This window comes from Quercus robur, chromosome 3, assembly GCF_932294415.1.
Source record: "Quercus robur chromosome 3, dhQueRobu3.1, whole genome shotgun sequence".
In the NCBI taxonomy this organism is placed as follows: Eukaryota; Viridiplantae; Streptophyta; class Magnoliopsida; order Fagales; family Fagaceae; genus Quercus; species Quercus robur.
The window spans coordinates 34,477,027-34,621,205 of NC_065536.1; the positions used below are offsets into that span (position 1 = coordinate 34,477,027).

At 35.9% G+C, this 144,179-nt stretch overlaps 8 protein-coding genes across 27 annotated transcripts; 5 read left to right on the top strand and 3 right to left on the bottom strand.

Annotated features, from left to right (window-relative positions):
* Nucleotides 1-4,485: 4,485 nt before the first annotated feature.
* LOC126719562 (beta-xylosidase/alpha-L-arabinofuranosidase 1-like) lies at nucleotides 4,486-8,157 on the top strand. Its single transcript, XM_050422094.1, has 6 exons — nucleotides 4,486-4,886; nucleotides 5,386-5,691; nucleotides 5,830-5,999; nucleotides 6,085-6,185; nucleotides 6,258-7,031; nucleotides 7,547-8,157. Exons 1-6 carry the CDS (start codon nucleotides 4,596-4,598, stop codon nucleotides 8,155-8,157), a joined length of 2,253 nt encoding a protein of 750 aa, XP_050278051.1. The 5' UTR covers nucleotides 4,486-4,595.
* An 8,819-nt stretch (nucleotides 8,158-16,976) lies between these two features.
* Nucleotides 16,977-62,223, top strand: LOC126717884 (uncharacterized). Of its 15 annotated transcripts, XM_050419832.1 has the most exons (11): nucleotides 16,978-17,186; nucleotides 17,649-17,693; nucleotides 17,919-17,984; nucleotides 18,130-18,316; nucleotides 18,755-20,248; nucleotides 23,808-23,964; nucleotides 24,070-24,311; nucleotides 24,481-24,521; nucleotides 24,735-24,806; nucleotides 43,816-43,864; nucleotides 61,031-62,223. In XM_050419832.1, exon 11 carries the CDS (start codon nucleotides 61,038-61,040, stop codon nucleotides 62,010-62,012), a length of 975 nt encoding a protein of 324 aa, XP_050275789.1. In that variant the 5' UTR covers nucleotides 16,978-17,186; nucleotides 17,649-17,693; nucleotides 17,919-17,984; nucleotides 18,130-18,316; nucleotides 18,755-20,248; nucleotides 23,808-23,964; nucleotides 24,070-24,311; nucleotides 24,481-24,521; nucleotides 24,735-24,806; nucleotides 43,816-43,864; nucleotides 61,031-61,037; the 3' UTR covers nucleotides 62,013-62,223. The 15 variants fall into 15 exon arrangements, 13 of the variants coding, with proteins under 13 accessions (XP_050275794.1, XP_050275789.1, XP_050275785.1 ...); XM_050419828.1 differs by having other exon boundaries at nucleotides 17,649-18,316; nucleotides 18,755-19,937; nucleotides 20,055-20,248; XM_050419827.1 differs by having other exon boundaries at nucleotides 17,649-18,316; nucleotides 18,755-18,810; nucleotides 20,055-20,248.
* Nucleotides 47,278-51,114, bottom strand: LOC126717883 (pentatricopeptide repeat-containing protein At4g19191, mitochondrial-like). Its single transcript, XM_050419824.1, has 2 exons — nucleotides 50,902-51,114; nucleotides 47,278-49,398 (listed from the first exon to the last, which is right to left on the bottom strand). Exon 2 carries the CDS (start codon nucleotides 49,325-49,327, stop codon nucleotides 47,351-47,353), a length of 1,977 nt encoding a protein of 658 aa, XP_050275781.1. The 5' UTR covers nucleotides 49,328-49,398; nucleotides 50,902-51,114; the 3' UTR covers nucleotides 47,278-47,350.
* Nucleotides 62,224-70,708: 8,485 nt separating the features above from the next.
* Nucleotides 70,709-74,844, bottom strand: LOC126717887 (cytochrome P450 CYP82D47-like). The gene is made up of 2 exons (XM_050419840.1): nucleotides 73,812-74,844; nucleotides 70,709-71,476 (listed from the first exon to the last, which is right to left on the bottom strand). The coding sequence occupies exons 1-2, from the start codon at nucleotides 74,730-74,732 to the stop codon at nucleotides 70,853-70,855; spliced, it is 1,545 nt and encodes a 514-aa protein (XP_050275797.1). The 5' UTR covers nucleotides 74,733-74,844; the 3' UTR covers nucleotides 70,709-70,852.
* Nucleotides 74,845-90,610: 15,766 nt separating this feature from the next.
* On the top strand, nucleotides 90,611-92,277 carry LOC126719563 (uncharacterized). The gene is made up of 4 exons (XM_050422095.1): nucleotides 90,611-90,862; nucleotides 90,957-91,348; nucleotides 91,951-91,987; nucleotides 92,056-92,277. The coding sequence occupies exons 1-4, from the start codon at nucleotides 90,611-90,613 to the stop codon at nucleotides 92,275-92,277; spliced, it is 903 nt and encodes a 300-aa protein (XP_050278052.1).
* Nucleotides 92,278-105,915: 13,638 nt separating this feature from the next.
* On the top strand, nucleotides 105,916-115,942 carry LOC126717888 (uncharacterized). 2 transcript variants are annotated; one of them, XM_050419841.1, is made up of 5 exons: nucleotides 105,916-106,282; nucleotides 106,399-106,521; nucleotides 107,922-108,018; nucleotides 113,761-113,882; nucleotides 115,617-115,942. In XM_050419841.1, the coding sequence occupies exons 1-5, from the start codon at nucleotides 105,977-105,979 to the stop codon at nucleotides 115,785-115,787; spliced, it is 819 nt and encodes a 272-aa protein (XP_050275798.1). In that variant the 5' UTR covers nucleotides 105,916-105,976; the 3' UTR covers nucleotides 115,788-115,942. The 2 variants fall into 2 exon arrangements, with proteins under 2 accessions (XP_050275798.1, XP_050275799.1); XM_050419842.1 differs by having other exon boundaries at nucleotides 113,770-113,882.
* Nucleotides 115,943-131,228: 15,286 nt separating this feature from the next.
* Nucleotides 131,229-131,768, bottom strand: LOC126719564 (uncharacterized). Its single transcript, XM_050422096.1, has one exon. The coding sequence runs from the start codon at nucleotides 131,766-131,768 to the stop codon at nucleotides 131,229-131,231; it is 540 nt and encodes a 179-aa protein (XP_050278053.1).
* Nucleotides 131,769-136,091: 4,323 nt separating this feature from the next.
* LOC126717889 (4-hydroxybenzoate polyprenyltransferase, mitochondrial-like) lies at nucleotides 136,092-142,548 on the top strand. Of its 5 annotated transcripts, none has more exons than XR_007652773.1 (10): nucleotides 136,092-136,604; nucleotides 136,707-136,842; nucleotides 138,051-138,172; nucleotides 139,188-139,257; nucleotides 139,385-139,534; nucleotides 140,669-140,804; nucleotides 140,966-141,062; nucleotides 141,215-141,286; nucleotides 141,496-141,579; nucleotides 142,200-142,548. XR_007652773.1 is itself a non-coding variant. In XM_050419843.1 (9 exons), the coding sequence occupies exons 1-8, from the start codon at nucleotides 136,159-136,161 to the stop codon at nucleotides 141,282-141,284; spliced, it is 1,227 nt and encodes a 408-aa protein (XP_050275800.1). In that variant the 5' UTR covers nucleotides 136,092-136,158; the 3' UTR covers nucleotides 141,285-141,286; nucleotides 142,200-142,548. The 5 variants fall into 5 exon arrangements, 1 of the variants encoding a protein (XP_050275800.1); XR_007652775.1 differs by having other exon boundaries at nucleotides 142,219-142,548; XR_007652772.1 differs by having other exon boundaries at nucleotides 136,093-136,604; nucleotides 141,520-141,579.
* The last annotated feature ends 1,631 nt before the right edge of the window (nucleotides 142,549-144,179 follow it).

Below are 144,179 nucleotides of genomic sequence, written 5' to 3' on the forward strand. Positions count from 1 at the left end.
CTTTGGGAGGAATTGGGGTTTTAGGAATTGTATCGCGAGCTAAGATTGGACGTGGGAGTGTTTGAATTGTGTTTGTAATCATAAAGGAGATTTAAGTCTAGGTTTGATTTGGGATTTTGTAAGTGTTTGTGTATGTCTGGTTAGTAAGAAAATGCAAGAAATGAAAAAGAAAATTTTGATATTTTGAATTTGTGTTATTTTGTTATATTTTTCTGATTTATTTATTTTCAATTAAACTACTGATGTGGTAACTTCAAAAATAATAATAAATGCTGATATGACATTTTAAATATCTATTAAAATTTTATAATATTAATTTACTTGCCATGCCAGCTTCAAGTGTGTCAATTATACTTGCCGTCTACCACATAAGCATTTTCTGTTAGTGAGTTAATGGTAGAGACCAAATTGACTGCAAGTTGAAAATAATAGGAACTAAATTGACTATTGCAAAATTTTAGGGACCAAATTAACTGTGACCCCAAAATATTGGGATCAAAATAGTGTTTTCGCCAAAATAAAACTCTATTATGTGATAAATTGATAGTCGACATTCCTTGTCCATGTATTAAACTTATTGTAAAAATGGATTTTATCAACTAATTGATGGGAACATGTAACTATTTGGGTTTTGTGTTCCATGCAAAGTTTTCAATTTCATCATAAAGTTTTTACCATATGATGTGTCATCAATCACAAAAATGTAATTCAAACATCATTTATTAAGTTGTTGAAGTCATTTGTAAAGAAATTAAAACATTCATTACAAAATGTAACAATTTAGGCATTTTATTCATTTTGGATGTTTTGGGAGCCTTTTGTGCATTGTGGAGGTTTCAGAAGTATTATAGTCATTTTAAAGATACGCAAATATTCTGGTGATTTTGGAGATCAGATTGGGATTTTGGTCATATTTAACATTTCTAGTGTATTTTAGTCATTTTGAAGTTTTCAAGTGTATTTTAGTTATTTTGGATGCTTTGGGGTCATTTTTGCAATTTAGAGATATCATGGGCATTTTAGCCAATTTGAAAGGTCTAGGGTTATTTTTATAATTTTGGTGGTTCTTGGATATTTTGGTCATTTTGAAGGTTTAGAAATATTTTGGTCATTTTAGTAGTTCTTAGATTATTTTGGTAAATTTTTGGAAGGTTCAAGTATTTACTTATTTTAATGGATTCACGGGTATTTTAGTCAATTTGAAAGTTCTTACTACATGATTGACTCAATAAGTTTGAGCCTAAGGTGAAAACTTTAAAATGACATTTTTATATTTAAATATTACTTTAATAATGATATTTAGTTAACGTTTTATCAAGTAAATTATTTTTATTTAAAATTTATTATTACACTTTTTAAATTATTATTTTTACATATTTAATTCACTTAATGGCAAATTGGATTGGATGTTATTAATTCATAACTTTTTCTTCCTTTTTAGTGAAGGAAAAATGTGTGTTCCTATTACCAAGACTTAATGAAGCTCAATACTTGTTTCTAGGCTATAAATGAATCAAGCCGATCATGAATAACTTGGGCTCATCTCGATAAAAATCTTGTTTATATTTATTTTTTTTTTTATAAATAATCCAAGCTTGATCCTTAGTTTTAGGCTCGTTTAATAAACAAGTCGAGCCTAAACAAAAAAATTTATTCATGAACAAACTTGTGGGCTATAAGGCTTGATACAAAATAATTCAAGTATAGACTCATTTACAAGTTTATATGTGTTAACTAAATATGCTCATTACACATATCTTAATAATGACATGGCCAATATGGGATCTACTACTCATTACCTTAATTTTTTCCTTCCCTCTAAAATGACCAAGAACCACTTTAGAATTTAGTTACATTTAAAAATAAATTAATTAATTAAGTGCACTACAAATGATCCTTCCCCATCAATCATATAATGTAAAGTTATGAAACATGTTACTACTTTCCCATTCATTATAGTTATAAACAAGTATTTTTCTAGTTCTTTTCCATCTAACATGAATGTAAAAATTATATTTTGAACAATTGTTGTAACTGTAGACAAGGATGAATGAATTAATTTAATTACGTGAATTTTTAATTTGAATAATGGCTAATCATAGGTAAGATTAGACGTATGATAAAATGAGTATACTATTTAAAAAAAAAAAAAAAAACATTTTAAAGATTTAAGTATTTGATAATGTAATTCTTTTTAGATCTCAAGCTCAAAAACTTAACCTGAGCTCAAGTTTAAGCTTGATATTAAGCTTGAGCTTGGCTTTCCCACGAGTCAAGCCAAGTCAAGCTCAAGTTTTTTGGCTTTTGCACGAGCTCAAACTCAAACATTATTTTTAGGTTTGTCACAAGTTTGAAATTTTGATTTTTCCTGACGAACCAAGCTTGAACATGCACCACTCGATAAAGCTCGGCTCGATTATAGCCCTACCTATCTCAATACCTCTCAATCTATCGAGCCTGCAACGTTTTAATCCTAGTGGCTATTGGTTTGTAGGTTTTTGTAAATCTAAAAAGAATAGGAGAGCCCATTTAAAAGACCCATTAAGGTCCTACTTAAATAAGTTGGTAGAGATAGAAAACGCTAACCCTCATACTTCATAAGGTTTCTTATTGAAACTCTAGCCTCCATCTTTTGAACCTGTGAGATTAAAAAATAGAAGAAAGAGATCTTGTTACGACTCTTGTACGCCTTTGGGTTCTATACCAAGTAAAATCTCTAGCACCAACAATTGAAGATCTTATTGGTGTTTTTGTATGAAGCTGTTGCAAATCAACTATAACAATCAAAAGGATTACTATGGAGTTAGTTACATAGTGGGATTTGTGCAAAGAAGTTGGACATAGATTGGAGATTTGTGCAAAGGAGAAGGCTTCTACAAGATCAAGTCCAAGTTGGACATAGATGGTCGAACCTTTGCTCCAATCCCCAATTGGACTTGATCTTATAGAAGTCGTCTCTTGTACACAAATCTCCAATCAATGTTTAACTTTTTTGCACAAATCCTACTACGTGACTAGCTCCACGGAAACTTTTTTTATTATTGTAGTTGATTTGCAACAACTTCACACAGAAACACCAATAATATTTTTAATAATTTTTGGTGCCAAAGAATTTACTTGGTACAAAACCCAAAGGCACACAAGAGTCGCAACAAGATCTTTTTCTTCTATTTTTTGAAATCACAAGTTCAAAAGGTGGAGGCTAGGGTTTCAATAAGAAAACCCTATGAAGCATTAAGGCTATGGTTTTCCATATCCACCACTATATTTAAATAGGAGCTTAATGGGCCTTAAAATGAGCTATTCTATTCCTAAATACAAGTAAAGTATATTTTGTCTTAAGATATGCTAATTACATAAAAATATAACCCTAACAAAAATACATTAGATTCCCTAATTAAATTCAAACATATTATATTATTTTATAATGTTATTTTTTCCAAAGACAATTAAATTCAATGCATCTATGTTTTTAAATTTAATTAAGGAACTTAATATATTTAAATATAAGGAAGTTTTATGTATATTTTTTTTAAAAGAAATGTTATGTCTACAACATTTTTACAACGTTTTTCACAACAAATCCTAAGTGACAAGATTTTACTAGTTGTTATTGATGAACAAATTAAAAAAAAAAAAAACAAATTTTAGTAGTGGGTTCAAATTAGAATTGGTAACAACTTATCACCTATAATTTGTTATGAAAATGTTGAGAACATAGAATTTCTCATTTTATTTAATTGAGTTTAAATTTCTTTTCTATATTTAAACTTTCTATTAGAATCTTTGACATGTTATATTTTCTTTAAACGGTAAAATAGATAGCAACATACAAAAACGAAATCCAATATATATCTATATTTAAAACTACCATAATTATATCCAATTTCATATATTCCGCGAGAAGTGCCATGTACATAACATTTTCATAACACTTTCATAACAAATATTCATAGGTAGTAAGTTGTTATTTATTTATTTATTATTTTTTTTTTTTTTGAAACAGTAAGTTGTTATTGATTATAATTTAAATCAAACACTGAAATTACTTTTTTGCCCACTAACAATAAGCCGTAACAACCTGCCACTTATGATTTGTTGTGAAAGTGTTATAAAAATATTTTGGACATAACATTTTTCTATTTAGACACAAAACAAAACAAATAGAAAAATATTTTTGTTGGTCAGCAGTAATTTTAACATTTTCTAATTTCTTTTGGCTGTGAGTAGCCCTCGTAGGGAAACTTGATAGCAAAACTCTCATTCCCACAAGACGGGTTCCTAGGACGAGGATGGGCGAGCATTGTGCTTCACCAAGAGAACTCTGGAGATTTCTACGGGTAAGACATCCTGAATCCCTATAAAAGCTTCCATATGCTTGTATATGTCAAATGAAAATGATTTCTTTCTCAGAAAAAGCCATGCCTAAAATTCTTAGTTTTCTTCTTTGTCTCTCTTTCACTATAACTTCCTTTGTCATTTGTATAGATGAGAAAGAAAAAGTCTTAAAAATTAGTACTGATGCAGCCACCCCAACTGGCAGTGACTTCACTTATATATGTGATCCTGCCAGATATGCCAAACTCAAACTGGACATGAAAAGTTTCGCCTTTTGTGACTCGAAGCTTCCCTACAATGTTAGGGCCAAAGATTTGGTGGATCAAATGACACTAGCTGAAAAGATAGCACAGCTAGGAAATAATGCTGATGGAGTGGCTAGATTAGGGCTGCCAAAGTACGAGTGGTGGTCTGAGGCGTTGCATGGTCTGTCCAATGTTGGTCCAGGAACCGTCTTTGATAATCTAGTTCCTCATGCAACCAGCTTTCCCACTGTCATACTCACAGCAGCTTCATTCAACGAGAAACGCTGGAGAGAAATTGGTCAGGTGAATGTCTCTTATCTTAAATATAGTGTACATAATGCTATTTAAAAATAAAATAAAATGAAAACACCATGATATATAACACTCATTCCATATGAATATGTTTACTTTATGTGAAGAGTGTGTTATATATCATGCTTACACATAATACCACCATCGGAAAGAGAATGTGGATAACAAGGCTAACAATCTCCTTGTGAAGATCAATTCTAGCTTCTTCTTTGTTTTTTATAATCTAGTTTAGAAATCTTAATACCTAAACCCCACCTCGAGGCTTGAACTAATGAGCATATGAATACCGCACACAAGCCCCTCATGGCAAGAGGAGGTACCACTTTGCCCAACATGGGCAATGGTAACAATTAAATAGGATAATGACACTAGTTACCGTGAGTGAAATAAGTTTGAAAAATATTTTAGCATGAGGGGTATAACACTTTTTTATTGGTGCATAAGTTTGATTGTGTACACATATTGAAACAAATTTGCCACCAATTTTTAGGTTGTTTCAACAGAAGCACGAGCAATGTACAATCTTGGGCGATCTGGATTAACATTTTGGAGCCCAACCATCAACGTTGCAAGAGATCCTAGATGGGGAAGAATCACTGAGACACCTGGTGAAGATCCTTTCATTGTTGGCACATATGCGTCTAATTACGTGAGAGGTTTACAAGATGTTGCAGGGACAGAGCACTATAAAGATTTGAATACTAGACCACTCAAAGTTGCCGCATGTTGCAAGCACTTTGCTGCATATGACGTTGACAATTGGCATGGAGTTGATCGCTACCATTTTGATGCTAGGGTGGGGTAACTTAAATTCATCACTTAGAAGTTGTCACATGTGACACAAAAGTTGTGTCTAGATTTACTCATTCTCTAAAGTACTACAAATTAAAAATGATATGGGATTTAACATATAAATATATTAATGTCCTTGCAGGTGACAGAGCAAGATTTGGAAGAGTCATTCCTGCGGCCATTTGAAATGTGTGTTAAAGATGGTGATGCTAGCAGTGTTATGTGTTCTTATAACCGTGTTAATGGAATACCATCTTGTGCTGATCCAAAGCTTTTGAGAGAGACCCTTAGACAAGAATGGAATCTTCATGGGTACAATAATATTTAAAACCCCATTATTAGACCTTGATTATTTTTTGTAAAAGACTGATCGCAAATATTATGTTCTTTAATCCAGCTATATAGTTGCTGATTGTGATTCCGTTGAAGTAATGGTAACGGGTCACAAATTTCTTAACGACTCAAATGAGGACGCCGTTGCACAAACACTAAAAGCAGGTTAATAGTTAGTCATATAAATTTTGATTTTGATTATGAATTATACCAACATGTAAATTATGTTCGATGTAGGATTGGATTTGGACTGCGGAGCCTATTACCCCAAGTACCTCGGAAATGCAGTGAACCAAGGGAAGGTTAGAGAGTCAAATATAGACGAGGCACTACAAAACCTTTATATTGTGCTTTTGAGAGCAGGGTACTTTGATGGACTGCCTGCATACAAAGCTCTTGGTAAAAACGACATATGCACCAACAGAAGCATTGAGTTAGCCACTCAAGTAGCAAGAGAAGGAATTACTCTTCTGAAAAATGATGGACCAACTTTGCCTTTAAACACTGCCACGTTCAAAACTCTAGCAGTTGTTGGACCACATGCCAATTCTACCGTTGCTATGATTGGAAATTATGCATTTGACCCAAGAAATCCTGGTAGTCCATGCCGATACACCTCTCCTATTGATGGCTTTTCAACATATGGAAAAGTGAACTACGCAGCGGGATGTGGCGACGTTAAATGCAGGGATGCTAGCTTAATACCCCCAGCTGTGGAAGCTGCAAAGACAGCTGATGCCACGATTATTGTGACAGGGTTAGATTTATCAATTGAGGCAGAGGGCTTAGACAGGTTGGATCTCCTCCTTCCAGGAAAACAAACTGACCTTATCAACCAAGTTGCCGCTGCTGCAAAGGGCCCGGTTATTCTTGTACTCATGACTGCAGGAGGTGTCGATATCTCTTTCGCTAAGACTAACCCCAAAATTAAAGCCATTCTTTGGGTTGGATATCCTGGAGCGGAAGGCGGTCGTGCCATTGCAGATGTTGTTTTTGGGCAATACAATCCAGGTAAACAAACATTCTACAATAATTATGTAAGGTTTTTGAAAAATATAGAGCAAAAAAAGAGTATAGAGAGAAGAGAGAATACAAGGATTGCATGGTCTAACCTAAAGGACTACGTACACAGGAGAAGACCTTCACAATTACATCTTCACTATAATCTCAAATCATCAGTTAAAATGAACCCTAAGCAGTGTTTAAATAAGGATCAGGAGGTAGGGTTAGGTATACATAGGTTTGCAATATACACAAATATATTATCTCTAACTAATTAATAATAAGCCAATGCATGCATAACTAATCTTCAATTAATTTTTACACCATCCCATTAGATTAATCATGTCAAGTCGTTCTTTCTTTTTTAATCCTTTCAAATTTAATTTGTTATGACTAATCAATTAAGCATAATTATGTCTATATATGATAGCTCTATGATTTTATATTGTTATTCACGTATTATTTCACATTATACATGCAATCATTAACAACACTCACACATATAAATATAAATTATGTTGCAGCTGGAAGATTGCCCATCACGTGGTATCAAGCCGATTATATTAACAAGCTACCCCTAACATCCATGCAATTTAGGCCAGATGATAGCCAAGGCTACCCGGGACGAACATACAAATTCTTCAATGGCCCCACAGTCTTCCCTTTTGGTTTTGGTCTCAGCTACACAAAATTCAATTACACCTTAAATGCCACAGTGCCTTCACTGCCCGCAAAATTGCAGAGATTTACACACTGCCATGATCTAAATTATATGGCTAACAAGACCAAGCCTACATGCCCATCAATTTTAGTAAGCGACTTGCAATGCGGCGAGTATATTGAGTTAACTCTTGTAGTCCAGAATGTGGGTGGAAAAGTTGGGAGTGAAGTTGTCTTGGTTTACTCCAAGCCCCCAGATGGTATTACCGGTACTTTTCTTAAGCAGTTGATTGGTTTCCAGAGGGTTTACATAGCGGCTGGTGCGAGCCAAGAAGTTAAGTTTGTGTTCAATGGTTGCAAGAGCTTGGGCATTGTAGACAACGCTGGTAATAATATTTTGCCTTTCGGTGGGCACACCATTATAGTTGGAGATGGTGTAGCTTCTTTTCCGGTTCAAGTCACATTTCATAATTAGGGCCAACCTATTTTGTTTTTTTTTTTTTTAGAATATTAAAGCAATCCTAAAGAGAGGAATGCTTGTCATAAAAATGCTTGATTTTTAAAGGGTATTGTTTTTTTTTTCTCTTAACATTTTGTAATAAAGCTCATGATTTTTTGTAAACATATATTTTAACAAAGTTTATGATTTTTTGTAAAAATTTAATTGGTATTAATGATGCTGTCCCTTTAAATTCATTGTTCATTCCATACGGCCTATGCATTATTCAAAAGGAAAAATATGTGTTGACACTTCTTTACCTCCACTATTTTACATCGATATCAATTCTAATGTGGGAATGTCCACGTTTCAGCACATGAAATTAGATGTAAAAAAACCAATGTAAAAAATATATATTATAAGAATATAAATCCTTATTCAAAATTTTCATGGGTTTTTTCATTTGTGCACGATGCAAATAAAAAAAAAATAAGATGTGTTAAAAGCCAATACATGCATACAAGACAAAATACAATAAAGATAGCAAGAGCAGACTTCTTTTCTCTCTCCACTTAGCGTTTTGTTTATTTCCGGTTACTCATGTTGCAGTTATTACATATAAAGTGTTACACACAGATTTATACACATCCTATTTTTTAATTGAAATTGTGATTTGAATTCATGAATTTAAACTTGGAAATAATAACTTTAAGTCATAATTTCAATTCAAAAATAAGATATATGTAAAATTGTGTAATAGTTTAGGTGCAAAAAGTATTATCCTTTGGTTATTGACTCCACCAATCGTTAAGCCAGTTGATTATAGTCAAATGATGGCTCTAGGACTCCAACAAATACAAAGTTGCAATTACAACCTATTTTTAATATCTCAATTCTCCTGCAATGTTCCTTGTGCATCTTTTGTGCATAAAAATATCCTTAACTCAAAGAAGTGAAAATATGGGCGTGTGCTAGTGCTAAAAACGACTAGGGTACGTAAGGACTAATTTAACTATCTAACCTAATCTATCTAATATCATATATCATATATCATATCATATCATATACTATATATAATAGCAGAAGCTAAGAAAAAGTTAATTCCTACAATTAAGGAGGTGCTGACAATTAGGATAACTGCCTATCTAAAATTTTGACACGTCACTACAAAAAAACAGGGCTATCCCAGCGTTTTCAAAACCGCTGGGATAGCCCCAGAAAGCGCTGGGATAGGGTCAAAATTCCTATCCCGGCGTTTTTTTTCCCAGCGCTTCAAACCGCCGCGCAGTGAATGTGGGTATAGGGTCGACGGACCTGTCCCGGCGCTTTTCAAAAGCGCTAGGAAAGGCATATGCCCTATACCAGCGCTTTTGAAGCGCTGGTATAGGCCTTTTAAATCATATTGATTCAAGACCTATACCAGCGCTTTTGAAAGCGCTGGAATAGGTACTACCTATGCCAGCGCTTTCAAAAGCGCTGGTATAGGTCTTAAATCAATATAATTTAAAAGGCCTATACCAGCGCTTTTGAAAGCGTTGGCATAGACTATACCTATTCTAGCGCTCACAAAAGCGCTGTTATAGGTCGTGAATCAGTATAATTTGAAAGGACCTATGCCAGCGCTTTCAAAAGCGCTGGTATAGGTCCTTTTTTAAAAAAAAAATTTTAGCACCTGTAATGTACCTAAAATACATATTTTTCAATACTTATTTTATAACACCTGTAATGAATCATAATTCGTATTTTCCAATAGCAAATACAATACCACATTAAACCAACAAATTAAATATATCTACTTATAATTATTTACAATAGCAAATGCAATACTTATTAATGATGAAAAATCTTCAAATGTTGAAAAATCTGAACTTAATCATGGGTAATAATCAAGAATATCTTCAAATGTTGGCTATAATGAAGAGCCATAATTTTGTTCAAACTCAGACCACATATTCTTGGATTTCATTTTTTGGAGCAAATATATATCCATGTCCTCACTTTCTAACTCATCCAACTCAATCTTCCCCTCATCAAACCCACCTCTAGCCCTCAATCTCTCATCAAGGGCATTAAGTAATTGTCCTTGTACCATAAATTGCCATGCCCATTCTTCCAAAAGAGCCATACATATACTTATCGATGATGAAAAATCTGAACTTAATCATGGGTAATAATCAAGAATGCCTTGAATTTGACTCCATAGCTTATGTTGAAAAAGCTTTAAGATGCTAGACCACTCCAATCACCTAGGAACCTAGTGTTCACGAAACTAAAAAATATAAGTCTAAGTCAAGTTAGATCCATACTTGGTTTGCCTAGGGCTAATCACTGAACACACCAATGCATGAGTATTACTCAAGTAGCAATAGATAAAAAGTAAACTTAGATGATCACATAAAAGGTAGAATTATTAAGGAAATTCCAGCAAGAATGACTAAGTTCATTATCAATAATTATTGCACAATAGGAACAGCACAATCAACACTCCCAAAATAAAATACACTATCTTATATCTTCGTGCAAACAACCCGCTTGCTCCAAATCAACAACCTACCACAGTAGAATATTTGAATTTACTAAGAGGAGATAAAATAAATTCACACATAGTTGAACAATAATATCACAACATTCACAAGACAATCAACACTCCCAATAATGAAAAGTAAACCACCTTATATCACCGTGCAAGCCACCCACTTGCTCCAAATCAACAACTCACCACAACAAAAAATTTGACATATAATTATATACTAATAGGGTATTTTGAAGTAGATTTTACTCTCCCTTGAGCAATTCATTGGTTTGCTCCCAGAAAGAGGAACTCAAACTTACAATGAGCTGCTAATCTTACAAAATCTAAGTCTAAATTATAGACTACTAAGATCACTTAAAAGACGTAAATTAGGTGACTTCACGTCCAAAATCATGTAAAAAGAGAAGAAACTACTAAACTAAGTACATTGAGAGAACAAACTATAAACTAAAATAGGGAGAGGTGTACAAAGATATACAAACTAGAAGATAAGCTCCAATATTTTGCTAGTTTGCATTTGTTCCACAGTAAACATGAGCTATTTAATAATTTAATCATACGTAGTCAGAGAATGAGAGGTTAACTTACTAGTTGCTACCTTGCTTTGCTCCATAGGGGATGCTAAAGATATTGCAGTAGCCACCAAATGTTTAATCTAGCAATTTAACAAATCCAACAGTCAGAATTGAGTTGTTTTTTATTTTAATAAAAAATACAATGACAAAGTAAAATAAAATTATCAACTAAATTGAGTGGAAAGATTAATACATAGAAGCATTGTTAAAGGCACTTGCTTGATTCATGTTTGAAATATTGATAAATTAGACGTGCCATAATAGACTTGTAGTTCTAGTTGTAGTTGTAGCTCTCTCTCTCTTTCTCTCTTGGGATATATATTGATAGATGATGTATCTAAAATCTTGCACTCTCTTACACTATGCAAGTATTTTTAGTATAAAAAAAAATTTTAAAAAAAAAAGATTGCAAGAAGTCAAGAGCAAAACTCACTCATCAATTCAAAAGGAATAAAAATGGTAGAAATTATTTAATTGTCAAATTGCAAAGGCATGTTACATATTAAATAATAGTATTTATACATTATTGTCATTCAGGTCAATTTAGATTGTTATTTGGAACTAGCTGTTTGTAAATGTTAGCTATATTTTTAGTACTAGTATACTTGGTCAATGCTACATTAAGCACTCAAAAAATAAAATTCAATGAGTTGGGTCCACTTCAGACGAAATGGTTGGCTAAGAAACCAGACATGAATTGACATAGATGAATGAAAGCCTTCAGTTTGACAAAAATGCCCTGCAAAGTACCATGTTGGCAAAAAAGAGGGGGGGGGGGGAATATACATACATATATATATATATATATATATATAACGTAGCCAAGTCTAGATACTCAATAAGGATGGTGAGACAAGGACATTTGACCCATAACCTAAAAATCTACTAATAAAAGAAACGGCCACATTTTAGGCCATGAAATGAAAGGACCAAAATCAGAAAACCGTTCAGTTATTAGTACTGAATGCATTAGCCTTTTCACATCTCAATTACATCAAGATGTAACTAAAAATCATTGAAAGAACTCTTATAAGAAGACCATACCATAATCGAATAGAATAACAGGCTTCAATTTTACCTCTTCTTCCTAAGAAAAATTCCATTGGAAGTGTTATAATTCTATGAAGATAAAAAAGGGAGCAGGAGCTAGGATGCAAGAGAGAAGAAGAAAGCTCTAGTTAATAATTCTATGTACACCCTTGCTAAATCTTGTGTCCAAAGTTCTAGTTACTTAAATTTTAAGATTTTAAAATATATCAATTTTGACGAAATTATTGCTCAAAAGTCTTGCCTCCATGTAACATATCAAAAAGATTTGCAAGCAGTTCCCACTCCCTAGATACAACTAACTCAACTATCTAACTATATATTTAGGAAATAAGAAAGTTTTGCAAGCCGTCCCCACTCTTTTTATTGCTTTGATTAATGAAATCAATAGTAAATAGCCCGGTAACATTAATATGATTGTTGATCTTGGTAATATATAATCAATACAAATATCAATTCCCATATTAACGATTTAAAAATGTGCTTTGACTAATCAAATCAACAAGAAATGGCCTAGTAAAGTTAGTAAGATTTGTTAATCTTGGCAATATATAATCAATACAAATATCAATTCCTATTAATGATTTAAAAACATTTAACAATGAATCGTTTAATAAGGAAATATATACAAGCAATTGATAGTTTTAGAATCTCACTAACATTTGAAAAAGTTTTCTAATTACTAAAAAACCAGAAATTTAACATCAAATATATATACAAATATTGCTACAAAATAGAAATGAGAGCTAGAGAGACTTACCTTGATTTGGGTAAACTTTAATCAAAACCAAATCCAAAACTGAAACCCACACAATCAACCAATAGTTACACAAAAATATACACATAACCCAAACCAAACTTCAACCAAAATCAAAACCCACACAATCAACCAATAGTTACCCAAAAAAATACACATAACCCAAACCAAACTTCAACCAAAATCAAAACTAAAAAACCAGAAATTTAACAACAAATATATATACAAATATTGCTACAAAATAGAAATGAGAGCTAGAGAGACTTACCTTGCTTTGGGTAAACTTTAACCAAAACCAAATCCAAAACTAAAACCCACACAATCAACCAATAGTTACACAAAAATATACACATAACCCAAACCAAACTTCAACCAAAATCAAAACTAAAAAACTAGAAATTTAACAACAAATATATATACAAATATTGCTACGAAATATAAATGAGAGCTAGAGAGACTTACCTTGCTTTGGATAGGGTCTGTGGTTTTGGGTAGTATTTTTGTGCTTAAAATTTTGGAAAAGAAATGGTGGGTTTTGAGTAAAGAAGAAGAGAGGAGGAGGGGAAGTGGGTTAAGGAAGAGGGAGAGGGAGAAAAAATGTGGGTGAGAGGAAAACAGCTGAACTAAAGAAGTGGGAGACCAAAAATGAGAGACCAAAATGGTGGGAAGGTGAAAAAAATAAGTGGGAAGTCTGAAAATTTTTAAGTGGTACGAGGGACCTATCCCAGCGTTTTTGGAGACCTATCCCAGCACTTTTGGAAGCGCTGGAATAGGTGGACCTTATTCCAGCGCTTTCAAAAGCGCTGGAACAGGTCTATCCCCATAAAAGAATAAGTGATCCTATCCCGGCGCTTTTGAAAGCGCTGGAATAAGGTCCACCTATTCCAGCGCTTCCAAAAGCGCTGGGACAGGTCCTTCCATTCCTTCATGGAGAGAGGCCTATCCCAGCGCCACCTATTCCAGCGCTTTTTGAAGCGCTGGAATAAGGTCCACCTATTCCAGCGCTTTCAAAAGCGCTGGGACAGGTCTCTCCATTCCCTTATGTAGAGAGGCCTATCCCAGCGCTTTTTAAAGCGTTGGAATAGGTTGATCCTATTCCAGCGCTTTTAAAAGCGCTGGGATAGGTCTTTCCATTAGCATTTTCTTGATTAATAAAAATTATATTAATTAATAAAAATATTTTTTAATAAATTAATAAAATAAATTATATTAATCAATAAAAATATTTTTTAATAATTCAATTTAACAAAATTGAATTTAATAATTCAAACTAATTTAATATATTTTAATTTAATACTTCAAATTAATAAAATATAATTCCTCACTAAAAATTACTAAAATATAATGTGATAGCTAAAAAAAATTTGTAAGATGTGACTCGAGGACCAACAATATTAAAATATAACCATGAAACCTACTAAATAACCAAAATACCCCAAAAACCAAAAAAAATGACCAAAATATCCCCAAAATAAAAAAATGACCAAAATATCCCAAAAACCCAAAAAAAGACCAAAATAACTCCCAAAAACCAAAATTTGACAAAAATACCCCCCAAAACCTTAAAATGACCAAAATACCCGCCAAAAACCAAAAAAAGACCAAAAATACCCTTAAAACCTTTAAAATGACTAAAATACCCCCAAAACCAAAAAATACCCAAAATAATCATGAAACCTACAAAATGACAAAAATACCCCTAAAACCTAAAAATGACCAAAATATCCCCGAAACCCAAAAAACGACCAGGGGTATTTTGGTCATTTTATGGACTTCAGGGGTATTTTGATCATTTTTTAGGTTTTGGGGGTATTCTGGTAATTTTTAGGTTTTGAGGGTATTTTGGTCATTTTTTGGACTTTAGGGATATTTTGGTCATTTTTTGGACTTTGGGGGTATTTTGGTCATTTTTTGGGTTTTGGAAGTATTTTGTTCGTTTTTTTGGTTTCAGGGAGTATTTTAGTCATTTTTTTATGTTTCGGGGGTATTTTATTTTTAGGTTTTAGAGGTATTTTGGTAATTTTTTGGGTTTCGGGGTTATTTTGTTATTTTTTTTTTAGGGTATCTTGGTCATTTTTTATGTTTAAGGGGTATTTTGTTCATTTTATGGTTTTGGGGTATTTTAAAGTTGGTTGATTTGTAGAAATGATACTTGGATCATAATTAGGTACCCATTTAAAACGCAATAAACATTAATATTAATTGGGTTTAATTGGGTTAATACTCATTTCACCCAATTAATAATTGAGTGGGTTTGAGTCTCATTTAAGTAGGCGGGTTTGGGTGGGCAAATGGATTTAGGTTGATTTTGCCACCCCTAGTGTTATTCAAATAATCAAGGGGGTTTTCCACCTTTTATATGCATGGGGGGTGCTTTTGTCATTTTCTAGTTTTTAGGATTCATTTCAATGTTTTGGGGATATTTCGGTCATTTTTTATGTTTCGGGGGTGTATCAATCCTTTTATGGGTGTCAGGCGTGTTTTGGACATTTTTTGTCTTTCTAGGGGCATTTTGGTCATTTATTTGACTTATAGGGGTATTTTGTTCTTATTTAAGTAATCGAGGGTATTTTGGCTAGTTTTAGACACAAGGGGTACTCTAGTCATTTTTAATGCCTTAGGGGGTGCTTAGGTCATTTTTGATGTTTTGGGGTTATTTTAGTCATTTATTAGGTTTCGGGGGTATATTATTCTTTTTCTAGGTATCGGGGTGTTTTTGCTCTTTTTCAATGTTTTGGGGGGTACTTTGGTCTTTTTTTAGGTTTAGGAAAGTATTGGTCATTTGATAATTAACAAATCCCTCCACAAGTATAAGTGTTTGTGGGATGTGAGGGGCAAGTGTCGGGGTTCAAATCTCCAGGAGGAAATTCCATACACATATACATTTAAATTAGGCTATAGTAGAAATTCTATCTTGTGTTAAAAAAAAAAAAATTTAAAAAAACCTATAGGTGACCTATTCCAGCGCTTTTGAAAGCGCTGGGACAGGTCCTTCCATTCCTTTAGGGAGAAAGACCTATCCCAGCGCTTTTTGAAGCGCTGGAATAGGTTGACCTATTCCAGCGCTTCCAAAAGCACTGGGATAGGTCTTTCTCCCTAAAGGAATGGAAGGACCTATCCCAGCGCTTCTAAAAGCGCTGGAATAAGGTCGACCCTATTCCAGCGCTTCAAAAAGCGCTGGTATAGGTCTTTCTCCATAAGGGAATGAGGGACCTGTTCCTGCGCTTTTGAAAGCGCTGGGATAGGTGACCCTATTCCAGCGCTTTCAAAAGCGCAGGAACAGGTCCCTCATTCCCTTATGGGAAAAGACCTATCCCAGCGCTTTTTGAAGCGCTGGAATAGGGTCGACCTTATTCCAGCGCTTTTAGAAGCGCTGGGATAGGTCTTTCTCCATAAGGGAACGTAGGGACTTGTCCAAGCGCTTTTGAAAGCGCTGGAATAGGGTCCACCTATCCCAGCGCTTTCAAAAGCGCAGGGACAGGTCCCTCATTCCCTTATGGGGAAAGACCTATCCCAGCGCTTTTTGAAGCGCTGGAATAGGGTCGACCTTATTCCAGCGCTTTTAGAAGCGCTGGGATAGGTTTTTCCCCCTAAGGGAAATCAGTAACCTTATCCCAGCGTTTTTGGGCTTCCTATAACAGCGTTTTTGAAAAATGCCGCTATAGGCCTCCTATTGCAGCGCTTTATAAAGCGCTGGTTTTGAGCCGCCGTAATAGGATTTCCTATACCAACGTTTTCAAAAAGCGCTGGTACAGACTTATCTATTACGGCGGTTTGTAAAAACGCTGGGAAAAAAACGCTGGGACAGAACGATTTTTTTGTAGTGCGTATAAGTTAAAAAAACGATACATTGTATTATTTGGCAATGCTACAACACCGTTTAAAAGCCTCTCCCAGTAAAAAAAGAAAAATAACCGGTTAAAATCCAATTAAAAGCTTCCAATAAAGAAAAAAAAAAACGCAGATATAGAGAGAGAAGCAAAGAGTTCCAATACTCCAAAAAAATAAAATGCAGATACAGAGAGAGAAGGAGAGAGTTCCCTCGCCAGACTCAAAGCACCACTGCAAGCAGAAAGAAAAATCTATGGGCATCACCGCATCAACACCGTTAGGCTATATATCTGCCACTATAAGATTGTCGGAACCGGCTCCGGTACATTTTTCTCTATTTTTTTAGATTTGGGTATGAAATATTACTTTTTATTGAGTTTTTTTGTTGGATAGGTTTAGATTTGATTTTGGTTTTGATTCCTTTTTGTTTCAGTCTTTTGATTCTTTTTTTTTTTTTTTTTCTTGGGGTTTTGATTTGGAAAACCGATTTTGATTTAGAAAACACCTTTTGATCTGTTTCATAGGGTTAGTAGACACTACACCCATTTGGTATTAACTGTGTACTTCACACAATTTCACAGTTATAAGAGATTAAAAAAAAAAACCAAAAAAAAAAAAAAACAATTTGAAAACCCAAACTTAGACAGTCCGTTAATGAGAAAGGCATGGACGGCGAAATTTTTTTGAGAAATTTGTCATCCAACTACTTCAATTTAGCCTCTGCGTCAACATGTATAGTCTCTATTTTTTTGTTGATTTATATTTGGTGTCAAATATAATTTAGGTCTGGAGAGGGCAAAGACAGAGAAACGAGAGAGATCGTGAATAGGTGCGCAAATAGAGTTGGAATTTGTCATGTAATTACAGCTATAATTATTGTTTCTTTGTGTATTATTGTTATTTCCTTTTATGCATGTTTTGATCTCATGTTGGATCGATAAAGAGTTGCAATTGTTAATTAACCATCTTCTATTGCATTTATTTTTAAATGAATTTCCTTTTCGTTTGTTACTACCTGATTAGAGATTACTTAAAAAAAAAAATCAAAGAACAGAGTCAATATTAGGCAAACTTCCCAATAATGAATCCTCCTACCATCATCATGTCAGAATCGCTACCTGTAAGTTTCTCTCTTCATTTTTTAGTTTGTTCATTAAATATGATCATAATTTGATATTTTATTTGGAGTGGTTTCGATTTAGGTCTTTTTCATTTGTGCATTAAATATGATCAAGTTTTTTTATAATTGTTTGGATTGGTTTCAGTTTAGGTCTTTGTGTCTCTATCACCGATGGCTGCCATATTTTTAAAGAAGAAAAGAAAAGAGCCTTCAGTTGAGATAATGAACCCGTTAAGAATGTTACACTATTTAAACATAGAAGAAAAACAGAGATTGAAAGAGAGATAAATCTCAGGGCAGCCACCATCGTCATGAAGCGGGAACTGTTACTGGTAAAGGTTTTCTTTATTCTTTTTAAAATTATGTGGTAACTATGATTTATGTTTGGGTGTTTGGTACTATAGGTTCGATTTAGGCACTTGGGCTAGATTTGATTTTGATTAAGTTTATTGGATTAGATTTGGTTTATGGTTAGGGTATTTGTGTTGCTTTGGTTTGGTTTGGTTTTGGATTTTCAAGTTAAAATTATTTTGGCTAATTTTTCAATCGCATAGAGAGCAGAGTATTTTTGATCTTTTCAATTTCTTTTACGATTCTTGAATGAGTATTCTTGGCGAAGAGTTTCCAATCGTTCCACTCAGTGTTTATTTATTTAACTCTCTCTTGGATTCAATTGTAAATTTCATTTGTCATTGATTGATTTCTATTCCAAATCTGTGTAATAAAAAATTAAAGGGTTTTTCTTTAACTTTTCTTTTCTGGGTTTGCAGGTGAAAAGGCAAATCCTTGGAAGCAATCCAAGTTTGAGTAGGAACAGTACTACCAGGTATAGTTTCCACTTTATTTGAACAATCACTGGTAATTTTCTTTTTAATTGAGTGTTAAATATGCTTTATGTTTGGATATTTGGTTGGATTGATTGATTTAGGTATTTGGGTTAGAGAAATTATTTTTTGTTTATTTGTTTTTGTATTGGATTTTAGGATTGAAATGGTTCGGGGCTGTTATGTGATTAATTTTACAGTCTGCATACTATGCTACCAAGCATATCTATGTTGCTAGATACTGCTTATGAGTTATTCTTTTACACATTTCTTATATGAGTTATTCTGCTCTTTTTTCTATTCATATATAGGACTTCTTCTAGATGTTTCTTTGCATATATCTTATTTGAATTTTCTTCAACAAAATATACCCGAGGCCATAACATAATTTTTTCCCTTCTTCAAATATTGTTTCTGCTCGTAGTTTATGCAATTCCCAGTTCATTGTTTTCCCACAATTGTTTTTCCTATTCAAATACTGTTACTTTGATTGCATAGTTAATTGATGGGGTTATGCTCCTCCTTTGGATGCTTTCCTTTGGCATATATAACCTTTGGCTTTCTATTTGTTTTCTAATTTATTTTGTGGTTTTTTTTAATGTTTAATTGAAATGTCTTTCGTTAATATTTCCTTTACCTTTCTGCTTTCTCTATTTCTTATTGTGTTGATTATAGGGTTTAATCAAGATCATTAAAATTCCTTGAGAGAGAGAGAGAAATCTAAGGAAATTTACCATTGTCAAACCAGTGTCACCCTGTTTTACAACTTAAAGCTACCATCTTAACTTTCAAAATATTATTGTTAAAGTTTTAAATTTTATTTCCAAATTTGCTGCTAACATATGATTAAGGCTTTGGTTTTGAATTGGATGCAAAATATAATTAAGGCTTTGGTCATTAATTTCCTTTGAAGCACTATTTGTGTGATTTGTTTGGAGGAGAACAGGGAGTTGGTTATTAATTTGAGTATGAGTGTGGGTTTATTTATGTAAATCTGAATGTATATGTCAATTGCAAATATGACTGCATTTTTTCTTTGAGAAAATTATTGTTGATGAGAAATGGTGATTTTAAAGAGTTGGGAGTTTGGTCTTGCAAAATCAAAGAACCAAAAAGATACTGTTACATGGTACTATACTTAACCTCCATGTCTCTCTCTCTCAAATATCTCTCTATAATTTCATTCAATTTAAAGTTTTGTTCATCTTCTTATGCAAAAACTAATAATAGGAGCCCTTCATTCCAGGTTGATATGAAAGGTTTGGATGGAATACTAGGAGCTAGCTATGTTGGGATAGAAATCATTCTATAATTATGATGCTCCTAAAGCTAAGAAGCCAATAACAAGAACATCCAACTATTTGCAAAGGTGGTGTTGTTGATGTTGTAGATAGAGGAAAAGGAAGGTTATAAGAAGCCTATATATGAGATAAAGAAAGGGTATTTTTTTTTCCCCATTGTTAGAGTTCTCACATCAATGACTGTATAATAGAAAAATATGTAAAATTTACACAATTTTACACAAAAATGACCCACATTAATCTATATATAACCGTGTAAATTTATAACAAACCTTTAAATTCACACCAATACTATTTATTTTACATTTATTTATTTATTTATTTATTTATTTACATATCCTGAGGATGAAGGAAGAAAGTAGATGATGATTGTTGTGTATGAAGAAAGATAAATAATTAAAAAAATTAAGAAAATTTGATATTTTAATAAAATGTATTGTGACTAGAAAACACATCAGACTTGAATTGGGTTGAATAGAAAGTATTGACTTTTTTTATAATAAAAAAAGAAAGAAAAAAGAAAAGTAACCAAAAAAAAAAAAAAAAAAAAGCCTCTATAATAGAAGTTGCTTTGTTAGGAATATCCCGCGCATTGCGCGGGTTAAAGGCTAGTAATATATAATTACAAAAGCCTCTACCAAGGGAAAAATATGCCATGCATCTAATGTATAATATACCTCCAACCAAGGCTCTATCATTTGTTAATTTTGAAGAATTCACAACTCCACTCATGGCAATTTTCTTGATCTATTTGATATAACATGGACAAATTATGCAATATGCATGGCTGACAATTATTTTTACTGTTAATCTATCTGACGTGTTAATAATAAATGAAAAAAAATGCTCTTAATTGTGCACTATTAATTTTGTTCTAACACCTTTTGTTGCACTGGTCTCCTTTCTATGTTCCAAACAACATCATTTGATGCACAGCTTCTGCAACTTTTCATCTTCTCCTACACATCCTCCTCCTTTTCCATCTTCCTTCATTAATCTAGCTTATCGTTACTCTCTCTCTCTCTCTTAACTAGATGCCTTTTTGTATGGCATACCTCACTGCCTCTATACTACCTTCAATCTTCTCTGCGTTAACACCACACGAATGAAATTCCACATCCAATCAAACCCAATATTCATTCCCTCATTCCAAAAGCAAAGTCCCATAATTTGAAACGTGGAGAGTGGAGTAAACAAAATTCTGTCCCATCATTTTAGAAATGAGTTGTTTACCGCTATCAAAGCAAAGCACAACGAAACCTACCATCTGGGTAGAAAACGTAGCCTTACAAAGTCCTGGTATACCATATATCGATATATGGTATACAAAACACACGGGTCTTAGGCCGTGTTTTTTTAGGCTGCGTTTATAAAAATGCGGCTACAGACAAGCTAAAGCCGCGTTTTTAAGAAACACGGCTTAAAGAGAGCACCTGAGGTCGCGTTTTAAACATGCGGCCATAGAATGCGTCTAAAGCCGCGTTTTTTTGAGCTATAGCCGCATTTTTGGTGTTGGAGCTATGGCTGCGTTTAAAACTAGCGGCTATATGACCTGCGTATTTCTTTTTTTTTTTTTTTAATCTTAACTATGGCCACGTTTAAAAAACGCGACTCTAGCCTGCCTAAAGCCGCGTTTTTAAAATGCGGCTTTAAACAAAGTCTGAAGCCGCGTGTTTAAAACGCGGCTTTAGTTTGGGATGGGGCCGCGTTTCTTAAACGTGGCTTTAGATTTTGCCTATAACCGCTGGTTAAAAACGCGGCTTTAGGCTTTATATAAATAGTATAATAAAAAGACCCCAACCCTCTCCCTTCGTACATCATCAGCCTCCATCTCTCGAGCTAGCCCTCACCCTCCATCTGATCTCAACCCTTACCCTCCATCTCTCCGATCTCAAGCCCTCACCATCCATCTGTCACTCTCAAGCCCTCACCCTCCATCTTAAACCCAGTTTTTCAGATCATGCATGACGTTAAGTCTTCTGACCTCAGAGAAGACGACGACATCATCAACAACAAGTCTCACTCTCACTCTTTCGACGGAGCTAGCGCCAGGTTTCTCTCTCTCTCTCTCTCTCTCTCTCTCTCTCTCTCTCTCTCTTTTGTGGACTGAGTAAGTTGATATTTTCTGTGTTTTTGACTGGTTCATGAATCTTAGGGTTTGTATTTTCATTTCTCTATGCGAAATTTTCTTGCAATTTTAGGGTTTTCGTGTGAGGCACTCTTTGGCAGTTGGGAAAATTGAGCAAAAGAATCGAAAATGAGTAATTTTTTTTTTCTCTTTTAATCTAAATAATTTTCTCCTTAAAAAAGGGAAAAGCAATGAAATCAAAGGGAGGTTTTGGATTCAAGGAAACCCTGTTTGCTATATAGTGTATTTTGCCATATTGTATGTTTGTGTTTTGGAATAGAATGGTTTCCATCAGAGAGAGAGAGATGAATTGGGAGTTCTTTTGGTTTATTGTTTGTGATGAATATATTGTTTGGTAGTTGAGAAAATGTAAGAAAATGGAGATTCTGCTGGTGTCAAATAAGGTTAACTAACTCTTATTATGTAGGTAAAGATGGTTTGAATTAGGACCAGATTTTTTATAGTATTGCAAGATTTCAAAGTATTCATTCCCTTCTTAGTTCTTACACTTCCAGCACTTTTTGTGCTATCAAAGAGGCCTGTAGGGTTGTTCTGTTGCGCGTTGATTAGTGTTTTCTTTTGAGGTGGATAGGATTTTGGAATATGGAAACTTGCTCCAATTTATTGCATTAGTGCTTTGTTAGTACCTTGATTTGGGAGCAAAACTTGACCAAAGATATAGAAGTTATTCATTTATTGTTTTTGCTGTTAGTGTAATTTGGAAATTTAGAATTTGATGGATTATAAAAAAAATTATATAAAAATCATGATGCCAATCCGTTTTGCAGTTCAGAATTTGAATCTTTCATCATTTAAGTAATTTTTTTTTTTTTAATTTTAAATCAAATTCTCCTTGGTTCCATTCAGTCTGTAGAGGGTTTTATTTTTTTTTTTTAATGCCAATTTTTCAAAATTTATGTTCTATTTTTTTCCCTTCTTGTTTTTCTGGTTTGTGATTTTAGTATATTACTGTTGACCTTAATTTAAAGAAAAATCACAGTTGCATATTAATTTTGTTTTTTCTTTTCTAATTTTTTTTTTTTTAATTTCTAGGATGAATAAGCTTAAAAGGAAATAGCTTTGCATACAAATTTTATTTTTGGGATGAACACGCTTAAATAAAAGTCTCCTTTGCATGTTAATTTTGCTACTTCTGCTCAATTGTCTCTTATTATTGCTTTTTTTTTTTAACCCCATTTGATCTCTAGTGCTCTAGTGTAAATATTTTAGCTTATCTTATTTTTTTGCTTGTTTTTTGTTATCATGATTCTTGGTACCAAACGTGCTCCCTTGGTATCATGACTCTTTAAGTGTTTCACAAACCTTGGGTACCTCCACAAGCTTCAATGACCAAAAACCTTCAATTATAGTATTTATTATTTTATTTCACTTACACTGGGTTGTTTAGGCGGTTTACATTTCAACCGAGGCTTATTATCACTGCTATTATTATTATCTTATTTATATTTTAATTTTGCTACTCCTATCTCACTTAGTACTAAATTAATGTTTGTTTTAATAATGGGTTTTGTGTCGTGTTAATGGGTCTAGTTTTCGATGTGTTTTGCAGGTGGAGAGAAGGATTGATTTGGTCTATGGAGGTGGGAAAGTGGGATTGATGGGTCTTGTTTCTCAGGCAGTTCATGATGGTGGGCGCCATGTTCTAGGGTTCATGATTGTAGTGTCAGTACACCGGGACTTAAAGTTAGAAAGATTGAGATAGAAAGGTATTAGAAAGTATGAGAAGTTGGAACTTTTGGACACTACTATTTTATTTAATTGAAAAAATAATAGTAATGTTTATTACATTCTTTGTTTTTGTATTTATGTAGGTGGAAGGAAGAGTACGGCCAAATGTTTCCTATAGTTGGGAGTGGTAGATTTATCACAGCGCCCGTAATCACTGAAGATGGTCAACCCATTCAAGATCCATTAGTGCTTTTATAAACAAACCCAGACAAGGGACAGGCTTTACCTCCTGATGACAATGGTGGGGTAAATGTTAGAGGCAATGGTTTGGAAACAGTGAAGGATAAGAAAGCAATCCAGTGGATGCTGACTCTGCATCAAATAGGTTGGTGGTATTCTTTAATTAAATGCTCATGTCTTTTGTGTTAGGGCAAAATTTTTATTTACCTTTCTGCATAAGCTCGCATTTTATTGTTTTCCATGCCTGTATGTTTTGTTCATTCTTGTTTTTTATTTATTTCTTATTTTCTATATGTGTGGTGTCTATACTCCAGGAAGAAGATTCCTTGCAGGTTGCTTTAACAGGAGTTATAGTGTAAGTTGTCTTGTTATGTGCTCTAATTGTCATATCTTTCTTTTGTGGGAAAAAAATATTAATGGATGGAATCTGCAATGGTTTTCTTTATCAATCCAAAAAAAAATGGTTTCTCTCTCTACCTATAAATGATATAATGGCATCATATGGTGCATTTAGATATGGTATGTTTAGTGGAATATTCCTAACGGAACCTTTCTTTTATTTTTGCAGTTTCACATCCACTCCAGACAAAGAATCAAACAAGTACTATCTTGGACCTGCACCATTGGAGGAAATGGCCAGGTAAAGTAATTAGTAATTAGTAATTCTTTGTTTCTCTCTCTAATTCTCTGTCTCTGTGTCTTTGTGTTTGGTTAATGCATTGAATGCATCTACAGGTTGGCACTTGGCACACGATATACGCATGATCATTTGAATGTACATTCTATTCTTTAGAGGTCAGGATATACAATTTTTTTTTTTTTTTTTTTTTTTTTGAGAAGGAGGTCAGGATATACATGATCTTAGAACTGGTCAACTATTTTAACATTTTGAAATTGAATTTTTTTTCAAAATAACAATAAATATTAAAAAATTTAGTTAATTGTCAAGTTTCAAAACAATGTCGAAAACTAACATCTCGAGTGTCTAAAACTCGAGTTCCGAGATAAAAATCGAGTTTTTAAGTCTAGATTTGTATGTGGATTACGCTAAAGTGGGTAAAAATCAAGCTGAAAATTGAGTTTTAAAGACTCGATTTCCACAAATTGAATAAAAACGCTGCTATAGGTCTATAAAACGTCACTATAGGGCTTAAAAACTCCACTATAGGACTCCTAAACCTATACTTACAAAAAAAATTTTGCAGGAAAACGCCGCTATAGGGCTTTAAAACGTCACTGTAAGACTTAAAAACGCCACTATAGGTGAAATTTTTTTTGCATGAAACTCGAGTTTTAAAGACTCGAGATCTACGTGGCATTTTCACACTCGCAAGGCGAGTCTTTTGAACTCGAGTTCTAATAGGATCTCGAGTTTCTAAAACTTGAGATGCTATTTTCCTTTATTGTTTCAAACGTTGTCTAACTAACTATATACAATCCTTTTGCACTACTATTTTGCACATTACCTCTTTTGAAATTGCATTAGTATTACTAGCTAGTTTCCAAAAGAACCACGTAATATAATCACAGAGCCTAATGGTCAATGGAAACTAGCTTATTTGGTGTCATTTACTTTAGGCCCAGTTCCCATCAAATCTCTCCTAAGGCCCAGGAACTTAATAGCATTTTATGCACATTGGGCTGTTCCTGGTCTGATAACTTTAGGCCTATATCTCAAATGGGGCCAAACTTGGGTTTGACCACCTCCATAGCTCATTGAAGATGGACTATTACCCAACTTTTAATGAATAAAACTAATCACTGGGCTTATTAATTCAAACAAATTCAAATGATTGTTCATCCATATTGTTAATAAATTTATTTCAACAATTTTGATCTACGAGTTAGTCTCAATGATATATACAAAAATGGAAGAAACCTATTTCCTGCGTTTTACTAAACTCATTTTTTGTCCCTAGGAAAAAAAATTAAATTTACAAAAAATCCAACTTAATATTTTACCTTTCTTTCTTTTTCATTGGATTTATTTTTTAATTACAAAAATCCAACTACTGGTCCTCCACATGTAAAATGTTTTTTAAGACTCTAGGGAAAAAAAAATCGGATGGTGACATTGGAATATATACATTAATTTTGATGTGGTGACTTGGGAATATTTAGGGAAATAGAATTATTTTTATATTTCATTCAATCTAGCTTATCTTCTAGTTAATTAATTAAATATTCATCATGGACCATCCAATATCCATTAGTTTTACAATGCCATTGCCTTAGGCCCTCATGTCCTTCTTATGTAAAAGTGTAAACCCTAGGGGAATGAATTTATATTTTAATTTGTAGCGCCCAGATAAGCCTACTATTCATAAAAAATAGATTATTTGCCTTAAATAATATTAACACTTGAGGGTTACTACTAATTTAAACTTAGTAGTCCTCTTTTAAACTATCCATTTCGTAAATCTTAAATTGTCATGGGTTTGATTAGATATGATGTTTGCACCATAAAAGAGTGAAAAATATTGGATATGAATACCGTTTATTACATGCTTGAAATGTTATGAAATAATTTTTCAACGTCTATGGCTAGGGACACATATCTAGTGGACTACTTTTAGTTTAAAGTGTCTACAATTCTAGCATGATCGTCTTCTTTACAATGCTCTCGTAAATGCTACTTGTTTAATCATAAAATTTGAATGGAAAAATAATGACAAACATGATTTACAAATTGGGGTCCATTTGCCAGTGGGTCTTGGTAATATGTTTCTCCATGCTCTCATGGCATTTTAAAGACATGAAATCATCAGAGATTAGGTCCAGGAAGCTCCTTAGATCCCTCTTTTTCTATTAGTAGGTAGAGAGAATTGTCCAAATAACCATTTTATTACATTGGGGTCCATTTTCCTTTAATATCTTTTCCATTGTATCTAAATAAATGGCATATCAGGAAAAAAAATTATATACTGTACGGCACCGAGCTCCCAAAGCCCATACTGGCCTTGGGCCCAGACCCATCTAGGCCCCGGGCCCAAGCCCATACCGGCCTTGGGCGCAGGCCCAGCAGAAAGTTCCAGCTACCTTATGCCCTTCTTGAAACTGCCTTAGAGCCAAAAACAAGTTTTGGGTATTAAGTTCCCGAGGTTGACCGGTTAATGTTTCCCGGTAGAGCGCATGAGTCAATACCCGGGAAGGTCATGATATGCACGGGAACGTGAGTTGCCGAACACAATCGGTGAAAATGGAGCCAAGTTCCAAGATCATAAATGCTGCACCGCCCTTTCACCTAAACAACCACTTTAACCAGATAATACTGGACCTTCAATAGCACTAACGGTGAATGTAATCATGATCTCCCCACTAACCTTGGCTATAAATAGAGGAAAGTTGGGAGAAGAAGGGGTTCAGAAAAATTGGGAGAAAACAGTCAAGGAGAGAGCATTTCAACTGAGTGTCGCTTTGAGTCTCTCTGCCGAGAACGACCCATTGTAGGAAATCCTTAAACCCACTACAAATAAATTGTGAGCGCAAGGGATCTAAGGCCCAGAATTCCTGTACTTGGTTCTTACAATTGGCGCCCACCATGGGGCCATCCTACGAAGCTGTGGTTCGAGTGAGACTCAAGCAAAGAAGATGTCTGAGGAGCGTTCAAGAGGGCACGTTCCGAGCAATTCCGCAGGATCTTCTCGGGGATCGACGTGGAGGGAGAGAAGGCAGAAGCGGCTGGAGGATAGGGAGCATTCAAGAGGAGAGGAAAGGTCCGGATTGGGAGAAGGATCGGCCCAAACGCACCGGACGATTTCAAACGTCTCAGCACATCGGCAACATGATGATAGAGACCGGGAGCTGGAGCGGTTGCGCAGATTGGTAATGGATTTGGAGCTGGAGGCAAGGGGTCGGCGCCACGAAAGGAACCACAACCCCCAACCCAGGAGTAACCGTGGCGAGGAAGGTTCTAGCCGATCTGTTACACAACAACACCGAGACCGATCCCATTCTCAAGAATCACGTCGTCACCCCCGGGATATTCGTCGTAGACGGGACCGTTCCCGGTCGCATGGATATGATAACCAAGGGTCAGAGTCGCCAGAGGAGCGGCAACACCACAACGCCGCGATGGACGCCATGAGCAGGGCCTTGCGGATGGCGGCCCGGTCTCCATTCTCTGATGAGATTGAACGGGCACCCATGCCGAACAGATTCACGCGTCCACCATTCAATTCCTATGAGGGGAGGACAGACCCCGTGGAGCATGTTAGTCATTACATCCACATGATGTCGTTGCATGCGCACAACGATGCATTGATGTGTAAAGTATTCCCCTCTAGTCTCGGCTCTACCGCACTGAGATGGTTCAATGGGTTGCGGAAAGGTTCTATACACAGCTTCGCCGAGCTGATTCAGGAGTTCGGCAGCAGGTTCGTAACATGCAGCCGAGTGCAACAACCGGTCGACGCGTTGCTTTCCATGAAAATGAGGGTCGGGGAAACCCTTCGGAGTTATGCCAGCCGATACTGGGAACTCTACAATGAGATTGGTGGGGGAAACGAGAAAATTGCGGCTAGCACCTTCAGGATGGGGCTCCCCGAGGATTCTGAACTACGGGAGTCACTGACAAGAAGACCCCCGGAGGACATGAGGCAACTGATGAGACGCATAGAGGAGTACAAACGCCTGGAGGATGACCGGCTGCAAAGCAGGGGGAAAGCCCCTTTTACGGGGAGATCTCGGCAAAGCATCTTGCCGCCAAAGCCGAAAAGGGACTTCAGAATGCAGGAACCAGAGGTGCAGATCGAAGGGGTTAATGTGTTGTTTAAAGAGCCCGTGCACAAGATACTGGAACGGATAAGGAACGAGCCATTCTTCAGATGGCCGAACAAAATGGGGGGCGACCCATCTCGGAGGAACCAAAGCCTATACTGCACTTATCACAGAGACAAGGGGCACACCACCGAGCAGTGTAGGGTATTGAAAGATCATCTCGGGCAGTTAGTGAAGGCAGGGCACCTGAAAGAGTTTGTAGCAGATTCCACTGACCGAGAGACCGAGCAGGGCGCACCACAGAGAAGGAATCCCCTTCCACCACCCCGGGGGGTAATCAACGTCATTCATGCCGCACCGAGAGGGGTAGCAGCGGCAAGGATGGTGATGACAGTGGCTTGCGCGGAGGGAGAATCATCCAAGAAGCAAAAGAGAGTCGGAAGGCTAGACATCTCGTTCGGAGAAGATGATTTCGAAGGAACCATCCAACCACACGACGACGCTTTGGTGGTGACCGCCCGGATAGGCGGATTCCTGGTGAAGAGGGTGATGATTGATCAGGGTAGCGGGGCTGACGTCATGTACCCGGACCTCTTCGAAGGGCTCGGGTTAAAAACCCAGGATTTGGCGAAGTATAACACGCCATTGGTCTCGTTTGACGGGAGAATTGTGATTCCCGAGGGGCAAATCTCACTCCCAGTGGACATGGAGGGCAAGGAAGTTGTAGTTACGCTCATAGTAGTCCGATCGTTCGCACCTTACACCGCAATCCTAGGGAGGCCGTGGATTCACGCCATGGGGGCTGTTCCGTCCACCCTTCACGTGAAAGTAAAATTTCCTACTGAGTACGGAGTTGTAGAGGTAAGGGGGAATCAGCAGGTGGCGAAGCAATGCCTCATAGCCGCGGTACAGTGGGAAAAGGAACAGCTCGGCCAAGCTGAGCACGCCGAGAAAGAGACTGCATAGCAATTACAAATACCCCAGGAAAAGGGGGCGGACGTTGCCGAAGAGGTGCTGAAGGTAAGAATTCTCCCAGATAATGACAAATACTTCCAGATAGGTACAAGCATGAATGACCGGGAAAGGGTAGAGATGTTGTTGTTCCTGTTGCAGAACATAGATGTCTTCGCGTGGAACCCGTATGAAGTGCCCGGCGTAGACCCCGAGTTCATTGTTCACAAACTCAATGTGGACCCATCATTTCCTCCGAAAAAGCAGAAGCCGAGAAGAGCATCAAAGGAGCACGTCGATGCAGTAAACCTGGAGGTCCAGCGACTGAAGGAAGTCGGGGTCATAAAAGAAATATTCTTCCCAATATGGCTAGCAAACACTGTCGTAGTAAAGAAGAAGAGCGGTAAATGGAGAGTTTGCGTGGACTTCACCGATTTAAACAGAGCGTGTCCCAAGGATCCGTTCCCGATGCCCAAGATTGATCAGTTGGTGGATGCCACGTACGGGCACCCGAGAATGAGTTTCCTGGACGCCTTCCAAGGCTACCACCAGATTGCCTTAGCACCCGAGGACCGAGAGAAGACAGCATTTATATCCCCGAACGCAAACTATCACTACGAGGTCATGCCGTTTGGACTGAAGAATGCCGGGGCCACCTACCAGCGTATGATGACAAGGATGTTCCGGGAAAAAATTGGTTGCACGGTTGAAGTTTATATCGACGACATGGTAGTAAAGAGCAGAAAAGAGTCGCTGCATACTGAAGACCTTCGGGGAGTATTCGAGATACTACGACGACACAGGCTGCGCCTCAATGCCGAAAAGTGCACTTTCGGAGTGGGGGCTGGCAAGTTCCTGGGTTATCTGATCTCCACTCGGGGAATAGAGGCTAACCCCGACCAAATAGAGGCAATCAATCGCCTAAAACCACCGAGCAACCCTAAGGAGGTGCAGGTGCTTACCGGGATGTTGGCCGCCCTGAACCGATTCATCTCCAAGTTTGCCGATCGCTGCCGGCCATTCTATCAACTTCTGAAGAAGTGGAAGGGGTTTTAGTGGGACGAGAGCTGCGATGAAGCTTTTCGAGAACTAAAGGAGTATTTGGCCAAGGCGCCGAGGTTGACGGCCCCGGAGCCCGGGGAGGATCTGTTTATGTACCTTGCAGTCACCAATCATGCCGTAAGTGCTGTATTACTAAAGGACCGGGGAGTGCAAATACCGGTGTATTACGTAAGCAAGACCTTGGTCGATGCCGAGACAAGGTACCTGCCTCTTGAAAAGTTGGTTTTGGCCTTGGTACACGCCACGAGGAAGTTACCACACTACTTCCAGGCACACACAGTGTTCGTCCTCACCGAGTATCCATTACAATCACTGTTGAAGAGATCCGATTTCACAGGACGGATTGCTAAATGGGGGACTCGGTTGGGATCGTTTGACATAAGATACCGACCTAGAAGCTCGGTGAAAGGGCAGATTCTCGCTGATTTCATCGCGGAATTTACACCTAAAAATGAAGGCCAGGTAATCTGTAGTGCGGAGATTCGCCCGTGGAGGTTATTTGTGGACGGCGCATCAAACGCTATGGGGGCCGGGGCTGGTATTGTCATAATCACCCCTGAAGGTATGCGACTGGAACATTCCTTCAGATTGGGGTTCAAAGCCTCGAACAACGAAGCCGAATATGAGGCCCTGTTGGCCGGACTAAGGGCAGTATTACATCTGGGCGCCAGGGACGTGGAAATCTACTCAGACTCTCGGCTGGTTGTTTATCAGATCACTGGGGACTTCGAGGCTCGGGATCCCCGAATGAAAGCTTATCTGAGTACGACAAAGCAGATTATCGGTCAGTTTGGAACGGTAAAGATATCCCAGGTAGCCCGGTCGCAAAACAAGCATGTTGACTCTCTTGCCACGTTAGCCTCATCGGCTACCGAGGACACCCCGAGGCTTATCACGATTGAACTTGTAAGGGAACCAAGCATCTGTGTGAAGACTGCCCTCGACCGGGCCGGAGTAGAGGTTGCGCAGGTGGCGGTGGCCGGACCATGCTGGATGAACCCGATCATAGACTTTCTTTCCGAAGATAAAGTTCCAGAGAATGAGGCCGAGGCCAATAAGATTCGACGAATGGCTCCCAGGTACTGGTTGTCTTCGGACCGAAAGTTGTACAGAAGGTCCTTCGCTGGCCCTTACCTCTTGTGCCTGCATCCTGAAAAAGTCAAGGAGCTACTAACCGAGCTGCATGAAGGAGTATGCGGCGGGCATGCCGGGGGACGATCTTTAGCACACAGAGCAATGACGCAGGGGTTTTGGTGGCCACAGATGCAGAAGGACGCCGCCGAATACGTCCGGAGTTGCGAACAATGTCAAAGGCACGCCCCAATGATCCATCAGCCGGCCGGACATCTAAACCCTGTCAGCAGCCCGTGGCCATTTGCACAATGGGGGCTCGACATCCTCGGGCCATTCCCCCGAGCAACGGGGAACCGCCGTTTTGTACTGGTGGCCGTGGATTACTTCACAAAGTGGGCTGAAGCTGAAGTCTTGGCCAATATCCGGGATACCGACGTGAAAAAGTTTGTGTGGAAAAACATAGTTACAAGGTTTGGGGTGCCGAATTCACTAGTGACAGACAACGGGCTACAGTTCGACAGCAACGCTTTTCGGACCTTTTGCAGCGAGCTCGGCATCAAGAACAAGTATTCAACCCCGGCATACCCCCAGAGCAACGGCCAAGCTGAAGCAGTAAACAATACTATTTTGAACGGGCTCAAGAGAAGGTTGGATGGAGCGAAAGGAAGGTGGGCAGAAGAACTACCCAGTGTTTTGTGGGCCTACCGCACGACCCCCAGGAGATCCACGGGGGAAACCCCATTTTCTCTGGCATACGGAGCAGAAGCAGTGATACCAACCGAGGTGAGCTTATGCAGTGCGCGGGTCATCGGGTTTGACCCCGTACAGAACGCCGACCTTATGATGGAGCAGTTGGATTGGCTAGAAGAATGCAGGGAGGCCGCGACCGTACGTCTTGCCGAGTATCAGCAGAAGCTGGCGCAAAGGTACAACCGAAATGTAAGGACCAGGGAATTCAGTGCCGGGGAATTGGTGTTAAGAAGGGTAGTGGGGAACATGCGGGACGTGGCTGCAGGGAAGCTTGCTCAGAGTTGGGAGGGACCATACAGAGTCACAACCGTTGCAGGGGCAGGGGCTTACTACTTGGAAGACCAGGACGAGAGGTCGCTCCCCCGACCATGGAACGCCAACAACCTGAAGAAATTCTACGCGTAACCATCGATGTAAGCCGAAACTTGTATTCTATGAAGATTAAGAGTATGATGAACTTTTTTGTCTTTGCTGTTTTTAACCTTGTAGCCGCGCACCAAGAAAATCGCCAGCAAAATCCTAAGGACAGAAACCTGACTCTCGGCTCGATCAATATTGCCGAGCAAGTGAAAACCTTACAAACAAAATCCTAAGGACAGAAACCTGACTCTCGGCTCGATCAATATCGCCGAGCAGGTGAAAACCTTACAAACAAAATCCTAAGGACAGAAACCTGACTCTCGGCTCGATCAATATCGCCGAGCAGGTGAAAACCTTACAAACAAAATCCTAAGGACAGAAACCTGACTCTCGGCTCGATCAATATCGCCGAGCAGGTGAAAACCTTACAAACAAAATCCTAAGGACACAAACCTGACTCTCGGCTTGATCAATATCGCCGAGCAGGTGAAAACTTGACGAATAAATCTTAAGGGCAGGAACCTGACCCTCGGCTCGGTCAAAATCACCGAGCATGTGTGAACCTTGCAAGTAAATCTATGAAGACAAAAACTTGATTCTCGGTTAAAATCAAATATCCGGACAAACGGAAACTTTGCAAACAAATGCTCGAAGGACGAAAACTCAATTCTCGGTCAAACCAAAACCTGATAAAAACCTAACCCTTTTTACAAAAACTAAGTCCATATAGCGCTCTCAAAGCTACCCACAGCTCCGCACAACAGGTTCTCAGGGGTACCATTCTATTAAGCGGCCATAGCACTGGTATAATTCAAGCAAAGCACAAACGGATATAATTTCATTCAACAAATTGAAACAGGAAAAGAAAACGGACTACCAATTAAACAAGTAAAAGCAATTGTTCAATCACCACATCCCGGTGACATGGGCAAATAAAACCAATAAATTAAAACAACGGTTCAATCACCACATCCCGGTGACATAGGCAAAATAAAGATGAAATAAAAATAAGCTAAAATAAAATCAACTAGGAGGATGAGTCGGGGAGAAAGGCTGGGCCTTGTCAAGAAGTTCCTGCACAGTAGGTATGCTCGTGGCCTCCAGTTCCTCGGGCTCGGCATGAGAGTCGATTTGCTCAACCAACTCCCTCATACTGGCCATCTCCTCCTCGTCTAGAGCAGCCGGGGCGTTCTGGACGGCAGGTACAGGGTTCGGAAATGGAATCTGGTCGGGGTCTCTCAGCGGCGAGTCTTCAGGAACTCCCATTGCCTGAAGAGCAGCAAACCACCCGGCCTCGAAACCCATATGCCGAGCCCGAGCCACCACTGGCTCTGCGGAGTTCTCGGCATCGGCGAAGCCTACGTCGTACCACTTTTGCTCCGCGGCCGCCAAGCCTGCCCTGAGATCAGCTATCTCGTCGGCATGAGAAGTGTTGAGGCTGAGGGCTTCGGCCAGTTTGAGTTCTGTCTCATTTTGCCTGGCCAGGAGGTCAGTACACCTCTGTTCGGCAGATGCTCGGAACTTCTCCGCAGCAGCAGCCTTCTTCTCGGCAGCCTCAGCAATCTTGGCCTTTTCCTTAGCCGTTTTTACTGCTGCCTCCCGCGCCCCCTTCTCACGCTCATTTTCCTCATCTAGCTCCCGTGCCCGGGCAGCCACAATGTGAGCCAGTTGAGCGGCCTAGCAAGCGCGAAGGTTAGCAAAGTGACAAAAGGAAATCTACAGGTGACAAAAGGAAATCTACATGGAGCAAATAGACAAAAGAATTACCGCAATGGCGTGCCACTCTAACCGGCGCCCGACGGACTCCTCGGACCCATCATCAAAGGCGTGCACGTCCTCGGGAAGTTGGAGAGCTCCGGCCAAGGTTTGGGCAATACGGCCGCCCTCGCCCTTATCCCACATCCGAACAGAGGCCGTCGATGGCAATGGCTTGCCGTCCAGAAGGAACTTTGGCTCCCACACTGGAGCCACTTGGGAGGAGGACGCGCCCCCCGTGCCGGCTTCGGTCGGTGGCTCGCGGATGACAATCCCCCCTGTTGGTCGGGGAGGAGTCTTGGCAGCGGCGTCCCCCGGGGCCGTGGGATGTTGCTCGGTTACTTTCTGTTTCTTCCGGGCACGTCCGGACTGCGAGGGTGGAGGAGGTTGAGAAACTGGACCCCGACCCTGAGTGGGCGGGGGCTGGTTGGTCGGCCGTGCACCAAGCACGAACCTGTCAAGGGTCATTACTCTCCTTGCCACCATTCTTGCACCGGGCTGGATCGCTTCAGCTAGCAGGTTAGCCGCGTCTGTCACTTGCTGTTGATGTTCGGCGGGTGGATCCTCGGGATGGGGCTGCTCTTGGGCTTGGTCCCCTTGTTGTATAGCTTCGTGAGCTCTCTCTCTCTAAGGCGCCGGGATACCTGTTCCGCGGAATCGTCTCGAAGGGGAACTAGTTCGTCCGCGGCAGTGAACCGCCGATCAAATTCCCTCGCTTCCCCGGTTGTAAGCTTCGGCGGCAAGAAATTCACGTACCGGACGTCTATGTACGAGAGCAGGGGGCTGTCAACTATCAACGCCTGCTTGAAAGGTTGCCAAGTAGAGTAAACCGGTTCCACGCCGAGGATCAGGTGTGAGGCCCGGAGTTGCCCGTCCCAATGCACGTAGATCTCGGAACGAAGGACGAAGTTTAGGTCCCTGACGTGGACGGCTCTGAGGTCCTGAGCAAACACTTTGCCGTCTGCAAAAGAACAGATAACGCGTTAGCTTTTAACAATAAAAGATTTTCTTTTACTCAAACAACTATAAGAAGGGGAGGGTACGAACCCACTTCACGCCGTGTGAGGGGGCAAGGGATCTCCCCGGCAAACCAATTGCCGCGCACCCTGACAAACTCCCCGGCGGAGTTCCTGTTCGAATCGGGTAGGCACGATATCAGCCGTACCCGAGCATCCCTTGTCTTTAAGTAGTAATTTGTGGATTTGCTCCCACAGAGGCTGTACATTTGGTTAATATCATGGTGGTCTAGTTGTAAGTTAAAGGTATGGTTCAACTGGCCGACATAACTAACTACCCGGTAAAAATTGGGGGGAAGCTGGTCGGGGCACAGCCCATAGTAGGTAAGTGTGCTTATCAGGAGGGGATCTACAGGGAACCTAACCCCACCTTCTAAGATGGACATCAAAGGAAAGAAGGTTGTACCCTGCCCTCGGTGGAGTTCCATATCACTCTCATGGCAGTAAGCCACGTCCACGTCGCTGGGGATACTAAATTTACTCCTAAAGGTGGCCAAAGCAGCCGGGGTATCTAGAAGGTAAGAATAACCCATCTATAAAGCCTAAAACTACAAGAATAAACTCAAAGAAACAAAGCTAAAGGAACAGGAAGGGGAAGAAAGACTTACTTTGGGTTCTAAGGAGGAAAAGAACGCTGAGCAAGCAAGCAAGCACACAGAAATGTGGTCGGCAGAGAGTAGGCACTAAAGATCAGAGGCGAAGGAAAAATGGAGTGACGTTTGGAGAAGAACTATTTATAGAGCCAGAAGAAATGGGGAAAGAAGAAACGCTTGATCAAGCAATAAATGGGCACAGCGAACGAGCGACCCAGCAAATGCCAAGCGTAACCGATTTGCGCGCCGCTTCAGTTCACGAACCGTCAGGCAGTAATGACGACTGCGCCTGGCACCGCGAAACGGTGCGTCTTTTGAGATGACTATTAATGAGAAGTGACAGCCAGAAGTCCCAGACTAAAAGATTCCCAAGGTCAAAAGGCCCAGGCAGCTCCTTGATTCTCCTCGGCGACCGAGTATGAATCAAGGGGGGGCTATTGTACGGCACCGAGCTCCCAAAGCCCATACTGGCCTTGGGCCCAGACCCATCTAGGCCCCGGGCCCAAGCCCATACCGGCCTTGGGCGCAGGCCCAGCAGAAAGTTCCAGCTACCTTATGCCCTTCTTGAAACTGCCTTAGAGCCAAAAACAAGTTTTGGGTATTAAGTTCCCGGGGTTGACCGGTTAATGTTTCCCGGTAGAGTGCATGAGTCAATACCCGGGAAGGTCATGATATGCACGGGAACGTGAGTTGCCGAACACAATCGGTGAAAATGGAGCCAAGTTCCAAGATCATAAATGCTGCACCGCCCTTTCACCTAAACAACCACTTTAACCAGATAATACTGGACCTTCAATAGCACTAACGGTGAATGTAATCATGATCTCCCCACTAACCTTGGCTATAAATAGAGGAAAGTTGGGAGAAGAAGGGGTTCAGAAAAATTGGGAGAAAACAGTCAAGGAGAGAGCATTTCAACTGAGTGTCGCTTTGAGTCTCTCTGCCGAGAACGACCCATTGTAGGAAATCCTTAAACCCACTACAAATAAATTGTGAGCCCAAGGGATCTAAGGCCCAGAATTCTTATACTTGGTTCTTACATATACATATGCCTAACATCTGCCATGTAGGATGGATTAGATGCTAATCAAGAAACTTGGCATGTCAAATTTTATAGTCCTCACCACAAATTTTATCTAAAGTGCACTATGAGTTAATTGCAAGAGATATTACTATGTATGTACTTAGACGTCTGATGCTCGCTACATCTATTTTGTGTCAAATGGACTTTAAACTTTTTCCCTCCATTTTGTTGCTGTATTGAACTACATATTCCTTAAAGATTGATAATTTTCCCGTATTCGTTAGAGATATTGATTTGTGATAGGTTTGAGAAAATTCTTGCTTGATATTTAGTTGAAATTCTGGCTTGTTATTTTTGTTGCATGCAACAAGCTGGAATTTTTTGTATGTGTGACAGGTTTGTGAAACATAAGCAAGTTTGTAAAACTCATCTGCCCAGAAAAAGGAAATAAAAAGGAAAAAAAAAAAAAAAAAAAAACCTATAGCTGCGTTTTTAAAACGCGACTATAGACAAATTCCTAACAGGAATTCGAGGGTCTTAGGCCGCACTTAAAACGCGGCTACAGATTTAACCTTAAGCCATGTTTAAAACACGGCTAAAAGAAGTCTCAGAGGCCGTCACCAAGGGAGCTATGGCCGCACTTTTTAAACGTGGCCTCAGGGTCTGGTCTTAAATGCGGCCTAAGACCAGACTCTTAGGCCGCGTTTTAAATGGGGCTATAGGACCTAGTCTTGGGCCACGGTTAAAAAGTGCGGCCATAGGACCGTTAGTCCTATAGTCACAGGTTTTAGGCCACATTAGAAAGCACGGCCTAAAAAAACGCAGCTATAGGCTATAGCCACGTTTTTTTTGACATATAGCCGCGTTTTAAAAATGCGGCCATAGAGATTATTTTGAACAGCTTCCCACACATCATAAATTCATAATAGTCAACATCCCATTGATTGGAGTCTTCAAAGACTATGGCTGAGCATGGTGCATGATCATCCACCATGCTCAGCCATAGTCTTTTTGTATTCCCTGCCACTTATTCGGTACTAGTGTCAACTTCGTCCATCCATGCACTTCTACTTCCCAATCCCGAGATAAGTAACAATTCTCTTATGCCCCTTGTAAAAGGTATACTTGATGGGTTTCCTATGGCATTGAAGAAGAGAAGTAACCTTTGGGTTATGTCCCTGTGTATGATGCCCACAATAACTACAAAGCACGGTAAAAATCCTGAAAGTTGTCAATTGATAACAGATCAATGCTGAGAGTTTCCCTTATCCCCTCAATTTTCATCTCCTGAATATGATATTCATCTTTATCATCCCTCTGCTAATGATAATTTAGTCTAATTTATGCCCAGGACATGAATGGACTGAAGACATTAGCTTCAAAGTCGCAATATATATAATTCAGTAGTTGAGGTGGAGAGATTTGAACCCTAGATGATATTGTTTATGCTATAATGTAGTATTTTGTATGCTTTGATCACATAAAAGGTGCATCCAACGTAGGTTTTTAAAATAAATAAATAAATGAGTGATGGAATTCAGTGTGCATGCTAAGTGTAATGTAACTTATTAAAAGCCAAAACAAAATACTTATGTGTGTCAAAAGGAACTTTGGGGTTTTTTATTTTTTATTTTTGAAATGCAAATAATGGTAAAATATGAGAGAGAGAGAGAGAGAGAGAGAGAGAGAGAGAGAGAGAGAGAGAGAGAGAGAGTGATAAGGATAGGACCCAAAAAATATACATATTTGGAAATATACAAAATAATAGTTTTAGTATTCATATTTTTGTGCTAGCCTCATCTTCTCCTCACTATATTAGAGTGTAGAAAAGGAAAATTTGTGACCCACACTAATTGCCATGTCATACCATCAAGTCCATGTAATATGCTTAAATCGGTCAATTACATACAAGATGTTACATGCTAATTAATGTGTCCCACTATCAATATTCATAGGTCAATGGAAATATTCCGAGTGTCATTGAATAGAAACTATTAAAAATAAAATAAAATAACAGCAAATCACATGTCAACACATGTTGATATTTTAATTTAAAGTCACATAAGTAATCTAAATTAATGTTGCCATGTGTTATTTTAAATTAAGACATTTTGGCTATTCAAATGACACTGTGTGTCCCTTGGAGATCAAGACTTAAATCCCTCCATTTAAATTATGACACATGTCACCATTGGAGTCGTTCATGTACCATTAAACATTCTCAAGACTCCTATAAATAGAAGCTCTCATGAGTCTCATAGGAGCACATTCGAAAGTCTTGAAACTTTGTAGAATATTCGAAGAACATTCATCCCTCAAAGACTTGAAGTTCTTCTGGAAACAAGCTCCAAAGCTCTGAGCCTCTAAGAATTTCAACTTTTGAAACACTATCAAATTAAGCTCCAAAACCCTAAAGAACTTCTACATCTAGATCTTCAAATACAAAGAACATTTGAAGAAATTTTTTGAAGTCATCCTTTAAAGTCTTAGAGTTCTAATTGAATCAAACTCCAAGCCCTCAAAAAACTACAAAAGACTCCAAATTAGTGAAACTCTACGAATTCAAGCCTCAAAGAACTTTCATTCCAAATCTTCAAAGACTATGAGCATTCTAAGAACACACAAAGACTGTGAAGAACGGAAATTCTCTAATTAGTAATTGCACATCTAGAGATTCATTGCAATCTCATTCTAAAGTTCATTCAATGAACTTTTCAACCAAAGTAGAATATTTTGTGTTCGAATCAAGATTGCAATGGCACAATACCTGAAACATATACTTTTTCATGAAGATCAAATCAAATGATTATTATGTTGCAATATAATCTAGTTACAGAGAATTGTAACCACTCATTCAGCAATACAAAAATACATTTGTGAAACTATTTTTAATTGTTTGATTTCCAAACTTAAAATTTTGTATTTACATAAAGTTCACAAATATATAACATCATTGAACAAACGAGTAACTTGAAATTGGGATAAATGGAAAATTTTGACATAAAAAAAAATAAATAAATAAAAAAAACCCTCTTAGCACTAATTGTTCTAGTGTTCTTGAACCAATACAAGGAACTTCCAAAATTTAACAAATACCACTTTTAGATTTTGATTTTTATGTTTTTGTTATGTTTTCTATGTTTTTAGCGATGAAAGTGGGAGGTGGGTTACAGAAGACTAACAAATGTGAACTCACGGGTCTAACCACAAGTGGGTTTACTAAAATTTGCCTTTTATATTATATTATTTTAAGATAAAAATACTTATTGGTCCCTCTTAGTTTTGTTCCCTTACATTTTGTAAGCGCACTGCCTTGCAATTGTAGGTTGCATGGTCCGCTTTCTCTTTTCTTTAGGAGCTATCACGTAGTTTAGGTCCAAGAACCAAAATGGAGGTCTACGTATCAAAAATTAGGTCTAGATTTAAGGTACAGGAATGAAAAGATGATAGGTACCTAAACCCACCTAACCTATAGGCCGGCCTTTACTAATGTCTATGCCACATTTAAGTAAGAAAATTATCAACTATGCCCAACGTTCTAATAATGCAATAATTACACTAAAGAAAACACACAGTGCAAATATCTCATCACATCATGACATAAAAGGAAACAAATTCAAATAAAAGCGATTAACTTAAATCAAGTCAAATCAATTCTTAACAGCCTAATTAATCAGCAATAAAATCAGACAAATCAATTCATGCATTAAAAGCAAGACATCCTATTCTAAACATGCCAAATATATTATGGAGAAGTCAATTAGAGCAAATCATGATTAGCAATTGAGAAATATCTTCTAACCTATTGAAGTCAAACAAAATAACTAAACATAAAATATATCAAAGAATCAAATTAAACAATTAAAGCAACAATTAAAACACATATTCAACATTTTATGGGTCAAGATGCGTACGCATAGAAGAGGCTGCGTATGCAGGTTTGCAAGCTTGTGTACATACCTTTTTAACTATGCATGTGCATCTTGATACAAAAACACAATTACAAAATTATATTCCACATTCGAATTAGCACATATTTTAATATATAAAGTCAGCCATTTATTGCGAATAAGATAAAACATGAAAATCAAAAGTAAGAAATCAAAATTTACTCCTAAACATGAGTTATATATATCTAAAATTTACTCAAGAGCCACAAAACACAAAATAAAGCATGTTAATCAATTCATAAATCTAATTATGTTCATTCAACTCTCAGCTTATAATAAAATACAACACATCAAATTAAAAAAAGGGAGAAATCAAATAGTAATCTTAAACATGAATAGAATCCAAGGTTACATAAGAAAAACAAAACATAAACAAAGTGGATCACAAGTTCGAAGCATATAACCGGCCCCTCACTGCCTAAAAAAAAAAAAAAAAAAAAAAAAAAAAATCGAATGAGATTCAAAGGGATTAAAGGATTCAATAGCACTTGGATATTCACAACTCAAAATAAAAGATGTTCTTGAAAAGCTCTTTTGAAAAATAATTTTTTTATGAAAATAAATCTTTGAGGTAGGTTTTACATATTGAAAATTTGGATGTGAAGATTTTTCTTAAGAATACAAGATTATGATGGAGAACGTAAGAAAATAATCTCTCTCTAATAGTATTTCATAAAGGTTTTGAAAAATTAATTAGTTTAAGGAATGAAAACTAGTTTCTGCACTAAGACCACTAGAGAGAGGTTTTAAAGAACTAAAAAACATGCATAGTGAAGAGAAGAAGGTTTTTAGAAGAGTGGTGGTAAAAAATACTCTCTCTCTCTCTCTCTCTCTCTAGCATCACTTGGATTGGAAGCATAAAGGTGTATTTATAGGTTGAAACTAGGGTTTTCAGAGTCTTTTCAAGGGTTCTAGAGGCGTTCTCCAAAGATTGGAGTGATTGGATAGCTAAATATGGAATTTTGTGACTTGGAAATCAAGCTAAGTACGCAGGTTGAAGCTTGTGTATGCAAGTTCACTTAGAACCTTACTTTCTTGACAGCACTAATGCCTCAAATTCAAACGGTCATAACTTACTCATTTTAAATCCAAATTATGCAAAATTTGTGTTCAAATTGAATCCCAAGATGTCTAATTTTCAATGCAATGTCACAAATTAAAATTTTATTTTATAGTTCAAAATTTATGGTCAAAATAGTGAGCAAATGTCATTTTTCAACATCATTTTCAAAGGCGATTTTAAGTGGTTTTGAGTTGTGATTACTTCCAAATTATCAAAATAACTTCAATTACCCTTGGTTGACATATGTTAAGCTCATAATTGGGGCTAGGGACTAAAGGTAATTAACAGTATAAAATGAGGTGTCTACACAATTTAAAACTTTCAATTTACATTCACCCATTCATCTCCTTCACATATTTTTGTTATATTCTTAACCCGTTTATATTAAAACCAAAAAAAAAAAAAAAAAAAAAAAAAAAAAAAAAAAAAAAAAACAACAACAACAACAACAACAACAATAGTGAATAGACACTCAAATTTTACTGCCTCCCCCAAATCAAGTAATGCCAAAACTTTATTCCTCCCTTCACTGTTCAATTAAACCACCTATAGACACATCTTTTTGTACCCATTTAATAAAGTTTAGTCATCAGTCCAAATGATGAGCTTTACATGTCTACAAAAGGTAATTGAAGTTATTTAGATAGTTTAGAAGTAATCACAAAACAAAAGTGCTCAAATTACTTTGAAAACAATGCTAAAAAATGACCTTTGCTCACTATTTTGACCATAACTTTTGATCCACAACGAAATTTTTAGTGATGTTTGTTTCATTGGAAAGTAGACACCATGGAATTCAATTTGAACATAAATTTTACCTAATTTGGATTTATATTGAGTAAGTTATGACTGTTTGAATTTGGGCCAACTAAGCAAACAAAATTAGGGTTTTTAAAGAGCATGTGTACGCAAACTTATTTCCAAAACCTCATAACATCAATTTTTAAGGCCCAAAGCCTCTCTCTTTGATGGGCCCGGCCCCTAGACCATTGGGAACGTCTAAAACCCTCTAAATGAGATTAAAAACTCTAGTTTTAATATATAAATACAACTTTATGCATCCAAACTCAAACGCTAGCTAGAGAGAGACTCTTTTTCACTAAAAATCATCCAAGAACACACTCATCTTTGAATCTTCTGCACTTACAGACACCAAGCACATTTTTGGTTCTTCAAAACCTCTCTTTATTACTCATTAGGGCAGAAACTATTGATCTCATTCTAAGACACGTTTTTTAAACATTCTTTCTAAAGCTTTATTTTGAGTTGTGATTACTTATAAACTATTGAATCCTTTGATTCCCTTGATTATCATTGAATCTTGTTGTGTAGGCACTAAGGGGCCGATTAAATATCAACTAAGTTGTGTTCCATAAGCAAGGTGAGTCTCTCTTCATGGCTCTTCCTTAATTTGGATTTTTATAACTTGTATTCTTGTTGTTCTTAATTGATTTATATGTTATACATGTTTAGAAATATGATTTGATTTGTTTGGTTTTGATTTGTTGTGTTTTACCATATTTTGATTGGAGAGTTGAATGATTGGATATATTGATAAGCATGTTTTGATGTGTTAAGTGTTGCTCTTGTTTTTTGTTAGATCCAATGAATGTTTAGTAATAGATTTTATTTTGTTTATCTTTGATATCTTTGTTGTTAACTTAGGTTGTTTAGTTTTGTATTAGAAGTACGCTAGGGTTGGTTAAATTGTTGTTTTGTTGTTGTTCTGAAACTGTGTTTTTTGGAGTGTATGTATGCGCGTGCTTCATAAACCAAACATCGTACTATAACATTACGATAATGTGCATCACATTAAGGTCACATTAAAAACATAACACTGTCAAGCCTTGCCTTATTCAGACTGTTTGGCATCTTACTCACAACTTTCATCTACACCTACTGTCCACCCACCTAAAATATACAGACCAAATTGACAAATAAAAACAAGAGTAATTCTACGGATATAAACAATTTGACAATCATTTTTACACCAGATGAGTTGGCAAGTTTTTACTGATTCTCACCTAAGTCCACCATCACTTTTTACTACCACAAACAATCTGCCACAACAATAAGTGTCAAATTTTTTGAATCTCTAGACTTTAAGTAAAAATCTAAACAGAACTAATATTTATTTTTGCCTTCATATTAGATATTGAATTATAAGCATTATACTTTGGAGATTATTTGGTTCACCGTGATGTGCTTATGATATGCCATTAATATGATGCACATTACCTTAATGTCACGTACTCACGTTAAAGTGTTTGCCATAAGTAACGTAAGATCACCTCCATTTATAAAAGTGATTGTGAGGACTAAAATTGGATTGGTCCCAAGACAAGATTGGGCTCAAACCCAAGCAGGCCAAACAATAAATTTATAGAGCATGGATGGAAGAATTAGATCTATTCCAGAAGAAAAACGATTAAATTTAGTAGTTTAAGACTGTTAGACACAAGTAAGATTAGAAAATCTGTCCTCGGAATAGCTCAAGGAGTTTGTATTATATTGTCTTGTTGAACAATAAAGTTATACAAGAGTCACAGTCCTGTTCTTAAATAATCCTTTTACTTTTTCTCATCCTCTGCAGTTGGTTTTCTTCTACTCTTCTGTACTTGTCAATCCGATCCATCAATTGATGTACACTAGTAACAGGTTTACCAGTCAGAGATTTCCTCAAATCATGCTCGGCTGGAAGACCAGCCTTGAAAGTGCTAATGGCCACATCATCGTACTCTCCTTCTATTTCATTAAACATCTCCCAGTATCTATTCAAATATGCCTTCAGAATCTCACCCTCCCGTATGGACATAGATAATAAAGATCCCAGAGGCCGAAGAACCCTGTTGCAAGTAATAAAACGAGCACCAAAAGCCCGGGTGAGTTTCTTGAAGGAGTCGATAAAGTTCGCCCTCAAACCGTTGAACCACCTCATCGTCACGGGGCCCAAGCTAGATGGGAAGACCTTACACATCAAGGCCTCATCTTTGGAGTAAATAGCCATCCTTTGACTGAAATGGCTGACGTGTTCTACTGAGTCTGTCCGATCATTATAAATAGCGAATGTGGGTTGGTGAAATCGCCAAAGAAGGATCGCATACTCTATGTTCCGTGTGAAGGGTGATTTAGAAACTTGACTAAGCGCCTTGCTCATGGCATCATTCCCCAAGCCTTTGCAAGGCGGATTTTTGTACCTTCATCTACGATGGTGCTCTTCTTCATAGGTAAAGGTCTCGCTAGGCGGAATTCTGGATCTCCGTCGGTAACTAGCAATATCTGTCTCTTCAGAGGACGGTTCGGAACTGGACGATGAACGTCTTCACCGAGCATGACGTAACTCTCTCTTCAACTCGTCGATTTCACGTTGCATGTCCCTGTCATTCTTTGCATGTGAAACATGACTCTTCCCTCGAGATTTACTTTTACTGGTATGAGTTGTGTGCACACTTCCCTCACGGCCCCCTCTCTGTTCGTGGCTCCTGAGTGGATTGCCATGCTGGGAACCCTTGATTTTGCTTAATGTAGATCAACATCTATCTGATGTGGTTCTACTACTGCTTGGTGTGGACCTGCCTCCTCCATCGTGAACGTTGTAACCGAATCTCCTTTAGACTAGATCAAGCTCTTCTCACAAACGGCGCCAATTGTAAGTACTAAAATTGGATTGGTCCCAAAACAGGATTGGGCTCAAACCCAAGCAGCCTAAACAATAAATTTGTAGAACGTGGATGGAAGAACTAGATCTATTTTAGAAGAAAAACGACTAAATTTGGTAATTTAAGATTGTTAGACACAAGTAAGATTAGAAAATCTATCCTCAGAATAGCTCAAAGAGTTTGTATTATATTGTCTTGTTGAACAATAAAGTTATACAAGAGTCACAGTCTTGTTCTTAGATCATCCTTTTACTTTTTCTCATCCTCTCCCTCTTTAGTACATCTTTCCATGTTATATATTCCAGTCTTGGTTTCGCCCCTACCACATACGTGTAGATTAGATTCGAGGAACTCCTTCCTGTCCCATCTAGCACTTCCCAGAACCATCAACTAGTAGCTGTAAGGCTACTTAATCACTGTTCAAGCATCACTTCCACATTAATGCGATCAGAGAGTTGGTTGAAAGTCATTTAATGCGGAGGTAGCAGCTTTTTGAAGATATTTGTTGTCTTTCTCCTTTCTTATCCATTGTCCGACATCTAACTCTTAGTGATGATGTAACTCTAAAGTAAGTCCATGATAATATGACACTCGAATTAACCTCAAACACATGTTGCCGAGATGGCTTTTATCCTCGGACGCTTGTTGGACTTATCTCATATTATCTCTACTCCACTCTTCACTCTGGTCTCCTTATAATCTTATCTGGGCCTCCTCGGATGGTCTAACGTCCTCAAATCGGGCCATAGGCCCAGTTAGTACTGCCTGAACAGTACTTCCTGATTAACTGGGCCCCACAGTGATGTAATGAAGGTGACATAATATATTTGGTTATTTTAAATTACGATAATATTAAAAAAATTAAATGAACCAAACACCGTAATGTGACATTAAATTAATGTGCACCACATCAAAAGTTTTGATAAATACAATAGAAGGCAAGTTTCATCATTTGTTTTAAACTATTTTATGATCTATTATAATCTCTACTTTTTAATATAAAAAAGTTGGTCTTACACGATGTAAATTCTGACATGTACCTTAAATTTTTTTTTTATTCATTTACATTTACCATCAATTTTCTTATTCAATTTTGATTATATATTGAAATATTTTCTTTAGTGGCCAGAAAAGCTTCAATAAAATTGTGTATAAATATTATTGGGAAGGAAATTTTCACGAGAGAGAAGGCTATATTATTCTTCTAGTCAACTTGAAAACAATGTGGCTTCACTGCAATTCATATCAGCTTCAGATGAAAGTTGCAATCTTGCTTTCTTCAAATGCAAATTTAAAGAATCCAACATCATATATATAAGCCTGCCTTCGGGATGATCTCTATGTTCAACCGTAAATATATGAGTCTTCCCTTTTACTTGAACGAGGCTTTGTCCAGGAGATTTTCTCACTTTGTTAGATTTCATCATTGTTCTTATTGCCGCAACCCCATCCCACCTTCCTTTTGATGCATATATGTTAGCCATCTCCGCATATGGAACGGCCACCTGGGGCTCCAATTCAAAGAGACGATGCGACACATATTCACCAATCTCTACATTACAGTGAACCTTGCAAGCACCAAGCAATGCACCCCATATGCCCGCATCAGGATTGATAGGCATGAGGTGAATGAACTCCAGTGCTTCCTTTAGTTTTCCTCTTCGTCCAAGAAGATCTACCATACAGGAATAATGGTCTACTCCAGGACTTATATTATATTTTCTAGTCATCATACCAAAGTACTCCCACCCTTTCTCAAGCAAACCTCCATGACTACAAGCTTGAAGAGCAGCAAGAAATGTAATGTGATTTGGTTTCAATCCCAACTCCACCATTTGAGAGAAAAGGTTCAAAGCTTCTGTAAATTCTCCATTTAAAGCACAACCTGCAATCATAGTTGTCCAAGAGACAAGACTTCTCATAGGAATGGCATAGAAGAGATCTCGAGCATCATTTATACAACCACACTTTGCATACATGTCAATGAATGCATTGCAAATGATTAGATTATCTTTTAATCCATTTGAAATAGAATAGTTATCAATCCATTTTCCAAGCTCAAGTGCCCCTATTTGTCCACAACCTGAGATCAAAGAAAGCATGGTAACTAAATCTGGTATATCACCAGCGGCTTCCATGGCAGTAAACAAGGTCAATGCCTCATTCATATCCCCTTTTTCAGCATAACCACTAATCATAACAGTCCATGAAACACAAGTTCTATCAGACATGCTGTCAAACAAAAATCTTGCAGAATCCACATCTCCACACTTGGAGTACATAGAGACAAGAGTATTGACCACACATATATAGAGATCACAACCCAATTTGATTCCATGAGAATGAATCAGCATACCTTGAAATAGTGCCTCTGGTTGCACACATGATGAAAGTAGGCTAACAATGGTGCTTAAATCAGGTCTAAATCCTTCATGCAGCATGCATTTGTAATAATTAACAGCGCCAAAGAAATTCGCAAAATTTGCACACCCTGCAATCATGGAGTTCCAGGAGACAACAGTCCTTGTAACTATGTCAATTTCATTAAATACCACCTCTGCCAACCCCAAGTCACCGCATTTGGCATACGCAGCAATCCAAGTGTTAGCAAGCAGAACATCAACATCTATGCCAATTTGAATTGCAAACGAATGAAGTGATTTCACCAATTTCAAACTCTTTGTATGCAAAACTGCCCGAGTTAACCCCATAACTGTAACCGAGTCAGGCTGAATCCCTGAAAACCTCATATCATGCAAAAGATGTGACACTCTATCAAGAAAACCCGATTGAGCAAACCCATGAAGTATTGCATTCCAAGAAGCCACATCCCTCATGGACATCCTCACAAACAAATTGTACGCATCATCTAACTGATTGCATTTGACATACATGTCAACCATTGCTGTCTGGACAAAGACATCGGACCAAAATGGAGATTTCATGACATGGCTGTGAATGATTTGGGAACATTTGAAATTGGAGACCTTGGTACACGCTTTTGCTAGAAAGGGGAATGTCCAATTGTTTGGTTCCACGCCATTTTGCTTCATTTGACAGAAGAGAGTGAGGGCTTTGTGAGCATAACCATGGTTCACAGCTTCTCTGATGCTGGAGTTCCATTGACTGATGGTTGAGAAATTCAAAAACTGGTTGAGAAAGGGAGTAACAGGATGTTTGACCATTTCTCATTGTTTTGGTGGTGCAGAAAGATTAATGTGGAACACAACTGTGATGATGCACTTTCTCTTGGACCCTGCTTACAGCCATATAATGATAGAATTAAAATGAATTCACATAGATAGAATTCCAATTAAAAGATTTGCAACTTCAATTCACCTGCTTGAAATAAACAGGAAATCAACAAAATTCAATTCAATTAATTACATTTCAACATCAATGCTAATTTTATAAAAATACCTTCTGATACTGAAATCAATATAGGTTTTCACAACATACTAATTTTGAAATACTATAATTTCATTAAAAAAAAAAGGGTCTGTTTGTGTTACTTTATTGATTTATTTATTTATTTTTTTGGGAAGGGGGGGGGGGGGGGGTGGTATGCATAATATTTTTAATCATACCACAAGTTCTCTGCTGAATTTTTTTTCCCACCAACCACTCAACAAATTTTTCATCCAAGATAATAGTAACTCAAAGAATTGGATTCCAGCTTTAAGCCTTTTGCTAAGACTATTAAGCTACAAAGAAGTCTTTGAATAAGTTGAACAAGAAGGTGAATTCAACAAAATACTCAAAGAATTATTCACTATGAAACAAAATTTGGATAGGCTGTCAGCCATTGTTCTCGATAAAATTTCTGTTGAAACCACCATTGATCAAGACCCTAAATCATTAAAATAATGTTCAGGTTCTGCCCATATGTTTCCCTCAAGCTCAATGTCTTTTTCTTCCTTAAATTCCTATGGACCAAGCACTAGCCAGGTGCCCCCACAGCAAACAAAATCCAATGTTGGGTTCACACATTAAGATGCTGGCTTTATGAAAAGAATCAGCCTTATCATCCACCATTACTCTGGTCTCAAGAAGAAGATTGGTTGATATGGATAGGGATATTAAATTAGAAGTTAGTGAGATATATATATATATATATATATATATTTTCCATTAGAACAACTGGTGAACTTTGTCACAAGCCACAACACTCTACGATGCATAATCAGTGACTGGAAGATAGACTGGTGTGAAAACTGTGACCCAAGAGGATCCAGAGTATTTGGATCCCCAAAAGTGAATCTCATGGTGAATATTTAACTATGGATACATTCCCTTCACTGAGGGACTTATCTTGGAGTGACCACTTACTTTTACAAATGATAAAATTTAAGAAAAATTCTTAAAAACTATATTAATCCACAAAAATCACATTGATATGTCGCTTAATAAAGTGACAAAATCACAAAAGATAGCTATCAAAGTTTAGCGACATCACATGAAGCTAGAACAAGGACGCTGATAATACGCCTCATCTCATCCAACCCAAAATCTTCTTCTCTCATTATCTGTAGACTTAACAAGGACAACATTTAGACATCAATTATGCAAAGAGAGTTGTTCCTTTTAGAAAGCAAAGTGTGCTTCTTCTTTTTAATTAAATTAAATCAATTTATAAAGTATCACCACCATACAGCGGAAGAGAGAAATAAGTTTCTCATAATCAAGCAATCGGCAAACAACATCAGATATTTCGAAAAGAGACCAAATTAAAAATAAACAGAGAGAGATAGAATTTTACTTGTTCGGACTTGTATGTAACCACACGGCAGATCAGCGACAAGAACGTGGCGGCCAACACCAGTGCTGTAGTGTGGGTGAGTCACTTCAAAGCCGTTGCCCGTGGCTTCCTTGTTAGAGATCGTACCAGGCTTGGCCCTTGTTGAAGGAAGAGACAGAGAGATGAGGGGCTTTGTGTGAGGTAAAGGAACAAGAAAGAGGGTTTAGACTGTTAGAGAGACATAGAAAATGTTTTACTAGTGTTTTAACTTTTAATGGTCAAACAAAAAAAAAAACATTTTTTTTTTTTTTTTGATAACATCAAACTTTTATTAAACAGAAGAAAACATTACATCGTGATGAAGAGCTTGTTCTAAAAAACAAGGATTCTCTTCTATCCAAACCATAAAGTCAACAATACTAATAGCATGTTTTGCAGATATAAACTTTTTTATAAAAATTTTTATAATTTGTTGATGTCTGTGATTTTTATTTTTATTTTTATAAATGTAATGAGTGATTATTGGTAAATAGAAAAATGATATTATTAGTAGGCCCAAATAAGAATTAGTAAGAAGTTTAAAAAGTAAAAAAGTTATATTAGTAATGTGTTCATACAAGACCTAATAAAAACTTACTACAACACTATCATAAAAAAAAAAATTATATTATAAGTTTGGGTAAATTACACTAACCTACTATGAGGTTTGGAGTAATACCAAACACATCCAAAAGTTTTATAAAATGACTAATTTGGTCCTTAAATACTAACATTGTGTTATGCCGTTTTTCTCTTCTTTGCCCTGAACATAAACACCACCTCATTCACTCGCTCTCAAGCTCAAACCAGTATCAAAGGATATTCATGATGTTAGGCTAAAAATTAAAAAAAATAAAATAAACATTGTTCACATGTGTGAGCATGTGAGTTAGTTTTCCACTAAATGGTGACTTGAGGGGGCTGGATCTTGATCAATGCAAACCATGGCCCAAATAAACAAAACTTGCAAGGCCTATTATAATAGAAAATATCACAATAAACTCAATTTGGAGGTCATGGTCACATAACTAAAGGTTTTTGTAAAGTTTTCAAATGTGTTATCCACTAAGTCAGAAGTGCAATAGAAGTTACCAAAATATAAAGAGGAGTGTAGTAACTGTTTTTGTCTACTATAAATAAAGATTAAAGGTATTATTAGAAGGGACAACAAAATCTGACAAACTAAACTCACATACCTGGTCAAGTGGTTAACGAAAGGATAACTTCATGTTCGTAAGTGCGTTTGCCTCACATGAATTGTCTAAGTATAGCTTTTTTTTTTTTTTTTTTTTTTTTTTTGGTAATTTAACTTAGTAGTTTGTGTGATTTGAGTCTTTCTTATTTGTCTGAACTTGAATTGTGAATTAAGATAACTACATATTGTGATTACATTGCTTGTTCCCTTATTTTTCTTAGTTGAATATTTTGTACTTTTGCAAGTCCTATTTGTTTAGGCAATGGCAGAGCCCATCAATTTGGTGGGAAGTCTTGTCTTGCAAGTAGTTCTTTTCAAGATCCATTTCTCAAAATCCCAAACTCAAATCACGATCTCAAACAGAGCAAAAATCCAAACCCAAGAATCACGATTTCGGCACTAGAGCGCCATGGGTTTGACGATCTCGACATCGGAGGATATTTTCTGTTGTGGGTTTGTGTTTTCAGTTCTTCCTTCTTCATCTAAACCCATTTCTCAAAATCTCAAACCCATTTCTCAAAATCCCAAACCTAAATCACAATCTCAATCAGAGCAAAAACTGTTTTTTGTGGGTTCGTGTTTTCTAGGCAAAAACTATTGGTTCATGTTTTCTGGGCAAAAAGTTCTAGAGGGAACTTGAGTCTTAGAGACTCGAGTTCCATGTGGATTTTCTTAATCCACCTCAGCCGCGCACCTCATGGAAATCGAGTATTTGAGACTCGATTTGCTAAAGTGAAATTGAGTCTAACAGACTCGAGTTGTTACTTTCCTAAATAGTTTGGAAACGTTGCTAACTAACAAAATTGTTTGGCTTTTATAGTTATTAAAAAAAAAAAAAAAAAACCCATTTGACTCGATTATAGCTTATATAGCTTATAGTCAGTGGTGGCTCCACATGCAAACCAAGATGGTCACAAGATTACCTTGACTTGTAAAAAAAAAGGTATATATACACTTCCTAAATATATATATATATATATATATATACTAAACTAACTTATTGTGATCACTCTAATAAAAATGTTGAACACCTTGACTTGGAAATTGCAAAAATTTGGGTTTAACAAAAATAAGAGTATTGCTATGATTATAATTTGGGCCTAATACTAATATATAATTTTTTTACCGACCAATAAACAGCTTTTTGCATATGGTAAAAATGTTGTGTAAGTATCATTACTCCAAAATCAATTCTACCCCCCAAACATGATCCTTAATCCTTTTTTTTAAAGGCTTAAATAAGAACAATAAATATTAGCCCAAATAACAATAAATATAAATCAAACAAAAATAAGACAAGACCAAACAACAACAAGTGAACAAATTATTCAACAAAAAACCTATTATAAAACAAAAAGATAAAAATTGCTAATCATTCAAATTTGTAACTCATTCAACCTATTCAACAAAAATAATATCTAATTTCATTTTTCCTTTAAAAATGATAACAAGAAAAATATTGTAGCTGTAAGTTTTCCTTGATGGTGATGACAGTTATATTCTTTTTGGCTTTGCAGTCGCAACAATTTTGCTCTCCTTAGCGACTTGACTCGCAGTTACAGTAAATATTTAAGTTATTACTTTCTTAAATTTTGTATAATTTAAATTTTATAGTGACAACCTTAAAAAAAATAAATAAATAAATAAAAATTCCTAGAACCACCATTACTTAAGTAGAGCTGGCTTTGCAGAGGGGTGGTGCTGGCGAATTTTGCTTCTTCTTCAAAGCTGCTGGTTGTACAGAATGAATGAACTTTTGTGTTGGGGCCAAGAAATTAAGTCAGAAACTTGAGTGATTTAAACGATAAGTCCAAGAAATTAAGTTAAGACACGTGGAAATTAACGCATCAATTTTGTTTATTATATCGGCAATCACAATAATTGTTGATTAAGTATTATTATACTTTTGGGTCCATATATATACAAGTACGATTAAGTCAGTAGAAGATCTTCTCAAAAAAAAAAGTCAGTAGAAGATCTTTGGGTATTTCGAATTAAAATGACAACCCAAATTTCGTTTCAGCTTGCTTGTTTGTTTGAGCGTGAAGTCAAGGATTTTGACAGAAAAATAGAAGAGAAGGTCATTTCTAGCTTTTCCCATACGCGCAGAACAGGGAAAGATTCTGCACATGCCCCGGCAAGATTAGAGAAGGAAATAGATGGATCAACGTTAACGTTGGGCTAGAAACTATACCACGAATATTAGAACGTATAAAGCAATCAAATCTACCTTTATTATTTTTTTAAAGCTGATGGATCTATAGTGTAAGGTTGAATTTATTCAACCATCTAATTGGCTTTATTCCGTACCAAATTTGCTTGTAATTCAGCAATTAGTAACCCTGTATTTAGGTGGGTTTGATGTAAGGGTAGTGAGTGAGATAGAGTGAAGATTGCTCAAGAGTGTGCAAGAAAACAGAGACTCGCGGCTTGGCCTCGCGGGTGACTCGCGGCTGCAAGCCGCCAGACGCAGCACACGTGCCAAGCATGCTGGAAGGTGAACAGTCATGCAAGCTGGAGCACTACAGAACAACTGGCCATACGGTTATCTCGCGACTGGATCTCGCGACTTAGTCAAGCTGCGAGGTCAAACCACGAGCCACCCCTATTTTGTAAAACCTGACGTTTCACATTCCTTTCCCACTCTAGTATAAATACCCCTTTTACCCACAATTGTAAAAGAGCTTCCAGAGAGAATTTTGAGAAAGAAACCCTAAAGAAAAACAAGATTGATTCACCCACAATCTATACATTAGAGTCTCTTCAAATTCCTCAACTCTCTTCCTCTCCATTGTCAAATCCTTGAGAGGCATTATACCAAACCTGATTCTCACCATTATCATTACTGTGAGAGAGTTATTTGGATTTCTGGGAAGCAGTTAGGAAGGAACCAATCTTCATTGGTTGATGCTACGGTCTAGTAGCGGAATCTGGGAAGTTAGAAAAGAAAAAGGTTCGGTGCAACCTCGTTGGAGCAAGAAGCTTGGAGGGTTTAGGTGCACTGGGTAGATTAGGCTTGGAGGGTCTATTGCTGTCCATGTATCCCAACTGTATTTTCTAGTGGATTGTTTACCGCTTGGAGGGTGGCGGAGAGGTTTTACGCCAAGGGCTTCGGTTTCCTCTTCGATAACATATCGCGTGTTGTCTTTGTGTTTGCATCTTCCTTCCTCTCTATCTTTGCCTTTTTATTATCTGTTGTGGATTGTGTTTTGTTTCGGCTTAGATAGTTTTTACCAATTCCATATTATAGTTTATGATAAGTTTCCGCACACTAGTTGTTTGACATATTGCTTGAATTGGTTAAGTTGTAATTTGGGGGTCTAAACGTTCAAAGGTGTTTATACACGTTTTTTAACTTTCATTTGGTATCAGAGCGGGTACACTTGTTGTGGTTTTATTACCTAAGTGTGATCCTAGACCCCTGTGTTGTGGTAGCTGTTATGGAAAATACCATGCTGAATTATAGCTTAAGTATTTGTGAAAATGACTCTATGCATATATCTGAAGGGTGTTTTACTAATGATCTCGTAGAGTTGTTAAAAACTAAGAAACATGCTAGAGTATTTGTTCACATGCTGGAATATCTTGAAAATCAGAATCATGTCTTATACAGTAGCATATCTGAATCTAAATCATTGATTAAGAAATATAAAAGAAAGAATAGAATGTTGTGTGAGATGATTGAGAGTCTGAAAATGAAAAGTCAATCTGAAAGAAGCATGAAAACTGATGATGAGTTTGTGTTTGAAGGTCAAGAATGTTTGTCACATGTGAACCTATTTGTGTATACCTCATTGAAGGTGTTTAATGCATGTTTGTGGTATCTTGAAAGTGGGTGCTCTCGCCATATGACAGGGGATAAGTCATTGTTTAAGACACTCAAAGAAAAGGTTGGTAACTATGTGACCTTTGGTGATGGAAGTCATGCTCAAGTCCTAGGCAAAGGAACCATTGAGATACTTGGTTTACCGCTGTTGAAAGATGTGCTGTACATAAAAGGGCTGAAGGCAAATCTGCTGAGCATCACTCAACTTTGTGATGATGATTTCCTAGTACAATTCTCTAAGAAGGGATGCTTGATCAACAATGAAGAGGGGATTCAGGTTTTGGAGGGAAATCGGACTACAGATAACTGTTATGGAATAGTTCCCACGCCACCCATATCGTGTAGAAGTGCTCGTGTGGATATGTTGGAGCTGTGGCATCACAGATTTGGGCATGCCAACTTCAAACAAGTAGCAAAAATGTCCAAGCTTGAAGCAGTTGAAGGACTTCCTAAGTTTGGAAAGGTGAAGAAGACCGTTTGTGGTGCATGTCAAATGGGGAAGCAAATTAAGGCAAGTCATCACAAGGTGAATGTGATTGCCACTTCTCGGTGCTTGGAGTTACTTCATGTTGATCTAATGGGGCCTACCAGAACTGAAAGCCTATGGGGGAAGAGATACATTATGGTCATTGTGGATGACTACTCAAGATACACTTGGGTTGAATTCCTTAGAGAAAAATCAGAAGCATGTGAGAGGTTGGAGATTCTGTGCAAGAAACTACAAAACGAAAAAGGGGTCCTTATTGCCAAAATTAGAAGTGATCATGGGATGCAATTTGAGAATGCAAGATTCAAGTCCTTCTGTGAGAAGAATGGAATCAAAAGAGAATTTTCAGCCCCCAAAACTCCACAACAAAATGGAGTGGTAGAGAGAAAAAATCGTGTGATTCAGGAGATGGCAAGAGTCATATTGCTTAACAAGCAAATACCTCAAAAATTTTGGGGAGAAGCTGTCAACACCTCGTGTCACATTGGCAATAGAATTTTTTTTTCCGGGTTGGTACAAAGAAGATCGCCTATGAGATATGGAATGGGAAGAAGCCTAGAGTGAAGTATTTCCGGGTGTTTGGAAGTAAATGCTATATCCTAAATGATCGAGAGAATCTTGGGAAGTTTGATGCGAGAAGTGATGAGGGTATTTTTCTTGGGTACTCTACTACGAGTCGAGCGTATAGAGTGTTTAACAAGAGAACAAAGACTGTGATGGAGTCCATAAATGTCAAGATTGATGATGCCTTATCTAAGGTGGAGATGATTGATGATGTAGAAGGGCCGAGCACCAAAGAGCTCGATGTTGAGGTAGAAGCTTTGGATATAGAAGGTGAAGAACCTATACCAGAAGTAGAATCGACTCCCATCAACCCAAGAATGGAAACGAGATCGATGTCTAGAACATCAAGTCCTCTTACTCCTCCGGAAGTTCATCCTCCTATCTCTCGAAGTGATGAAGTCTCCACATCAAAAAGGCCATCTTCAAGAGTTATCAAGAACCATCCGGAAAGCAACATCATAGGATCTCTTGATGAAGGTCTTCGCCTCAGAAAAGGAAACATTCTGTTAGCCAATCATGTAACATATCACTGCTATCTTGCATAGTTTGAACCAAAAAGTGTTGAAGAGGCTCTTCAAGATGAGAATTGGGTTGAGTCAATGCATGAAGAGCTGAATCAGTTTGTGAGAAATGATGTGTGGGAACTTGCTCCAAGGCCTGAGAACGTTCATGTTATAGGCACAAAATGGATTTTTAAAAACAAAACTGATGAAGATGGAGAGATAATTCGAAACAAATCTCGGTTAGTAGCTCAAGGATACACTCAAGTAGAAGGAGTAGATTTTGATGAATCTTTCGCTCCTGTGGCAAGACTCAAATCCATTCGAATCCTCATGTCCATTGCATGCACTTTGAATTTCAAACTCTATCAAATGGATGTAAAGTGCGCATTTCTGAATAGATATCTAAATGAAGAAGTGTTTGTTGAGCAACCAAAAGGATTTGAGGATCCTCACTTTCCAGATCATGTATTAAGATTGAAGAAAGCCCTTTATGGCTTAAAACAAGCGCCTAGAGCCTGGTACGATCGTCTTACACATTACCTTCTAGATAGAGGTTTTAAAAGAGGGTATGCCGACCGAACTCTGTTTGTCAAAAATGATGAAGATTATCTCCTTGTGGCACAAGTCTATGTTGATGACATAGTGTTTGGGGCAACCATCGAAGATCGTGCTACTGAATTTTCTGAGGAGATGAAGAAGGAATTTGAGATGAGTATGGTGGGGGAACTCACATTTTTCTTGGGTCTTCAAGTCAAACAACAGAAGGAGGGTATATTTGTATCTCAAGAGAAGTATGCCAGAAACATTGTCAAGAAGTTTAGACTAGACTCCAAAAAACATGCCTCCACTCCCATGAGCTCTTCCACTAAACTGAATGTTGATTCGTCTGGAGTAGAAGTAAGTCCTACATTATATAGGAGCATCATAGGGAGTTTGCTCTATCTTACAGCCAGTAGACCGGACATTGCATTCAGTGTTGGCGTTTGTGCCAGGTACCAAGCTAATCCGAAGGAATCTCACCTGACTGCTGCTAAGCGAATCATTCGATATGTGAATGGTACTTCAAACTATGGTCTGTGGTATTCAAAAGACTCAAATGCTTGTCTTGCTAGGTATTCAGATGCTGACTGGGCTGGCAGTGTAGACGATCGGAAAAGTACTTCAGGCGGCTGTTTCTACCTTGGTAACAATCTTGTCTCGTGGATGAGCAAGAAGCAAAATTCTGTGTCTCTATCTACTGCTGAAGCAGAATACATCGCTGCTGGAAGTTGCTGCACTCAACTTCTTTGGATGAAGAAATTACTTCATGACTATGGAATTCCTCAAGAAACGATGTGTGTCTTCTGTGACAACACCAGTGCCATCAATCTTTCCAAGAATCCTGTCCAGCATTCAAAATCTAAACACATAGAGATACGTTACCATTTCATTCGGAATCTGGTAGAGGAAAGAGTTATGTGTCTTGAGTTCATACACACCGACAATCAAAAGGCGGATATCTTCACCAGGCCTCTCAATGGTCCACGGTTTGAATCACTCCGTAAGACCATTGGTGTTGGTACAATTCCTTGACTCTCTTGTGTGTTGTGTGCTTCACATATTTATAATATGATAAGTTTGTTTGTGTTGGGGCACACACTTCTTTGTTAGCTCTTTGTGCAGCATGTTTATTGTTTGTTTGTCCATTTGTGAATACTGTTGCGTCTTTCTTTGTTTGTTCAATCTTTTTGCTTTTATGTCAAAAATCCAAAAATCACATAAAAAATTAGAAAATCAAAAAGTTTGATTGACATTGTTGAGTTTTTGTCTCAAAACTTGTTTTGCCTTGTACCTTTGTGCTAATGGCTTTGTGCATTTTCGAGCATTGCTTGTTTCTTTGCACTCATATCTCTATGGGAGAAATCTTGAAATCTATGTGATTGTTGTAAATAGATCTTCAAACTTGTCATGAATAATTAGTGAATGGTTTTGTTGATCTTGAGACATGCATAGACTTGTGTCTATATATCTTCCCACTCTTTATTTTTGTTTTGCTAAAAAGAGCTCACCAAATGTAAATCTCCAAATGAAAAGAGATATTGAGCTGCAAAAGCCTGTCGCACATTCTAGTATTCGACTAGGAAAAAAGGTAAACGACCTTATATTAAAGTGAATGTTTATTCAAAAAGCCAAAGGCTTGTTCTTTAAAGTGAAATGTCATATATCACTCTCACAATGAGAGATGATTGTCTCAAAAGATCAAAATGATCAAATGTTATGTTTGAGAGTGGAGTCAAATGTAAAGCTCCAAGATATGTTATCAAGTTGTGTGGGAGGTCATATATACATATTTATATAATTGAGATGGGTCACATGATCTAGTGCTAATTGTGCATGTCTTGGATGAATTGATCATTGAAACTTCACATTAGACTACGGACTATCTCATTGTTGATATCCACACACAACACACAAGTTTATGTTCAATAAATGTCATATTCATTTGTGTGATTGTACTTGATGAAATGTGTTTTCACATGCTCAATCTTTGTTAATTCAAGCACAAAATTTTTTTTGAGTGTTTTAGGTGTTTTTGGAAAGTATTTTGTTTGAAAAATCTGAAAATTTCAAAAATCCAGTTTTGCCCTGTTTTGGAGGCTCAGTCGCGGTTATGTCAAGTCGTGAGCCTCAGTCGCGTCTTCGCGGGTCATTTTTGGCAACTTGTTCGCGAGTGGAAGGTCCAGTCGCGAGGTTTACTCAGAGATTTTCGCGGCACAGCTCGCGACTCACTTGCTGGTAGACCTTCCAGTCACGAAAAACACTTAGAAAAATTTTTCAAAATTTTGTCCTTGAGTGTTTTGGCGGCTTGATCTGGCGACTTTTTGGCGACTCATTTCAGTCGCGAAAAACGCGTGTTTTGGAAATATAGGGGCAGTTTTTTAAATTTTTTTGTTTTCCCTCGATCTTTTTGTGACTATTTATTGTCTCTCTCATCTGCTTTTACCCATTCACACCGTGCCTCCATTTTCGATCTCCATTTTTGCCTCTTTTCAGCTCAAAATCATCGAGTAACAGGTATGGTTTTTCTGTCTTGAACTCTATTCTACCTGTTGTTGTGGTTTTCCCTCTGGATTATTCGCATTTGATTGTGATTTTGAGATGGGTTTTTAGCTCAGCTATTACTCCTTGCCCATGCTTAGCTTATGGAAGCTTTTGTTTCTGTTTTGAGCTATTTTAAATTGTTGGTTTTGTTCTTCATCATGTGCTTAGCTAGGGTTTGCTATTTGTTGGTTTATCATCTTGTTTGATCTGCTGTTGATGTGTTGTTTCGAAATGATCCTGTGTTGAATGTGGGTTCTTTTCAGCTGATTGTGTGGTTTTATTTTGACCCTCTCTACTGTGTAGTTCAATTTGGGCCATTTGTGTCCCTCATTGCTATTTTCTGGTCATTTTCATCTAGCTATTAGGGTTTCTTCATTATCCCTAAATTTCCACTAACGCACTGCTAATAAAGTCTGTTGGATTGTGTTCTGTCATTTCCTTTGTTCATAATACAGACTAGTCATGTCACCATTCAAGAAAGCTGCTGTGAAAGGAGGTAGTTCCAAAGGGAAGGAACCCGTAATTGATGTTGATGATTACCCACCTCAAACAAAAGGGACTCGCTCTTCATCAAAGAGATTCGATCCCAACAAGTTCAGATCCTATGCAGCCTATCAGTCTCATGAGAATTACTTTCAAAATGCCACACCATTACTAGAAAGAACTGTGGATCAGTCCTCACTTCATGACACTGACATTCCGAAATGGTTTGCTCACAAGGACTGGAATTACCTTCTCTCTGATCTGGATGACGCGTATGAAAATTTGGTAAAAGAATTTTATGCCAACGCAATTGTGGAAGAAGGTGAACTTAAGTGCTGGGTTCGGAAAAAGAGCTTTTCTGTCTCTCCTACATATCTAGCAGAAATCTTTCACATCAACAGACCAATTTTCCGACATTCACCGGTTTATGATGATCTCTGTCCTGACGAGGAGCTTCTCAAAGAAAGTCTTGGTCAAGACTTGGAGTTCTCACCCAATGGAAAATCCATCAGTGTTTCCTCTCTTTCTCCAAAACTGAGAGTGCTTACAATTGTGATGTTTCACAATTTGTACCCTTTATCAAGCACTGGGTATATGAACCTCGGACGTGCTTTGTTTCTTCATGATCTAATCTCTGATGTGGAAATAGACATCTGTGCTCATATCTTTCATGTTCTGTGCAAAACTGTTCTTCGAACTGAGTCTCGGACATGCATTCCTTTCTGTTGTCTCATTTCACGGATCTTGAAGCTCAAGGGAATCTATCCAACGGCAGATGAATCTCCTCTCTCTCAAAACCAAGTCCAATCAACATGTGTACATTCAATGCAAGCATTGGACATAGTCGGAAGAGAGCCAAACCAGAAACTTCTGCATCTCACAGTGGCTCTCATTTCAGCACTCTCTTCTTTGATGAGAAACTTGATCGCATTGTATCCTCTATCCACGAGTTGAATACAAAGATGTCTGGACTCACAGCTTCTCTACACCATCACAGCACTCGATGGGATATGAAGTTTACCTCTCTTCAAACTCAATTGGATCAAATTCAGAGAAAGCTGGAAGAGTATAAATAGCCTATTCCATGACAAAAAGGGGGAGTGATTGGCCTGATTAGAGGGGGAGGATATTACCTAAGGGGAAGTGTCTTTACATTCTTCTTCAGTTTAAGTTGATATATTGTGTTTTGTAAACTGTTATATGGTGCTTTGTACCCATGTGCTTTTGTAAGCTTTTAGGGTTAATGTTTTATGCATGGTTTGTAGGCTTTATGGTATGTACCTTTCTTAATGCAGCCTTTATGCTATGTTGAAATCAGTACTTTAATCTAAATGTCTTGCATTTTGATTTATGTACTGTCACTCTTGTGCCCTTGTAGGATTGTTCCTAGATGCATATACCTTGTGTACTATGCATTGGTTGAGTGTTGAACATACAAGTGTCTTGCCTTGTGCATGTTAACTTGTATGTCCTTGTGTTCATTCCAAGTGTGAATGAGCACTGTGATCACTACCTTGTGGTGTTCACTTGGTTGATCAAGCCATGGTTTGTTTCTTAACTCCATTTTTGCTTGATCACATATTGCCTGTTTCATATGCATTTTATGATTTTCTGCTTACAATGATCATGGTGTATTGTTGTGTTTCAGGAGTATTATGTTCATATGATTCAAGTGCTTCACAGCTTCTAGAGTTAGGTGTGAGTGAGTTTTGTTCAACTGTTCCCAACTCACATGTTAAGTCTAGAGTCTGTTTTAGGGTTTTGTCACGGAATAGCCAAAGGGGGAGATTGTAAGGTTGAATTTATTCAACCATCTAATTGGCTTTATTCCGTGCCAAATTTGCTTGTAATTCAGCAATTAGTAACCTTGTATTTAGGTGGGTTTGATGTAAGGGTAGTGAGTGAGATAGAGTGAAGATTGCTCAAGAGTGTGCATGAAAACAGAGACTCGCGGCTTGGCCTCGCGGGTGACTCGCGGCTGCAAGCCGCCAGACGCAGTACACATGCCAAGCATGCTGGAAGGTGAACAGTCATGCAAGCTGGAGCACTACAGGACAAAACAGGACAACTGGCCATACGGTTATCTCGCGACTGGATCTCGCGACTTAGTCAAGCCGCGAGGTCAAGCCACGAGCCACCCCTGTTTTGTAAAACCTAACGTTTCACATTCCTCTCCCACTCCAGTATAAATACCCCTTTTACCCACAATTGTAAGAGAGCTTCTAGAGAGAATTTTGAGAGAGAAACCCTAAAGAAAAACAAGATTGATTCACCCACAATCTATACATTAGAGTCTCTTCAAATTCCTCAACTCTCTTCCTCTCCATTATCAAATCCTTGAGAGGCATTATACCAAACCTGATTCTCACCATTATCATTACTGTGAGAGAGCTGTTTGGATTTTTGGGAAGCAGTTAAGAAGGAACCAATCTTCATTGGTTGATGCTACGGTCTAGTAGCGGAATCCGGGAAGCTAGAAAAGAAAAAGGTTCGGCGCAACCTCGTTGGAGCAAGAAGCTTGGAGGGCTTAGGTGCACTAGGTAGATTAGGCTTGGAGGGTCTATTGCTGTCCATGTATCCCAACTGTATTTTCTAGTGGATTGTTTACCGCTTGGAGGACGGCGGAGAGGTTTTACGCCGAGGGCTTCGGTTTCCTCTTCGATAACACATCGCGTGTTGTCTTTGTGTTTGCATCTTCCTTCCTCTCTATCTTTGCCTTTTTATTATCTGCTGTGGATTGTGTTTTGTTTCGGCTTAGATAGTTTTTACCAATTCCATATTATAGCTTATGATAAGTTTCCGCACACTAGTTGTTTGATATATTGCTTCAATTGGTTAAGTTGTAATTTGGGGGTCTAAACGTTTAAAGGTGTTTATACACATTTTTGAACTTTCATATAGAATGGATGAGTTTGTACGATGGATCCAAAAAAGTAAGTTAGAAACCTGTCGAGTATTTCAATTAACTTCTTCTCAATTTTTTTACTTCTCTCTCAATTTTCTTCACTATATCATAAATCTCAATAATTGTTATTATCATATTATTGGGTCAAGATCCATCTTACCTCATCAGTAAAATGAAATTGATAAAATATCATTTTGTAGGCATAAAATTTCTCTTTTACAAATGTAGCCGTTACTATCACTTTAGATTATGATGGAAATATTTCACCTACTCCTTGGTAATCCAAACTTTCAAACGTGTACAGATGGGATAGGTGAGTGTCTATGGATGGCAAAAGTTCCTCCCAAGAATACTTAGGGATGGAGGAAAATTCTAAACATGATAAAAGTGTACTTAGCAAAATGGACCGAATAGATGGAAGTGAACCGAATTGGATGAAAGTGGACCAAATTAGACCAAATTGAACCGAATATTTTGAAATGCTACGTTGATGTGGCTCAATAGGAGCATAATAACAATAAATACTACGCTTCAACTTTAGATATTATGTAGATTCCACTGTTTGATTATGATCAAAATATTTCACCTACTCCTTGGTAATCCAAACTTTCAAATGTGTACCGATGGGATAGGTGAGTGTCTATAGATAGCAAAAGTCTATGGATAGCAAAAGTTCCTCCCAAGTATACTTAGGGATGGAGGAAAATTCTAAACATGAGAAAAGTATACTTAGCAAAATGGACTGAATAGATGGAAGTGGATTGAATTGGATGAAAGTGGAACGAATTAGACCAAACTGGACCGAATATTTTGAAATGCTATGTTGATGTTGCTCAATAGGAGCATAATAACAATAAATACTATACTTCAACTTTAGATATTTTATAGATTCCATTGTTTGATTATGATCGAAATATTTCACCTACTCCTTGGTAATCAAAACTTTCAAACATGTACCAATGGGATAGGTGAGTGTCTATGGATAGCAAAAGTTCCTCCCAAGTATACTTAGGGATGGAAGAAAATTTTAAACATGATAAAAGTATACTTAGCAAAATGGACTGAATAGATGGAAGTGGACCAAATTGGATGAAGGTGGACCGAATTAGACCGAACTGGATTGAATATTCTGAAATGCTACGTTGATGTGGCTCAATAGGAGTGTAACAACAATAAATATTACGCTTCAAATTTAGATATTATATAGATTCCATTGTCTGTTTTGTATATTAGAACTAATTGAATTGTATTTGTAGTTGAGTTTTCCACAATAAACGAGTTTGTTTGCAGGCAAGTGTTCTGAGCTTCTTTAAGTGAGTTTGTTAGTGTGTTCTAATAAATTTCCAGCTTGCTTATAAATAAGAAGAAAAAAAATTCAAACTTGTACCAGACTTGGATGAATGGTGTCAACACGTGAAAATAAATCAATTATAGGTTGATATTACGTTTGACAACTTTAATTGTCTAGAGATAATGAATTTTGGGAAATTCTTAGCTAGTCCTGGACTACAAGGTCAGCTTGTAGTCCCAGCCAATAGAGAGAAGACACATCACTAAAAATTGTATTACATCAGTTTACTTGCCACTATTTGCTACCGTTTCTTTCCATCGCAACGTTGGCAATAATTCAGCTCTGTTTCTATTTCATCTGTCCCAGCCACTACGGCTATCTCACTGCTTTTAGTTTTTATTTTTCGTTCTTAGCTAAATATTAACTGGGTTCAGTTCTTATTGCCTTACTTTTGTTTTATATTAAATGGGTCAAGTTTTAATCGTATTTCTTTAGTAGCACTTTGTTGGAATCTTTAGGTTCTGTAAACATTAACATGGATTTCAAATTTGATTTATAGTTGAAAACTTTTTCAATTGTTAAATATAAGGAATAGTTTTTTTTTTTTCATATAAAAAAAGAAGTTTTTGTTTTTGTTGGTTTTGATCTAATTGGATAGTTTTTGGAAGCGATTGAATCAAAAGTATTTAGGCAAAATATCAATCTCCCACATTTTTTTTTTGGTGGCATAAAAAGTGTTTGTTGAAATGCTTTATAGAGTTTTGGTTTGGTCTAAACTTGTTATGGCTTTGTATCCATGTTTATGTGAGCTGCTTTTTTCAAATTTGTGAAATCCGGTGTAGGAGCTTCTCTAAGAGTAAAATATTTATTTTTTGATAAACTGCAATTCATTGAGAGCTAAGAAAAGGGACAGGGGGGATAATCAACCTTACAGATGGCTAAAAAGACCGGGAGATTAAAAAAAGCAAGACAAATCTAAAACTAAAGCAAATCTGGCAACATGTGTTGCAAAGTTGCAAGCCCTCGTAATCCATACAAAAGAAACAGCATGAAAAACTTGGAATAAGAAAGAATATTGGAGATAGCAGCAGTAAAGGACTAGTCAAGGGCAATATTTTTGTCTATTAGGGGGTCGAAACAGCACTCTGCATCACCCTCGAAGATAACGTGGCTCCAACACTCTCTTTTTGCAATCTCCACAGCCCAAAGCATAGCCTTAGCCTCAGCTTGGAAGGGGGGTGGGGTTGAGTTTTTCAGTTATTCTGGCCTAGATATTGATGACGACACCCTTGTCATCTCTCACAATGCCAGCTAAAGAGGTTGAATGTTCACTTGGCATGTAAAACACTAGTGGACATTTAGACCCTAATTTCAAAATTACCAACACAAGCTTATATTCAAACAATATATATGCAAATGATAAGTACAAGCTATACCCAAACAACCAAACTACTCTAAGCCATAATGTAATCACAACACAACAATAATTAAAAGCAAAGAGTAAGGGTTAGAGAGATGCAAACACAAGATAACATTGACACGTGTTATTGAAGAGGAAACCGAAAAACTCAGCAAAAAACCTCTTCACCGCCCTCCAAGCGGTGAAATGATCCACTAGAAAATCAGTTGGGATTACATGAATAGCAATAGACCCTCCAAGCCTAATCTACTTGATGCACCTAAGCCCTCCAAGCTTCTTGCTCCAACAGGGTTAAGCTTAACCTTGTCTTCTCTAGCTTACCGAATCTCGCAATAAGCCCATTGCATCAACCAAATGAATTGGTCATCTCTGAACTGCTTCCCAAGCACCAAATAACTTTCTCACTTATATGAATATGGTAAGATAAGGATTTGGCTAAATCTCCTCTCAAGGTTATGTCAATGGAGAGGGTGAGAGTAGAGGAATTTGAAGAGTCACATGTACAAGATTGTGGATGAATCAATCTTATTGTTTTCTGGGGTTTCTCTCTCAAAATTCTCTCTGGAAGCTCTCTACATTCGTGGGTATAAGGGTATTTATAGTAAGGTATGAGAAGGAATGTGAAAAGTCATTTTTTCTGCAAAACAGGAGGCTTTGGCGAGTGACTCACAACTGGGATGAGTCGCGAGTTCCAGTCGCTAACTAACAGAAAGGTCAAACTGTACTTTTTTGTCCTGTAGTGATCCAACTGTACCATGACCCTTTAACTTCCTACATGCTTCACACATGTGACACTTTTGGCGAGTCACCACTCGTGAGTCAGTCGTGAGTTCCAGTCGCAAGATGCTCTTTAATTGCACACACTTCATCAAATCTTCACACTCTCTTACACACAACCCTTACATAATTCCCACTTAAATACCGGGTTTCTAATTGTTGAATTACAAGCAAATTTGGTACGGAATAAAGCCAACACATGGTTGAATAAATTCAACCTTACAGGGGCTTTTGAGGAAGATCGAGCCACGTCTACATTCACTTTAACCCAACTTGGAGGAGGAGGATACCATGGAATTTTGGTTGGACAAGAGATAGGAGGTGAGGGTTCAACAAGGGCGTAGGAGGATTCCATTGAGCTCTTCTTTATATCATCATAGTAGAGGGAAAAGATTGTTTAGTTGTATGAGTTTTTTTTTAGCACTTTTTTTACTATGGCAGAGGGAAAAAAGATTTTAATTGTAAAGACTATAATAGATAGGAAATGCAAAAATGTTAGTGAACCTCTTTTTATCTTTACTTTATAGCACGTCATGTTTCTATTTTAATCAAGGAAAAACCTACACTAGGGTAGAGGGGGGCCATGCCCCCCCCCCCCCCCCCCAATTAAAACAAAAAACAAAAAAACTGTTATACAAAAAATTAAGATTTGCCATACATATATACATATTTGTCTCTCCTCCTCTAAAATATTTAGATATTGACCTACAAGAAAAGAAATAAATAAATAAAATTCATGCCCCTTTAACTACAAAAACAAAATAAATAAATAAATATGGACTAAACAAAAATAGCACAAAACAAGAAACACTTATTTTGTATGTTATACTTTGTTGATGTGTTTTATAATATGAAATGTTTAAGAAATACTTATTTTGTATGTAGTATTTTGTTGAATATGAAATATATATTATTTTTTTATTTTCATAAATTTTTTTTTTTGGTTTTAAGCTTTGCCCCCCCCCCCCCCCCCCCCCGCCTTTCTCAAGTACAAATCCCGGTTCCATCCCTGATTTTAATCTACATCTTTGAATCAAGTTCTTCCAAGTAGGGAAAAATTATTTTGTACATCTAATGTGTTATGCATTCTCACATAAATATGTTGGTTCCATGCACAAGACTTACATGTGGACTATGGAGTGTTTGGTTGATCAAAAGAAGAACGAAATTTGGTCAAAATAGATCTGAATAATCTACAGTAGGTTGTAATGTTGTATTAGCAAAGATGGGAGCAAATAGAACCCACTCAAGAATTGATTTATTTCATTTTTTTAGTGAATCTTTTAGAGCATGCTTGCTTGCAACTGGTGCCTATAGAACTCATAAACAAGAAGTTATCCCTATGAAAATCCTCCCTGCTCCTACCTTTTCTGCACTTTGGCCATTGGCATTGGCATTGTTGAGTGGTTGCAATTGTAGTTTATATGGATATTGATTAAGTAGGCTTTTTAAAAATCTAAAGTTAGTCCATATGAAACTGATAGCCAATGTTTGTGATATTTTCTTGGCTTTTGCTTGGTTTAGGAATTCGTAGATCATGAATTTTCTTTGAGCAATCTACCATAATATCAAATACATTCTGCGAGAGGACATACATCTTGTAAACGTCAATATGACAATATCCAGAACAAAGAATAAAATATATAAAAGAACAAATAATAAACTAAAAACTACCTAAAATCTAGGAATTTATTGGCTAAATTCTAATACTAATAGACTACTAACAACTCTCTTGGATAATTAACACCGCTTATCAACCTTGCTAGTCATTTGTCCATTCTGATGCTGCAAGATATTCACATTATTCATGCTAAATTGATGTTGTTTATCCTCGTCATCATTCTTAGCTTGCCTAGAGTACCCTTGTTGAATGCCAAGGCTTGTTTGAATCATAACAAAAGCATGCCACCTAATCCAACAACTTCACTTAATAGATTGAGAGGGTATAGTGCAGTAGCTGCAACCATGTTGAAGCCTCCAACATCAAGTCTATTGTTAGGACATATGCGATTCACTTGTTAGGAACATATGTCACTATTTTATGTAATTGGCTAATCCTTTGACAAAACGCACTTTACTTATATTTAGGTAGATCTAGAATGTGTTTAATACTTCAAGAAACTGTGTTTCAAGATCAAGTGTTAAAGTCATGCAAGTCTGTCCAAGATTCAAGTTGAAAAGTGCAAGTTCATTAAAGCTCGATAGCTAGTTATCTATCGAGCTTGAAGAGCTATTCCAGCCCCGTGGCTCGACAGCAGCTCGATAGACAGGCATCTGTCGAGGTTTATGAAAAATAGAATTTCAGTTATGTTTTGACTCTAATCCGTGATTATGTGTTTGGACCTTCTTTTCTTACAACCCTAAACATATAAAAGGATTAATTTTAAGGGCCGTTAAAGGTAACATAAGTTGCACAAGTGTTGAGCAAAATTTGTTCAAGCAAATTGTGACCGGAGACAGAATTTGCCCTAATTTATCGTTCTTGTAAAGAAGTTGCTATGTTTGTGCACCGTTGGGTTTTGTGACCAAGCATCTTCTTGATCTTCATCGTTGGGATGAACTGAAAAACTTTGTAGCCAACAACCTTCTCTAGTTGGTAATTGAAGTTGCATACTAGGATCCGCGCAATTAGTTAGTCATGTACTGGGAGCCATGCATCAAAAGGAGAGATTATCACTATAAAACAAGTCCAATTAGGTATTGGGATAAGGGTTCAACTGTAAGTTGGTATAAAGTACTGAAATTCTTTTACTTGTAACCGCTTGTTGTGATAATGGTGAAATTTTGGGACTGGTGATCTTAAAATAAAATCACCCGGTGGGGTTTTTGCCGTGTTGGTTTTCCTCATTCATAAACAAATCACCGTGTCAATTTATTTTCCACTGCACTTAGTTTAATTGGTGATTTGTTTGTGCTACCACGTATTTGCATGTAAATTTGATTAATTAATAAACTTGGCTAATTAATCAATTAATTCATCACAAGGGGTCAATTTGTTTTTGGCCTATCATCTATCAAAATCACAAAACAAAGAGAAGTTGCACTTCACAAAGACAAAGTTATGTAACCAGGGTGGTACTAGTATTATGACACCAAATGGGTTTGCAAATTAATCCATTGTGTTCCTCATAGCATTAGAGAGTATAAATTAGTCTTTTAAGAAGATCTATAGAGTAAAATAACTAAAGATTTATCACCTGGGTGGCTCACATTCAAGGTCAAAAATCAAAATTCATATGATGAAAATGGCCGTGAGATAGCTAAAGAAAACAAATATATTTATAGTGATCTACATGGAGAAAACACAACTTTGTGGTACAACTCATAAGATCAAAGGTTTTTATATATTATTTTCATATTACATATGAATTGATATTATTTATCACAGAATACCATTCAAATTATGCATATGCTTGAGTTGCAAGGCAAGGAGTAAGACTGACTTCTAATGGGGTGGCTTTTAGGTTGGTAAGTCCAACTTTCTCAGTCATGTCCACTGGTTCATTAGATGGGGTTGCAATTTCGAAAGTGTGCAACAAGGTAGCTAGTGTGAGTTGTGTAACTTGTAAAGCAAATGAAATCCCAGGGCACATTCTTCTACCACTGCCAAATGGTATCAACTCAAAATGTTGGCCCTTAACATCAACATCCTTGTGAGTTGTAAGGAATCTTTCAGGTCGAAATTCAGTTGGATTCACCCACACACTTGGGTCTCGATGGAGTTTTGGAACATTAACAAGAAGTCGTGTACCTATTGGGATGTTATAGCCAGCCAAAGTACAGTCTTCCAAGGACTCGTGTGGCACTAAGAGTGGTCCAGCTGGGTATAAACGCATTGTTTCTTTAAGGATAGCTTGGAGATACTCCAAATTTTTCACATCTGATTCCTTCACTTGCCTTTCTCTACCAACCTGGATGTCTAATTCTTGTTTAGCTTTCTTTAGAGCTTCACGGTTGTTGAGAAGTAAAGAGAGGGCCCATGTCAATGTTACTGTTGTTGTGTCTGTGGCCGCTAAGATAAGGCCCTGCAAAAGTAATATAATTGGAATGTGAGGAATTCATAAGTGGCCTGTGCTCTGATTGTTTTAATGCAATCATTATGTGAAGAAAATTTTTAGCATTTTTCTGTATTTGTTAGTATCTAAGAGAAGGGTCAAAGGAAATCTATTATTTATATTTAGCTTAGCATGAGATAGAGTTATTTTACTCTAAAATTCTCTAGAAAACAACTCTATCTCACACAAAACTAAAAAGAAAGTCATGAGAGAGTTTTTCAACTCATTTTAAGGTCTCTACCAAATATAAGAAAATGAGTTTTTTTTCTAAAATAATTTTTGGAAAACAATTTATTTTCCAAAAAAATATTACTTTGAAACAAACAAAGAGAGAGCTTTTTACATTGATGCTTTTAAGTTAAAACTAGTTTGGGTGGCATGTGCAAGGCATGTGTTGCTCCTTGAGTGAGAAGAATAAAATAGAACTTTTATTCAAAGAAATATGAAACCACATAATTAAACTTATAATAACTATTTAATATATGAATATCTATTTGATAGTTTCTTAGAACCTATTTGCTAAAGGTTTCACTCACTAAAAACTTCTAAAAATGATAATGAATATCATCATCTTACAACAATAAACAATTGAGTTTTGCTAAAATTTTGTCATAAATTATCACAATAGTAATGAATGATGTCATATGCTACAATTGAAGATCTTCATAACAACCCTAAACCAAAATATGCGTATAAACAGTAGAGAACAAAAATAAGCTGAAACCAAACTAGGCGTACTTGAAAAAAATAAAAACAAAAGAAACAAAGCCATCTCACCAAATTAACCAAACCAAAGCCAGTATAGAAAGTATGAAATGGTGCATTCTTTTAGTAGAATGCCTCCAAAACTTGACTAAACTAAAAACACTATTTTTTTAGCCTCATGAATCTTTTTATATAGTTAATACAAAAAGAAATAGATATAACTCAACAACTGAGTTTCATAGAAATTGTAAAATAAGGAAAAAAAAGTTTCAAAAGTTTCAAAACGTGATCCTAAGTCCTAACTCCACAAGTCGACATCCACAATAAGACGTGTGAATCAGTTTTACTATTTTATATTCTTAGGATCCAAAATGTCGCCCTAGGCTTTGACAATTTTCAGTAACATGTCGTTGACGATTTCTTTTTCTCGGGCGGTTCAGTTGAATAACTTATTTGAAAAAGGTTGATGTTGAACCACCGATTTTGAATGAAGTCATCGATCAATAAAATAGCTAAAGAAAAGCAAAGAAAGAACCAAATTTCATGATTATCAACAAAAAAAAGAATCAAATTTGATTGTTACTTTCAATTCTTGGGAGTTGGGATCACATATGGCTTCTCAAAGGGTTCAAATAGCTCTTAAAAAATACTACGTTTACCAATGCATATTTGATACCAGAGATTGTGACCTAGATTTTATTTCGAATAAGAAAATATTCTTATTCACTGGTTAATATATACTCTGTATTTACTATACGTGCAGTATTTATAATTTCACACATCTTATTCACAATTTTTAAATACATCCACACTTAACATGTGAAATACTTAATATATACAAACGATGTACACAAATGAATATGCAATAAACTATACCATATTTGATATTTAGCAAGGTTTCTAATGATGTACAATGTAAGGGAGTCAATTTCGTATTAGAATTTGTTTCAGTTAACCATCAAAACAATATATTTTATATCGTTTTACAGTTACTGCTATATATGTGTTTTAGTTTAATAAATGAAAATTTACTATAATAAATGTTTTGTAAAATGCTAAAAATACTACGAATTTTACAACATAAAATTTATAAATTGATAAGATGATAAAAGTAATCGGTTAATTACTATAACAAAGTAAATAAATATCAAAATTATTTTTTATGATCTATAACATATTAATTTACAATATTTTTAACATTTGTTGCTTTTTAAATTTCTTTTAATCTCCTCCACATGTTGTCTGTCACCATGCATGTGACCATGTGAGCGCTTTGGGTAGTAAAGTCTTATCTCATTTTCATCACATGGAAAATCAAAATGTAAAAAAAGAAACAAATGGTCACAAAGGAAAACATGAAGGTCTGTGAGGGGAAAAAGACACAAAGGAGATGAAGATTTGATCAGGAACACATTGAGAAAACGAAGAAAAGTAAGCAATGTGAAGCAGAGAAAAAACAAAGATGAAGAATAGAAGAGACTGAGAGAGGAGAAAGTCAGATTAGATTGTGAAATTTGGGGAGAAATCTGATCTTAGGTGAGTGAACAATACTATAATGTAGGTGTAAAATAATATGGTTATGAAAAAAGAAAACTCTTACCAAGCATGTAGCTTTGATGATTGTATCAGCATCATAACTGGAAATCTCATCCTCGTCAGTGACAATGGATAGCAAAACATCCATAAAATCTTGGGGTTCCTTCATCCCACCGCACAATTTCCTCTGCTTATGTTCTTCTAGCCATTCTCCAACCATATGATCCAATTTTGTTGCTGTCTTCTTCATAGCTTTCTCATATCCTCCCACGTCCAACCACCTTAGATAAGGAAGTGCATCTGACACAACAAATGTCCCAGACAAATCGAAAAATTCTCTCATTGCCTTTCGATATTCATCATTCCCTTCATTTTCCTTAGTTGTAGTCCCACCAAATTGCTTACCTACAACCATCCTAGATACCATGTTTAGTGTTGTGTACCCAAACCATCTTTCCATTTCCACAAACACCTTGTTTTTTTTACCCAATAGCTCAAATATCTCTTTTATAGAATTATCTACCTCCGCCTCTCTAATGTGTTTGAGCGTCTCAAGGCGGTGGTTTGAGAGGACTTCCAGCATGGCCATCTTTCTCACTTGGCGCCAGTAAGGACCGTAAGGGCTAAACCCAAACATGGCATAGTTGTAGCCCAATATTTCTAGAGCTAGACCTTTTGGACGGTTGGCAAAGGCTTTGTCATTAGTGGTAAAACATTCTTTAGCTATCTCCCAACTGCTTACTACTAGAGTTCGATGCACACCCAACCAGATAGTGAAGATTGGTCCATACTTGTCAGCCATGTTACCCAAGGTTATATGGGGTGGTTGTGACCCTCCTAATAGGTGGAGATGGCCAATCAAAGGCCATGCACTGCCAGCTTTCGGTGGAACTTTCCTTTTACTATCAGATTTTTGAACTCTTCTTGATATACATAAGTATAAAAGAAAGAAGAGAAATAGAAAAAAGGCGAAGATGTTGGCCATAGAAGATAGAAGTTGTGAAGGAATATTATAAGAGAAGGAAGAGCGTATGTTTGCTATTTAAGGTCTTTAGACTGCGGCGAAAATCTCATTCAAGGGGTTCTTATTTTTATTTTTGAGAAGAATGTAAGGGGTTTACAACTTTTTATAATGTCACATTTCTTAGTTCTTTAACTTGGGTTTAGGTCCCCACCAACCAGCTCACGTGCAATTGTCTGGTGTAGCATTTCTTAGTCCATTTGAGGGAGGTTTTTATTTGTTTTGATAAACTATAACTCAAAACTTGCAATGTTTTCCCTAATTTGAAAAGGACAACCACAAAGGCAAGAGAAATTAGACAAGTATTACATACCATATAATAAACAATTGGATCCTAAAATTGTGGTTGCCTCAGTTTATTAATATTTATTAAAAACTTTACCAAATTACATAGTTTTCTTATAATTTGTGATAATTTCAAAGAATTTGAATTTTAAAATTATTTGGTAAATATATATATAACAAGAGTTGGGTTCTAAAAATCACTATTGAATCAAGTTCCTACATTCTCCCTACGCCAAGCGGCTAACATTTATTAATGACTTTGATAAATTACATAATTTCGCCACAAATTGGTTCTTCGATTTCCTTTAGAATGAAAGTAGCTATGAAGTCCCTTTCTTATAGTTTGGGTTAGGTTCAAATTAAACTATAAGTTTGGAAGAAGACGATGAATCTATATTTGCTATGCAACCCACCAACTCAATGGGAAAAGGTAACGGATTGGGGTATGAACAAGCGGAAAGAAAGAAACCTACAATCTGTTATTAGCAAGCTGTGATGGGGGGTTATAGTATACCATATTTGGATTCAAAGAAACAAAATTTTCCATGGCAAACAATTCAAGTATTAAAAAAATATTGTTCAGTACGTCTGTCAGATGGGAGATTAAAGTTCAAGCGGATGTCAAAGGAAGCTTCATCGATTTTGTACCATATTAAATATTTTTCGTTCAAGTGAAAATTTCTTTAATAGTTAGGTCACTTGTTTAAATTACATAATTATAATATTATTTTATATAAATTGAAAATGAGTTTTTAAAATGATTTTTTTAATAAACAATAATCGATTAATTAATTTGAACATATCCAAGAATATTGAATTTAAATTATTATATAAGTTTATTACAATTATAGCATTTTTTGTTTTTCCAAATATAAGTATAATACCTATATTATTGAAATTTGAACTTTAAAGTCATCTTTCAAATATTTAAAATTTTTATTACTTTTTAAGGGTTTATATCTCTAATTTCTATACCTATTTTGTTTCTATTTTTTAGTCCAAAAGTAAAGATTTTAGCCCAAATAGGAAACAAAAAATCATACTTTTCAACCCAAAAATTAAGAAACAAAAAATAAAATTTTGAGCCTAAAACTAAAAAGGCAATCTACAAAAATAACAATTTTAGGCCTAATTAGTCCAAAATAAACTGAAGCAGACTGAGTGGACCAAACTAGACCAAAATGGATCAAGAATGGACAAAATTGGAGTGAATGGATCGAAACGAACCGAATAGACCAAATTTTACCTAAGTACCATGCTAATATGACTCAATAGAAGCGTATAACAATAATAAATACAACTCTTTAACTTTAAGATATTATATATAAATTCCATTGTCTATTACTCTATTTAGTATATTAGAACTTATTAAAATGTAGTTGTAGTTGTTGTTGACACGTTGTAGTTGAGTTTTCTCTTTATCAAGAATAAATGAGTTTGTGTACAGACAAGTGCCCGAGTTTCTATAAGTGAGTTTGTAATTGTGTTCTAATAAATTTCCAACTTGCATATAAATAAGAAAAATAAAATTCAAGCATGTACGAGACTTGGATGAATGGTGTTAATTGTTAACACATGAAAATAAATCAATTCTAGGTTGAAAAAGCGACTGGCAACTTGTTGTTTGGGATAATGAATTTTGACATGATAGATATTATTATTATTATTATTATTATTATTATTATTGTTGTTGTTGTTATTATAGGATTTAAACCTATAACAGGTCATAACTAGCAAACAAATACTTTCCCAAGAGGAGATAAGTTTCTAACTCCAAATCATCTACTCTGATATCACAAAAAATTGTCGATTGTTCCAAAATCTTAAATTATTACAAAATAATGAATGTAATAGTTTAACTAACATTCTAACCTATCTACTTTAAATTGAAAGTAATAATTAAAACTTTGACCGAATAGTTTTAGCAAATGAAAACTAATAATTTATAGTGATCTACATGAAGAAAACACACAACTTTGTGGTTCAACTCATGAGATAATTTTTTATTATTGTAGGGTCATGGTTTGAGGCCCAAGCCCAAAATGTATGGAATCTTGGTCTAATGAGCCTAATATAATAAATTTGTAAAGAATGGGTTAGAGAACTAGGTCTTAATGAATTGGACAACGGTTAGTATTAAATTGCATGGCGTTCAAATACGAACCAATGATGTTGATATTAATAGACTTCCAGTCCGAGGAGGTTAAATCTAGATACCATGTCCACTTAGAATAATTTAGATTGCTTCCTCTTTTTCCTCTCCCTCCTTCGATCCCTTTCTCATGGAGGGTCTTTCACATTATATAGCTACTCTTGGATTATCTTGATCCTACACTTGTTGATCATCTGAGTCTCTACTTGAGTACCCATCTCATCAGACACCCCTTTCAGCCTTCTATGAGTTGTGGTAGCCAAGGCAATACTGTTCAGAGATCTTCTCCACATAAATGCGGCCAGAAAAGTAACTGCAATGCATTTAATGCGATGGTAATAGTTTTTCCTTAAACATTTTGAGTTTCCTTCCTTCTCATACGTTCACAGGGCACATTTGGTACATACTTGGACTACATTTGTCATGTCCGAGGAGGTATTCCTCCTCAGATATCCTTCTATTCATACCTCACTTGTGAGATTTCAATTAGGAACCGCTTAGTAGCTATTCATTCCTCCTCGGGCTTGTCTATGTCCTGAGACAAGACCCAAGACCCAATATGCTACTTTGGGCCCTAATCCCTACAATTATTATTATTATTATTATTACATATGAATTGATATTATTTATCATACAATAGCATTCAAATTATGCATACACTTAAGCAGCAAGATGAGAAGTAAGATCGACTTCCAATGGGGTGGCTTTTAGGTTGGTAAGTCCAACGTTCTCAGTCATGTCTACGGGTTCATTAGATGGGTTGCAATTTCGAAAGCATGCAACAAGGTAGCTAGTGTGAGTTGTGTAACTTGAAGAGCAAATGAAATCCCAGGGCACATTCTTCTACCACTGCCAAATGGTATCAAGTCAAAATGTTGGCCCTTAACATCAACACCCTTGTGAGTTGTAAGGAATCTTTCAGGTCGAAATTCGGTTGGATCCACCCACACACTTGGGTCTCGATGTAGTTTTGGAACATTAACTAGGAGTCGTGTAACTGTTGGGATGTTATAGCCAGCCAAAGTACAGTCTTCCAAGGACTCATGTGGCACTAAAAGTGGTGCAGCATGGTATAAATGCATTGTTTCTTTGAGGATAGCTTGTAGATACTCCAAGTTTTTCACATCTAATTCCTTCACGTGCCTTTCTCTACCAACTTGGATATCTAATTCTTGTTGAGCTTTCTTTAGAGTTTCACGGTTATTTAGAAAGTAAAGAGAGAGTCCATGTCAAAATTACTGTTGTTGTATCTGTGGCAGCTAAGATAAGGCCCTACAATGCAAAAGTAATGTAAATGGAATGTGGGGAATTAACGTCCTTCTAAACATTAGTCTGTGTATAAAAGAAAAAGGTGTAGAATTTATATAATTTTGCCTAAAAATGACTCAAATCAGTCTGTGTATAAGTTCATAAATTTACAAGTTTATTACAGTATCCATGTAAATTTATACTGACACTATTCATTTTGTATTTAAATGTTTATTATTTCTTTATGTATCTTGAGTATAAAGAGAAAGAGTGGATAGTAGTAGTTGTGTATGAAGAAAGAGAAACAAATTTAAAAATCAAGAAAATTTGATATTTTAATGAAATGTAGTCTAAAATTGATAATATGATATGGACTGTTTTGAAAAATGAGAATATAAAATAATAATAAAAAAGTAGGTTCTTATGCTAAAATAGACAGAAATTTTTGTACAATGTAAATGCTCAACTCTACAAGTCCACTTCCACAATAAGACAAGAGTGAATCAATTTTGCTATTTTTAGGATCCAAAATGTCTTCCTGACTTCTACAATTTTCGGGAACGTGTTCGTTGGCAATTTCGTCTTCCTGAGTGATTTGGTGAATGACTTATTTGAAATATTAATATTGGACCACCGATTTTGAATGGACTAATTGATCATTTATCAAATAGCAGCTAAAGAAAAAATCAAATTTGATTGTTACTCCTTTCAAGTCTTAGGAGTTGAGACGTCACATATGACTTTACAAAGGATTTCTTGGAGGAGTGTTCAAATTAAAATTGCTAACTCTACTACTTTTGCCCCACCCAAAAAAAAGACTACGTTTGCCAATGCGAATATTAGAGATTGTGACCAATATTTTGGAATGAGAAAATATTCTTATACACTCATTTATATATATACTATGTATTTACAATATAGTACCTATAATTTCACACATGTTGTCCACAGTTTTTTAAACATGTCCACACTTAACAATGAATACATAATATGTACAAACAATGTACACTAATGAGTGTGCAATAAACCTATTTGATATTTAGAAAGATTTTTAATAGTGTTTATTGTATTCGTGAATTAATATGGTTATGAAAAAAAAGGGCAAAAAAAAAAAAAAAAACCTTACCATGCATGTAGCTTTGATGATTGTATCAGCATCATAACTGGAAATCTTATCCTCATCAGTGACAATGGATAACAATACATTCATAAAATCCTGGTTTTCCTTCATCCCACCACACAATTTCCTCTACTTATTTTCTTCTAGCCATCCTCCAACTTTATGATCCAATTCTTTGTCTTTTCCATAGATTTCTCATATCCTCCCATGTCCAACCACTTTAGATAAGGAAGTGCATCTAACACCACAAATGTCCCAGTCAAATCGAAAAAAATCTCTCAATGCCTTTCGACATTCATCATTCCATTCATTCTCATCCTTGGTCATAGCCCCACCAAATCGCTTACCTACAACCATCCTATAGATACAATATCTAGTGTTGTGTTCCCAAACCATCTTTTCATTTCCACAAACACCTTGTTTTTCTTGCCCAATAGCTCAAATTAGTTCTAATTTAAACCTGCTAATGAAATTACTTTTAAATATAACAACTCGCTATTTATGATTTGTTGTATAAGTGTTGTGAATATATCATTTCTCATTATTGTATAAGTATGATCACGGTATAACAACTTCTAAACCAAAATAAGCATATAAACATTAAAAAAAACCAAAACCAAAATAAAAAATAAGCTCAAACAAAACTGGGCGTACTTGAAAAAAAATAAAAAATAAAAACAAAAACAAAAACAAAAACAAAACAAAACAAAAAAACAAAAGGCATCTCACCAAATTGACCAAACCAAAGCCAGTGCAGAAAGCATGAAATGGTGCATTATTTTTAGTATCATGCCTCCAAACTGGACTAAGGTCATTTTTTAGAGCCCGTTTAATAAAATATTTTTAGTAACGTTGTTTAAATTTTATGAAAATACATATAGGTAAAAAGTGTATAAAAATACATGCCAGTGTTGTGATGTTTAAATAACAGTTTTCGTTGTTTAAACACCATTACTAGACTGCCTTAGCCTCTTGAATCTTTTTATATATTTAATAGAAATAGCTATAACTCAACGACTGAATTCATAGTAATTGTAAAAGAAGAATAAAAAATTCAAAAGTGGTCCCAACTCCACATTCCACAAGTCCACATCCACAATAAGACGTGTGAATCGGTTTTACTATTTTATTCTTCCTAAGCTTTGACAATTTTCAGTAACAAGTCGTAGACAATTTCGTCTTCTAGGGCGCCTTGTTAAATATAACTTATTTGAAAGTGATGAGGATAAAACAAATTGGTCAAGATAAGCCGACGGAATTATAGCGACGGTATCTACTCGTCTGTCAGCCAGTCTAATTACTGACGGCAGGATAAAGTTGTAAGTGTAGGCACTATAGGCCGATGGTAAGATAAGGCTGAAAGGTCATCTTGAAACTGACGGTATAAAGACCGAAGGCATAATATAAGCTGACGGTATTGTCAAAGAATGCTTGCTAACCACGTTTGCGTGTATAAGTAAATGACTTGCCCTCCACGTTTTGTAACAAGGATTCCTATATGGAAAGGATCCCGCAAAATATGCCCAAAGAGATTCCTATAATGAAAAGACTTCTACTCTAAGGAAAAGGGGTCAAGCCTTACTACTATAAAAACCCAAGCACTCTTATGAACCGAGGTACATATAATTTACCCTCTCTAACACTCTAGAGTAGTGAGAATAGTTCTGACTTGACTTTCGGAGGGTATTTGGCCGGTACCACACCGGTACTCTCTGCTAGGTCCTTTCTTTTCGCTATGCAGGTGCTATTTGGAGCGCGCGAGGACTGTGTGGCTTACTGGTGGTATTTTCGGCATCATCAAAAAGGTTGATATTGAACCACGATTTTTGATGGACTTATCGATCATTTATAAAATGGCTATAAAGAAATAGCTTATTTGAAAGGTTGATATTGAACCACGATTTTTGATGGACTCGTGGATCATTTATAAAATGGCTATAAAGAAATAGCTTATTTGAAAGGTTGATATTGAACCACTAATTTTGATTCTTTGAATGGACTCATCGATCAGTTATAAAATAGCTAAAAAAAAAGGAAAGAAAGAACCAAATTTCATGATTATCAACAAAAACAAGTAAATAAAAAAATAAAACCCAATTTGATTGTTTACTTTCAATTCTTGGGAGTTGGGATCACATATGGCTTCTATGTGGGGATTTTCCCGCACAAGCTATTTGTCCGCTTTGGGATCACACGGTTTTGTCACGAAGAGGTGAGAGCTAAGGATTAGCCTTGCTATGTCCTCAATCCCACATCGCCTAAGTGAGCGCCCCACGCATGCCTTATAAGCTCTTGGGCAAAGGGATGGTGTACCACTACTCCGCATGCAGAGTAGTGGTACACCATGCCTTTGCCCAAGAGCTGCGGAGTAGTGGTACACCATGCCTTTGCCCAAGAGCTTATAAGGCATGCGTGGGGCGCTCACTTAGGTGATGTGGGACTGAGGACATAGCAAGGCTAATCCTTAGCTCTCACCCCTTCGTGACAAAACCGTGCGGGCTTGACTCCCCAAAGCGGACAAATAGCTTGTGCGGGAAAAGCCCCACACAGCATCTCAAAGGATTTCTTGGAGGGTTCAAATAGCTCTTAAAAAATACTACGTTTACAATGCATATTTGATACTAGAGATTGTGACCTGTATTTTATTTCTAATAAGAAAATATTCTTATTCACTAGATCATATATATTCTGTATTTTATCTATAATTTCACATATTTTATCCACAATTTTTAAATAATTCCACACTTAAAATATGAAATACTTAATGTACACAAACGTAATTTTTTATGATGAACATGTACACAAACGTAATAAACAATACCACATTCGATATTTAATTAGCAAGATTTCTAGTGGTGTACAATGCAAAGAAGTCAATTTCATATGTGTGTACCGTTTCGAAGTTATCATTATATATGTGTTTTAGTTTAATAAATGAAAATTTACTATATAATAAATGTTTTGTAAAATACTAAAAATCATATCATGTAATATATAATAAAAGTTGGGCTTAGAAGCCATAGTTGATCCAAGTGGCTTCACCAAATTGCAAAATTTTTTGTAGATTTAAAAAAAAATAGATATATTTTTCTTCTCCTATAATTTCTAAGTGGATAAAAATCATAAACTTTTTTTTTATAAAACTAGCAACGTAGTAGTATAGTACATGTTTATATGATTTTAACTTCTCTTATAATTTCTAAGTTGATAAAATTCATAATTTGATTACAATCCAAATTCTATCTTAATTTGATTACAATCCAAATTCTTCATCTAATCTTTTATAATAAAAAAAAATCTTCATGAAAAAAAAAATAGCAACATGTACACGTTCAAGTTGAAAAAAAAAAAAAAAACCTTAATTTTAAATTAAAAAAAAAAATTTGACTGCCCCAAATTGCAAGAAATTTATAGATAAAATCAATAAATAAATAAATATTAAGTCCTATGTATATCACTATATCCTACTAGAATTTGATCACAATTGAAATACTAATCCGAGTCAAATACCACCTCCAAAACTAATTAGATAAAGCGTGAATACAAAATTTTCTAATTAAAATGAATTACAAGGATGAACAAAGCTAATTTGATATAAAGCCTAAGACACTAAACAAAAAGGAGAATATGCATAAAAAGGGAGAAGATAATTTGATTACAATTGAAACACTATCTGCATCAAATAACTCTTCTAAATATTAATGTTTTAGCCATTATATATTGATTTCTTTTTCAAACAATATCTCTATTGGTTTGAAAAATAAAAATAAAAATTTCACTCCCTCTCCAAATTTGACATGGAAGACATAACCACCATCACAGACAAGTACATTTTTTTACACTTTACATACACTTGATGTGTCTTTCAAATATGCATACTGTTAAATTTATGACTATCAAGATCTATAGATTCAGCCAACAAAAGACAAAGAAACACTATTCTTGTGAACAGATCATATAAGCAATGAACAATTGAAGATAATCAATATAGTTATACATTTATTTTACATAATAAATTTGTATCGATCTGCTTCAATTGTGCACATTTATTTTATAATAAATTTGTTTCCAAGTAAAACTAATCTTCTTGATACCATTGACTACCCAAGAGAGAGCACAGCGGTAATATAGAAGCATAAACAATGATAAAATAGATGATAAAGAAGAAAATAGCAAAATAGATATATTCAAAATAAGGTTAAAATGGAGTATGGAATATGAAAACTGAAACTAATAAAATCTTACTTGAAATAAAACTTCTTTCTTGAAAACAAACTTCTTTCTGATACAAGCTTGAAAATAAACATTGTCTAAAGAGTTACAAGATTACAAAATAAAACTAAAAGGTTACAAGGTTCTGTCTCAAGGAAGGTTACAAGATTACAAAAGGGAAGAGTACAAAAGTCTTTCAGAGAGAAGGAGAAGGAAAGCTATTACAAAGTCTTTCTAAAGCTTGGAATCTTTTGGAAGTCTAGAAACTAAAATTTAGAAGCCTGTAAGTTTTGAAGCCTATTTGGAGTCTTTTTGAAGTTTGTCTTCTGTCTTCGTAGTCTGTCCCTTTTATAGATGTTGTAAACCATAGTAAATTAACCTGAGTGAGTAAAATTAAGTTAAACTGTCAGTGGGAACCATATATTCTGAGAATCGAAATCTGTCAAGATACTTTCTATCGCATGCAAGTGAACAGTGTTCTGTCTGTCTGGGAATATGTCTGCATGCTAGTAAACAGTAGTGAAAATCTGTCTGTATCTTTGGACTGTCTTGGATTTGTCTACACGCATGCCAGTGAATAGCGATCTGTACTGGTGAATAGTGATTTGTTAAGTTTATCCCTGTCTGCCAATCTGTATCCGCAAATTAGAATTATCTTATTGCTCATGGAATCTTCGTAGAGTTTCTGGAAGCTATTCACACATGCTGGTGAATAGTGATCTGTCATGCTGATGAATAGTAATTTGTCTGGATATTCTGGACATTCTGCAAATCACTACTTGAAGGGATATTGTCTCTATTGAGACGCCTTCATGCTTTGTTTGAAATCTTCATTGGGGATTTCTGTTTTGGCAAAATGTGGTATGTTATTAGCCTTAGAATGGCTATCTTGCTTGCCAAGCAATTGACCATTAATTTTAAAATTAACAAATTGTGCAAGTACACCTTAATTGAAGGCCTTCATGCATTTGTCATAGTTTCAAATTCTACAAAGGGAGTTTAACAAGGGACATCTCAAAAGTCTGTCTATTTCTAAAAGGGACATAGGATTTTGGGAAGATCAGGGAAAGGCATAGATTACAGAAAATATTTCTGAGAGAAAATTTTAAATAAACTTTTTGAAGAGATAGTATATATATATATATATATATATATATACTTAAGTGAAAATAATATATATATACATATACATAAGTGTTACTACTGGGTAAAGTAGTATCATCTACCTTTACATTAGTAGTAAACTCATTTGTTATAATCTCATCATTATATGCTACTGGCTCATCAGTATTTATGTTCTTAAATATTGAGATTTCTTTTAGCAAATGTATATCCTTAGGGATTGGAGGTAGGATGAACTTAAAATTTACTTCCGTTTCCAAGATATTAGTACATATTCCATTGTCTGTTGTTGAAAAAGGATAAAGTAAAGCTAAAAAGGGATTCCCTAGAATAACATTAGAGGACAACTTGTCTGTCAAAAAGAAAGGTGTTCTGAAATTGATTCCATTATTGTGTATATATGCCTTAGTTAATTTATTGCTTATTTTAAGTCTATCACCATTGGCCTAGGTTAATCTGTCTATTGTTGATTCATAATATTTAAAAGGTATTAATCCTACTTGAATGCAATTCATATCAGCTCCAAAATCAACAAGTGCAACAACTGTTATCGAAAATTCTTTATGAACAACCAAAGTTATTTCAGTATACCATTTCTGGAATACCATTCTGTCAATCATATTTAAAAATTCGTCTTTATATTCATCTTTATGAAAACTTTTATCCACATAATTATTTCTGTCAAGGAGAGAGGAGTCTGTCAAGGGTTCATTACCATATCTAATTCTATCCTTTACACTAATTACTTGTGTGGCTATCTGATCAATCATGTCCTTTAAAATGAAATTTTTTGGTTTTAATTCTTTTAATTCTTTTCTTAGATTATTGACATCTATCTATAAATCTGTTATTGTTACAGATTTACTGGGTTTAAATCTATCAGTAATTTCTGAAAAATTATAAGTCGACTTATAATCTTTCAAATCTATTTCTAGCCTGTCAGATTGGGCAAAATTTCTTTCAATTTAGATAAATAATCTTTTTTAGATTGTGAATTCGGAAGTCTGTCTATTAAGTCCATTATCATATTTTCTTGTTTTGTTAAAATGCTTATTTTTAGTTTTCTTTTACAATAACAATTATCAGGATTATTGCAATCGCATAATTTAACTTTTCCATTATCTGAAGAAATATCTGTTGATGATGAGGTGGTATCATAATTGTCTATCTGGTGAATTTCATTGTCTGTTTCATCACTATCTGTCTATTCTATTATACTCATTAATTTATCTTTTAACTTTCCTAATATGTCAAGTTTATTAATCTTTCTTTGAAAGTTACAGTATCTACTAGAATGTCTCTTTTTGCCACATTTGAAGCAAATAATGTCTCTTTCTTTATATCTATCATGTTTCTTTCTTTTGGATTCTTCTTTCTTTTCTTTAGTCCTACTTTTATGATATCTTCTGTCATTATTCTTGTATCTATCCGCATTTTTCTTTTCTTTTTTTCTTTTCCTAAAGGGAGCAATCAATGGTTCAAAACCATATTGCTCACAAAACGTTCCTAGCTCTTTTTTATCATATCTTTTTTCTTTCTCTATTTGATTTTTCAATCTTAAATCATTAAATAACCATAAGCCTGTCTTATTGATTGAAGATATTATGTCACCATATGTTAATTTAGGATAGACTATAGTTCCGTCATCATTATTGGCTAAATCAAGTCTAACTTTTTGAGCAAAGAAGTAAGGTAAACCAGAAATAAATTTTCCTTTCCAATATGATTGTTGACAATCATTTCTACTTAAAACTTTTGAAATAAAAACATCTTTATACCATCTAAAATTTGAAAGTTGTGGACATCTTAAATTAATCTTAAATTAATTAAAACATCTGAAGCTATTTCTTTATATTGATTAGGATCTCCAACAAAATGTTTAGTTATGGTAAAAATTAAACTATTAACTGCATCTTGTGAAGGCTTTCTGTCTGTCATGATAACGCTTCCATCTGTTTCTCTTTTAACAACTATTAATATTCCATTTCTGTCATCATTATCTAAATAGTGATCCCACCAACTTTTCAATTGGCTAGTAAAACCAGTGACAATTAAATGGGCTATCTGGTGATCTAGTTTTCCATGATTCTTATAGACGTTAGTGAGCAATGTCATTTCATGTAAAAGATTTATTATTTCACATTTTGACATTCCATCAATATTCCATTCATAAATTAAATCTGATGAATAAGATGAATTAACAAAAGTATGTCTTTCTTCAAACTGCAAATCAGGAGGAGTAGGTTTAGGATACTAGTTCTTTTTGGGATATGGTTCCTCAATTCTTCCTTTTTTACGGTCTTGTGATGAAGATGATAAAGTTAATTTATTACTCTGTAATTTATCAGTAAATTGTGATTCTAAATTATCTATATCTAATGAATCTGTCAAATCTGTCAATTGATTATCTTTTGAATCTTCATCCTCTGAAGATTCAATTCTTCTTATTGTATTTAACTTCCTATTATTTAATGGGTCCATGTCTTTTTGTGACTCTAATTTCATTAAATCTAGTTTTTTATTTATTTCATCAAGCAAATTATCCTTTTTTTTTTTGTCATGGGTCTCTTTAAAGGTGCTCTGAGATGAGGAGGTATTTCATGAGGGATAAATAAAGGGATATTAGACACATTTTCTTTTTTAATGGAAGTAGAAAGGGTTGTTATTCTGTCTTCTATATCTTGTAGCTTTTGACCGATTGTTTTTAGATATATATTAGTATAATTATTCTGTTGAATTATACTATCTAGATTTTTGTTATCATCACTTAGACTAGGTCTTTTAATAGGAGTAGCCAAAACTTGAACTCCACTGCTTTGATTCAATATGACTAATTCAAAGGGTGGGTAAGTTTGGTACACCTTTTCATGATTTTCTGTCTTCGTCCATGATAATGTTTTCTCTATTACACTTATCTTTTTGTTATGATAGTCCAAAAAGTCAAAGAAACTAAAATGTGTCTGCAAGTCTGTCACCATTTCATAATATTTAGTTCTTAAATTATTCCTTTCTTGTTCATTATGTTGTTCAAAAAATTGGTTTTTTCTGTCAGTATTTTCAGGTTTTAAATAGTCATGTTTTAATAATTCTTTATCTAAAACAAATTCTTTAGATAAAAAATTAATTTGTCTATCATGTTCAATAAATCCTAATATATCTGTATGGGTAGAAGAATCAGGTTGAGGTTGGGGCTGATAAAGGGGTGAACATTAGGGGTAAGTTGTGTGGTATCTACCGGATAATATACTGTCTTTGTTTGGTCAGGGGTTTTCTTAGTGTTTATAGGGGGAAGGTGAATCACTAGAGGAAGATTCTGAGGAGGTAAAGGTCTATAGTCAAAGAAAGATGTCCTGGCGGAGAAGGAGCTTCTAGGGGTAAACATCATAGGGGTCTTTCTGCCTAAAGAACTACTGGGTCTAATAAGGCTATCAGTTTGTCTGTCATTATTATTGAATGCAATAATAACTATACGATCTATTTGTTATGCTACGAAGTTTGGTTCAGTGTTTTCTATCTTTGGTGTGGGGGCAATGGCCTGTAATTTCCATTGTTCAAGAAGGTTTATGTCTTTCCATTGTATCTGTTTGGGTACACAAAGTCTAATGTCTGGGGTTGAGGTTTGAAGAAGGAGAGTGTATCCTTTAGGTGATGGATCAACCATGGATTGAGGGTCAAGGGTAGTTTTCATAAGTTTATAATAAATTCTATAAATAATAGCTAAAGGTTCTAAGCCTTCTTTCATATAGTAACCATCTGTTTTTACATTCAAAGTTAGAGCATCCATAATATTTATGTCAGATAAACTTAAAGCAAAATTAGGATAACAATTAAAATATACTAGTCCCTTATGTAGACTTGTTTCCATCATTCCTAAAAGTGAGTCATTAAGGGTTGTTTGGATGAGTGAGTTTTGAGTGATATGATCATGTTTTCATCACTCATCATCCAAAATTTGTGGGACCCACAGAAAATATTTTGTTTGGACACCATCACTCATGTTTGGTCATCCAGTTTTGGTGATTCTATCACTCAAAAAACTGAGTGATGAAGACCAAAAATGAAAACACATTTTCCTTATTTTCAAAACTCATCATCCATGACTCAGTGGCAGTTTCGTAATAAGCTGCCTCAGTGGGCCCCATTCGACCAGTGAATTGTCCCATCCATCTGACCATTGGAGCTTCCCTGTTACTCTGCATTTCTCCGAAAAATTTTTCCTAAAAAATTTCCCTCTTCTCACTTCCCTCTCATTTTCACTTCCTTTTCCCCAACGAGGTAGCTCCATGGCACCATAGTCCGTGTTCGAAGACTGAACCAGGCCTGAGAAGATCGTCCGTGTTTGAAGAACAACACCTCATTGAAGCTCTAAATCAAGCCGGAATCTTCACCAGCGAGTGTAGCTCTCTGTCACCGTGTCCATAACTCTCTCTCCCTTTCCTAGGTGCAATATTATCTCCCAGGTGCAGTAAATCTCTCTCTCTCCCTCTCCATTTTCCATGTCCCTAGTCTGGTTTGGGTTTTTTGTTGGATGTGAAAGGGGTTTTTGATTTAAAGTACTGATGTTGGTTGTGGCTTGTGAGACATGTTGATTGAATTCTCCTCATATGGATTTTTAGGGAAAATTTGTATTATCTTACTCTAATACCATAGGTCCAAAATAGAGCATGTAAGTGAAAAAAAAAAAAAAAAAAAAAAAAAAAACAGAGGTCTCATTTGTATTATACTCTTAACAACGTATAGAATGAGCTGTTATTTAGATTATTTGGATGGCTTGTTTTTTTCAAACTATTTAGTCTTCAGTGAAATTTTTCTTGAAGATTTTGTGATTGGAAGCCCAAGAATGCAGGAGTTTATATACATTGTTATTTTTATTAGATGCATTTTATCCAAAAAAAAAAAAAAAAACAACGTATGACCATAACAGACTTAGAATTACTGATTTAAAGGGCCGGGTAATGCAGATTTAAAGGGTCGAGTACTGATTTAGACATCAAAATCTTCAATTTGTTCAAAGAACTAATTTGTCATTTCATGCTTACATCTAGGTGTAATCTCTAAATAAATAAATAAAAGAAAATAGAAACGTTGATTAATATTGTATTCTACAAAGAGGTTTCTATCTCAATCAATAATAAGATAATAAACTTCAACACTATAATAGACTATTTCAATCAACCTCAATATAATAACTGATTAACAAAATAGTAAATTATTTAAGTTTAATATTAATAAAAACAAAACCTAACTTAAAATCTAGGATTTAAATAATATGTTACTCAGCTCCACAATTATATAATTGAATCTCAAAATTTTATAAATCATATTTTTCTTCATTTTTTCTTTTTCTTGCTGGTTACTTAGTACACTGCCTGTGTGCTTTGGTTCCTTATATAATTTTCATTTTTCTTAGATGAAGCATTATTTAATTATTAAAGAAGGAAAAAAAATCCCAATCCTAAACCTGCCTCATGAATCCCCTCCATATAATCACATGCTATTGTAGTTTTTTTTTTTTTTTTTTTTAATTGTAATCCCAAACAACTCTATAAATGAATCATTCAGTGGCCAATTCATAGAACTATGAATATACAAATATTAACATACGCAATTGTGTTGGGAAACTTGTATTAGATGGCATAAGAAACACAGGATGTTGACGAGAAAAAGTGGCCTCCCCACATTGAACATGTTTTCATTGACCTCATGGTCGATGAACAACAAAAGGGGAACATGGAACATGGTGTCTTTAAGGCCAAAGTTTGGTTACCAATTACGAAAACCCTAAATGAGCAAACCGGGAAGGGTTTCACCCCTAAGCAAGTGAAAGACAAGCATAATAGGCTTAGGCAAAAACAAAGAAAGTGGGGCCAGCTTTTGAGGCATACCGGGTTGGGGTGGGATGAGACAACCCAAACGGTGACTGCTTTTGATGAGGTGTGGGCTAACGTGATTGCGGTATATTATATTTACTATCCTAATTCTTTGTATATTTGTTTGTAATTTTCTATTTCATATTAGCATGATTTTGATGTATATATTGTCATTTCAGGGGGATAATAAGGCAGCTGCATTAGGGAAGAAAGGGTGTCCTGATTATGAGAAGCTCAAGCAACTTTTTGCCCCTAATACTGCAATTGGTTCCCTTCAAATTTTCTCAAACACACCAGCCCCAGATAGTGATGAAGAGCGTGTCCTGGAAGAGGAACTTGCCAATGAGGAACGTGAGGCACATCGTATCTTGTTGGATGATGATGATTGCTACAATCCTAACATGGAGGGCGTAACCCAAGACGATCCCACTGTTGATGAGCAAACCCAATGCACGGACAAACGTCCCATGGAAGAGCCTACTACCAAGGTGAAGAAGGTTGCCAAGAAGAATGATAGGGCTAGTGAGATGACCATGGCTCTTCAAGAGTACACTGCCTTGGCAAGGGAAAGGTTTTCCAAAAAAAAGGGAAAGTCTTTTGGTAGCTCTGATCATGTTGCACAATCTGCCGGTGGTGGCGATCCTTGCACACTTGGGAGAGCTTTAGAAGTGCTGAATTAGTATACAGATCTTGATGATGACACCTACTTTAATGTCGCCGAGGCTCTCCAAAAGAAGGAGAAAAGAGTGTTGTTCATGGGCATGCCCGAGCAAAGGAGGAAGAGGTTTATGGAGCGCTACGCGCAGCAGCCGGATAATTAATGGGGATTGCTTTTGTTCTACCTTTTGTTATGTGACACTCTATGTGAATCACTTGGTTTAGTTTTTTTCTTTTTGAGAAAACACTTGGTTTACTTTTTAAGTAACATTTAAGGACTTTATGTGTGTGTGCTTGGACAATATTCGACGTTTGGTTTTATTTCTCTTTGCTATCAATTGAACACTTTTATTTAATGTAGTTTTATTGTAATGTTAAAGTGTTGTGAACTATGCTTGTGATTATGGTGTTACTTAAATTAGTGTGTGGGCTTTGTTATGTACTTGGTGTTTTTTTATAGTATTATATATATATTTTTTAATATTTTTTATTTAGTTCATGTTACTTACATTGTAGGGTGAGTTCAGCTGCTAACATTATTGCAATTCTCTTGGTACTTTATATTAATTTGTCCGTTTATATATTTCAATATCTTTGGTTCTAATGCTTTGGTTTTTTCAGGGTATAGGTATAATGGTCTCCCCCAGTGATCCTTTCTGGCAATATGATTTTGATGATGCTTATTTTAACTCCGACAATGATGACATGGACAGTGGTGGTTGTGGTGATGACATGGACACTAGTTTGAGTGATGATGACATGGATATAAGTGATTGTGACGATGACATGACCACTAGTGCAGACACGGACTCGAAGTATGACAGCGAGGAGGAGGAGTTTTGATTTGTATTTCCACTTATTGGAGAGATGGTGGCATATTTCCAACGGAATTACGACAAGCACCCACAACGTACTAGCATTTTGACTGGAAGCAATTATATGGTTGAAGTGAGAGATGGCAATCCTACCAATTGTCATGAGATGTTCCGCATGACACTAGATCTATTCTATCACTTGGTTGATGAGTTGAAACATTATGGGTACTTGAAGGAAGGGAAGGGGCGTGTTGACCTGCAGGAGGCAGTGGCCATATTCTTATACATTGTTGGCCATAATACTCGGATGCGGCCTGTGGCAGACAGATTTCAGCATTCCACTGAAACTGTGGATCGCAAGTTCCGTAGGGTGTTGCGGGCTGTCCACACATGGGGCCAATATTTAATCAAGCCCGATCCGAATGTGGTAGGCCTTCCAGAGCATTTGCGGGGGAACAATAAGTATGACCCTTGGTTTGAGGTAAATAATTTCATAATATCTTCCAAAATGGCTGTACACATTACTATATAGTATTTCAACTAATTGGCATTATTCACTGTAGAGAAGCATAGGAGCTATTAACGGAACACATGTTAGTTCTCGGCCTTCAGTGATAAGACTCCAGACTCATAGGAGTCGCAAGAGCACTGTTACAACCAACGTCATGTGTGCATGTGACCATGACATGCGGTTTACGTATGTCCATGGTGGTTGGGAGGGAAGCGCCAACGACTCTAGGGTGTTTGAAGAAGCTATTAAAGACCCGAAGCATGGCTTCCCATGGCCACCAAAAGGTATTCGCCTTTAACTTAAATCCTAACATTTGGTTCTGTAGGAAGATTCAAATACGGTTTTATACAATTGGTTCTTTGTGTTGCAGCTTGGGCTGCACTGTGAGCTGCTGCACTGTGTTGCAGCAGCTAGTGCACGGGCTGCCACACCAGTGCAGCCCAAGCTGCAACATTGCAGCTTCTTGTTTGGGTTATTAGTAGGTTCTTTGAAATGGTTGTGGCTTTGACTTCTTAGTTGAACCTTTATAAGTTTTTATATATGCATATATAGATTTATAAAAGAAAAACATTTATATATATAGGTATGTTTGTCTTAACTATCAGTAATGATAAATCACTAAACATTTTGTGTTAAATGCCCTTATGCCCTTGTGCTTTTATTTTAGAACATAAACAGTGCAGGGGCTGCAACACAGTGCAGCAGCCCAAGCTGCAACCCTTATGCCCTTGTGCTTTTATTTTAGAACATAAACAGTGCAAGGGCTGCAACACAATGCAACAGCCCAAGCTGCAACACAGTGCAGCTTGGGCTGCACTGGTGTGGCAGCTACTAGCTGCTGCACTGTGTTGCAGCTACTAGCAGCTGCACAGCAGCTGCCACACCAGTGCAGGGGCTGCAATACAGTGCAGCTTGGGCTGCACTGGTGTGGCAGCTACTACACCGGTGTGGCAGCTGCTGCACTAGCTGCTGCAACACTAGTGTGGCAGCTACTAGGGTGTCCTAACAAAAGAAACTGTTGTCTTGTTAGATCTTCATAGCTTGACAAATAATTATCTTTTAGCTCCTCTATGTCTAGAAAAACTAACACCTCTGCAAAAAGTAAAAAAGTTCTATATGCTATGTTTTAGTACAAACCTGGAAAGTTACAGTTTCCATGCATGTGAAGACTAGTGCATAATATCCTTGGGGCTTTAATGCTGATATGAAGATCAAAATCTTATTTGCTATTAATTAATAGCTAAATTCATGTATTGTATTTATATGAAATATTTGCCAATCTTTCAATAGTAAGATGAAAGGATGAGATATTGAAGAAATTGTCTGATAATACTTGGGCTGCATTGGTGTGGCAGCTCTGCTACACTATGTGCTGCAATATGTTACATAGTTCCTTTGCTTAGAATATAGTTCGTTTGCTTAGATTATTTTACTGATTTAATCCCCTTATTATTACTGATTTGGATATGCTATTCTTGTAGGTTCCTATTACTTGGTTGATTCGGGGTATCCCATTAGTGCATCGTTCCTTCCACCACATAAGGCCACCCGATATCTTGCCCAAGAATTCAGGAGGATGAGTACTAGGCAACCAAAATCGGGGAAAGAGTTGTTTAATTATAGACACTCTTCATTGCGCATGGTGATTGAGAGGTGTTTTGGAGTCTTGAAGGCTCGCTTTCCCATCTTGAGCAACATGGCGAAGTATAAGCAATATCGTCAACATTTAGTTGTTTCTGCGTGTTGTGCGTTACATAATTTTATTCGCATCAATAATCGAAGGGATGTTCTATTTAACACGTGGGAGAACCTTGGTAGGGATGATATGCAAACCGGAAACAATGGGAACTCTCCTGAGTCGAGTGCAAGTGCCGAAAGAAGACATGTGAGGAAGATGTCTAATGCGTCAAAGAGAGCAATGGGTGAATTCAAGGATGATATAACTGACCGCATGTGGGAGGAGTACGTGCGACGTCGACGTTAATGGTTGGCATGTCTAAGGATTCACCCTTTTTGTTGGGACTTGTATAGAGCTAATACCCAGTCCCATGACATTTTGTTGGGACTTTTGTATAAGTCTAGGTACCGTGACTAGAAGTTACTTAGCATGACACGTGATGCACCCTTTTGGACATTATGATGCATTTTTTTGTAATTAAGATTAACTATACACATGCTTACATGTAATGGCTAATGTCAATAATCTATTGACATTTCTGATGTAATTCTTTTTGGCAATTTTAAAGTAAGTGTATGTAATACCTATTGGTAATGTAAGTACAGGTGGACATGGTTATATGTAATACCTTTTCGCAATGCATTTTATATGTAATACCTTTTTGCAATGGAGCATTTTTGAAGGACCAATTATTGTATATCTGATATGGTTATAAGTGGATAATTATGTTATATCACCTTGTAAAATATATAGGAATTCAAAACAGGGCATGTAATCTTTTTTTTTTTTTTTTGGTAGAAAAGGAAATTCATAAAACAATAACACAGCCAAAAGAGTTTCAGAACAAAGCTTGTTCACAATACAAACTAGTGGCATTAGCCTCCAATATGGAATTAGCCTCCAATGTGCAATGATTGGGACAATATCAGGAGTTTCTCTAAGTTTTTCTTTAAAGGCTTTATCAAAGAAGTTCTTCTTGAAAGGACTAATTTTTTTTATACTAGTATTTCATTTGTAATAAGTAATTTATTCTTTTGAAACATATTACAAACCTAACATATATATATAGTGCACTTTTCTTCTTTTTTTGAGATAATAACAGATTCTTAATTTTTATTTTGTTAAAAAGTGTAGATTTTTTTTTGATAAACACATAGGTTTTTATTAATAGTACACTTATTATCCTGGTACAGCCAGATACAACACAACTGAACTTTTGGCAATTTATTATGCTTGCCCTATTTTTATTCATATCAATGCTTAAATATACTAACAACACAACTGAATCATAAACAATAGGAATGACAAAAAATAAGAATGCTACCAAAATGTCTACCATTACAAAACAGCAATTATATGTATACGAATCATACAATAAGTCTGTCATTCGACACATACAATTGCCAAGTCGAACACCTACACTAAAAGGCACTCCCAACACGTACAATACATTTCCAAACAACTAATAAAAATTAAAAAGGTCATGGCAGACACATTTGCCGTAATCCAACCTCCCTATTACCAAGTGAAAATATAATAAACACCACAATTGCCAACCATGACATAAGTAGAGCAACTTGATATTTACGTGCTCGCACATTGGCCATAAGAAGGGAAACCCTTGCTTTTTCAGCACTATGCTTTGCTACTCTTTCCCCATGGAGTAGGTCTGCTATCATTGCACGGGCTTCCATCTCATTGTTTTTTGTCATAGCTGCCTCTTCCTCAAGCCTAGTAAATTTCGCAATGACAATCGGTGTTGTTTCAACTCCACGCCTACATGGGATGCCATCAACCATTTAAAGGACTTACAATGTTCGTCACTGCCCTGCATATTAAACAAAGTTGGTAAGTACATGAGCTAAGGAGCATAGCAACTTTAACCATGAAACAACAATGATAGTAAGCGCGCAGCTGATACTTACAGGCTTCCAATGTCTACAGCCATAAAACCGTCTACCGAAATTATGGAGCTGCAAAGATATCCGCAACACGCAATGATTCATGTCACACACATGCCCCCTATAGTTGGAGTTATAGCTACTGGCACTTGCCTCCGACATTGTGGTGAATCGTCCAGCCCTACAAGGCATATTCACTGTCATTCAACACATAGCCAACCATGTACTAAAAGTTTTCATCAACATATATGCAGTAAGAGATGACAGTAATGCAGATTTTATATCCTATTTTGGTCAATGACACTAGTGCAAATTGTAGTCCTACTATAGTTTTATTTTTATTTTTCAGTTTAGCTTATTATCACACCCTTCAATTTAGAAAGAGTGCCTGCAAATTCTGACTAGACCAGCCCAGCCAACCTGCCCTTCTTTGCCTTTTATGAACTTATGTTGTTTGGGTGTTTATGTTTTAGGATGAGTGCTACACTTAATAAGATATGAAAATTTAAAGGCATTTCTTCAAATAAAGAGGTACAATGGTGCCTATAAAGTTACAATATTAATCAAATCCTTTATTGCACATCCAATGCTTCAAATCAACTCCAATTAGGTACATGAATTCAGGTAAGTAAAGAGTTCACATAACAATAAAATTGAATGTTGCAGTTCAAAGAGATAATTGTTTCTCAAAATTTTTAAAAAAAAATGTTCAAAGAGATAAAGAACGCATGTCAGATATATGTCTAAAATATTATATACTAACAATTATCATCTTTTACCCAAACAAAACTCTCTGACCTCAACAGACCCATGGATTATAGTCGAAAGCAGAGGGAAATCACCCATCGTAATAAGCAAAAGACAGAGGTCTCAAAAGACAGAGGTCTTCCAATCTTCATATTAAAAAAAACCTAACATAAAAATGTTCAAATCCAAGCAGAGTATTCACAGCATTTGATTGTTCAAATCCAATTTACAAGATCTGCAGTAAAATATTTATGAAATATAAAGGCAAAATCATGAGAACGGAGAGAAATTTAGTGCATGTACCAACAGAGGGCTCACGAGTTTCTCTTCAGCAGACCCACAGTGCCGCGATAAGTTTACAAGTTGAAGGTGAGGAAGATGAGCAACGTTGGATACGGCAAACTCTCATTAAAACAAAAAATAAAGTGAGATTTTAAAATAAGCCAAACTCATAGTTAACACTCTTAGCAAAAATAAATAAAAACCCACTACATAAACATAACAAACACTATCATAATCATAACAATTATAATCAAGATCATAAAAAATAAAAATAATAATAATAATAATAAAAATAAAAACCGACCCAAATTTAAAAAGAATAATTGATTACCACATGCTACCACAATTTTTGATCGTGTAAGGCCCACTTTCCGGCGTCCTTCCAAACGGGGTTATGTTCAGAGTTGGGAGTCTGGGATTCCTTCGTGTGGGTTTTCTAGAGTTCGAGCTGAGGGAGGATCTAATGCAGTGGAGGCGGGGAAGTGAGGGGCAACAAGATCCTCAAGCCAGGTCCAAATGTTGAGAGGAATTGGGGTTTTGCGCAGACAGGTTCAAGGTGAGGAAGAAGAGCATCACTCCGATTTATGATGCTGGGCTTTTGCACAGTTCCATTTTGATAATTTTGGGTTTCTGGATGCTGGGGACGTTTTGGGGTGGAAAGGGCGTGAAGAAGAGAGACACACAGAGAGAGAGAGAATGCGGGTAAGAGTTATGACCGTTCTGTTCAGAGATTTTTAATTGATATTTGTGGGACCCAGTCAGTTGACATAAAGGTGAGTGATGGAGTTTCAAAACTCACTCAGATATTTCACCCAAACAAGCCACAAACAGAGTTATCAGAAATTGGGGTATTTTTGAGTGATAGTGATGAGTGATGAGTGACGAAAATTGAGTGATGAATTTTGAGTAATGGGAAAAGACAAACCAAACAAGGCCTAAATCTTAAATGTCTGTCATCTCTTAAACAAATTAAAACACATGCATTTAAGGCTTCTATAGTTAATGGTTTTACAGCTACCTGGACTAGACCAACGTATAAAAATGCATATCTTTCTCTATGTCGGTTAATAGAATCCATATTAAATAACTGAATTGTTTCATATTCATTGAATAAATTGTAAGTTCTTTCAACAATTTTTATAGTGTAGTCTGTCAAAAAAGATAATTTGAAGAATGTAGTCTGTCGATAGATTTTATCAATTTTTTCTGTCGGAATATTCCATTTATTCCAATCTAACAATTTCCTGTCTATATCTTGCATGCTATATTCCTTAGAATTAACTATTCTATCATTTTCCATGCTCAAATTAGTGTGTGCCTGACCTAAGTGTAACCTAGCAACAGATAATGAGCAATTAAACATATGCATTTTAAATCTAAGCAATTAATAATTATTGGCAGAACTATTACTAACCACTGGTTTCCTTGTTATCGGGACCACCTCCTCGGGAAACTCCATTGCGGGACCACCCAAACACACACTTGTCCGTCGGCTAACAACAAAGGGGCTGACCACCGCGAAACTATGGTTTGCCAATGAGTCTTTAGGCTGACCAATGCTAACAAGGAGCAAGTAGTGGCTATATAGTAATAAAATTCCTACTAACTTTTTAATTGCAAAGAAATAAAACTCATACATCTACCATCCATGATTTTAGGAACTCCTTTTATGGCTTTACTTTATCCCTTTTTAGTGACAGATGAAGGAATTAAAACTAATGTGTTGGGAAAAGATATATTCTTTAGATTCATTGTACCACTTGTCTTGAAAGAAAAACACTCTTCCAAAAAGGTTACTGTTTTAACAGATATTGATGAAAGAGGAATCCATAGAGCTAAAACAAGTTTGTCATCTTTAAAGACAGAAATATTACTAGATGACCAATTGGCAGAAAATGACAAAAAGAAATCGAGACAAAATAAAGAGATAGAGATTTGTTCCTATTTCCCCATTACTTTTTTGTATAGGCACACCAACATAAAGTCCAATTTCCTCGCACAGAAGAACTTAGTAGAAAAGGCATAAAAGACGGAAATATGGATGCAATCTTTTGTAATCAATATGCATGGACTGACAGTATATGGATTGACAGTATGATAGAAGTACCAAACAAAATTATAATAAATGACATATTTACACCCTTTATAGTACCCTTAAATAATATTCATATATTTTATCAAAAGAACTTTTGACAGATTCTCCTTTATTAATCATTAAAGAAAACATTAATTGTGGTAATTTCTTGAATAATGACAGATTTAATTTATTGACAGGCAAAATTAATTATAACCCCTTGATAGATTTTCCTATTAATGAAAGACTTTATGGAGAAGCTTTACTACAGAATGAGAGATATAGCATTGTATACAGGACAAATAAAATCATAATAGACCTTGTGAGGATTTTGAATTTTAGCCACTCAGACACCAATAGACTTTATCATGATACTACTACTACTCAGCAAGAGCACAAAAGTGTACAAAGAAAAGTTTATTTTATTATAAATGCTTTTCTTGCTTTCCTTATAAAACATTTTGAAAAGACTTTACAAAAGGAAATTGACAGAAAAGTTTTTAAAATAAATTTTATAGAAGCTTTGCAAGAAAATATTCATTTTCAAGATCATTTTTCAAGACGTAATTCTTTTCCCAAAACCCATTTGCAGACTACTATGAGTAAAAGAACCTCCTAGGCAAACATGAAAGGAAAGGGCAAGGCACCAACGGTGCAACCCAAACCCAAACAATCTCAAAAATCTTATGTTAGGATTTCAAATAGGCATGGAGGCTTCTCGATAGAGACAATATCCCTTCAGGATCAGGATATGATGCTAACAAAGGCAATGTATTCTTGTGGTGGCAAAAGTGAAATTCTGCATGAAGTGCTTCACACTAACCTCATTTTCAAAGACGGAGAATTTACAGACCTTCCTCTTCATATTAAACTACTTCTTGATAATCTACAGGCAGCCTTTACCCTTAGACAGAAATCTTTATTCCAAAAGACCCTTAAGGCTTTGGAATTATATCTTGTGAACACCGATACATTTATTGAAGCACTTGGCTGTCAACTCCCTGGCAAGGAGGATGGGGATTCAAGCTCCACAAAGAAGGAATCACAGTCTCTAAAAAGCTATCTTATGGGAACAAGCTTTTCAAAGCTCCACCCTAAGATTCAACAAAAAAGGAGACTTGCCATTAGAACTTTACTTCCTGAAATCCAACATAAGATATTAACTCATAAAGCACTAACAAGCTCTTATGACAAATGGATGCAGCTTTTTAAAGTTTTAGTCTCTACAGCATTTATCAGGATAGAAGATATGATAGATGATACATGGCTATCTCATAAGGCCACATGGTATGAAAGTTTCAGAGACGCAGACAGAGTTTATGAAGGAACAGGAAACAGATACAATCCCTATCCGAGATTACTTATCAATACAAAGACAAAAGATCCAGTAATTTGTGATCTTTTATGGCTATTTGAGATGCTTGAAACAGGATTTATTAGCAAGTTGATCATAACTTTTGGAAGACAAATTAGTTTATTTCCTAAAGTCATCCAAGAAGTGGCTGCACAAATTGGAGGACTTAATTATATAAGGATTACTATATGGAGTACTCTTTCAATTTGGGACAATAGTTATCATATGGAAGTTCAGCCAGCACACATTCTGGTCCTTATTCATGATTGGGGATGTATCCCTGAATACAACTGGTATACGGGAGATACTTATTTATCACTTGATGATCCGGATGCTTTGGCTCAAGAATGGTCTAATTTCGTGAGTAACAAGATTTATGAAATACATAAAGAATTAGATAGAGGCTTCCACTTATTCAACTACACTAACAGAATAGCCGTATATGGTCCAAGACCTTCAGCAAGGAGGCTTTTTGGAAGAAGAAAAAATGTTAAGGATCCTAGACAGATGACAGCAAAGGATCATGTTCCTATTTATCTTCCTATTTCATACTGCATTCTATGTAGTAATTATGGAGTAGTTCATGAGCATGAGTAGTATGAGGATAATTCTGATCCTCTAGATTATGATAACTATGCAGATACAGATTAGATGCTTCAAGATAGATAGAAAGCTCTCCCGAATAGAAATCGATGACAGATCACTATTCTTGGTGACAGATCACTATTCATTAGCATAGCAGATCACTATTCACAAGCATGTGTGGATAGCCTCCAGAAAAATCCGAGACAACCCAGACAGATAATGACAGAGTCACTACTATTTGTTGAGGGCCATTTGTGGAAGCCCAGGCAGACAGAAAGAAAGCCCAATAACGAGGGCAACAAAGAATTGACAAAATAGATAGCAAAAACCAATTAGGCTCAAGTGGCAGGAATAATGGATCACAGGCCCAACAAATAAATAAATGAGTCTTGAAGAGGCAAGCAAGCTCAAAGAAGCCAGGAAAGAAAGAAATAGCATCCCATGGGCAGTATATGAGGTAGAAAAGTGAGAAAGAGCCACCGCAGGTTCAAGGCAATGCAAACTAAGAAAGTAAGGGATTTATGGCAGACCCATAAACCTCAAGGATAAGAATAAGGTTATTGGGCCGGGGAAGCCCAATGAAGTTAGTAAAAAGCCCATGGGAGTGTAGAATTAGCAAACGGGCCGAGGACCCAAAGAAAGCAATTGGGTCATGGATGCCCAAAAGAAAGCCCAAAGGGACATAGGAGCCCATGAGTAAAAGCAAAACAGTGCCCATGACAGGCCACTAAGAAAAGAGATAAACGGCTAGCCCAAAAGAGGTCCAGTAGGATTAAGTTATTACGGCAGAAATAACAGTTCAATGTTGTAGGAAATAAAGAAAATCAAGAGTGGGCCAAAGAAATGTAAGGCTCATCATCATATAAAGCCTAGCTCCTGAATGGAGCGGGAAACCAAAGAAAAGCCCACATGAAAGGTCAGAAAACACAGACGGAGAGTCTCCAGATCACGGTAGACGCATGAACAACAAGCAGACTCTTGGACATATCTAAAAGGGAAGCGCGCGCAAGGCCCAGGCACCACCAGCCTATACCCAGCCAATATAGGACGTGGTGGGGCCATGGGCCAGAGGTAAGAGGTAAGGGGGGTATGGTTTGGTGGTGGGGAGAGGGGAAAAGATCTATTTTGCAGCTCCTGCCCAAGCCCTTTTAGGAGGTACGTCCTGCTAAGATAATAGACCACCCAAAAGAGGCAAGTTTGAAGGGGAACCGTTGGGTGCATGCCTTGAGATAGAGAGAGAAAACATTTATATCGTGGCAGGAAAGAAGTGTTATGATAGACCGAGGAACGAAACAAACCTGCCTTTGTCTAGCAAGGGTGAATATCGCACAGACTTGGTGGTCGGCAAATACACCCAGACCAGACAAAGGCGGTTAAGGGGCAAAGTGGTAAAACAATGGTCACGGCAGGCACTATAAAAAGGCCCTTGCCGTGCCCTGAGAAATGCATCGAAAAATAGAGCATTTACGGAGTAGAAAGAAAACAGAGAAGAAAAGAGAGAAAATTAAGGAAAAATGAGAGGTAATACAGTGGGCATGCACCAGTAAATCGGTTTCCCTCTCTCCCCCTTCAAATCTTGCTCTCTTCCAAAACGTAAACAAGGACTCCTTTTTTGGGCAACAACCAATCAGGTCTGACTCCTTTTTTGGGCAACAACCATTCAGGTCTGACTCCCTCAAAGCCATTAATCTCCACGACAGGATCCTTTCCTGGGGTATTATTTGCATTGAGAAGAGGCGTTCTCCCCTCTTTGGCTTTGCTTCGGCAAACTAAACTTAAAATTTGATTTATGCCCATTTGATTAGTTCGTATTATTTTCTTTACTTCCTCTGTGAATGACATTATCATGACTGTAATCATGCTTTATAAGTAGGGATTACATAGCCATTTATTTAAATAGTCAGAATACTCTATTTTGGTTATTATTATTATATCTGTCTGCCGTAACTCATCTGAAACAGTTCTACTTGCCGTAAACTTACTCCTGGCAGACAAGGCATAAGTTTGTGCACAAACCGACCCAAGTTGAGTTACAATTGGACTGGTCCCAATTCCCTTACTCAGAAATATTCGGGCCCATTACCGTAGGAGGCAACCCAGCCCAACACACCATACACAAAAAAGGCCCCCTACACTATTTACTAGTATGCGGACAGATTCTCAGATAGACAAAATACTATTCACTTGCAGGCGACTGACAGATTCTGATTTTCAGAATATATCTTGACAAATTCTGATTCTCAGAATATATGGTTCTTACTGAAAATTTAACTTGATTTAACTTTACCTACTCAGGTTAATTTACCATGGTTCACTACATCTATAAAAGAGATGGACTACGCAGACAGAAGACAGGCTTCAAAAAGACTCCAAATAGGCTTCTACAATTCCAAAGATTCCAACCTTTAGAAAGACTTTGTAATAGCTTTCCCTCTCCCTCTCTTCGAAAGACTTTTGTACTCTCCCCTTTTGTAATCTTGTAATCTTCCTTGAGACAGAACCTTGTAACCTTTTAGTTTCTAAGACAGTTTTATTTTGTAATCTTATAACTCTTTAGACAGTGTTTATTTTCAAGCTTGTATCAAAGAAAGTTGTTTTCAAAGACAGAAGTTTTTATTCAAGTAAGATTTTATTAGTTTCAGTTTTCATATTCCATACTCCATTTTAACCTTATTTTGAATATATCTATTTTGATATTTTCTTCTTTATCATCTATTTTATCACTGTTTATACTTCTATATTATTGTTGTGCTCTCTCCTGGGTAGTCAATGGTATCAAAGCCATGGATGGTAGATGTATGAGTTTTATTTCTTTGCAATTAAGAAGTTACTAGAAATTTTATTACTGCATAGATACTACTTACTCTTTGTTAGCGTTGGTCAACCTAAAGACTCGTTGGCAAACCATAGTTTCGCGATAGTCAACCCCTTTGTTGTTAGTCGACAGACAGGCATGTGTTTGTGCACTTCTATCACTCTCTCTTATTTAACTCTATATTTCTATTATTCTGGAATGTTAGTTTCAAAGTTCTTGGACTTTTGGGAGGATGATCAATTTTGTTCTTTTATTATTTATTTTAAGCTTAGTTTGGCTGTTGATCTAATCTTTATATATCTATATGTGTGTGTGTGTGTGTATGTATGTATGTATATATATATATATATATATCTTATATTTTAAATGGGAAATCTTACACTATGTGATCTAAAGCATATTTGTATATTAAATCGGTGTGTATGACTAAAATTTTTACCCCATCTATGAATATTAATTTTGAACAACATCATCAAAATTCTGTCAAGATGTTTCATCCCTAATTTCTTTGCATTTTCATTTGCGAGATTTTTGAGTTGCTAATCCCAATTCCTATCCTAGGTCTTTTTTACAAATTTGGCTTGGAAAAATATTTGCATCAAATCACGTTAGAATAACTAAAAAGAGCTTGACCAAATTGAAGTGCCAATTTATACAAATTATCAAGGATCAGATTCTATTAATCTAGACAAACCCAAACCATGGCAGAATAGGTTCAATCATATCTCATCTCTCTTTCCCCCCATTGTATATTTTGATTCCAAGGCTATTTTTTATGGTTATGCTTCTAAAGTCACCATTTATGTACATTGCAGATGAAGAAGGTGTTCTTAATTCTGCCCAAAGTTTTCCTCATGTAAGATTTCACATTTGCTATGTGTCTTTTGAGACAAGAACGGTTAAGAGCAAGATTTGGATTTTTTTTTTTCCCCTTTAATATTCTGGCATTTTCTAATTTAGCTAATTGAAGTTTGTGTAATCAATTGGAAGGCTGCTGGTTACCGAAAATGGATAAGAAGAAAAGTATAGAGATCTAAATTTTGAAATTTTTAGATCTTTTGGGTTATGAGAGAGAGAGAGAGTGTGTGTGTGTGTAACACAATGTTAAATTTCGGTGCTTCCATGAATGAGAACATGAACTCAAATTCTCATCCACATTTTTTGTATAAATAAATAAATAAAATTCTTATTCATTATAAGATTATATAAACATGTGTAGAAAATATTTATTGGACAAGATTATTTCCTTTTAAAAATTAATAGTCTTGTACAATTCTCTCAAATTTGTTGCTAGATGTGAAATATTTATTTGATTTTGTGTGGTTTATATTATTCTTTTTAAAAAGTTAAAAGTCCTATAGTTTAATTGATTGGCACCTCATTATTTATGATATTTCCAACAAAGACATTTAAGTTCAACTACTTCATTCTCATTATAACTATGAAATTAAATAAATAAAAAAAAAAAAAAAAAAAGAATTGATAGATTTAATTAGGACGAGGAGACCCAAACCCAGCCTGTTTGCTCAAGAAAGCCTGCCTCATGCGTGATGGGCTGAGACGGATAGGATTCTGAACCCAGTTTCGGCCCAGCCCATCTAAGACTCAAGAGTATCCGACCCAACATATTTCCCTCCCCATTTTCCCGCCAAGGAGAAAAAAAAAAAAAAAAAAAAGGCCAATGCTTTAAAACCCTCGGCCGAAAAAAAAAAAAAAAAAAAAAAAAACGAGTGATTTTTGTTGTTGTTGAGAACATAGAAGTGAGTGAGAAAGAGAAGAAATGGAGAATGCAGCGGCAGCACCAACAGGATGCTACAAGTGCGGCCGCCCAGGCCACTGGTCGCGTGACTGCCCCTCCTCCGCCTCCGCCTCCGCCTCCGCTCCGATCCCTAATTCGGAATCCACAAGACCTTCTTCCTCTTTCAAGACCACAGGCACCGGCGTAGCCAAATCCACTGAAAAGCCTAAGAAGGCACCGAGAACTAGGCCTAAGCTCACACCTGAGCTCATCCTCTCCGATGATGGCCTTGGCTACGTTCTTCGCCACTTTCCTCGCTCCTTCAAGTTCCGCGGCCACGGTCACGAGGTATTCTCTTCTTTCTTAACATTCTGGTAATTTTATCATAATCAAATATTTGCCTTCAAGCCTTCAATTCTCGACCTTTGAGCATTGAGAGTGTTTTTTTCTGTTGTACTTTGCAGGTCAGTGATTTGGGAAACCTAATTGGGTTGTATAGTGAATGGCACTCCCGTTTACTCCCTTATTACTCATTCGATCAGTTTGTGCATAAAGCAGAACAAGTTGCCGCTACAAAGCGTGTAAAGGTTAGATATTCGGGTTTTTATTTATTTATTTATTTATTTTTATCTCTATAGTTATTTTGTGGTTGAAGGGAGTTCAACTACCATCTTCGCATTCGTTCAATTTCTATGTTTTTTGAATGTCTGTCTATTAATGAGAAGTAGAGATGAATATTGGAAAAAAGCTGATAGAAGAAATTCACTAGATGTAGACTGAACATGTTTGCCATTTTCTATTAGGGTAGAGTTTAGGTACAATTCCCTAGATGCTGCATCTTAGATTCCCTAATTAAATCCAACCAATGTTATCTCTTTCCAAGGACAATAAATTAAACCGTGTGGAAAATTAGTCAATGCTGCAACCACATGTTTAAATTTAATCACAACACATGGCAAATTGCACTTAGTTTTGCCCTCATGACTCAAGGGTAAGCGAGTAATGCAATCAAAGGAAATTGGTATTGGATTGTAAGACTTCTAGTCTGACTACTTACAGCCTGATTCTTTCTTGGGGGATTTATAATGTACTGGTTTCTCTATCAAATTGATTATAATGTACCAATTCATGCTTAATGACAATAATGTACCAAAATCTATCTTTCACCGATAAACCTCATAATAGACACTAGTAACTTCAATTTAAAATAAAAATAAATAAATAAAAACATTAGAGAGGGTTGACTAAGAGAGAGAATAAAATAATGAAACTGATAAAATAGATAAAGGTGGGGGAGAAACAGAAAAAGAAAAATCATAAAATGTTGCTGCCGCTTCTCTACTGATCCTATTACTTTCTGTTGCTTTATTTTATTTTTAAATAAGTGTTTTCTCCCCAAATTTGTAAAGCATCATCTGTTTTCCAAAATCGTAGGCCAATTGAACGTTAATGCAAATGTTTTGGGCCCTTTTTTAAAAATAAATTCTAAAAACCTTTTTGTTCTGATGATCATGTATATACCAACATATAGCAGAAAGATGCAGGCATTATTTTAAATTACTTTTGGATGGATCTTTAACGAATAAATATGAGCTTGATCATACGCTTATTCTGTAATTTGAATTTATTTTGAGCATATGCATTGATTTCATTAAACAAAGTGGAAAAAAATAAGAGAATTTAGGCTGAAATTTTTAACTAAGAAAGGAATTTGTTTGAGATCTAGATGGTTTGCCTAAGATGCCACAACACAAATTGTGACATTCTCTTCTCTCTATATCTATTCCCTAAATGTTGCAGCTAAAGCTTATAGTAGCATGATGGTAACTATGCATATAATTTGTCAAAATAACATTTTTATCTCATACTGCTATATTGTGAGTAGTATCCACAAAAAACAAGTTGTAAGAGTTTTCTTATGTGTCAAAAAGTACACATGTAATGAGTACGTCTGTCTGTAAGACATTTTTCTGCACATTCTGAACAGATGTGTCTTAGAGAACTACGAGAGAGGGTTGCCAAAGGAGGGGATCCCACAAAGTTGCATGATCCACTAGTACATGACGATTCAAATGTTGAGCAAGGTATGTTCGATATCTTGCTAATATGTTGGATATTTTGTTAATTAAAACATCCAAGACATGTTTGGATGTTGTGACTTTTGTGCATTATAATTGTTGTTGCTGCTGCTTGAAACATAATATGCCACAATTATGATAAGAGGAGATATTCTTGAATATATTCACATGCATTTTTTTAAGAAGAAGATATGGAAAGAATACGAATTATTTTTAGCTGAGAAATAACTTAAAACAATAATGTAGGACAACAGCACAAGAGACTCTTTTTTTTTTTTTTTTTTTATAGGTAATAAAGATATATATTCAAGAACACTACCTTATGCAGAAAAACATAAGGCAGAGAGAAAAAAACAAAGGGAAAGAAAAAAAAGTATAAAGATAACAAAAAGAAAAGATACTAAGTACACAGAAGAGAGCTAAGGAACATAGGGAGAGAATCACTAAAGGTGAGTCCCCAAGCTCTAGACCAATCAACAGGGTGCCACTGAAAGAGGCCAGTAGCTGGTCATCCGAGCTTTCCATGTACTCAAACGTCCTCTTATTTTGCTCCCTCCAAAGACACCATATCAAGCATAATGGAACAAAATTCCAAATGCTAGACACATGCTTCCCAGACCAATTCCACCAACCGAATAGAGCATCCACAATTGATCTGGGCAAGACCCAAGAAAACCCGAAAGATCTAAACACCAAACTCCACAGCCGATAAGCCTTTCCACAATGTAGTAACAAATGATCCACTGTCTCCCCATTACTACAGCATATGATACACCAGTCGACAAGAACCAACCCTCTGCCCCTCAAAATATCACCTGTAAGAATCCTATCCCATACAGCAGTCCACACAAAGAAGGAAACACGCCGAGGAGCCTTAACCTTCCAAACACCTTTCCAAGGAAAAATAATGGGCAAGGGGCTTTTCAACTTATAGTAAAACGAACAAATATCAAAGTCCCCATTCTTTGTCAACTTCCATCGCATATGATCTCCGTTCTCGGTAAGAGGTAAATTTGAACCCAAGGTACGGAGAAAATCATCCACACCAACCATTTCCCAATCATTTGGTCTTTGAATGAAATGAACATCCCAGCTTTTCCGCTCCTCTAACCCCAACCGCTTAAGAGAAGAGGCCACCGATGCCTCTTTATTGGATGCAATCCCATACACCCTCGGAAAAGTCAAATGAAGTGGAGAATCCCCACACCATTGATCTGTCCAGAGCTTTACTCTATCCCCCACCCCTACCTCAAAGCGAATATTCTTGCTAAAATCCTCCCCTCCCATATGGATACTTCTTCACAAGCCACACCCATGCACCCCTCTACCTAGCTTGGATGTCCATCCCCCCCATTCTTCCCCAAACTTGAGAGCTACAACCCTTCTCCAAAGCCTTGTCTCCTCAATCCCAAACCACCATAACCATTTCCCTAGTAAGGCTTTATTAAAAGTAGTTAATTTCCTTACTCCTAACCCACCATTTTTCAAAGGTGCACACACCTTGTCCCAACCCACCACATGAAACTTGGAGTACCCCCACAAGAAATCCCTTTGCAACCTTTCAATTTTATTAGCCACATGCGGAGGGATGGTAAAAAGAGACAAATAGTAAGTGGGGAGACTAGATAACGTTAGTCTTCTACCTTTTAACAAATACAACTTCTTCCAACCGGCCAACTTATGCTCAATTTTCTCCAAGATAAGATCCCAAATAGTAGGGGACTTGTAGGATGCCCCCAATGGCATACCAAGATAGGTCATAGGCAAAGACCCAATCCGGCATCCCAAAATCTCTGCCAGGGCATGGACATTAGGAACCTCCCCAATGGGAACCATCTCACTCTTCAGCGCATTAACCTTTAAACCTGTCATTGCCTGGAAACAAAGGAGCATCCGAACATGTAGAATCTGCTCCTCATCAGCATTGCAAAACAAAATCGTATCATCCACAAACAAAAGATGCGAGACACAAACCCCTCCCCCCCATCTACCATTGGCCCTAAAGCCTCGAAACAAACCAGCCCCTTTAGCTCTTTTCAACATCTTACTGAAGACCTCCATCATAACCAGAAACAACATGGGGGATAGCAGGTCCTCTTGTCTCAAGCTAAACAACCACTTCTAATTGATTTCCACATACCAACACCATATGTCCCTGATACCAGTTTTGTGCACCAACCACCGCAACCATTCCCATATTTCGCTTCAATGACCCTCCTCCAAAGGGCATTTCTCTCTATTCCATATCTCCACAATCATTTGCCTAACAAGGCAGAATTAAATCTTCTCAAATGAATTATATCTTAGTTTTACCCTTTGTATAATTAAATATAGAAAAATATTGTAATATAATATAATAGAAAATACATAAATACATTGTATGAGAAAAAACAATATCATAAATAATAAATATAATTTATAATTTATATTTCATTTACTCGTTTTCATTTATAAAATGTTATATCATTTCATAGAATTTATAAATATGTAATTTTGTATAAACTATTCTTGGGCATCAGGAATTGCTATTCCCATCTCTTAAGGAATAATTAGTTTTTAGGAATAGCTTTTTCCTTTACAGGTTCAATGCCTCAATTTTTTGCAATTGCTAATTTTCTAGTACAACCCTCTTCTCTAAAGGCATCAATAGAAGGGGTCCTCACTATCTCCACGTTACCAAGGCCAAGTACTCTAGGTTTGAATATGTACGATCTCTCACATGTAGAATGTTTGCTGTGATCTTAGCATGTTATTAACCAAGTTCTTCTCCTCATCCCCTCACCCCATGCCACTTATTATCATTTCCTGTGGCAAGAACATAATAGGATTGTTTTTAGTATACCTTAGAGCAAGGTTGTTAAAATCTGGATCTTAGTTTGGATTAAAAAAAGGGTTTTCTATCTTAAATATTGAATCATAAGATTGAATCAAGGATTGTAAAATTTTATGGAATATGAAAATTAGTTATAAATGGTTTACATATATGTTAAGAAACCCTACTTAAAGCTTAAGAATTACTTTTTTTTCAACACAAATTATTGCCATAAAATAACCTGGGATGTATTACTCAAAAAAGGGGGTGTAGCTCAAAAGGTAGAGCCTTTGTTTTAGATCTAGAAGCTGACGTAGCTAAAATAAAAGGTACGAATTAATATTAAATTATAAAAAAAAATAAGAAAATAGAAAGAAAAAAAATCGACATTTTAAATTATTCTTTCTATCTTTTTTTTTTTTTTTTTTCAAATATTACTAATCTCAGCCAAGAACAAATTAAAACATCAGATTATCAACAAAATCTATGCATATACGTTATGAATCCTATCATGTTTTTACTTGAAAACCAAAGAGATATTTAGTAATATAATATTATGATATCAATGCTTAATTGACAACACGTTGATATTTTATATTATTTAGTCTGTTATTCAAATACTTACATGTTGATAGCTTTGTAATTGACAAAGCTGTTTCCCTAAGCCCCTAACCTAAATTTTGTCAGTTTCAGATAGAGTAGGCTTTTGTTGTTGGGATTTTATTTTATTGTTTGGGTCTATTTAAGTTCATTTGGCATTTGGAGTTAAGTTTTTGAACCAATTTAACATTGATGATTTGATGGGGCATGTGGCTTCTGTTCTTTTGGCCCACTTTTTAATCCATAAAATCAGTAATGACTTCTGATTTTACAATCCAGATCAATCTCAGTTTGTGCCTATAAATATATGATTTTTGCTACGATTTGAATTGAATGAAAGATTTCCAATCTTTAAACAACCATGCCTGCGATGCATTTCTAAACCTCCAATTAAAATTTTTCTTTTTGGTATGTAATTAAAAAAATATTTATTAAGAAAAAAGAAGTGCACTGGCAGTATACTAACAGCTCAACAAGCTAAGATCTAAAATTACAAAAGTCAATAAGCTCGGATAAATTAGAAAAGGAAAACAACCCAGATGCTGTCATCCACTCAAGAAGCGACTTAATAAAGAAAAGCTTGAGCTCCAACATGTTCTGCTCACATCAAAGCTTCTTGCATTTCTTTCGCTCCAATCAAATGTAGGCATGGGGTTCAATTCTACCTAAAAGTTCAAGAATTTCTTAGTGCACAATACAATCAGTAGGATGTCCGTGTATTCTTTGTTTCTTGGAAAGTAGCCATACCATAGATGTTTCACAACTGAAGCTTCTTTCCAGACTTTCATTTCATTTATGTCCAATCCTACATTACTATTAATATTAAATCAACCATCTTAACAGATATTTCTGCCTTTCTTCAACTTAAAACCAGAAGAAAAAAAAAGAATTACATTTTCCCTCAACCGTTCTAATAACTTTTCTATATTGGGCACTAGGGAGTGTGCACTAGAAAATTTATGAGCTAGAAAAGATGAAAAAATTAGAGAAACAGTGGTATATTCTAAAAAACTTCCAAGACAAATATCCTACGAAGAAAGTAATGCCTGAATAATAAGGTAATTGCAAGCATGCATAGAGTAATGTGACAATTTTTGAATACTCTGATTTATAAAGAGTTGGGATACTAAGGAATAACTCAAGTAAAAAATCTCCTGGAACTAGTATTGGTTTCAGTTGTTTGATGGATCAATCTGGGAATAACCTAGGAGTGATTGGCTGCAAAGTGGAGTATGAAGGATTCTCAGGCTTTATTACAAGTGATGGCAGCAGGGGAGGTTAGGGATGGATCCCTGTGTGTCTGGAGCAAGCAAGATTTTCTTTACTTGTTCAGACATGAGCTTTGCTTGTTTCAAATTCTTTAAGTCCGTCCTTCATATTGAATGGTTGCTACACTCCCACTAAAAGAGCAAAGGCGTACAATTTTAAAAGAATTTTGTTTGTGATGACAATATTGGATCACTTCTGTTGAGTTATTCATAGTCATTACCTTTGTAGATAAAGAACCATTGCAATTCTTTAGGCTTCTTCATGTTGTTTATACACAAAGTAGTCTCTTTTCAATATTTATCAAAAAAAAAAAAAAAGTAGTCTCTTTTCAATAAAATATTAAAATTATTCTTGCCCATAAAAAGGATCAGGACAGGATAGGGACCGGTTCATTCCCTGTCTTTCCATGTAACGGAGGCAAGTCAGTGACCATAATCTCATACTCACCCACCATTTGTTTAAGAATTCAAGTAATTCCCAGCCCTGTTCAGTTGGGACTAGGCCAGAACAGGCTTCCAGAGAAACCTACCCCACTGCATACCAAGATGTCGCTCGGAATTAGTAGTTTTTGAAGACACATGGAGAATCATTTGATGGGTGGAAAAAATTTCTAACTCAAGTTTATCCTAAATTGTAGAATATTATTTATGTGGCCGCAGTCTGTTGTGTGGCTTCTAGCTTGCTGGCAAGGCAGGCTTGGTCATCATCAAAATGGTCATATATGGTTAATTGTCCCCCATTGTTTAATGTGGTGTCTTTGGAGGGAAAGAAATAACAGATGTTTTGAAGATATCGAGAGATCCATACCAGACTTGAAGTTATTTTTCTTTATAACTTTATTGGATTGGTTGGCTGCTTTGCAAAACCAATCATTCTCTTCTTTCCTTGATTTTCTTGATTCTTGTAATTTTTGTACTTGATTAGTTGACCCCTGTACACTCCTTGTGTACCAGGGTGTCCCTTTTTGATATCAATAAAACTTATTACTTATAAAAAATAAAAATAAAAACTAATTTGAATGTAGTACTCTTAGTGGTCCTTGTCTAATTTTGATATTGTTCTTTCAGTGCCTGCAGAAGCCATGAACTCTGAAGCACCAAGCCATCACCAGGGAGACCCATCTTCGAGGAATAATGATGCTGATGATATACTGGACATGTTCCATGATATCCATGAGACAGCTACTGAAGTAAGTATTTCTTGAATTTTATTTATTTAAGCTACCTTGCAGTTCAGACTTAATTATGAAACAAATCAGTGGAACTGACTGGTTTGATTAAACTGGAATCTGATCAAATCTAATTGCTGTCAAAACAGATAATGAAGCTAATTTGGTAAAACAAGTTGCATATATAAATTAAATTTGAATGTTCAGCAAATGCAGCTATGGACATAGTATAATATTATATGAGTGTTTGCGTGTATCTGAAAATTTCAAAATTTCTTACACAACCTCATGTCCGAAATGGTAGATGATTCTTCAAGAGTTAAAATTTTGAATATAATATGGTTACCTCTTGAATTTCTAAAATCCCCCCCCCCCCCCCCCCTCCCCCCTCCCCTCCCCCCTCCCCCCTCTTCTTCCACTGGGTGCACTTGGGGCAGCAGACAAGTTAATGCAAACTTATTATATTACAATAAAATAGTTTGTCAATTCAGGTAGCTTGCTTGGATTTTTTTTTTTTTGATAATTTGATAGTTGGGGTGGGGGATTTGAACCTTGTACCTCTCCATCAAGGTGAAACCTTGTGGTGGGAGGCTTGGGATGAGCTATAGACCTAAACATCCTGTGTTCGAATCTCGACTAAGAGTTTCAACACGATTCTAGCAAGTGGAGTCGTTTATCTGTGGTTTACTCCCAAGAGGTGGGTCCAAAGAGTCTTGCCTTGATGAGGTTTCACGTTATCACAAAAAATGTCTTCAATGGAAGTACTAGGAGGTGTCAGTTGAGCTACAAAACTCTTGGCAAGCTTTCTTGAAGTATTAACACATTGTTTAATGCTTTCATAAGTGATCAATTAGCCTTTCCTTCTTTCAATAGAATATTATCCTAGAGGCTCTTTATTATTTCAGCTTCTTTTGGTACAACCAATGATTTAAAAATGGATGTGGTCTTAATGGTTAATATGGCTACCTGCTTCAACTAGGGGTTCTTCTCATTTTGAAATACTATCTGAAGTTACATACATGATAAGGGGAATAAGTGTAATACGGCAATAGTTAAAAGTATTGGGAAAGAGAATGAAACGTTAAAGTAACAAGGATAAGAAGATGAAACTCAAACGTGGTTGATGGTCATTTGTGTCTGTCTATGTCAGTGATTAGCTCACACGACAATTATAAGCACTTATAAAGTTTTGTCAACCTTTAAGATTAACATCGGTGCTGTCCTTGTTGCTTTTTTGGGCTGCATTTTGTTGTTCTGTTCTATTTCTAAATGCTTTTGATAGGCTGGACTGGATATAGATTTCATGTACTTAGCATTGATCCCGACTGATTAGGATCAACCTCCATGAATCCTTCATTCTTGTCTGCACTTTGAAATTCGATTCATTGTCATGCCCCTTATTTCCACTGCTTTGCTACTAGTAGATCTTCACTACACTATATTTCTTATCTTAAAACCCTAGTTAACCATGATTTCCATAGCATGAGAATGATGGTAAAAGAATTTCTTATTACATGAATGATAATGTGAGATTTATCTTCTTTCAAATAATCTAGTTGACAAGTTGTTTAACCAAAAAATGAACTAGAAAATACAAGCTCCTTGGGAATAAATAATTTTAACACTTCTCTTTAAAAACTTAGGATTTAAACCCAAGGAATTTACTCCATAGTGGCTGTAACTTAGCGCTAAGCCAGTAAACAAGCTCTTAACTAATATTTGCTGGACTTTCTCTGCCCTTGTAATTAATTACAGAGTTTGCACTGTGAGGAAGTTGCTGCTGACACAAATCAAGTTCCAAATAATGGAACTACTCAAATTAGCGAAATTCAGATCACAGAAGAACAGAAAACTCGTATGGAATCTAGCAGGTTGAAGGCATTAGAGAGAGCTGCAGCTCGGGCCCGCTCATTACAGGCACCATAACATATTTCTTAATCTCGTGATTGTAATTTTGTTCAATTGTGTCATTAATGCTTTATCATTTACATGGCCATAAGTGTCGGTCTGAACTCTTTTCTTGGTATATGACAAATTGGTTTCATTCAGGCTTTTATGAAACTTTTGAGTGTGTTTAAATATAGCTTATTTTGCTAAAACTAAAAAATTATTGCTTACTGTAGATAAAGGTAAAAGTTAGTTGAAATAGTACAGTGGGCCCATGAATATTAGCAAAAAAAAACTAAATAGTGAAATAATTTTAATTTTTAATCATAACCCAAACGCACACTTTATATGTTAAATCACTTTTTTAGACAGTTGCAAATGTAATAGATGTCTATTCATGGATTTGGTAATTTATAAAGAGAAATAGGGGTGGCAAAGTTGGACACGACCCACAAACCCGATAGAACATGATATAAAATTAGTAGGTTATGGGTTGAGACTTAATGAGTTCGTGTGATATTTGGATTGACACGATTGACCCATTTAATAAACAGGTTGGGTTAGTGTTCAATCCATGAAACTCATTTAACTCATCTGACCCGTTTGATTAAATGTCATTTTATCAATATATCCTTTAAACCCTAGGTATATAAACTTATTAGTTGTTGTGGTTTATTTTCTTGAACATATTGTGATTGATTATTTGTGATATTCAAATATGTTTTAGTATTGAATGATTATTTGTGATAGAGTTACTTGTTAGTTCTAAATTTTATATTAAAAATATTTGTTTGTTTGTTTTTTTCATAATTTTTTATTTTCCATTTTTATAAAATCTGATAAATAGATCAACTCGGCTGACTTGTTTAATAAATGAGTTGTGTTAAGGTTGAGGAATTTTGACTCATTTAATAAACGTGTCATATTAGTGTTGACTCATATAATTGGATACTCATGAATTGATATGACACGAACCCAACATGTGAACACAAATTGCCACTCCGAGAAATCTAGTGCATAGAATCCATTCAAAGAGAAATCTATCAAAGGATTCTTTGAAAAAATAAATTATTTTCATGAAGACAATTATATTTCCTCTTGATATGAAAATAGAATAGCTCTATAAACCTCCAAGGAAATATATATAAAATTTGATTATTAAATTATGATCAAACTTTATAACACTTTTTCTTAAATTTTCAATGTTTTCGTAATATTTTACTCATTTTAAATCCGATCTAAGTTTGTAAGCAATTTTTTTAAAAGGAATTCAATTATCTTTTATATGAGCTGGAGTTTGCTTTAATCATTAACAAATTCTAGTCAACCCTTGGTTGACCTTGGTCAAATTGTTTTGATTGATATATTCGAGTGTGATGTATAGGTGTAATTTGGTGGTTGGATGGAAATTTACTTTCATTTGATTGTAGGTCAAAAGTAGTGTTTTTGTCATTTTAACTCGGCATAAATACACTTTTAGTCCTTATATTTTGCATATTTTCTATTTTGGTCCTTACATTTTCATTTCATCATTCTTAGTTTCTAAATCAATTAACGCGTTCCATTTTGGTCCTTACCGTTATTCACTTAACAGAAATTTCTGATGTGACAAACAAAGTGCATTCTTGGCACATTAATTGCTGAAGTGGCCAATAAAATAATATTAAAAATACCATATCAACATAAAATAATGATTAAAAAAGACACATAAGCATCCACATCGACTTTTGATTTTGAAAATTAATTTATCTATTTTAACAAAATAAAAACTGAAAAAGACAAAATGAGAACCTAAAATACATGAATTTAGATCGGCCATCGTCTTCATCAAAAAGACAGAAGTGCACAAACCCAAAAAAAATCATACAAACCCAAAAAATCAAACATAAGAACACAAAAATCAAACCCAGAAAAATCATAAATGAATATTATACAAACAAAATCAATCCATTTATGTATATATACATAAACCAAATTATCCAAAACAAAATCAATTCATATATACCAACACAAACCCAACTCTACCATACCAATACAAAGCAAAATTAAAATAAAATAAGAACACCAACTCAAATTTTTTAGGATGTTCTTACCCTTTCTTGTCAACCAAACACAAACACAAATTAATCTCCAACAAGAACACCAAGACATCTCAAACCTAGCAATCAACGATCAACAAACCCACCCCACGACCCACTCCAACAACAAACCCACCCTTCGACCCACCACCGAACCCAACCGACCACTGCTTCACAACCATCGACCACCACCATCGATTTTTGTTTCGCAACTACCACCACACCAATCTCAGCCTCTCTCTAAACCCAGATCAAAACTATGGAAGGTTGTGAAGAGGGGAGGAAACAAGGAGGGGTGAGCAAAAAGGGGAATCAGGGAGGGAGAGACACCAGTCTGAGATAGAGAGACCCACCGAAAGAGAAAGACATCTGTTAGGGTACTTTTTTTTACACCTAACTTTATTTGAGTACCACCTATTTATACCACTATAAGTTATTGGGTTTTCCCAAACATTTTTTGGCTCTATTATTATGTTAATCACAAATATTTCATGTCTCGTTATCTAAATTGGGTCATGATATAAACTATCACAAAAAACTCAAAAAACTCATATTTTATCCAATTTTATTATCATTATTTATCTAAGCCCAAAACGGGCCTTATGAACCCAATACACACATTTTATTCTATTTAAAGCCCAAGAATACTTATGCTTGGCAATATTTGAAAAGCCCATGACTCAATTTCATGACAAAACAATTTTATCAGTGGAATTCAAATCCATAATCAAAGCCCATGGTTTGAAACCATGGCGATTTATTTATCCAAAACTCAATTCACATTGGTAATATCAAAACCCAATCCTCATTGGCAACATCAAAGCCCAATTTTCATTAGCGATATCAAATCGCAACTCTCATTGGCAACATCAAAGCCCAATTCTCATTGGCAATATCAAAAACCCAACTTACATTGGCACTATTTATCGAAAGCCCAAGGCTATCAATACTTGGCAAAATACTATATCATAATTATTTCACCTAAAAGTCCAATAATGAACAATACTTTAGATTCTTAAACCTATTACTATAATATTACAAGCTCATGAAATTTATGAATTATCTACTCTCAAAACTCATAGCGATCATCTAATAAAAGCCCATGGAAAGATATAATTATTAGACTCATGACATTTATTTATTTCATATTATAAACTCATGTTCACTATCCATCTTACATCACAACATTCATAATATTTATTACCAAAACTCATGGTAATTATTCATCCTACATGTTCATTATGATTATGTATAGAGAAACTCATGAGAACATCACATTATTCTATTATAGTGGTTGTTACCATATTTATTTAAAACCCATGGTAAATATTATTCTCAAGAAAAATATTGGAGGTTATTATTTAAAAATGTCCCAAAGAAAATATCATTTACAAAGTAATCCATAGTAAAAATTATCAGAAGTTATTTAAAGCCTATGAGAATTAATACCCAAAATCTATCATAAATATTTATTAAATCTCATAGATTTATTTTATTTCTACTAACAACTAAAGCCTATGAGGAGTAAAAAACTAATGGCAAAGCATGTCTTTTATGCCCATTTTGTAGGCCCAAGAATCTCGTGGAGAAGGGAGCAAGCCCAAACAAAGAAAGGGCCATGTGGCCCAACTAAAGATGCTGAAATGAAGCAAAGTTCCAACCCAAAAAGGTCCCAGCAAGAGGCTTGAAAGTGGGTAACTAGCCCTTGTTCATCCCTAACCAAAGAAACAACTAGAGCTCCCTACAAGAGGACCAAGTCTTTAAGGATGAACTAGGGGCTGTCCCATCAGTTTTCTGCCACCCTCTACCTAACATGAACAGTACCCAAGGGCTGTCATATCAGCTGAAGTCAAAAGGATGAAGGGATTCCATCATCTTCCTCAAGACTGCATCTCCAACGGAAGTGGAGCTGAAACCAAATTATCCAAACTTCAACAAATTAATGCTATAAATGTTAAAAATGTTCAAGACATGATTCATGTGCCATGCCCATGAATCCTAAAGGGGAAAAGTTGGGAACATGTGGTTTGGAGGGCATAAAAGGATCCCCAACGAAACCCTCTAAAGTGGGCTTAAATTTTGACACCTAACTTGGGGTGTTGAGTCCTACTTCCTAAGGTCCAAATCTCAGTTGCAGCATTAGGATTCGTTCTTAATACTTGCCTTAATCCCATTAGCTGAATACAATCTCAATAATCTTAGCATTTAATGCAAGATTACCCTAAACACTCCAAAATCCCACCATTACCCGAAGAAGCAAGGCAGCCTCAAAAGCAAATCTCCCATTTTTAGGCCAAATCCAAGTTATTAATGCAGCTATCTGGCTCCCCTGAATTAGGCCTACGTTTTTTTGGATTCTTGTTAATTAATGCTTCTTTAAAACTCCATTATAAAAGCAAAAACATCTCAGCCCACAAGGGGGGGACAGACTTCCTCTGAAATTCTTGATTATTTGCCATTTTACTGGTGGTTTAGCTCTCTTTAAACTCACTACTCATCCCCTTCAGCCCACACTCATCTAACCTCAGATATTCTTTTCTCTCCTTTACACAATCATGGCTTATAAATGTCTCCCAATTAGTCACAAACAGCTACCCCCTCTGAAACTCTTGATTTATTTGCTATTTTACTTATGGTTTATCTCTCCTTAATCTCACCACTCATCCCCCTTTAGCCCACTACTCACTAAAGCCTTAACCTTAGTGTTAATCTCATCTCACTCACTCAACAGCCCACATTACCTCATTCATGCCTTATACACACATACTCATCAAAATCTTAGTTTAATACTTACTGCACTGAGTTGGGATCTCTCTCTCCCTTCATTCCATCCTATTTTTCCTCTTGTATTCGTAATTATAAAGCCTTTAATCCTTATTTAGTATTATTATGATGAATGTCATAATGTTTTGGAAACTATGAAAGTTTTCCTTTATGTTGACTTAATAATAATAGGTAAAACATATGATTTTTACCATGTAAATACACTTATTAACCTGAAATTACCTTATTGCTGGAGATAATATCGTACCATTGGAGGACTGATTTGAACTATGATGCTATAAAATGACTAATACTATAACAAACTAATAACAGTAACGTATTTATTGTGCTTTATTGTTGTCTTCTTGTTAGGGTGCAGCCTCCATCTCTTTCTTGGGCGGGCTTACACGACATCGAAAGCCTTTGGGCTTTATTTCAAGGGTTCATCGTCGAGTTTCGACTTGGCTACCCCATATTCTATTTGGGAACATCAAAAATTTTCCCCTAAACAACATCGATTTGAGCCACAAAGAGAGAGCAAAGCATCGATCTGAGCAAGGAGCTTAAGGCATTTGGGTTTGGGTTAGGGTTTGAGCAAAATCAAGAGATAAGAGAATGGGTCAATGAGAGAGAGAGAGAGAGATAGAGAGAAAAAAGCACCACAACCAGTGAATAGTAATAACTAGCCTCATCACATGTGCTTTGCACATGCGATGAGGCTTTTTTTTTTTTTTTTTTTGCTGTCATAATTTTTAATTCATTCTAATTTAAGGTTTACACGTTTTCTCATTTAGAATTTATAAGTGGATAAAACAATTTGAAAATCAACCGAAAAGTGGTCTTATTTTTTAGAGTTTTATTTTTACCAGATTTTGCTTTAGTTTTGTCTCTACTTAGGGGTGTAAGGGCATTTTTAAACTAAAAAAATGAGAATCCCAAATAGGAAAACTCTTTAAATTGTAGTATAGATTATAAAATATAATTATATGAGTAAGATATTTCCTAAAATATATCTTAATTTTAATTTAAAATGCTTTTATTCTATTGTCTCTAGGGTTCTGTGATTGTGTTGTCATAAAACAAATGAATAGTAATAAGTAACCTCATCACATGCGCTTAGCGCGTGCGATTAGGTTTTTTTTTTTTTTTTTTAGAGTTGTGGTTTTTCATTCATTCCAATTTAAGATTTACTCATTAATATTACGCATTTAAAATTTATAAGTGGATAAAGCAATTTGAAAATCAACTAGAGAATTGATCATATATTTTTAGGCAATACTTTAGTGGAAGTTAAAATTGTATTTTTATTGGATTATCATTTAGTTTTGTTTATACTTAAACATAGGGGTGTAGGGCTATTTTTTAACCCAAAAAAAATGAGGATCCCAAACAAAAAAACTCCTTAAATAGTAGTATTTCCTTAAGATAGTATAGATAATTACATTACAACATCTTGTATTCCTTGTAATACCTATTCCTATTTCTATATAATTACAGTTGCTCATTTTCTATACTATTATTTAAGGGGCTTCCCCTGTTTGAACCAGATTTTTTTTTGTTCCAAAATACTCCTATACCTAGACAAAATTAGGGGACAATCTAGTAAAATTACATTTCTAACTTCTAAATAACCCACTATAGAATAACTTCACATCCATTAAACCACTACTAAAATTCAAATTTGCTACAATCACTCCTATTAAAATACGACAATCAACTATCTTCTTCTTTTCTTTTCTTTTTTAAATCTTTTTGCAAGATCTCATTTTTTTCCCTCCTTCACTATAAGTTGGTTTTTAAACTGATAAACAAGCACATCAACAACACAGACACACACACAAAGTTAGAGAAACTGAGAAGAAAGTGAGTTTGTAATTGTTCTATGAAGCTTTAAAAAATAAAAACAAAAAAAGAAATGGTACAAGTTCTTCTTCAGTCATCACCACCACTCCTCCAGTGTTGTTCCTCTTCTTCTCCTCCCATTCCTAGGTAATCATCTAACAGTTTTCGCTTTAAAAACTTGCAATTTTCGTGCACCAAACTTGTCTTCTTCCTGATTTCTTTGTTATTTTTATCCTTTTCTTTTTTGGGTTGTTTTTATTTTTATGTGTTTTGTTCATGTAAGAGAGAAGAGATTATGAAATTGGATATAAGGAGATTAGAGAAATAGAGAGAATTTGTGAAAATAAATCAAATTTGATTAGGAATGGTGCAATGTGAAATGGGTAGACATCTTTTTTTTGAATAAGTTTTAGTAAATGTGGGAAAATGTTTTGGGTATTGATGATCAATGCGTATGGACTATGTTTCAATGTTGTTTTGTTTTTTCTTTTTCCTAGTCTCAATTTTTAGGAATTTTTGTGTGGAAATAGTAATGATGGCTGGTGAGTTTTCTGATTTTTATGTAAGTGGAATAGGTTGAAGGTAGTTTAGAATTTGGTGGACTAGATTTTGATATCCGGGTAGGACTAGGACAGAATCAATGGTGACAAGTCAAGTGTAATTGATATTTGGAGTGCACCATCTATGAGGCACTTAAAGGTGTGAAGTTTTCACATAAATTTTGGGTGTACTCTGTGCTTTTACTTGGGCTTTGGAGAATTCAAGCCACACAAAAAAACCAAAACCTATAAAGCAGAGAAAAAGCCACATGAAAAGGTAAAGACTTAGTCCTAGAGAGTTCTCTTTTAGTTCAGGTTTGATTATTATTGGTTCTAACTTTCAATTTTCATATTTGTTTGATTATTATTGGTTTTAAGTTTCAATTCATAATTTCAATTGATTTTGGGATATTTCATATTTGCTTTGTGTTTTTGCTTTGCGTTTTTTTATATAATCAAATTATTTAAAAAAAGTCATTCTTTGGCTACTTTCCAAAAACATTCATAAGCTGCTGCTTTCGGGATGTAGTTTTCTAGTTAGTAGTTCTTTTGACTGTATTTCCGAAGTTATTTCTTTTTCTATTTCTCTCAAGCTAGGTGTTTGCTATGCCAAGGGTCATACTTTCTATACATTTTTCTTTGTTTGATATTCAATATATTCTATCTTTTCTCTTAAAAAAAAGGTCCTTATTCATTTATTTATATATGAGTTAAAGAATGAATTGGAAACATACACTTTGCACCAACATGTTTACATTTATAAAGTTTGCTCTTTTTTAAGAAAAAAAAATTTAATTAAAATATTTGGTTTATTCAAAGTAATAATAACCTTATATTTAACTATTACTCATCTCTCTCTTAGGTCGATGTATGCATAATAGGGCATATTGGAATGAAATATTAGATAAATTCGAGTGGGAGACTTTACAAGAATTATTGTATGATTCAAACCTCGCATGAATTAGTTATCTACGAAATTATTGTAAAAAATTAATTTAATCACAGTCCTAGGTTTTTTTTTTTTTTTTTTTTTTTTGGGGTGATTGAACATGTAGTAATTTCAAATCTATATATCTATATAAAAAACTGAAACCACTAAAACTTACACAATTTTCCACGTCAGCACAATATTAAAAAAAAAAATTCTAAGTCTTTTTTTTAAAAAAAAGGCATTATTAAAAAGAAAAATAAAAACACCCAAAAATTTCAGCTAAAAAAAGCTAAAAAGCCTAAAACCGAAAATTTCCTTCTCCCCAAAACCAAAACCCGATAAAAAAAACACACACACACACACACACACACAATTTCCTCCATGCCTCTCTCTACATACACGTTCCCCTGCCTCCAATATTTTTCCCTTCTCTATCTTGAAACCCCTAAACTATAGTCCACAAGCGCCAGCCACCCTCTCCTTTAGTGGCAGAAAGTTTTTGATTTTGAGACTTTACCATCAGACCAGATTCTCTCCGCAAACATTACCGGTAAGTTTTTTATTTTGTTCTATAATTTGGGTTGTTAAATATGATTTAGGGTTTCGTTTTTGGTTGTTAAATATGATTTAGGGTTTCATTTTTTGTTGTTAAATATGATTTAGGGTTTCATTTGGGAGTGTTTCTTTTGAATGATTAGCTTAGATTGATGGGTTTGGAGCCTGTAGTGGGTTTTAATAATTTCAATTATTGGCCGGCCGCGAGAAAATCCATTTGGGATTTTAGAGTTGTTATTCTGTTTCATTGTTAATACAAACAGCTATAGGCGTGTCTCTTTGTTAATAACTTTGTTATGTTATTCTGTTTCATTATAGCCCAATTTCATAGGTGTGTCTCTTTTCTTATCTTTGGGTTGCTACTGATGGCTATAATAAATTTTTGGACTTGGATATGTGACTTTTTGTTAGAATTATACACCTATTGGTATTTGATGCAAGTTTCCTAAAGTTTATGTTAGTTGAAACTTGGATTCTTATTGTTGTTAATTGTTCTGCTGACAAAGAGCATTTTAATTTTCTTGGTAGGATTGCAAAAATATGTCTTTAACTTAATGGAATTCCCCGTGGGATGTAATGATAGTGTTGGGTAGTTGGGGAAACACAACTTCAAGTAGTGGTTATTATAGTTTATGATGGAAGCCATGAGATCAAGCTAACAGTTACTCAAAAACAATTCATAAAGCACTCTTAAATTTGATCAAGAGTGTATGTCAACTGTTTACAAAGTGAAACAACTACTATTGATAATGATTTCAATATATTTCCATAGTTTGTCAACAGATTAATATTGAGAGATTTTATATTGCCATGGAGACCTACTGACAAAAGATGTTAACAACAAAAATTTGTGTTAAATATTATTTAGGTTTTGTTATTTTGGGTTAATTTTTTAATATTGTTATTTGGGTTATTGGTTTTAAATTTTAATTAAGGTTGAATGATGAGAAAAGCAGAGCATGATAGAAGACATCTACAACACCAAGAAGCAAAAAAGGTGGAGATATAATTGAAAGGGTATTTTGGTGTTGGTTTGATAGTCTCCCTCAAATGTGTGGGACTCTTTGATGGTGAGCATGCTTAGATTGGAGGATTTTGTGTTGATAAAGGAATTTGGGTTAGGGTATGGTGCCAGACCTATGTGTTTTAGTTTTTTTTTTTTTTTTTTTTTTTTTTTTTTTTTTTTTTTTAATGGTTTTTGCTTTGTTTCTTAGATTTAGATGGTTTATCCTTGATCACCATTTTGTAGTTGAAGCTTGAATGTTGTAGTGTAGTCATTTGACAAATGCAAATTAATAGTTGTTTAATTTTGTTGCTTTAAATTTAAAGGTGTTAAAATCTGTTGAATAAGTCATAATGATCATTGCAATAGAATAAATGCTTTCTAAATCAAATGATTACAAGATTGTGCTTTATGTTAACTTGAGATTTTCATTTGAATAAAGCAAATTGATTTATAAGGCAAGCAGTGTTATGGTCAAGGGTGAAAGTTTTAAATTTAAATACTGTCTTGGCTTTTGGATCCTTGGGGTATACTTTGATATGAATAGGCAAGGTCACTGTGCAGAATCCATTGTGTCATTTAGAGTACAAAATATTTACATTTCATACTCTACGAGAATTGAGTGCAGTTGATTTATACTTGGTAAAAAATTTATGTCTGTTTTGTGAAAGTCCTTTATTGTTGTTCGGATTATTTTTTGTTTCTTTTCATGCCAACATGGTTTGTGCTGTGACTGATGGAATTGAGAGAATTGAGAGAATTTAGTTGAATTCAAGGCAACAACCCTCCTAAACATTATTAGACAAGAAGAGAATAGTTTTTTATGGAATAATATTTGCTGCCTCTTATTGCTTGAGCCATAGCTTAAATACAACTATGAAAAATTCATTTAAAGCTATTAAAGCTATGTGTTTGAGACTTATTAAGTTATGTTACAAGGACCACCGCATACCCTTGGTGCGATGGTCACTCCACAAATATAAATGTTTATGGAGTGTGGGGGGTAAGGGCCGGAGTTCAAGTCTCCAAGAGGGAGCTTCACACACATATACACTTAGATTAGGCTAGAGTAGAATTCTATCTTGTATCAAAAAAAAAAAAAAAAAAAAAAAAAGTAATGTTACAAGGTGAATATTTTATATCAATATCTATTTGTTAGCATGTGTTTGAAAATTTTAGGATAAATGAGTTAGTGAACTATAATTTGTTATTTTTTTCTTTCCAAATTACAGGTAGTGATATATCCTATTAAATTGGTACTGCTTTCTTCTTTTTTATAATAAATAAAAAAATTGAAAAAATTTGTTCATCCATTGGACCTTTAAAGCTTTCAATTTGAAACTTTTGTTGTGAAAAATAACTGGTAGTGATGTTTGTGGTAGATTTGAATTCAAGATTGAGGCCAATCTCGATGCCATGGTTAGTTTTCTATATCGTATGTACTTTGCATATAGTTTATTGTTTATGATGCTTTGTTTACTCACCTATTTAGAGTAATGTTCATGTTACAGACACATCTAAGAATTTGGAAGCCCATTTTGAAGAATGCAAGCACTCTAGCAAAGAAGTTCTCCATGGAAGTCACACAAGATCTATGTCTATATGTACTCCCTTAAATAGCAGCATAATTAGGTAGGATTTCTTATGATTTGTGTTATCATTATTGCTAGGTTGAAAGTATTCAATGATATATACAGATAGCTAATTGCTGATTAGTAAGCCTACAAGTTGCGTGAGAACTTATTTGGAAATACATGGTAATGGTAGGATTTCTTACGATTTGTGTTATCATTGTTGCTAGGTTGAAAGTATTCAATGATATATGCAATTAGCTAATTGCTGATTAGTAAGCCTACAAGTTGCATGAGAACTTATTTGGAAATACATGGTAATGGTGGAAGCATCTTTTAAATAGAAATTATGGGAAAATTTTGCTAATAATAGATAATTTTTCTGGGTGGTGATTGTTTAATGCAAATTGTTGGGATGGGTTTTAGGGCCAAGAAAGTTGTGAGTTATGGACACAAACATGAGTTATGCAGGGTTACATGTATTGGTAGAACTGCTTGCGTGTTTAAGTTTGGAATAGGTGTGTATCATAGAGTTTACTAATTGAATTTGAGACATTAACATTAACTTGGCATTTATTTAGAGAAATTAAACAACTACATGGAAGATTACGTGTTTTGTATGTTTGCTTTTGTTTACTGTGTGTCTTAATATGGATGTAGGTGGGATAATAAATTTGTACAATCCTACTAGGCAAGAAGCAAAGGCAACCCTGAGATTTCAAAGGGTGATTGGAGATGATAATTTAAATGGAGGTTTTACCTAGATGACATGACTAACAATTCCTACTAAGAAAAGTATTTAGTAGTTCCATTGGTTTTATTATAATCACTATTTTTAATGATTTTTTTTTTTTTTTTTTGGTTAAATAATGCAACAAGTAAACCATATATCAATGATATGTTATCAATGACTAAGTTTGGCTATATATATAGCAAAAAATTGTAAAAGAGTCATGAAGGTTGGTACTAAAGACATATAGAAACAAAGGAAAATTGAAAAGCTACATACTGATGCAGGTTGGTACTAAAGACATATAGAAACAAAGGAAAATTGAAAATCTACATATTGATGCTTTTGTAATTACTCATTTGAAATTCAAATCGGTTTAAAAAATATAGTTTGTGGTTTAGAGCATTGTCTATTTTCACTAATTGTGTTTTTTTTTTTCCATGTACTTGTTTTAAAATTTTGGCTTGTTTCCATGTACTCGTTTTTAAAATACATGTAAATTTGGTCAAATATTAATTTTTATGCCTTACAGGGCTTTGAGGAGTACATAAATTTGATTTAGGAAGATGTTGGAAAAGTCAACATCAAGAGAGAGAGCAAAAAACTTTAGGTGGATTCATTTTCTTATATTCCTTTACTTTTAATCTCAGAAATGTGCATACTCTAAATGTGGTACATCTATTTTGTTATTTGTCGATTACATATAATAAAAAAAATATACAGGGTAGACTCTTCTTAAGAGATGCAACACAATAGCCACCCCTCTCTCTCTCTCTCTCTCTCTCTCTCTCTCTCAATAGTGGAAATAATGATTTCAGAAATTGTGTAAATTGACATTATGTTGCCTTTTCAATCCCATTGAGGTCTAGCATCTTTGTTTACTAGGAATGTTAGAATTTAGATACATCTTGGACACCAAGAACGATTAATGTAATTTATGAAAGATATTTGATTGAATGAATATGGAATTAACTATATTTGTGTAATTAATTTTTTTTTTTTGAAATTTAAATTTTTTTTTTTTTGGATAAGTAATAAGAATATATTAAAAGAAGAGGGGTGTCACCTGAGTATACAGGAAGTATACATCAAGGACAAGTACAAATCAAGTGCATAAAGTACAAAAGTCCATGAAACCATGGACTAAAGAAAAAGAATGAAAACCAAACACTGTAACCCAATCCAGAAGAGTCTTAAGGAAGAAGAGTTTAAGATCTACAACTGATCTCTCTATGTCCTCAAAATGCTGGTCATTCCTCTCCCTCCAAATGCACCACATCAAACAATGGGGCACAGCCACCCAAATAGCCGAATTCTGATGCCTCCCCAACTTTCCTTGCCAACAAGCCAACAGATCCACCACTATTTTCGGCATAACCCAATGAATGCCAAACAGAGTAAACACCATAGACCATAAATCAAAAGCAATAGAGCGATGAATAAGAAGGTGGTCAACAGATTCCCCATTTCTTTTACACATACAACACCAATCCAAAATCAAAATCTGCTATTTCCTAAGATTATCAATAGTCAAAATATTCCCTAAAGTTGCAGTCCACACAAAAAAAGCAACTCTAGAGGGGAACTTAGACTTCCAAACAGTCTTCCAAGGGAAAGACTGATTGACACTATTATCAGCACTTGGTAATAGGAACAAACGGTAAAACCTTTACCCCTAGCAGGTTTCCAACACATCTCATCGTCCCCAACTCCTTTCAAAGAAGCTCCATAAATCCTAGACATTAAACTATAGAAGGATTCCAAATCCCAATTTTCGTTGTATCTTCTAAAAGTTAGATCCCAAAAAAGAACACCATTTGGGGACTTCATCAACTCAGCCACAGAGGTCTCCTTTTTTCGACTTAACGAAAAAAAAGTCTTGGGTAGAGCACACACAAAGAAGTGTCCCCACACCAAATATCCTGTCAAAATCTAATAGTAAAACTGGCCCCAACCTCAAATTGGATGTGACGAACAAAAGATGGCCAACCATGACTAATAGACTTCCACAAGCTTACACCATGAAGGCCAATAACCATATTTTGCCCCAACCTCCCCCTTCACAACCATATTTTGCGCCTATCACTCTCCTCCACAAGGCCTGTCGCTCATTCCCAAATCTCCATAACCACTTTCCAAACAAGGCTTTATTAAAAGTTCTCAGACTTCTAATAGCTAAACCTCCAGAATGAAGAGGAGTGCAAATCGCGGCCCATTTCACTAGGTGAGTTTTCTTAACATCCCCCATAGACATGGCAAAACGGGTCAGAATTTTCTGACCCGACCCGACCCGACCCGAAAAATACCCGACCCGAACCCGATTTTTTGACCCGAAGCAAAAACGGGTTGACCCGTAACCCGACCCGTGTTTTTTGCGGGTCAACCCGACCCGACCCGCGACCCGACCCGACCCGAACCATTTTTTTAAAACTTTTTTTTTTTGGGTAAAAAAAATAGTGAAATTAAGACAATATTGGTTTAATTGTTTATTGTGAGCTTTAAGGAAACAATTGATACATTTACATAACTGCATGCAAATTAATTGAAAAATAAATGGTTGAGCATTCTGTAATGAGTAAAGATTTTTAGATATCAAATAACAAAGTACATGCCAAGATAATCTGGTTACAGTAAAGTTAAAAACAGATTTAAAATTGTAGATATGTGTGAGACACATTCACAAGTGTGAAAATAGTAAAGTCAAAGTATCAAATTAGCATAAATTATGAATGCTTAGATCTATTTTTTAACAATTTATGTTCAAAATAAACGGCTTTTCAAAATAAATTATAATATTTCCTAGAGTGTGTGCTGCTTAACAATGATATGATCTTCATAAAAAAGACTATGTGTAAATAAGTAAGCAATCAAACTTTAATGTATATCTCAAATTGAAATAGAGTGTCAACCACAATTGATAATAGATTATAAAATTAAATTTTAAAATTGTAATTTTCTTATATGTTTTTATTCTTTATCAAATGAGTTATCCAATAAGTCATTTGTAATTAATTTTTTTTGGAATGTTGATAATGTGTAAAAATAAAACTTGTATATTTGTTTTACTTATCTTTGTGTTGTTTTGTTTTAGATAGCAATGTTAGGATTTGTATAATTTTAAAATTATTGAATAAGTATTAATAAGTTTAACTGAGTTTATTCTTGATATAAGTAGTGAATTCAAAATAATGCATTTTACATCAAGTAATATGTTGCATAACTATCCAAATGGCAAATACATATTGTTTTCTTTATAAAAAAAATATAAAAATAAAAAAAATAAAAAATAAAAAATTTCATGTGAAAAATACGGGTCAACCCGACCCAACCCGACCCGACCCGCAACCCGATTGACCCGAACCCGTTTTCAACCCGCTTAAAATGACCCGTTTTTGACCCGTGACCCGTTTGACCCGTAACCCGATTGACCCGACCCGAACCCGACCCGACCCGCCCGTTTTGCCATGTCTAATCCCCCATACCACTCCAGAGAAAATTCCGTTGAAGTTGCTCAATACGGTTCGCAAACCCTATTGGGATAGGAAACAGAGAGAGAAAATAAGTTGGAAAATTGGACAACGTACTCTTAATAAGAGTAACTTTACCTCCTTTGGAGAGATATAGACGTTTCCAACTTGCTAACCTCCTCTCCACCTTCTCCAAAATTAGATTCCAAACAGATCTATCTCTGACATTAGCACCCAAAGGAAGACCTAGGTACTGCATTGGAAAGGAGCCTTGCTTGCACCCGAGCACATCCACCATATCTACTATATTAGGAACCACACTCACAGGGACCAATTCAAATTTGCCCATATTAATATTCAGCCCAGAAACTACTTCAAACCAAAACAGCACTAGCCGGAGAAACAGAATCTGACCAAGATCAGCATCACAAAAGACTAGGGTATCATCGGCGAATAGAAGATGGGACACCTGCAAAGAGTTCCCTACAGGACCCACCCTAAAACCAGACATGAGCCCATCCCTCACTGCCTTATCCAACATTTTACTAAAAGCATTTGTAACAATGACAAACAATAACGGGACAATGGATCACCTTGTCTTATACCTTTAGAGCTATCAAAAAAACCACATGGAGATCCATTAATGAGAATGGAGAATTTAATAGTAGAGATGCAGAAGAAAATCCATCTTCTCCATTTATCATGAAAGCCACAACGATCCAACATATAAATGAGAAAGTCTCAATTTACATGATCATAAGCCTTCTCTACATCCAGCTTACACAACACCCCAGGAACTCCTGACTTTAGCCTACTATCCAAGCATTCATTGGCAATAAGAACAGAATCTAAAATTTGTCTTCCTTTGACAAAAGCATTTTGAGATTCATGAACAATATCCCTAAGCACCATTTTCAACCCGTTAGCTAAAACTTTAGCAATAATTTTGTACACCCCTCCAATTAAACTAATAGGCAGAAAATCCCTTACCTCCACTGCATCAGCTTTTTTAGGAATTAAAGAGCTGAAAGTATCATTCAAGCCTTTCTCAAACTAAGCATTATCAAAAACAAAAAAATACTGAAAAACCTCCAAAAGATCAGTTTTGATAATGGCCCAACAAGCCTGAAAAAACGCCGTAGGGAATCCATCAGGTCCAAGAGCTTTATCACCATCAAAATCCATGACCACTCTAAAAATCTTAACTTCCTCAAAAGGTCTTTCCAACCAGCTAGCCTTATCCTTAGAAATCTTTGAAAAATTCAGTACATCCGGATGAGGACGAATGTGCTTATCTTCCGAGTAAAGACTTTTATAGAACCGAACAATACCCTCTTCAATAACTTCCTGATCTGATGTCAACACTCCACCAAAGATTAAACTGCCAATACTGTTACTCCTATTAGAATTAGTCATCTGGTGAAAGAATTTCATATTGCTGTCCCCCTCCTTTAACCATAGCACCCTCGATTTTTGTCTCCAACTAATCTCCTCCAACAACGCCATCCTCTTAATCTCCAAGAAAATTCTCTCTTTATCGCACTTCTCATCATCAGAAAGAGATACCCTCTCCTCTTTAGCATCCAGGGCATTCAGATCATTCCATGGATTAATTCTCTTAACGGAGACATTGCCAAACTCAGTTTCATTCCACTTTTTTAAGTCCCCCTTTAAAGCTTTCAATTTCATGGCAAACTTGTAACTAGGAGTTCCAAGAAAATGATACGAGTCCCACCAATTTTTTACCTTCTCCACAAAGTCATCCACTTGAAGCCACTTGTTTTCAAAACGAAAAGGCCTACGACCCTTACGAATATCCCCACCCTCCAAAGAAATGTGAAAGTGGTCTGATAGAACTCTACCCAACCTTTTTTGATGGATATTTGGATAATGCTCCTCCCATTCTGAAGAAAAGAGGAAGCGATCTATCCTAGAACCAGACAGAGAGTTTGACCGAGAGAAATTACCACCCTCCAAAGGGATATCCAATAACCCATTACAAGAGATGAAATCAGAAAAATTATACATATCCTAAGTGAAGTTCTCTACTCCTAAACGTTCAGAAGGAAAACGAATTGCATTGAAGTTGCCACCCACACACCAAGGCAAATTCCACCAACTAAAAAGACCTGCTAACTCCTCCCACATCAGCCTCTTCTCCCTATCAACATTAGGACCATACACACCAGAGAAAGCCCATTCAAAATTATCTCCCACATTCCTAAATCTACAAGACACCGAAAAGTCACCCACAACTTCTTCCAACTTCTCCACCACCCTCCTATCCCACATGACCAAAATCCCACCTGATGCACCTACTGAGCTCAAGTAAACCCAATCAACATGATGACAACCCTAAATACTTTTAATAAAACCCCTACTGATAAGCTTCATCTTAGTCTCTTGCAAGCAAATGACATCAGCCCTCCAAATTCTAATAAGGTTCCTAATTTGGAGTCTTTAATCCTTATCATTCAGCCCCCTCACATTCCAAGAGATTATCTTCAAATTCATTGGGACACAATTAGAGCCATTTCCTTATTAGAACCTCTAGCTTTACCAGATGCAGAATCATAATTAATAAAACTCACCAAGCTCATCAACTCCTTTAAACCCTTACCTCCACCCTTTGTTTTTTTACTCAATGCATTTGCTACAGCCCTTTGTCTAATTTTCTCCTCAACAACTAAGAGAAAATTAGATGCAAGTTTTCCAAACCTTCTACTGGAGTCTCCTAAAAAGAGCCAAACTCCTGAAACTTGCTCTGAAACCATGGTGACAAACTAGAATGAATACTAGACTGACCATCTTCCAAACAGCCAGATATGTTATCGACTTCTTGGGTCTCATTAGACTTCGACATAGCTAACGAAGTCACATATAAAGGTTTTGAAATATTCGAACCTCGTCGATCAAATTCAACCATCTCACCACCATCTGACCAACTCTTCGAGTCTACATCCTCCACCATCACCCCATCCCCCTCGGATTCTACCGCTAAAGGCCTCGAAGAATTTCCTGAATAATCCATGGCCACAAGCTAGTCCAAAACAAAGCTCTTAAAAAGCCTGAAAGCTGTCTCTCGATCCCCATCGGCACGACCACCCTCTTCCCATCGCCAAGTTCTAATCCCCACTTGTCCAAGAAGCCCCTTGAAAAATTTGAGTCCACAACATTATCAAGTAAAAGATGCTTGAACTGTTGCTATACCAGCCCACTATCGATAGTGGAATTAGACTCCAAAACCACCATAACAGAGCAAGAGGATATTTGTGGAGTGGAGACTAAATCAGCATGTGGGTTCTCAGATTTCTCAAAATTACGCACCTCGTTGATCAGAACTGGTTCCGAAAGAAGGGTGGGAGCAAGATTAAGCACTTGTGGTTTCAGAAAAACAAAACTAACCTTTGGGTTTTGGATTGCAGACTCAGATTTGCCAATATTGGAGCATGCGACAACATTGGCATCTGAAGAAGTCACCACCATGTTCATCGGCACCACTTCGGCAGAGGTAAGAGACTTGGGGTCAACTTGGGAGTGAGATGAGTCACACGGCACAGATGGAAGCACATCTAAAGGACTACTCACGTGATTTTCTTGTAAATAAGAGGCTAGCTGCAGGGCTTTGGGCTTTTGAATAGGCCCAATATGGCCCAAGAAGCTGCCACGGGGCTTCCAAGCAGGTTTAAATATGGGCCTGTTCTCTCTAGTAGGGGCTGCCACTTTAGTAGGAGCTTGCTGGCCACTGGGCTTTAAGCCCACTTCCTTGACCTCTGAAAAAATAACACCCCACTTCCCCTCAGACCCATGTTCCACACGGAGGCAAATATCCAAAGTTAGCTTACCTTTAATACCATTGGTAACGATGCCATTTATAACAGACATGACTTCTACCCCAAACCAAGCAATTTCTTTTCCAAGAAGATCATTACTGAGATCACAAAGATTACCACTGGAATTTGGGATTTTCAAGTTTTGAAATTCCATAAATTTCTCCTTCCTTTTATTCACAAACCCATAGTTCCTCTGCCGCCCCTCTGGCACCACCACAGCAAGAAGCTTGTGTTCACCGTTTCTGATTCCAATGGTTCCAAAGTTTTTTTGCCGCCCCTCCTGAACCACCATAGCAGGATGCTTGGGTTCACTGTTTCTAATCCCGGAATGTCCCTGCCAGAGAAGAGAATCTTCTAATGTCTTCCTTAGGTGAAAACCAAAACCACCCCACCCTCTCCCTAATTTTCCTTTCGGGTATCACTATGGACCCTCTTCGTCGTCCATGAATGAGTTCAGAAACAAGCAAAAAATTTCCACGAGCATTGGACCCCAACTAAATATTAACAATCTTATTTCCTTCCCTAAATGTTCTAGAGAACTGCACAGGTGATTGCTTAGACGCCAACTCTTCCACGTTAAACAACAGCCTCTTGGCACTCTCCTTCCCTAAAGTGACAAAGCGTGAAGAATCTCGACCTTTTTCAATAATACATAATGAATAAAAAGTACCACCTTCTTTGACAGAAAATTCAAAAGCTTTGGACTCAACGAAGAAAAATGTGGACCCCCTCATGATATCTCATTGTATGTGATAGATTTTATTACCTTATAAGTGATGGATTTTATTAGTTTGGTATATAATTTATACCATGATATTGATTTTTATTTTTTCATATTAGGAAAATTATTAATATGTTTCTCATGCATCTCACGATTTAGCGACTAGTTATAATAAATTCTCTAAGCTTCTGAGCACACGCGTGGATGCGTGCGTGCTCAAAGGCTAGTGTTTTTTACTGAGCTCCTATTCGTATTCGTGTATAATTACCGTTACAAAGGTTTAAAATAACTTACCAAACACCCTCTATGTTTGCCAAACAAGCTCCACCTGTTGAAATCCACTGATATAAGTCTGGGAGTGATGCAGAGGAACAAAAATGGCTCGGTATTTGGCGGGTGGAGCATTGCGTGTGTGTAGGCTTCAGAAATCCTCTCTTTCTTCTTCTTCCTTCTATCTCGCTCGCTCCATCTTCAATCCCCTATCTTCTCCTCCTCCTCCTCCTCCTCCTCCTCCTACTACAACCTTTTACCAAATCCCAATCCCTAACCCTAATTATTCCAACACCTTCACTCCCACCTCTGAAATTTTCAAATTCGGTTGCGATTTTCGATCCGTTGCCCACATTTCAACAAGCAGCGTTGAGGAAAAGAACAATGATGATGATGATGATGGTGATCGATCCAAGGCGGCGGCGGCGGCAAGGGCGGTGGTGTCTACTTCTTGGATTGACTTGTATTTGCCGAAACATGTTCAACCTTATGCTCGTCTCGCTCGCCTCGATAAGCCCATTGGGACTTGGCTCCTTGCTTGGCCTTGTATGTGGTAAGTAACAAAAAAAAAAAGAAAAAGAAAATGCTTGATTGCTTTCAATTCAATGAATTGGATAGATATGCATTCGTTTCATGTGTAATTGGTTCGGTTCAGGTCGATTAGCTTGGCGGCAATTCCGGGACATTTGCCTGATTTTAAGATGATGTTGCTGTTTGGTTGTGGATCTTTGCTTCTCAGGGGTGCTGGATGTACCGTAAATGACCTCATCGATCGTGACATTGATACAAAGGTAGTATCATATGAAGCAATTTTTTCATCTTATGTTTGTGGTGGTTGGTTCTGAGCTTGAGCTTTAAGTATTGTCATTTTGTAAGCACATGTACAAGTAATGTAGAGAAAACCCATATAACATATAGACCAAAGAGAGAGTAATAGAGATCAAAAAAATAATCAGGGCTAGATAGCTAGCGAAATGACTGAAATACATATGCACACTTTTATTATGTGAAAGCACTAATTAGAATTAAATTTAGCCTTTTGGGGAATAAAAATTCCAGTCATCCAAAACAACACAACTGGAAGAGTGTTTCTTGGCATGAGATAGAGTGAATTCTTTCACCATTGGATGGCTTCCAGATGGTATCAATGGGTTCTTGGCATGAGAGTGAGTTTAACGGAGGGTTAAATGATCTTTTGAACTTGATCTTCGTTTTCCTAATATTAATTTATAATTTTAATTTGTATGCATTCTATAGTCTGTAGTTGGCCTATGTTCATGTACCATTGATGCTACTTGATGTATACGGTATACCATAGCACTCAATTTCGTGAATCAACAAATATTTTCTCTAGGATGACTAGATCTTTAGGATGCCTTTGACTATGTTATCAATGGTTTTAACATCAATGACCTACCTTAAAAATTTTTAATACTTACCTAGTCGAAGTACTCAATATCTATTTAACATTGGAGTACTTGTAGAACTTGTGTTCTTTCATTACTTATTTATTTTTTTGTGCACGTGATTCAGTGCCTTGAGAATTCAAACCACATGATTGGATTTTAGAAAAATATTAGGTGTTGACATTTTATTTTAGGGTCCAGTTAATGGGTGTCTTAAGGAAATTTGTTAATAGACCATTTTAGGAAAATTTTGAAACTTTTATGGGAAACATAAAAAGTTATTAAAAATTAAAAAAAAAAAAAATCAGTTACTTTTTTCTTTTCCCATTAAAAGTTTCGAAATTTATTTCCTAAATCAATGCACCTAGAGCATTTGTTAAATTTTCCCTTTATTTTATAGTTCTCTAGTCCTTGTTAATTTCATTTAGTTTTAAAGTTAAATTGCAGCATCAGACTCTCCCATCCATACAACTGTTCTTTATCTTTATATGATTGATAACAAAATGAAACCTAAGGATATTTTGATCTGAATCTTGATAGATCATTCTTCCTTCAACTAGAGCATTTTTATAAAAGAACTCTCTGTAATGCAGGTGGAACGTACAAAGTTGCGACCAGTTGCAAGTGGTCTTTTGTCACCATTTCAAGGGCTTTGTTTTCTTGGGTTTCAGTTGCTTTTGGGTCTTGGGATTCTCCTTCAATTGAATGATTATAGGTTAGTGTTGTTTTAATTAGCCTTACTTGAGTTACTCTGATGAATCACCAACTTTTGCAACATTTGTGACTATTTTGTTTTCTGAATTGAGAGCTATCAAGTCATCATTTGAGCAGGATCCCACAAAAACAATCAGTGGGATTTGCTGCTTCATTTCAACAAATGTTCCTAAAAATGAATTTATATTTTAACCTTTTAGACTTATTTCTGTAAAGCGACAATTGATGGCATGGTTAGGCAAGTCAAATTCAAAAGTTAGAACAAGATTTAACTTGGTTTACTAAGCATGTACAGCCCGCCATACGAACTTTTAGCTTGCTTGCATGTAAATACTTTCTTTTTTGTTTTGATAATGCACGTAAATACAATTTGATCTATGACATTAAATTTCTATTTCAACAATCTTATGTAGTTTTCTGACCATGTGAGCCATTAGCGTTCAGCACCATATGGGAGATAGGTTTGCACTACTAGAATTATACTTTGTTTTGGTAAGTTATAAATTTATTCAAAAGAGGAGATTGTTCAAACATATTGTGTGTGTACCAAACCACTCCCAAAAATTTACAATCTCAGAATCAATAAATCTAAGAATTCTAAAACAGAACATAGTTGAATGCACACTCCACAGTGTGTTCAATGGTGAACTATCAAATTCCAGAAAAAGGGTGTTTTTGTTGCATTTTGTGAAGGAAGAGAGCATTGATGCAATTTTAAAGCTTAAGCACTTTGTGAAATAAATCAAAATCATTGCAATGGTAATTTACTCTGACCATTGATCTGGGTGGAAGTTAGCAATGAGTTTATCAGCTTTATAAACTGAATGATTTCAAGTTTGCTTTCAAGGTCTTGATTCTACTATTTTACTCTCTTTGTGTAACCTAGTTAAACAATGCTGCAAAGGGACAACAGTTTTGTTGTGTAATTTGTGAATTTTCTTCTTGTTCTCATTTTTCTTTTGCAAATTTTCTTTGTAAATCTAATCAAACTAATGTGGCTCATCTATTTCTACCAGCTGCATTTTGGGGGCTTCATCCTTGTTGCTAGTATTCTCCTATCCTCTTATGAAGAGGTTTACATTTTGGGTAATGATGTTTACATGTCTGTTTCTGCTAACATATGCAAGTATAACGTTGTTTCTTTCTTTCATTTGATGATCAATTTCATGAAGTTTAATTAATATTCTGATTAAGTACAACTTTGTCACTGCAGCCTCAAGCCTATCTAGGTTTGACCTTTAACTGGGGTGCTCTGTTAGGCTGGGCTGCGGTTAAAGGAAGTCTGGATCCAGCTATAGTGCTCCCATTGTACATTTCTGGAGTATTTTGGACTCTTGTGTATGATACGATATATGCACATCAGGTACTATTATATTTCTTTTTGAGGTTGTAATCTCATTTCCTTTTGCCACATTCTCTCCAATTGCTCTATGTAACTGTATTGACTTGTAGGAGCCATTTAGAACAAGATTTCTTAGGACAAAGTCTTTTCTCATGGTTTTTGCCAGTTGTAGTTTATTTTACCTTATGTTTTGCTCTTTTCTTTGACAGATAAATTGGTATTCCCTTAATCTCATCTAGGCTGAAGAAAGTGGACTATTTTAGTTTGCATATTTGCATAAGAGCCATTATTATTTTGATTTCATCTAGCATTCAGCACTTCCATATCTTTTATTATTATGAAGTAGAAAGTTTTTATGTATTGTTTTAAGGGGGTTCCATTGTTAGTTTTTGGTTAATGCATATGCACCTTTTTTGTTGCTCTAGTTGTATCTACTATACATCCTCAGCTAATAATACTTTTAGTTTTATAACCTTTAAACATTAAAAAGAGAAAGGCATTGAAAAAACTAGATTCCTTTTTTTTAGTTTTGAAAAAACTTGTTTGAATTTTAAATTTTTGGTTAAATAACGAATTTGGTCCTCCCAACTATAGGGTAAGGTTCAATTTGATCCCTCAACCATTGATTGTTTCAAATTAGTCTCTCAGCTATTAATTGTGCCAATTTAATCCTCAGACTTTCAAAACTAAGTCAATTTCATCCTTGATTTTACTATCCTTTAAAATTTTAATGAATATAGTTAATGTGAAAAATGGAGCACAAGTTAAAAGGTTATTATAGAAAGTGTAAAAATTTTGAACTCCAATCAATTTCAACTATTATTTCATTAAAATTTAAACAGACAGGAGATCCAAGGATGAAATTGACTTGATTTTGAAAGTTGAGGGACTAAATTCAAAGAATTAATAGTTGAGGGACCAAATTTCTCTTTACCCAATAGTTGGAGGACCAAATTAATTATTAAATCTAAATTTTTTATTCATTGTTTTTTATCTTATGGTGTAATTTATTGGTAAGAAGAAACTTAATCTGTTGTGTCTTTCTTGATCAGAAATAATTATAATTTAAGGGTTTGTGGTTTCCAAGATCTGCTGGGTTGAGTAATAGCACTTCTCCTTACTTGCTAATAAATAATGCTGTTAACATGCATTCAGGATAAAGAAGATGATTTGAAAGTGGGTGTTAAGTCTACAGCTTTGAGATTTGGGGATTCGACTAAGGAGTGGATTAATGGGTTTGGAATAGCATCCATCAGTAGTCTTGCCCTCTGTGGATATAATGCTGGGATTGGTATGTGCTCTATTTTCTGTACCTGCAACTTGTGTTAACAATTGGGCTTATAATGGATTTAATTTTGGGATTGGTATTTCGATTTTTCTGTATTTGCAATTTCCTCTTAAATGTACTGGGCTTATAGTCTTTTTTATTTTGGGGAAAAAATTGTGGAGCAGGGTGGCCATATTATGCATTTCTGACAGCTGCATCTGGACAATTAGCTTGGCAGATATGGACGGTTGACCTATCATCACGTGCTGACTGCAATAGGAAGTGCGTAATTTTATTTTAAGACAATTTACTTATAAAAATAATTAATAATGAGTCTCAATTTAGTTTGTTTTAAGAAGTTCTCTTTCTTCTTTGTTGATCTTTGACCACTACCAGCTCATCTTTTTTATTGAATTGTCTTTGCTTGTTTTCAGATTTGTTTCCAACAAGTGGTTTGGTGCTATTATTTTCAGTGGGATCTTATTTGGAAGAATTTCATCATAGTGGTATGGTTACCTTTTCTATAAAAGATGATACCTGATATAAACTTCAAATCTAAGTCTTCCCTGCTTATGTCACCTTGATTACATGATGATTCCATTGATAAATATCCCATTTGGGCACTTGTGTATGCATCTCTGGTTTTTTTTTTTTGCCTCATCCTGCATAAAACAGCACGGATGTTTGAATATGTTAAATTTCAAATGATTCACAGGGACACTGTATATTGGATTTGCAGGGAATGAAGGCTTCCAAATTGAATAAATGGTTGAACAGTTTAAGTTCATTTAAAACAATAGTAAGCTGCTCTCTCTCTGTCTCTCTCTCTCTCTCTCTCTCCAAGACATGAATATACACTGAATTAATAGACTTGAATTGGGGTTCGTGGGTCAGTTCAGGTTGGTCGCATATTGACCCACTACAGACCGACGGGTATGGTGAAACCACCCACCCAATGGGATCATTGGGTTGGGTTGCATGTTAGAAAAAACCAATCTTGATTCTTGTTTGGATGGTGTTCAAAATTATCTTCCATTGAGATGCATGGTTTAGGAGGACTTTTTAGTACAAAATTACTTGAGGTTTAAACCAGACCGGATGGTTCAACTGTGAACTAGGCCCTAAACCAGTTTGGTAAAAACCAGGAACCGATACCTTTCCAGGTTCTTTTACCATTCTTGTATTTAAAACCATGGTTTTTTTTTTTTTTTTTTTTTTTTTTTTTTTTTGGGATGGGATTTCGAAGTAGTCAGTTTACAAGAAATGTGAAAATTTTAAACATTGTCGAATATTTGGACCACTTAGCTATGTCAAAGATGGAAGACAGTGCTGCAACGTACCTTCTGTTAGTACAAGTGATTGGCTCTGAGTCCATTATATTTCAGATTTATTATTGATTATTATTTTTATTTGAATCAGCTGTGGGCTGCTTTTTCAGACATTTGGTGTTGATGATAAATGGTTGGGGGATGGATCTTTGGGAAAGTTTGGCAGAAAATTGAGAGAGAGAAGAGGAGTGGTATGTATGTAAAGCCCAATTGCTTTTAATTAGAAATCGGTGGAAATTCTAAAGTGGACCTTTTAAAAGTCCAGCTTTGGAAATTTTGTGGTTATTGTAAAATTATATTTTAGAGAGTTGTATGGAATCTATGGATACTGTTGTAAGATTCATTTCTTTTCCTTTTTTTTTTTTATTATTTAATATCTTTTAGAGAGCTGTATGTGTACTGCTGTAAGATTCATTTTTATGGATACTGTATTTGTTTTTTGTTTTTTTTTTTTTTTAGAGAGCTGTATGGATACTAATGTAAGATTCATTTTTATGAAGAAATGTAGATGGGATGAAAATGGTATACTTAACATTATTTTTTCTAATATATGTTTAAAAGTAATGTGACTTGCCTTTAAGAGGGTTATCCCAATACAACAAGCCGGAATTTAAAAAAGTGCATACGTCTAGAATGTATCACTATGATTATAAAAATAAAAATAAAAAGACTATCACGAATGCAGTAGAAGTTGTCAAGGGCACACAATTATGTGAGGCACATTTGGTAGTCATCTCTTTTCTTCAAAGGTCACATTCCAATAAATTGCGGAAATTTGATCACCAGATTGAAGATTGTGGACTTGCAATACTAGAGCCGACTCTATTTCTCTGGTGCAAGAAATTAATGTGGAAATGCAATTAACCAGTATTCGAGTTTAGATTTCCACAATAAATGCGTCCATCTATTTGTTGGTTATGGGTATAAATACGGTTCATTGGATGGTGATTAGATTGATGACATCTAAAGGTTCCTTCTGGAGATTATATAATCAAATAACATTTTACTAGCTTTGCATATTCTAGATTCTAGTCTCTGTTAGGGGTGGCAAAATAAGTTCAAACCCATTTGCCAATCCAAATCCGTCCACTCTAATTAAACCCAAATCCACTCAATTATTTTTTGATACAAGATAGAATTCTACTCTAACCTAATCTAAGTGTATATGTGTGTGAAGCTCCCTCTTGGAGACTTGAACTCCGGCCCTTGCCCCCCACACTCCACAAGCACTTATACCTGTGGAGTAACCATCGCACCAAGGGTGTGCGGTGGTCAAATCCACTCAATTATTAGATGGGTTAAATGGGCATCAACCCAATTAGACCCAACAATTATTGAGTTTTAACTAAAAGTCCATTGAATCCCATTTAACCCAAAAACAATATACCCAAAATCAACCCAGCCCTTTCCACCAAAAAAAAAAAAAAAAAAAACCCAGCTTTAGACGTTTTAGGGTTTCAAACTTTCAATCACGTTGGTCAGTTTCCAGAACTTTCCCTATTCATCTCCAGAACTTTCCCTCATTTTCTCGGCCTCCAATCACGTTTTAGTCGAAAACCCAACAACTTCAGCGTTGAAATTTTCTCAAAACTCAAACCCCCAAAATTGAAATTTACTACTTCAACATGGAAAGTTCAGTCCCGCTAATTTAAACCTCAATTTCTTCACCCCCTAGCTTTTTGTAGACCCTAACTCTCTCTCTCTCAAATTCTCGTCCTCGATGATTGATTCGCCACTCTGAACTGTAATTTTCGGTACCAACCTTGTTTTCTAATTATTAGGTTTTTCAAGTTTTGAAATTTTCCCTTATTTTCTTCGCTCCCAAACAGAGTCACAACACTTTTACTGTCTCTTTAGCGTGTTACTTTGGCTAAGCATGTTGTTTATATTGCAAGCAAATTTGTATTAAATCTCTGAAAGACTTTGCATTGTTTTATTATCAAACGCCAGCTTTGCTCTCTCTCTCTCTCTGCAATCAACTCGTCAATTGTTCTTGATTTTCTCAAGGTTTGGTGAGTATTTTTTTTTTGAAAGTTTCAATTTATGTCATTTCTGGATTACCCAAAAGAAT

What these genes read in the sequence shown, in the direction of transcription:
- LOC126719562 (XM_050422094.1), top strand. Translation starts at nt 4,596, where the DNA reads ATGAAAAGTTTCGCCTTTTGTGACTCGAAGCTTCCCTACAATGTTAGG. An exon ending in CAAGAATGGAATCTTCATGG is followed by an intron (nt 6,000 to 6,084) that starts GTACAATAATAT and finishes TCTTTAATCCAG; the next exon opens with CTATATAGTTGCTGATTGTG. An exon ending in TGCACAAACACTAAAAGCAG is followed by an intron (nt 6,186 to 6,257) that starts GTTAATAGTTAG and finishes TGTTCGATGTAG; the next exon opens with GATTGGATTTGGACTGCGGA.
- LOC126717883 (XM_050419824.1), bottom strand. Translation starts at nt 49,327, where the DNA reads ATGGTCAAACATCCTGTTACTCCCTTTCTCAACCAGTTTTTGAATTTC.
- LOC126717884 (XM_050419837.1), top strand. Translation starts at nt 61,038, where the DNA reads ATGTCACCATTCAAGAAAGCTGCTGTGAAAGGAGGTAGTTCCAAAGGG.
- LOC126717887 (XM_050419840.1), bottom strand. Translation starts at nt 74,732, where the DNA reads ATGGCCAACATCTTCGCCTTTTTTCTATTTCTCTTCTTTCTTTTATAC. An exon ending in TCATCAAAGCTACATGCTTG is followed by an intron (nt 71,477 to 73,811) that starts GTAAGAGTTTTC and finishes TTACTTTTGCAG; the next exon opens with GGCCTTATCTTAGCGGCCAC.
- LOC126719563 (XM_050422095.1), top strand. Translation starts at nt 90,611, where the DNA reads ATGGTCGATGAACAACAAAAGGGGAACATGGAACATGGTGTCTTTAAG. An exon ending in TGTGGGCTAACGTGATTGCG is followed by an intron (nt 90,863 to 90,956) that starts GTATATTATATT and finishes TTGTCATTTCAG; the next exon opens with GGGGATAATAAGGCAGCTGC. An exon ending in ACATTATTGCAATTCTCTTG is followed by an intron (nt 91,988 to 92,055) that starts GTACTTTATATT and finishes TGGTTTTTTCAG; the next exon opens with GGTATAGGTATAATGGTCTC.
- LOC126717888 (XM_050419841.1), top strand. Translation starts at nt 105,977, where the DNA reads ATGGAGAATGCAGCGGCAGCACCAACAGGATGCTACAAGTGCGGCCGC. An exon ending in CCGCTACAAAGCGTGTAAAG is followed by an intron (nt 106,522 to 107,921) that starts GTTAGATATTCG and finishes CATTCTGAACAG; the next exon opens with ATGTGTCTTAGAGAACTACG. An exon ending in TCCATGAGACAGCTACTGAA is followed by an intron (nt 113,883 to 115,616) that starts GTAAGTATTTCT and finishes AATTAATTACAG; the next exon opens with AGTTTGCACTGTGAGGAAGT.
- LOC126719564 (XM_050422096.1), bottom strand. Translation starts at nt 131,768, where the DNA reads ATGTTGGATAAGGCAGTGAGGGATGGGCTCATGTCTGGTTTTAGGGTG.
- LOC126717889 (XM_050419843.1), top strand. Translation starts at nt 136,159, where the DNA reads ATGGCTCGGTATTTGGCGGGTGGAGCATTGCGTGTGTGTAGGCTTCAG. An exon ending in TGAAGAGGTTTACATTTTGG is followed by an intron (nt 139,258 to 139,384) that starts GTAATGATGTTT and finishes TTGTCACTGCAG; the next exon opens with CCTCAAGCCTATCTAGGTTT. An exon ending in ATACGATATATGCACATCAG is followed by an intron (nt 139,535 to 140,668) that starts GTACTATTATAT and finishes ACATGCATTCAG; the next exon opens with GATAAAGAAGATGATTTGAA.